Source organism: Trifolium pratense, linkage group LG1 (genome assembly GCF_020283565.1).
Source record: "Trifolium pratense cultivar HEN17-A07 linkage group LG1, ARS_RC_1.1, whole genome shotgun sequence".
Taxonomy (NCBI): Eukaryota; Viridiplantae; Streptophyta; class Magnoliopsida; order Fabales; family Fabaceae; genus Trifolium; species Trifolium pratense.
Genome location: NC_060059.1, coordinates 30409038 through 30553216, shown reverse-complemented (window position 1 = coordinate 30553216; position 144179 = coordinate 30409038). Strand labels below are relative to the sequence as shown.

General features: G+C 33.4%; 14 protein-coding genes, 1 long non-coding RNA gene and 2 pseudogenes across 21 annotated transcripts; 11 read left to right on the top strand and 6 right to left on the bottom strand.

Moving 5' to 3' along the window:
- Nucleotides 1-5540, top strand: part of LOC123892112 — a 7954-nt pseudogene extending 2414 nt beyond the window's left edge.
- Nucleotides 5541-5786: 246 nt separating this feature from the next.
- On the top strand, nucleotides 5787-11030 carry LOC123902954. The gene is made up of 6 exons (XM_045952797.1): nucleotides 5787-5813; nucleotides 5946-6055; nucleotides 6507-6641; nucleotides 6726-6976; nucleotides 7068-7215; nucleotides 10811-11030. Exons 3-6 carry the CDS (start codon nucleotides 6507-6509, stop codon nucleotides 11012-11014), a joined length of 738 nt encoding a protein of 245 aa, XP_045808753.1. The 5' UTR covers nucleotides 5787-5813; nucleotides 5946-6055; the 3' UTR covers nucleotides 11015-11030.
- A 15658-nt stretch (nucleotides 11031-26688) lies between these two features.
- Nucleotides 26689-28070, top strand: LOC123902944 (RING-H2 finger protein ATL16-like). Its single transcript, XM_045952789.1, has one exon. It carries the CDS (start codon nucleotides 26949-26951, stop codon nucleotides 27837-27839), a length of 891 nt encoding a protein of 296 aa, XP_045808745.1. The 5' UTR covers nucleotides 26689-26948; the 3' UTR covers nucleotides 27840-28070.
- A 5054-nt stretch (nucleotides 28071-33124) lies between these two features.
- LOC123892107 (B3 domain-containing protein At2g33720-like) lies at nucleotides 33125-33625 on the bottom strand. The gene has a single exon (XM_045941950.1). It carries the CDS (start codon nucleotides 33623-33625, stop codon nucleotides 33125-33127), a length of 501 nt encoding a protein of 166 aa, XP_045797906.1.
- A 7057-nt stretch (nucleotides 33626-40682) lies between these two features.
- On the top strand, nucleotides 40683-49828 carry LOC123902935 (sister chromatid cohesion protein PDS5 homolog B-like). Its single transcript, XM_045952777.1, has 6 exons — nucleotides 40683-41031; nucleotides 44993-45090; nucleotides 45183-45331; nucleotides 45455-45535; nucleotides 46619-46746; nucleotides 47719-49828. Exons 1-6 carry the CDS (start codon nucleotides 40958-40960, stop codon nucleotides 47780-47782), a joined length of 594 nt encoding a protein of 197 aa, XP_045808733.1. The 5' UTR covers nucleotides 40683-40957; the 3' UTR covers nucleotides 47783-49828.
- LOC123902927 lies at nucleotides 48381-49819 on the top strand (annotated as a pseudogene).
- Nucleotides 49829-63231: 13403 nt separating the features above from the next.
- On the top strand, nucleotides 63232-66048 carry LOC123902914 (transcription factor bHLH104-like). 2 transcript variants are annotated; one of them, XM_045952748.1, is made up of 5 exons: nucleotides 63232-63416; nucleotides 64213-64305; nucleotides 64439-64516; nucleotides 65028-65190; nucleotides 65581-66048. In XM_045952748.1, exons 1-5 carry the CDS (start codon nucleotides 63310-63312, stop codon nucleotides 65839-65841), a joined length of 702 nt encoding a protein of 233 aa, XP_045808704.1. In that variant the 5' UTR covers nucleotides 63232-63309; the 3' UTR covers nucleotides 65842-66048. The 2 variants fall into 2 exon arrangements, with proteins under 2 accessions (XP_045808704.1, XP_045808712.1); XM_045952756.1 differs by lacking the exon at nucleotides 63232-63416 and adding an exon at nucleotides 63485-63550.
- A 1623-nt stretch (nucleotides 66049-67671) lies between these two features.
- Nucleotides 67672-71899, bottom strand: LOC123902908 (CASP-like protein 5B3). Its single transcript, XM_045952734.1, has 3 exons — nucleotides 71491-71899; nucleotides 68942-69074; nucleotides 67672-68295 (listed from the first exon to the last, which is right to left on the bottom strand). The coding sequence occupies exons 1-3, from the start codon at nucleotides 71619-71621 to the stop codon at nucleotides 68101-68103; spliced, it is 459 nt and encodes a 152-aa protein (XP_045808690.1). The 5' UTR covers nucleotides 71622-71899; the 3' UTR covers nucleotides 67672-68100.
- Nucleotides 71900-87343: 15444 nt separating this feature from the next.
- Nucleotides 87344-88661, top strand: LOC123902892 (lectin 1-like). The gene has a single exon (XM_045952715.1). It carries the CDS (start codon nucleotides 87456-87458, stop codon nucleotides 88302-88304), a length of 849 nt encoding a protein of 282 aa, XP_045808671.1. The 5' UTR covers nucleotides 87344-87455; the 3' UTR covers nucleotides 88305-88661.
- A 284-nt stretch (nucleotides 88662-88945) lies between these two features.
- LOC123902882 (1-aminocyclopropane-1-carboxylate oxidase homolog 1-like) lies at nucleotides 88946-101503 on the bottom strand. 2 transcript variants are annotated; one of them, XR_006807777.1, is made up of 4 exons: nucleotides 100831-101486; nucleotides 99340-99661; nucleotides 98772-99091; nucleotides 88946-88989 (listed from the first exon to the last, which is right to left on the bottom strand). XR_006807777.1 is itself a non-coding variant. In XM_045952699.1 (3 exons), exons 1-3 carry the CDS (start codon nucleotides 101322-101324, stop codon nucleotides 98843-98845), a joined length of 1065 nt encoding a protein of 354 aa, XP_045808655.1. In that variant the 5' UTR covers nucleotides 101325-101503; the 3' UTR covers nucleotides 98669-98842. The 2 variants fall into 2 exon arrangements, 1 of the variants encoding a protein (XP_045808655.1); XM_045952699.1 differs by lacking the exon at nucleotides 88946-88989 and having other exon boundaries at nucleotides 98669-99091; nucleotides 100831-101503.
- On the bottom strand, nucleotides 88992-94139 carry LOC123902857 (1-aminocyclopropane-1-carboxylate oxidase homolog 1-like). 4 transcript variants are annotated; one of them, XM_045952672.1, is made up of 6 exons: nucleotides 93748-94139; nucleotides 93289-93312; nucleotides 92987-93218; nucleotides 90895-91410; nucleotides 89696-90017; nucleotides 88992-89320 (listed from the first exon to the last, which is right to left on the bottom strand). In XM_045952672.1, exons 4-6 carry the CDS (start codon nucleotides 91386-91388, stop codon nucleotides 89069-89071), a joined length of 1068 nt encoding a protein of 355 aa, XP_045808628.1. In that variant the 5' UTR covers nucleotides 91389-91410; nucleotides 92987-93218; nucleotides 93289-93312; nucleotides 93748-94139; the 3' UTR covers nucleotides 88992-89068. The 4 variants fall into 4 exon arrangements, with proteins under 4 accessions (XP_045808628.1, XP_045808644.1, XP_045808621.1 ...); XM_045952688.1 differs by having other exon boundaries at nucleotides 93867-94098; XM_045952665.1 differs by having other exon boundaries at nucleotides 90895-93218.
- A 740-nt stretch (nucleotides 101504-102243) lies between the features above and the next one.
- LOC123902900 lies at nucleotides 102244-103247 on the top strand. The gene is made up of 2 exons (XR_006807779.1): nucleotides 102244-102329; nucleotides 102877-103247. It is a non-coding gene; the product is annotated as an uncharacterized LOC123902900 (long non-coding RNA).
- Nucleotides 103248-107505: 4258 nt separating this feature from the next.
- On the bottom strand, nucleotides 107506-108378 carry LOC123892098 (1-aminocyclopropane-1-carboxylate oxidase homolog 1-like). Its single transcript, XM_045941940.1, has 2 exons — nucleotides 108117-108378; nucleotides 107506-107630 (listed from the first exon to the last, which is right to left on the bottom strand). The coding sequence occupies exons 1-2, from the start codon at nucleotides 108376-108378 to the stop codon at nucleotides 107506-107508; spliced, it is 387 nt and encodes a 128-aa protein (XP_045797896.1).
- Nucleotides 108379-112557: 4179 nt separating this feature from the next.
- LOC123902962 (1-aminocyclopropane-1-carboxylate oxidase homolog 1-like) lies at nucleotides 112558-115730 on the top strand. The gene is made up of 3 exons (XM_045952806.1): nucleotides 112558-113206; nucleotides 114533-114854; nucleotides 115253-115730. The coding sequence occupies exons 1-3, from the start codon at nucleotides 112710-112712 to the stop codon at nucleotides 115502-115504; spliced, it is 1071 nt and encodes a 356-aa protein (XP_045808762.1). The 5' UTR covers nucleotides 112558-112709; the 3' UTR covers nucleotides 115505-115730.
- A 2397-nt stretch (nucleotides 115731-118127) lies between these two features.
- LOC123896624 (DNA repair protein RAD5B-like) lies at nucleotides 118128-124416 on the top strand. Of its 2 annotated transcripts, XM_045947000.1 has the most exons (19): nucleotides 118154-118788; nucleotides 118819-119175; nucleotides 119335-119468; nucleotides 119614-119749; nucleotides 119832-119879; nucleotides 120045-120191; nucleotides 120289-120440; nucleotides 120521-120599; nucleotides 120701-120907; nucleotides 121018-121161; nucleotides 121248-121400; nucleotides 121588-121655; nucleotides 121788-121910; nucleotides 122013-122112; nucleotides 122296-122408; nucleotides 122491-123151; nucleotides 123243-123314; nucleotides 123412-123510; nucleotides 123975-124416. In XM_045947000.1, exons 1-19 carry the CDS (start codon nucleotides 118231-118233, stop codon nucleotides 124095-124097), a joined length of 3474 nt encoding a protein of 1157 aa, XP_045802956.1. In that variant the 5' UTR covers nucleotides 118154-118230; the 3' UTR covers nucleotides 124098-124416. The 2 variants fall into 2 exon arrangements, with proteins under 2 accessions (XP_045802950.1, XP_045802956.1); XM_045946994.1 differs by having other exon boundaries at nucleotides 118128-119175.
- A 4418-nt stretch (nucleotides 124417-128834) lies between these two features.
- On the bottom strand, nucleotides 128835-129581 carry LOC123892078 (agamous-like MADS-box protein AGL80). The gene is made up of 2 exons (XM_045941927.1): nucleotides 129503-129581; nucleotides 128835-129250 (listed from the first exon to the last, which is right to left on the bottom strand). The coding sequence occupies exons 1-2, from the start codon at nucleotides 129579-129581 to the stop codon at nucleotides 128835-128837; spliced, it is 495 nt and encodes a 164-aa protein (XP_045797883.1).
- Nucleotides 129582-133437: 3856 nt separating this feature from the next.
- On the top strand, nucleotides 133438-134076 carry LOC123884685 (uncharacterized protein At4g14450, chloroplastic-like). The gene has a single exon (XM_045933851.1). It carries the CDS (start codon nucleotides 133534-133536, stop codon nucleotides 133840-133842), a length of 309 nt encoding a protein of 102 aa, XP_045789807.1. The 5' UTR covers nucleotides 133438-133533; the 3' UTR covers nucleotides 133843-134076.
- The last annotated feature ends 10103 nt before the right edge of the window (nucleotides 134077-144179 follow it).

Sequence of the window (144179 nt, the reverse complement as noted above, 5' to 3'; positions counted from 1 at the left end):
CACCTCAAGTGTAACTATTGTTAGTGTAGAAGGATACAATACAAGGGAGTTAGAGTAGTTAGAATTAGGTTAGTTTGTTGAGGTGACTCATTTAAATAAATAAAGGGAAGATAGAGGATTGAGTCATTGAGATAGGTTAGTATGGAAAAAAGTGGCTTAGTTCTAGAAGGGGAAATCTTTAGAGGACAGATATCTCTCCATGTTCTGTTCATTTTTCCGTTCAACAAAATTATTTTTCCTTTTCACTATTCCCAATTTCCCATTGTGAATTCTTAACAAATTGTGGTTCGACCCACCTCTGGGGAAGAAATAGAGAATGAGAGTTGTGTTTGAAAGGAGGTTTAATGATAAAGGATTACAGCCTCGGTTATGGCGATCAAACTCTATTGAGCTGAAGATGTTAAACCAGCAAATGAAGATGCAGGGACCCGGTTGTGACAAAAGAAGGCTGGAGGTGTCACCCTCTCAGGTCAAGGAGAGTGCTGAAGGGACAGGAAAAATCAGGCACACACTGTGTAAGGGAGTGAAGAGGCAGATACATGTTTGTGAGGCAAAAAGTTTGGAGCCACAACCCTCTCCAGAGATAGCTTTGCTGCAGCAACAGGAAAATAATTCAGAAGGAGACATTGGGGGAGTGCAAAGAAGACCAAATTTCCTGATCTTGACAGTAGCACTCTGTTTGGATGGGTCACTGGACCCAAACAACTTAAAGGTGCATCAGATAACGCCTTCCGAGGAGCTGCAGGAAGGACCCGGATATAGAGATGGAATTAGAGCAAGACCCAATGGCAGAGAGCTTGACTTGAGGATGAGATTACGGTAGAAAAAATTAAGGTAAAGGACAAATAGGGAGATATGCAACACTGGTTCATGCTTCAGCAACCATGAGGATTTAGATCATAAGGAGTCTGTATTACTTCCTAGGCGCTAGATTACATGTGGGTGGCCGGTCAGTTGTTACTGAGAGAGCCATGATTTGCAGGAATGTCAAAAATAAGCCTCACTGCTGTAGATGTTATGGGTCTGGAGAAACAGGAAGGGGTAGAATTTGCATTTTGCAAAATGGATCTTCTTGACCTAATGGGTCAGGCTCAGATTAATTTTAAATTTGGGTACATGAACAAGGAGATGGGACATTGCCAATCTGCCAACTGCAGTAATGTTTGAACTAATGAGCCAAGCCCAAATCTACAGGCAAATAAATAGGCTGCAATTCTTAATGGGAGATGGTTCATACTGTATACTGCCTATTTCTTCATGCAGATCAGTGAAGTGGCCGTGCTGCTTCAGTTACAGTCAAATATCTATAATAAGAGCCCCCTAAAAAACTTAAAAAAATTCTCAAGAGCAAGAATCAGGTCCGAACTTGAAGTCCTAGTATCAGGTTTCGGGCAGTAGACAGGTGAGGAGATTTTAACCAAATGTGGGTTGTTGGAACAACTTTTGTTGGTTTTCTTGGCCCATTTCAAGGCCCGACCTTGTTGGGCTCAACCCAGAATTCAAACAGGGGAGCATTGGTAGGGAGTCAGACCAGGTTTCAGTCTATAACAAAGTCTACACAGTATTCTGGTGGAAGATGAGTAAGGGGATGAAGAGGGGTACTGTGCTGGCAGATTCTGGAAAACTAGTAACTTGTACACTTTCAGCTCTGTCTATTTTCAACCTTGAGGACAATGTTGAACTTGAAGGGCGTGGTATTGTTACTTGTTTGGATAGAAGGTAGAATAAAATGGAGTTAAAGTAGTTTGCATTAGGCTGATTAGATAGTTGACAAGACTCATTTGAATGTATATAGGGGGGAATAGTAGGCGAGGACCGAGATTTGATTAATTTCGAAAAAACAGAACAATGGCTCAATTCTTCAGGAGAGAATTCTTTGTTCTGTTCATTCTTCAGTTTTTCAATAAAATCATTTTTATTTTTCTCTAGTTTGATTGTGGATTCCTAACAAAACTGATGATGCATTTCATAATTACAGGAAATTTAAGACATTTTTGACGTGGATCACTTCATTGACTACCTAAAGGATGATGTCCGTATTGTCCGTGATATCCCAGAATGGTTTACTGATAAAACGGAGCTATTTTCTAGTATAAGGTTTGATAGATTCTTGTCCTTTTGAGTAGGGTTGTAGAAAATCTAAATTCCAATTGTTGTAATTGATGGATAATCATATTCCTTTACACACACACAGACACATACACACGGGATATATCATGTATCTAGTGAGAGGAGTAAATCTTGGCCATATAACTGTTTATGAATGGTTAATATTGAAAGTTTTTCAATGGTCTCATGAGATGACTACTTAAAAAATTCATATGATTCTATGTTCTAATCTTAAACTTTCATAGTCCGATCTAAGGGCCTAGTTTTATTCCTCCGCTCTCACGTAAAAATGACTTCTCACTTTATATATGTCCACACTCTAGTAGTAAATTGCCATAGTTATTCTATTTAATAACTCATTGTAGACATTTAAGTTTATCAATCCAACTGTTAAACTAAAAGTTATTAGTTTGCAAATTTTCATGGAATTGAAATAATAATATTTGATATTTTATCAAATAACTTTAATTGAATCTTTAATATACTTTTTATTAGAATATAAATTCATTGCCATAGTTATTCTATTTAATAACTCATTGTAGACATTTAAGTTTATCAATCCAACTGTTAAACTAAAAGTTATTAGTTTGCAAATTTTCATGGAATTGAAATAATAATATTTGATATTTTATCAAATAACTTTAATTGAATGTTTAATATATTTTTTATTTGAATATAAATAAATATCGACTATATGGTAACATAACTATATATGCCCCATTTATCCAAAATTTGGTGTGTACTCCCTCCGGCCTTAATTATAAGCAAATTTCAACTTTTTAGATTCATTGAAAAACTAATGTATCTTGTCTATAACTAGGGCCAAATACATTAGTTTTCTAATGAATTTAAAAAGTGGAAATTTGCTTAAAATTAAGGCCGGAGGGAGTATAATTGATGAAATGATATTACAATATTCAACGATTTGATTGATAAAATTTAATGTCTACAAAGTTAATAAAGTAACTATGACAAAAGTGACTTTTGAATTGCGTTGATCTCCATCTTATGTATAAATTTATATATTTGACGGATTGATCAGTATGTCCAAAGCCAGTATCATACTGGTTTGCTGTTTCATTTGTGAACTGATCAACATAAGGTTTGATTGATGTGCATTTTGTTACCAATTGGCATGATAATTATGATTTTGTAATTAGATTCCCATGGCTTTTATTTGTCTCTTGAACACTCAAATCCCCAGTTGCTATGCCTTTAAAAGACGGATACATATGTCGAGACCAGTTTTTATGTTGGTTTTCTGTTCCATCCGCGGATTTATTAACATGAGATTTTGATTTAAGTGCTGGGTGTTTGGGTCAAATAACTTGACTATTATGAAAATTTAAATACGTGTTCACTGAGAATATCCTGCATTGATGTTGATTTTGGGGCCAGGGGTTGTTGTGAATGGACAGAAAAGACACAAACTTAATCTCGTGTATTTTTTTTTTTTGACGAAATCTCCCGTGTGTATGTCTTTTGTATCTTACTTTTGCATGTTACTCTTAGCTTCACCAAATTATTGCCACTGTTATCAACATTTTCTATTAATAGTTCAATATTGATACCTTTGACTTGACTAACAAAGCAAGAATGTGTTGTCTTTCAGACGAACCGTGAAGAACATTCCAAAATATGCACCTGCACAATTTTACATTGACAATGTTCTTCCCCGCATCAAGGAGAAAAAGATTATGGCTCTGAAACCTTTTGTTGATAGGCTAGGGTAAGCCGAGGATGAAAAATGCAGATTCCACTTTATTTAGGTTTTTATTTTTTATGTAGTTGATGTTGTCATGACGTCCCTGTTCTTGTTTCAGATATGACAATGTTCCTCCAGAAATCAACAAGTTGAGATGTAGGGTCAATTATCATGCTCTGAAATTTCTTCCTGATATAGAGCAAATGGCTGATTTACTAGCATCAAGGATGAGAAACCGAACAGGCAGTTCAAATCCTTATATGTATGTGATGACATTCGCGATCAAGGACTTGTAGCTGAATTTGGGTGCATTTTTCGATTGTCAGTAATTTTAACAGTTTTACTTTGAACAGGGCACTGCATCTTAGATTCGAAAAAGGAATGGTGGGTCTATCGTTTTGTGATTTTGTGGGGACACGAGAGGAGAAAGCTATAATGGCAGAGTATAGAAAAAAGGAGTGGCCTCGACGGTATAAGGTGACATACTTCTATTTTTTTATTCTTAATCAAAATGAGAGCTAGTAACCATTCAATTTTATTGGAACATTTTGGTCACACCAGTTTTGTTGAAAATGCAGAATGGTTCCCACTTGTGGCAATTGGCTCTGCAGAAACGAAAGGAAGGACGATGCCCTCTAGAGCCTGGAGAAGTGGCTGTTATTCTTCGGGCTATGGGCTATATGAAGGAAACTCAAATTTATGTAGCTTCTGGACAAGTTTATGGTGGACACTGGACAGAACCGGATGGCTCCCCTAAGGAATATGTTCCCTAATCTGGTAAGACCTTTCCACTATCATGTGAATTATATACAATGAGCATGGTGCTGCCTTGAAACTCTAAAATGATTAGAAGCTTTATTGGTTTCTTTTGTTGTCAATAAAAGCTATCACGCTCTGTTCAATTTGATTCATCAGTAACTTAACATTTGAATCCGTTACTTTTGCAATATGATGAATGTTATTCACTTCTGCGTAACAGGTTACAAAGGAGGAGTTAGCAACGAAAGAGGAGTTAGATGGCTTTAGAAAGCATGTGACGAGCCTTGCAGCTCTTGATTTCTTGGTGTGCTTGAAGTCAGATGTATTTGTGATGACTCATGGAGGCAACTTCGCTAAGCTGATCATTGGTGCCCGCAGATACATGGGTCACCGTCTAAAATCAATTAAGCCCGACAAAGGACTAATGTCCAAGTCTTTTGGTGATCCCTACATGGGTTGGGCTCCTTTTGTAGAAGATGTTATTGTTACTCACCAGACACGGACAGGATTGCCGGAAGAGACTTTCCCTAACTACGACCTATGGGAGAACCCTCTGACTCCTTGCATGTGTAAAGCCTGATCACATCTATTTTTATTGATACTTCTCACTGGGACTTTCACATTTCCAAGAATTATGCCATCTAAGTTATGAGTTTAATATATCTCCATGGCAAACGTGTGAAATCATAGGCTACGATTAATTCACCCGGAGGTAGGAGGGACAGTAAATAGAGATTTGGAGAAGAGGTAATGGCTTGCCAGAAATGAGGTTATAAAGAATAGATTTCCTACTGTTGAGTGTTCTCTTTGTTGAGACACCTGTGGTTTTTTTCTTTTCATCTAACGTGTAGCAATACCTCATGTCCACTTTTTCGATTTATAGGTTTTCTATTTTCCTTTCAGTGAAACATGACTGTGTATTTGGCGATGACTTCGATTTAAATGAAATAAGCTATGTATCAGAGGTATCCTGCAGTTCTACCTCTTCCCATCCTTCTCTTTCTTATACAAACACTGACATTGGTAATATTATGCCAGATTCATCGGAAAACTTACCATATAACATGTTATTGCAGGTTCTCCGGGAGTTTGATCGCCCCATTGTCTATTCTTTGTCTCCTGGAACCAATGTGACACCAGCCATGGCCAAGGATGTCAGCGGACTGGTCAATTTGTATCGTATAACAGCAGATGACTGGGATAACTGGATGGATGTCAAAAGACATTTTGATGTATCGAGGTGGTTAAATTACTGTATTTTTTGCTTCAAAATATTTTATATATGTTTCAATTATGTTGCTTCTCAATCTGGGATATGTTGTTCCATCCATCATCCTATCATGTAAATTTAGTTCATTTAATTCTGAATCAGGGATTTTGCATCTGCTAATATGATAGGAGCAAAAAGTTTAATGGGGAACTCATGGCCGGATTTGGACATGCTACCATTTGGATGGCTAACCGATCCTAATAAGTGTTATAGTAAGTCCTAATGGCCAATCTATATTGGTCGAGTTTGCTTTTGTATCATGACAATGACTTGTTAATATATAAATATATTAGGCATTGTGTTTATCATGTTATTTGTTATATAACATAATAAAGTCCTTAGAGTAGATTGTTCAATAGAATATGACTTGATTGTGAGATTCTATTGAATAATAGAACAATCTTATTAAATCTTGTGGTCTAGTGTTATTGTTAATTAGGACGATAATAACACGTTGCGACTATTGTGTGAGTAGACTGAATTTTCACCTTTTCCTTTTGAAGGTATAAATTCAGGTCCATATAGGTATAGTAACCTCAACCTAGAAGAGAAGAGGACACAGGTAGTAGAAAAACCATAACCGAGTTGCTTTCCCATAAATTTATTTGTTAATATGTTTACATGCATTATCAAAAGAAACTGACTGAATGTATTCCTACACAGATGACGCTATGGGCAATGGCAAAGTCGCCCCTTATGTATGGTGGCGATGTAAGGAAGATTGATCCCACAACATATGATCTTATCACAAATCCTACCCTTCTTGAGATTAATTCTTTTAGCACAAATAATATCGAGGCATGTGAACATTCTAACTTTTTTTGATGGGAAAGGGATATATGATGTTTGTCAATTTAATATATTTTTTTGCGGCATTAGCAGTTTCCTTATATTACAAGCTTGAAGAATGAAGATCAGGATTCTGGAAAGCTAATGAGAAGAAGCTACAGAGAAACAAAAACAACATCATATACACATTCATTAGGCCTCACTAGCTGCACTGATTCAAAAGCAAGTGGTTGGACTAGCGAAAGTCTTGGCCTATATCCTGATAGAATCTGTTGGAAAAGGAACCTAGGAAACAAGCATCTTGACCCCTTATGCATGCACAAGAGAGAACTGAACTTTGCATCGTAATCACGCTTTGTCATTCTTTGTTCTATTTGCTTAACTTTGATTTGATTATTTATGTTCTTGTTAACAATACAAGTTTTATGGATGCAGAGATGAAGAGAATATGTATCAAGATTATCATCATTTAGTTGCAGCCAACAGAATACAATTTTGCTTGGATGTTTCTCCAAAACGAAAGCTTGCTTCTAAAGAGTTCAAGAGAGGTACATTTTCGCCCTGCAGGCGGGATTCAAATCAGGTACGTTGTGTTGTTATGTAATTAAGTCGCGTTAGAGTGAGATATCTTGTAATCATTTAGTCGGTGTGTAATTTTGAATTGAGTGGAAGTGACTTAAGTTCCACAAGTGGTTAAAAATAACGTGAGGACCCAAGGCTATCGTCATCGCTTCGATGGCTTCCATCAACACCTTCATAAACAGATGTGAGTGATTTTCTAAAATGTTTGGCCAGAAATGGTTCAGCAAACGGATTAACACATCCTCAACACCCAATCCAACCGCTTGGAGTGTCATGTGCTTCACTACACATACAGCTAGATACCTATGAACCTCGTTTCTGTCTTTAAGAGCATGCTCCAACAGAGGACTAACAGCAGCAATACGAGCCTTGCGCATATCACCAATATACTCAAATAAAAAGGAGAGAGATTTGAGCATCACGGTCTGACACAACAGAATATTTATTTATCAATTCAATCAAAACTAGAGATGGTGAAAATACTTCAGCAACAATTGCAATGGCCACAATCGACGACACACAAACTCTCCTATCCATCGCCGCAGCATTATGTATTAAAATTGGTAAGATTGTAACTGAACTAACGGCTGTAAATTTAAGAATCATACCAAATGTCTTTACGGCAGCGGTACGAATTACCTTCTTTGGTTCCAAAAACTTCTCCAAAATCTTAAAACAAATCTTCATCCAATTTTTCCTTGATACACATGTATTATCATCATAGGCAATCCTACCAAGAAGGTTGATACAGACCTCTTGCACCTTATAACTCCTCTCATCCAAAAGTCGACTTAAACTAGCAACCAAATCATTCATGGGAAGAGTCGTATTTGTTACCCCAATAACATCGATAATTGAGTTCAGAGCTTCTAAAAATGAGTCTAGAACCTCTGGATACTCTGGTTCTAGGTTGTTAAAGAATAGGATACACAAATCACATAGCACTTGATCCATTTCACACTGCTTCATGACAGCAGCAATTCTTGAAATGAGGTCTGCTGATTGCTTCCTAACCTTATTATTATTTTGGCTTTGTAACCCTTGATTGAGAGCATCAAAAATCTGATGGAAATGCGGTTTCACTCTCATACCAAGTGAAGTTACAACTGTGCCAAATCCATTTAGTATCACATCATCACTACTATTGACGGTTTGCTTGTTGAAGGCATGAAGAATACCCTCAATTAAAAACACTAGGTCTTCCAAAGTGTGCTCCTCGTCAAAGATATCGTTTGGTCAAGGTATTCATTACAGTTCTATGTGAGTTGAAGGACTTGGTTGAACCATATGTGTCTATGATTCTTGTTGCTATTCAGCCCCTTTTGATTAACGAAGACTACTCTGTCTGTGTTGAGGCGAGGGGTATAATATCTACTCTTAGTAAGGTTGCTGGGCTGCCAAGTATGATCGCTGCAATGAGCGCTGGTATTCATGACAGTGATGAAAATGTTAGGAAAACTACTGCTAAAGTTTTCAGTTGTGTTGCATATGCTCTTGGTGTTTCTGAATTATTGCCCTTTTTGAAGACTGTTTGCCAGTGTCAGGAATCTTGGCAAGCTCGGCACACTGGGATTACGATTGTGTATGAGTTTGCCATTTATTTTGGCTCTTCTGTGTCGCACAAAGATCTGAGGTCTCTTGTAGAGATTATAAAGCATGGTCATCTTGTCATTCTCATCAATCAGACCATGCTTTATAATCTCTACAAGAGACCTCAGATCTTTGTGCGACACAGAAGAGCCAAAATAAATGGCAAACTCATACACAATCGTAATCCCAGTGTGCCGAGCTTGCCAAGATTCCTGACACTGGCAAACAGTCTTCAAAAAGGGCAATAATTCAGAAACACCAAGAGCATATGCAACACAACTGAAAACTTTAGCAGTAGTTTTCCTAACATTTTCATCACTGTCATGAATACCAGCGCTCATTGCAGCGATCATACTTGGCAGCCCAGCAACCTTACTAAGAGTAGATATTATACCCCTCGCCTCAACACAGACAGAGTAGTCTTCGTTAATCAAAAGGGGCTGAATAGCAACAAGAATCATAGACACATATGGTTCAACCAAGTCCTTCAACTCACATAGAACTGTAATGAATACCTTGACCAAACGATATCTTTGACGAGGAGCACACTTTGGAAGACCTAGTGTTTTTAATTGAGGGTATTCTTCATGCCTTCAACAAGCAAACCGTCAATAGTAGTGATGATGTGATACTAAATGGATTTGGCACAGTTGTAACTTCACTTGGTATGAGAGTGAAACCGCATTTCCATCAGATTTTTGATGCTCTCAATCAAGGGTTACAAAGCCAAAATAATAATAAGGTTAGGAAGCAATCAGCAGACCTCATTTCAAGAATTGCTGCTGTCATGAAGCAGTGTGAAATGGATCAAGTGCTATGTGATTTGTGTATCCTATTCTTTAACAACCTAGAACCAGAGTATCCAGAGGTTCTAGACTCATTTTTAGAAGCTCTGAACTCAATTATCGATGTTATTGGGGTAACAAATACGACTCTTCCCATGAATGATTTGGTTGCTAGTTTAAGTCGACTTTTGGATGAGAGGAGTTATAAGGTGCAAGAGGTCTGTATCAACCTTCTTGGTAGGATTGCATATGATGATAATACATGTGTATCAAGGAAAAATTGGATGAAGATTTGTTTTAAGATTTTGGAGAAGTTTTTGGAACCAAAGAAGGTAATTCGTACCGCTGCTGTAAAGACATTTGGTATGATTCTTAAATTTACAGCCGTTAGTTCAGTTACAATCTTACCAATTTTAATACATAATGCTGCGGCGATGGATAGGAGAGTTTGTGTGTCGTCGATTGTGGCCATTGCAATTGTTGCTGAAGTATTTTCACCATCTCTAGTTTTGATTGAATTGATAAATATTTTGTTGTGCCAGACCGTGATGCTCAAATCTCTCTCCTTTTTATTTGAGTATATTGGTGATATGCGCAAGGCTCGTATTGCTGCTGTTAGTCCTCTGTTGGAGCATGCTCTTAAAGACAGAAACGAGGTTCATAGGTATCTAGCTGTATGTGTAGTGAAGCACATGACACTCCAAGCGGTTGGATTGGGTGTTGAGAATGTGTTAATCCGTTTGCTGAACCATTTCTGGCCAAACATTTTAGAAAATCACTCACATCTGTTTATGAAGGTGTTGATGGAAGCCATCGAAGCGATGACGATAGCCTTGGGTCCTCACGTTATTTTTAACTACTGTCTCCAAGGTCTGATGCACCCTGCCCGAAGAGTCAGAAACGTTTATTGGCTGATTTACCACTCATTACATGATGGACATCAAGATGCTCTTGTTCCATTATACCCTTGCTCTGTCGATGATGTTTCCTTTGTGACCTTTGAAAGACCCGAGCTACAGATGTTTATATAGGTAAGTTCTCTCACAGGTATTTTTTATTTGACGAAAACAATTTGATGAAAAGAATTGTCTTTTGGGATCTGGTGTTTATAATGGTGAAAGATGTGTAGGTATTGTTTGTGGATTTATATTTAAGCTATAGGGTACAATACCGTGTTAATATGTTTGTGCCTCACAATAACTCTTGCATTTTATGCTTCAGTGGCATTTGAACTATCTAGGAGGAAGATTGGTGATACTTTCAGCTTGCCAATGTGACTCCTCAAAGAGCATGACAGGGCACAAGAGGGATGAACGGGCAAAGAATAGTCACTCTTTAGATCTTAAAATTGATGAAAAACTGTTGTCTCTAAAACCCTATTATTTTGGCTTTGTATATGTACGATCTTATATAACTTCAAAGTAGGTATTTTCTCACCTTATTTTTGGGCTTTGATTTTTTAACTCATTGAAATGTTCTTTGCATTTTAAACTCATTTTAAACTCTAAACATTGAGGAATTTGTTGGATTTAAGGGAACTTGTTTGAGAATTTGGATAAAAATTTGGATAAAAATTAGGTAAAGGCTACATATGGATAAATATTTGTCTTACAAAGATTCACATTAGAACTGATGGCTTGCCCTATTTTTAATTTGAATCCATTGTGTACTTCTTTGGTGTATTGTGAGTTCTTTTTTTCCTTTTTCCTAGTGTTTACCAAAATGAATAAGTGGAATGTCTAAGTTTTCAAACCTCGACTTTTGCATATATAATAAGATATTCTACAAACAAACCGAGTTAAACTCATTTTTTTTCTACATTTTAATTATCCTATTTCGTGTTTCTGTGGCTTGCATTTCACCTGTTTCCTTCGCATAGATGTAGCAACTCATATTCCATCACAACATTCTCAATCTAAACAAACAAGATGTAAAAGGAGGAAGTTATTGCTTTTCGGAGTGCCAACTGTCCATGAAGTTATTTAGCATCATGGATTGCTATAGTTTAAGTTGTCGTCAACATCGTAGATAAAAACTTCACATTATATTTCAAAAATTAGTTCACTTGTTTTGATTTTAGTTTCTGGAAATATAGAATTTTAGCATCATGGGATTGCTATAGTCTATGATATGTCTTAATTTTACTGAAAATATATAGACTTTTACTTTTGGAAATTTTTTGTTTTGAAGAAATTTCCTAAAGGGGAAGATTTGATTGGGTCTGGTGTTACTAGATTGACCACATTCATCTTATTAATTTGACACTTTCCGTTTGAATGATAATGAAGGAGCTTTCTTTAGTTTAACCTCTAAAGAATGGAATGCAAGTAAGTTTGCATCTATGAGAGAATCAGAAAGATGGGGCATATACGGCTTTAGAATTTAGATAGTCGTTTTATGGGGAAACATAATCACATGCCTCATAAAAAAACAAATGACATGGTTTATGTCATGTATTATGTCATGTACAATTTAAAGTTGAAAACTAGAGCAACAAGAAAAAAAGTTTTGTTCTTTCGTTTGAAGACATTGATTTGGATGATGAAACTTATGAAAGGATAACTGAAGATGCTAATGAACACAATGTTATGCAAACCGATGGAACCGAGCCAACGAGTCGAATTATATATAGTTCAAGTTCAACTCATTTAATTAACGAACTTAATTTTCAGCTCAAATTTAACGAATCAATTTTCGAATTGAGTCTTGAACTTCGATGGAATTGACTCAATTCATTGTAGTACAGTATAGGAAAGAACAAGATATTTTCCAATTATTTTGCTTTGCTTCGCTTCATTATAGAATTTTAATTGGTAAGCGGTAACAACAGGAGATGATGGTAAGATTGAAAAGTTCAATTTACTACTCTTTTAGTAGTTTACTAAGATTGTAAATGGTAAACTACTACTTTAAGTTCTATTTCACATGCTAAATAAGATTGCAGTTTACTTATAAAAGTTAACACGACTTTCTTAAAAAACATAAGAGGTATGAAAAAGATAGTAGGTAAAAACTCATGCTTAAAATGTAATGATATTGAAAAGATAATAACTAAAATCGGATGCTTATTAAATGTTAATAAGAACTAGCTTAGAGACCCGTGCGAGCATTCGCACGGGTCATTGATTTTTATTCGATATTTATGTTTATTATTATATTCAGGCAAAAAATTTATTTAAAATAAAATATTTTAAAAATTGTTAAAAAACATTGTTAAAATTTAAGTGAAATTATTTTGCTTTTGTAAAACATGTTAAATCAATAAATTTACTTTATTCTTGTTCAAAAAAAAAAATTACTTTATTAAAGTCATTATCCCGTGTCTCCATATAAAAAAAAAATCATTATCCCGTGATATATTTTATAGTAATTAAATTTATTATATTATTTTTATTTATCTTATATTTTTTTCTATATATATTTTTTGTTTTATTACTTTTTTTATAGAGTTTTGTTTTTATTACTATTTTTAAGCATAACATCTTTTTTATATCTATCTTATTTTTTTTTTTGACAAACATATCTATCTTATATTCTTTCTATTTTTATATATGTTTTTTATTCCTATTTTTAAGTATATAATTTTTTTTTGTTTTGTATCTTTCTATATTTTTTTTATATTTTTTATATATGTTTACTGTTTCATTCCTATTTTTAAGCATATCATTTTATTTTGGTATCTTTTTTATGGTTTTTTTATATTTTTGTAGTGAAATTATAACGAAGGATATAAATCGTGGAATGTGGTTAGACCTACTAAGGATAAATTCGTAACTTTGGTAGTAGTTGATTTTAATATATTAGAAGTAGTTTATGAAAAATAAAATAGAACTTTAGAAGATTTAGGTTGAATAGAAGTAGTTAAAGTAACACAAAAGGAAGCAAGACTTAATTGAAGGTTATTTGTAAGCAATAGATTGTTCTGTTTTTTGTTGCTATTTTTATGAGTACAAATTGCTCTGTTTTGTTCGTATCTATGATTTATTTTTATTTGTGTTTTTAAACATATCATATTTTTATTGTATTTATCTTATATTCTTTATTTTTTTTTCCTTCTAATTTTATATTCTTTTTAGTGTTTTTATCTTATATTCTTTCTATATTTTTTTATATTTTCTCTATTTTCTTTATATAGGTTTACTATTTTATTCCTATTTAAATGTTTTGTTAAGTGATAGCAGTAGTAGAGTCAAGAGATCATTCTTTTCCTTTGGGCATGGAAGTAGATCAAGAAGTGATGTCTTACCTATTTATTTGGACCCTTGAAATTCAGAATTGCGCCGATATATCAGACCCGGTTTTGTAAGTTTCAGTTAGACTCAATTCTAAATTCTAAGATAATATTAGAGTCTCCTCCAGGATCGACCGAGCCACCTATCATGTTTCTGATCGAGTCACCTACCATTTATATTTGCGCACCAAGCCCAATAGTACTAGGCACGAGGGGTGTTTTTGTAAGTTGAGTTAGACCCAACTCTAAATTCTAAGAAATGTAGCTGAATAGCGATGGTTAAAGCACGATTTTAGTTGGCAACGAACACGATCATGACTGATACCACTTGTAAATTTCAGTTTAGACACACCTCAGTCAATAAACAATTTAATTTACATGCAAGCCACTAGGTAGTTTACAAATTTTCAAATGCTCACTCCAATGTATGATGAGCTCTCTGAAGTGTTGCTTAATGTTGTGATTAAGGTGTTTGTACTTCATTTAGTTTATGCTTCATTTAGTTTGTACTTCAGTTAAGAAAAATCAACTTCAAATGTCATGGAAGTGTGTGATAACAACAAAAGAGCAAATTGTGGTACATTCATTGTATGACACTATGACAAATTATTTATTTTTGTTATAGTGACGCTCATTTAAAAAATTTAAAAAAAATTAAAAAAACTTCTTTACATTTATAGCATACTAAATCTTTATTGATTGATTTTCTTTTTATCAAGATAGTATCACCAACATTTTAAACCAAATCATACTAAATCCATATTCTTACTAAATTATATTAGATTTTTTTCCCTCTAAACTGCCAGCTAATATTTATCCTATTGAATCTACAAATAAATTTATGCCTAATAAATCAATTATTATTTTGTCAAAAAAAATATCAATTGTTATTATTATTTATATTTTGAAAAATTCTTATCATTATTTTTGTCAAGACGTCGATATCATTCAACATACCCCAAATTTTTTATGAATCTTTGTCTCAAATCTTTCTGGATTCATTTGGCAAAACAAATCTCATATTTGAATTTCGACTCATATTAATTGAGCTATGCTAACTTAAGAGGTTTAACGCCTAATTACTACCTTATAAAATTTATATCTATAATTAATAATCTTATCAAAATAATTTTTAGGAACAAAGTATTCAATCAGTATAAACCATTTGCCAAATTATATATGCTATGCTTCACAACATTCATTAAATTGAATACTCTGTTCCTAAAAATTATCTATAATTAATAATCTTGGTAAATTCTAATATTGACCACTTTATCAAGTGGTTTATGGTGGACCAGTCATGAATAACATTATAACGAATATGAATTTTACAAAATTCACCGTTGGATTGAAAGTTTATATCATAAAGACCATCCATAGAAAAATTTAGAAAAATTGAAAATCATTTGATATGTTATTGAGACACATTAAGATTAACGGTTTATTAAATAACGTAAATCTTGATTTTAAAAAATTTATGGATGATCTATACGATATAAACTTTCAATCCAACAGTGAATTTTGTAAAATTCATATTCGGTAGATCACTTGTCCACGGTGGACCACTTTGTAGCATTATCAAAATAATTTTTAGGAACAGAGTATTCAATCAATATAAACCATTTGCCAAATTATATGCTATGCTTCACAACATTCATTAACCAATTTGAACCCCCAAACATGAAAATACATCAAACATTACTTGTAGGCATTACAAGAATTTTTCTCAACTAAAAACACAAACTATAATTTTTTTGATATAACAAAAGACTACATAGAAAATGATCAATTAGGCTCAAACTTATTTAAATAGAGTAATAATCAAGGAGCAACAAGACACCAACAAATATTTAAAAACTAACTAGAGCTATAGAGAACCGAGAAATTAAATCGTTGGTTTGCTTGATCCCAATGAAAACCAATTACATCCCCTTTCTTCAATTCCCTTCTAAGAACAAAGTCATCGAACCACGTCTTGATGAAAACATGACATTATGCGGAAGTCCATATCTTGAAAACGAGAGAATGGAGAGATTTTGTGTCAACATCCCATACTTGAACTTCCACTCCTTGTTTCTGCTTAGCAGCTTCAGCACCACCCATCAACACAGGAATTACAAAATCATTAGCCAAATCCTTATTCAACCAAAGCCTTCTCAAACGGCCACAATCACTCTCTTCCAAGACCTTCTTAATCTCTCATTGATCATCAGAATTATTGTTCATTCTTAAACAACGAAATGGGAAATGGATCTCATCAAATGTTAAACAACGGAAAGGGAAACAGCGGCAAGAACCACCACCGAGTGATAAGCAGACACAAACGAAGTCATTGGGAATATTGATGCGGCTAGCCATGAATCAACAAAGTTTGGAGTATTATTTTGTTAACTGATAGCCCCTTCACTACTTATATATAGATCAATATTAGGGTTAGTTTTCTTTATCTTTCAATAGATTAGATTAGATTAATCGGGTCGGCCCACATAAAAATGCTGCTTTTTATATTCTTTTCGACCCACATAAAAATGATGTTTTTTATATTCTTTTTATTGGAATTACTTAGTCATTTATCTAATTAATTAATTAATTAATTAAAATATTCAAATAATATTATTCAAATATGGAATTAAATTTTATGGTAAGTTCATTTTATATTCTTTTATATGGAATTTTATGGTAAGTTATTTAAGTGTCCAAATATGGTAAGGTTCTTTTATTAATTAATTATTTAATTAGGGATTACTTAGAGCATCTCCAATAAGGGTATCTAAGAGAGTTTCATAGACTAATGATACGGTACCTTAACTTTTTTATCATTGGAATTTCATGACGTGGCATAGAGGGTATCAAAATTGGTGATACCAGTACCTTAAATAAAGTACCGTATCATCAATTTAATGTTATTATTATTTTCATTTTTGGTATATAAATCCAATTTAATAGCTTCCGTATATGTCAAAACATTACTATTTGTAATTAATATATGATACTCAAAAAGTGGTATCACCATTGGAGTAAAATATGTATGAGTTACATAAATATTACATGGCATTGTAGGGACCACTTGTTAGTAATGTATGATACCCAAAGTGGTATCACCATCGGAGATGCTCTTAGTCATTTATCTAATTAATTAATTAAAATATCCAAATAAATTTATGGTAATTAGTTTTTTTTATAAGAGGTAAGTAATTAGCTCTTCAAGTATCCAAATATGGAATTAGTTTTTTTAATTTTTTTTTTTTTTTACATAAGGTTCATTTTATATTCTTTTTATATGTAATTTTATGGTCTTACAAAAAAAAAATGTAATTGAGTACCAAAAAAAAAAAAAAAAAATGTAATTTTATGGTCTTACCCAAGAAAAATGTAATTTTATGGTAAGTTCTTTAAATATCCAAATATGGTAAGTGTAACACCCTAAACACTATATTCCTAATATTCTAGTTTTAGAATTTTTTTTTTTCAAATCACGCAGCAGATAAAAATAACTTCTAAGACTTGAAGTAAAAATGAAAGTATATAAAGAATATTGGTTTAACATTTTAGGGCCCGTTTGGTGCGCAGATAGCATAGTGACAGGATAAGATATAAAACAAGATAAGGATAAGATATGATAACAACATGATAACAGTTATACTCAGTAATCATATCCTGTGTTTGGTGCACACAGGATAACAAACATGATAACTATTATAATTTTGTTTTTAATAGCTCATAATAATATGATAAGATATATAACATATTTAAATGACAAAATTACTCTTGTAAAACAATTGTTATTTTTTTAAAATTATTTTGTAATACTTTGAATTTTATAAATAAAAAATATAAATAAGTAATCAAATAACTTTATATAACTTCAAATAAAAATCATGAGAAAATAATCAAGTTTAATTTTTTATATGAATCATGATCAAATAAATAACTCAATAATATATACATGTTAGATAGGCCAAATAAATATATGATATATCTCATACGTAAATAATAAAACTACTATTACAAAAGAATTATATTTAATTTTTAAAAAAATTTAAATTAATATCCCTATTTGTCAATTTTTTAATAATCATTTTACTTTAAAATATTGTAATTTTAGTAAAATTTTGATTTTTTAGAATATATAAATTACAAAATTACTCCTGTGAGAAAATCACATATATATTTAAATTAATTATTTTATTATTTATATTTTATTAATTTTAATTTATGTATTTTAAAATATATTTTATAAAATAAATCAGTAATTTTTTTTTCTTATCCTATCATGCTGGTAACCCAACTCAAATTCAGGATAAGAATTATAACTAGAGAGACAGGATAGGATAAACTTCAGGATTAACTTATCATATCTTGCTGTATCACCAAACACTCGATTGCGGCAGGATATGATACAGTTATCATATCATGTCTCTTATCCTGTGCACCAAACGGACCCTTAAGATAATAAATTAGCATAAACATCACTATTCAAATATCATTTTCTAAAACTATACATTTTTAATTAAAATAAATTAATAAGATAAATGACTCTATGAACCTTTTGTCCGTGTCACAATCAGAGCAGAGCTTCACTAAGAACTCGAACATGAGACTCAACAACCTGGACTCCCAAGAGTCCATTACATAACACATAATACATGAGTTTATTTTTATGAGTAAACGGGATAATTAAATACCACAAAGCTACTCGCAAAAAGATATCCAACCATGTAATAATACACCAAATACATTTCACCAATATTACTTACTAATCATATAACTCGCAACTAAGGACAACTGTAAAGTATTCGAGGATAATATGTCATTTAGCTCGTTATAATTCATACTCGAACAATATGTAATATTAAAATAAATCATCACCATGTCAAGTTTCCAATTAAAACAACACATCAATGATATAAGACAAATTTTTAATCATCGATCACATATACATATATTACCAAGAATACATTTCAAATCATGATATAGCAATCACATGGAACAACTAATCATCATCAATCACAAATACATATGTCACCAAACATGTATCATTAACCATGTATCACAATTATAATTGAAAAGTCACACAAAATACATATTTGAATGCCAAGTAGAAATGTGATGTTAGCTAGACATATCCTACATGCATGTAGTACCGTTCTATCTACACTATATTTTGGATATCAGTTCATATAACCGGATTATCCACTCCACCAAATTCTCCACCATATTTTGGATATCAATTCATATAACCAGATTATCCACTCCACCAAATTCTCCACCAAATACATAATGATTCATGAAATGCATGCCACACATTTCAACAAGATTCATACACAAATCTTTAAAACTAATTGAAAACCAACAAATGGCAAAAAAAAAAAAAAAAACAGGTGTCAATCTTTAAGCTCCACATAGGAATTTAGGTTGTAATAGATGACAAAAATTTAGCTTCTTTTAGGCAAATTTAAAATTTGAAAAGAGAGGGAAATTGTTATGAACAAAAAGGTTTAAAGGGCCAGCAAATTGGATCGAAAATGCAAGGCCCATATAATTGAAGCCCAAACGGAGGTAAACAAAAAAAAAATGCTGGCAGAATTCATTCACGGTCAAACAACAAAAACATGGTCACGTCACTTTCAGGTCTTAGAATCATTCTTCTTTTAGCAAATGGGATTAATCTTCCACATCTCAAAAACCACACCTATCACTATTCTGTGAAACATCATTCTCTCTTCACAGCTTTGAAACAAAACACAAATCAATTCTCCCCTCTTCCAAATTTCAATTCAAATTTTGAATGCTCAAACCTCCCCCTATTATTTGTATATTTGGATTCAGAAGTCACAAAACCTTATGAAGACACTTTTGTATGGATTTGATGTATAAGCATGAAGAAAGGTTTCTTCAGCTTCTTCGAATAGAAAGGTTTCATCTTGCTTCTCAATCCCTTCCTTATTTCATCATTATATTTGATTTCATATTCTGATTTTTGTTTGGAATGTTATTGTTTGTTCATCAGGTTCACAAATTAGGGTTTAATTGGGTAAGTTTTATGAACTTTAATTGATTGTATTTGAGTACGTAGTATTTAGTTGATGTTTGGTATTTGAGTACTTATATTTTTGTTTTGATTTTCGTTTCAGAATTTAATATTATTTGAAAATGTAGGGTGTGTTTTGATTGTTGAGACTTGAGACAGACTCATTTCATTATCATTTTTTTTTGGAAAATGCTAAACAGTGCCCTGTGGCACTAGTTAAGCATGTTAAAATAGAAATTTTGTCTCGAAATGCGTGCATTCAATGCCTCAAAAGTATAAAAAGTTGTCTTTTCAATATAAATTTTATTTTTTATTTCCTTTTTAGGTAAGTTTAACAAGTGCCCCGGAGGCACTGTTTAGCATGACCCATAGTAGTTAATCCCGGATCCCGGAGCGGAGCGGCCAACCCCAAAAATGGGATAGCGGCATCCCGGGGAGCGGGATGGCCGGGATGGCGCTATTCATTTTTTTATTTTTTTATAAATTACATAAATAATACTATAAATATATAATTAATGTAAAACTAAACAAACATCTCAAAATCCATAAAACATTCATAAATCATAAATTCAAACCACAAATCTCAAGTCTTCAACACCTTCATCATCATAAACTAACAAAAATTACCAACAAAAGTCAAGCAAAATAAATAAGCAAAAGTCACTTAGATTAATAAAGTAACTAAAATAAATAATCAAGTCTAATAATCATCATCAAAATCATTGTCTTCTTCATAATCCTCATCAGCCTCCACAACATTATCTTCAACATCATCTCCAATTTCTTCAACACCTTCTTCCTCCACTTGTTGTGCCATTGTTTCCTTGTGTGCACATGCAGCTGCCAAATCTTTTGCTCTTTGGTTCCTGGTGTAAACTAGAGGCTGATTAACCCCACTTGCTTCGGCGACTTGAGACCAAGTTAAATTATCATTTTCATACACCAATTCTTCTTCCGGTTCACCATCTTCTCTCATCTCTCCCAAAAACCATTCGGTGTGATAATTAACATCATTCAAAACCATGGGATCAATCTTATCACGGCAATTAAATCGGTCTATCAAAGATTGATTATACTTAACGAAAACCAAGTCTTCCAATCTTTTATGCTCAAGATGAAGATGATGCCATAGTTGACAAATTCTAAACTATAACAGAATGAAATAGATATTAGAAGATAGAAAGAAAAAAAAACTGAGCTTGAAGAGAAAGGAACAGAGTGGTTTAATTAGAACAACAATCAGAGCTTGAAAAAATAATCAGACCTTGAAAAAAAAAACAGAGCTTGAAAAAAAAAAAAAAAACAGAGCTTGAAAAAACAGAGTTGGAAAAGTAGAGAAGAAAGAAACAGATTTGATGATGATGAAGTAGAGAGATTAGAACAAAAAAAAACAGAGTTGATGATGATGAAAGAAACAGAACCAACCTTGGTGAAGTTTGGAGAGATGATGAAGCTTTGAAGAAGTTAGGAGGTGGAGATGAATCAGATGATGAAGCTTTGAAGAAGTTAGGAGGTGGAGATGATAATACGATGAAGCTTTGATTTTGGAGATGATAATACGATGAATTTGATTTTGGATCGTTATTTTGATGTGTAGAAAATAATAGATCGTGAATTGATGCGGCGGCTAGGGTTTCTTTTGTGAAGTTGTGAACAACAAGATGTAAAATACCAAATATACCCTTACTAAAATTAATAAAATTCCCAAAAACCCATGTTTTTTAAAACCCGGTCCAATCCCGGGATGGATATACGCGACCCGCGCACAGACCCGCTCCATTGTGAACCCGGGATCCCACCGAGAAGATGAGCTGCTCCGCTCCGAGCCTTCCCGTAGCGGTTGGCCACCGCTCCGCGCCGCGTCACCGGGATCGCGCGCGATTGACTACCATGGCATGACCTTTTTTTTTTTTGCATGTTCTCTTCTTCTTTGCTTTCTTTTTATCGAAACTTCTCACAATGATGACGTGAATTGTGTTTTTCAAATAGATTGTGGATCTGTGGGGTTTGTGGTAATTTAAAGGTAAATTTTCATAGTTATAGCTATTTATTATATTGGTGTATCTATAATTACATGCTGATTAAGGTCATATTTTCGTGATTCAGGAACCCCTGCTCTGACATCCAGGGGTTTTATTGAGTGCAATTTTAAAAAAGTTGCTGAATTCTTTGATTTGGCAGTCAAAATAGCCTTACATATTAAGAAAAATTCTAAAGGTTGGTTCTACCTTCCTGCATCATAGTTATTTTTCACTTATGCTGCCTCACTACCTCATTTAATGCATTAAGTGAAACTCACAAATATGTCACTCAATTACATCAATTAAAGTAATACTACCGATACCAATCGTTAGTTAGTTTAATGGTGATTGGCGCTGAACTTGGTAGGGAGGACCGCGGTTCGATTCCCTGCAACTACAATTGGGAGGGGGCTGGAACCACTTGATGCCAGAACTGACCCCCCGAACCAGATTCAACTAATGGTGAAAGCCAAAAAAAATAAAAATAAAGTAATACTACCAATAATTTGCCACATCATTGATTTCTATTAAAATAGAAATTATCGAAATTGGGGTGTTACAATAAGTTCGTTCATTAACTAATTACTTAGAAATCAGCTAGTCATTTATTTTTATTTATTTTACAATGGAGCAGATGATTGAACTCAGTATCTCATGCATACTATTCCAAAACCCTTATCACTAGACCAAATTTAGTAATTTATCTAGTCATTTATCTAATTAATTAATTAATTAAAATTTCCATATAAGAATTTTGGATTTGGTTAGGCACTGGGAATCGTAAATAACATGTATAACACGACATTAAATTTTGTCTCCATGATACTTATATTCAATTAAATTTTAGAGTACAAGAGTGTTCACCTAATTTTAAATTACTTTCATCCCCGTATATAAGACTCATTTGTAAAATTTTGATTTCACTTTTTATAAGACTTTTTGTGAAAGTTTAAGATGCTATATTATATGTAAAATTTGAGCTTAGATTCGAAAGTCCTTCGAAATATATATACAAGAATAAAGCAAGTTCGAGAATACATCAGAGAGAAATTAAAAAAAAGCCAAGGTCAAGCGCGCCAAAGAAGCTTTCCCACCAAAATTCAAATAGCTGGAGAAGATAAGAGCGAATGATATTCGACGTTATCGAAATGGTTACCAGCGGTTACTAGTAGAACGTGGAACCCAAGCAAAATTCGAAGGCGGTTACTCAAATTTTCTTGTTTTTCTATAAATATGAGAAATTTAGGCTATTTTAATGAGTTCATTTGCAAAAGAGAAATACATTGTCTAAAACATAAAAACATATGCACGCTAACACACATTAACAACACAAGTATACACTTGTTAACATAGGTTGTAAACCCTCGATTGATGTATGAACTCAATTTACATTTCAACAATTTATTTTTTATGCAATTTATTTTTAAGTATAATTTCATACTCGCCTAGATTATCATTACAGATCAAACATGCCGATCAAATCCCCAATTTGAAACAATTGTAAAACTATTAACCGAGAACCCACGAAGGATCTAATCCAAGTCCTAGATTGTCTGTTGGATTCATTATGTTGGAATGCAAAAATACCACTTTTTAGTGTTAATAAACCACTGTCAACAAATTGACACACCCAGTGGGACTCCTAAAGTTTGACATGGTAGATTGTGTTGAATTGTTTGAAGATTTGGTGATAATTTGAATCATAATGGCAAAAAGAAGGAATGCAAATCAAAACAGTGATAACAACTCGAATGAGGACGGACAAGAAGTCAGTATGCCTCGTATTGATGAAGTTCTTCTTCAGGATTTGCCTTCGGATACAACAATTAGTTAGATTCAAACTACAAGCGTGCAAAGTTCTCTCATTCAAAGAACAAACACCGTTGATCCACCATTTGAATTACCATGAGGGTTTGTTCCACCCCACAGATTATTTTTTCTGCGACTGCAATGACTTAGGACCACGTGAATCCTATCACTAGTCGAAACATGTGTGTTTTCCATACAATTATGCAAATAATTCATCGTTTTCAGGCATTACAGACACTACATTACACGGGATTATTTTCTATTAATATTATTTTTTTATTTTAAAATATTATTTAAGTAGTTTGATTTAAAATTCTACAATAAAATTGAGATAGTTTTTGCATAATATAGGTTTAATTAAAGATGTTACAGGTAAGCGAGACGGAAAATATTCTTTCGCTTCTTGTTCTATACTATTAGTAGATTTTTTCTCTCGCCTTTATCCTTGGGACTATATAGAGTCTATAAATATAAAATAATTATATATATATATATATATATATATATATATATATGGGGCTGCTAATTTAGACCCAGTTGGGTCTAAATTAGCAAAGTGCACATTTTCAGTTGGACCAAAATACCCATTCTTTTTAATTAATTAACCAAATTACCATCAATGGACGCGGATCCAGTGTCGCGCAAGTACCGCAGGACCATGGTTACAGGCCGTTGATTTCCATCAGACAGCCAAGATCAGATCTCATCAAGACTGTCTGATCAATCAGACAGCCCAGAGCATCCGATTCCATCAGATTCCAGCGCGTGCACCACACTGGATTACACCCTGGAGAGAGAAGAATCTACTTTTTAAAAGCAGGACACGTGTCGCTGTATGATTGGCTGGGCGTGATTTTTTTCCATTTAATACTTTGAACTCAATTATTTCGTTGTAAATTAATTTTTTATTTTTATTTTTTATACCAAAATTCATAATTTTTTTTTCTCTACAAATAGAGACTTGGTTCGTTTGATTTGGACACAGAAAAAAAAACCCAATTTTTCACTACCTTAATCTCATTTTTCACTACCTTACATCAACTCACTGAAACCATTCTACCAGGAAAATGGTTTCAGAGTACAAATCTCTGAAACCATTCTACCAGCTAAATGGTTTCAGAAGCAAACACAATTAATAAATTACTCACTGAAACCATTCTACCAGTAAAATAGTTTCAGAGTACAACTATGTGCAACCATTCTACAAGCTAAATGGTTTCAGAAGCAAATAACTAATAATCAACTTACTGAAACCATTCTACCAGCAAAATGGTTTCAGATTACAACTCTCTGAAACCATTGTACCAGATAAATGGTTTCAGAAGCAAACACAATTAATAAATTACTCATTGAAACCATTCTACCAGTAAAATGGTTTCAGAATACAACTATGTGCAACCATTCTACCAGTAAAATGGTTTCAGAAGCAAACATTAGTTTTCAATTACCGTTTTATCTCATTTAATTAACTAAAAATAGTTTCAGGTCTCCAAAAATTTCATAAAATATACCAAAAGTTCCAGAATATTATCTACTATTTTCCTGGAATAATGGTTTCAGTGAGTTGGTTGAGTGGTGCGTGTTAAATTACAACACACAAGTAACGTATTTAGTAGACAAAAAATGAGATTAAGGTAGTGAAAAATTGCATTTTTTTTCGGTGTCCAAATCAAACGAACCAAGTCTCTATTTGTAGAAAAAAAAAATTATGAATTTTGGTGAGATCAGATCTTGGCTGTCTGATGGATCAGGATGATCTGGGCTGTCGGATTGATCAGACAGTCTTGATGAGATCAGATCTTGGCTGTCTGATGGAAATCAACGGTCTGTAACCATGGTCCTTCGGTACGCGCGCGACACTGGATCCGAGTCTATTAATGGGTATTTTGGTTAATTAATTAAAAAGAATGGGTATTTTGGTCCAATTGAAAAGGTGCACCTTGCTAACTTAGATCTAACTAGGGTCTAAGTTAGAAAACCCCTATATATATATATATATATATATATATATATATCGTTGAATGCGATAAATCTTCTTAAGGATGGTTGTCGGCTAAAAAAACTTAAGAAAGTTTTATATTTGAAAACAGAGGTAGTAATTATTTGAAGAGTTTAACTGTTGTGCACTGTCGATGTAAAGATTTTTTACACATACATCTAATGATGCGTTGCCACATCATTTAATGAATGTGACACATCATGTGTTTTTAAATATCATACATGATGTGTCAGTATATTATTGGATGCATGTGTAAAATAATTTTACACTGACGGTGCATATAAATTAAATTCTTATTTATTTGAACAAAATGAAACATCTTGATGCCTTACATAAAGGGGAATTAAGGACAAGTCAGTTATAGAGACACAAATTTCTTGTCCAATATGATGAAATTCATCGGGCATAAGACTTTCGATACATTTATTTATCAGTCAATGGAGTAAACATTGGTCAGGACATGGTCTTCCGTTAACCTTTTTTTTTCATTCCACTAGAGGACCTTCAAGTCAATGATTCTATACGGTCTTCCTTTAGAAATTGTACCACACGTTACGCAAAATATTGAAAACCAACTTTACTTTGTATAGTCCAATATTAAAAACATAAATAGTAGCTCAAGTAACAAAAATACTAAATTTGTTAATTAGATATTATGATTGGGGTTCGAACTCTAATCCCTCCACTTTATATATGAATTCGGCCCCATACTCATCACATTAGACAATACTCTATAATTGTTTTCTTTATGTTAACCATCCCTTAGAAAGAAAAAAAATTGTCTGTTTCAATCAAAATTTGTTTTTTTTTTTTTTGTGTTAACAATCTGATTCCGAAGAAAAGGGACCCGATGATCTAGAACTCGGTCGAGAAATATATAAAGTCTGGCCAAAAATTATAGCCGCCATGAGTTCCAATACCTAAATGTATGCACTTTGCTGAAAACACGTAATTAGACTCATTAATTTTCAACCCCTTTAAGTCCACTCACCACCACCACACCCTCATTTATAAACTACCTCAGTTTTTTTATCTTTCATTTCTCTTCACTCATTCTAACCACTCCCATATTCTGTTTTTCTCTAATTGGTTTTGGAGAAAAATCATACTCACTTTCAATTAATGAACTCATGATACCATAAATAAAATTTTCATTAGGAAAATTACCATTTCATTTCTTTCACCTCTTGTTTTCTTCAATCATAATTCTCTATTAATGTGATAAAGTCACAAAATCTAAGACAACCCTTTTATCTCTAGAATCTAGTATGAATTTTGTAACCAAAAACCACTTGATCCGTCATGTATCACAAGCTCCTCCACATAATTATGCTACAAATTTTCCAACCATACCAATAATTGTAGTAGGAGTGATGGCAACATCTTTGTTGCTAATGGCCTACTACACCTTTGTGATCAAATGTTGTCTCAATAGGAACACTATTGATCTTATTATAGAAAGAAATTTGTCTTTTTCAAGACAACATGAAAATCAATCTTCATCGATCTCAATAGCATCGGAGCCAAGAGGACTAGACCAAGAAGTGATTAATTCAATTCCAACAATTCATTACAAAATAGAAAAAGAAAATGGTGAAAGAGTCTCTAGTGAATGTGCTTTTTGTTTGAGTGAGTTTCAACAAGATGAGAAACTAAGAGTTATACCAAATTGCAACCATTTATTTCACATTGATTGTGTTGATATTTGGCTTCAAAACAATGCAAATTGTCCACTTTGTAGAAGTAAAGTTTCATTGACAAGAGAAATCCAAGTTGAACATGTTCTTACTCCAAGACCTTCACCTTATTTGCAAAGCCAAAATGTTGAAAACATCATTAGTGGTTGTGAAGATTTTGTTGTGATTGATTTAGATAATAATGAACATGTTGATGAAGGACAAAACTTGCATGAAATAAGACAAGAAAGAGGTAAAGAATTGGAAGTACCAAGAGATTCTATTAGTCCTTTAAACAAGAAAGCAATTAAGCTTCAAAAAGTGATTAGCATGGGGGATGAGTGTATAATTGGTATGAAAGACAAATTTGATGGTATCTTAATTCAACCAATTAGAAGGTCTTTCTCAATGGACTTATCCATTGAAGTTTGTGGTGATAGTAGTATTAGAGCAAAGAGATCATTCTTTTCCTTTGGACATTGAAGTATATCAAGAAGTTCTAGAAGTTCTGTTTTACCTATTCATTTGGAACCTTAAGGTTTCTTTCGCGACTAAATCAACATTTTAGTCTTTGAAATTGTAAGATTAGTTTATTTAGTTTATTAAATTCACGAAATATCAACTTAATCTCTTATATTGAACAATAATGTCGGTTATTTTAGTCATTTTTCTAAATTTGGTTTGAGGTTTTAATAAAATTTGCTGTTTATAAAAAAAAAATTCTAAATTTCACCACCAATATTCGCTTCATTTAATCGTCTAATCTAGTTTAGTGGATTAGTTCTAATATCAAGTGGTTGTAGTCCCCTTCCGATGACAGTTGTGAAGAATCGAATAACTTTTATTTCAGTTAGTAGTATTGGGTAAAAAAAAATTGAGGTAATTTAAAAGAAATTGAGGCGCCCCCTGTGGGTCTATAAATAGGCATATAATAACTTTCTAGACAAACATATAAATAACTCTCAACAAAAAAGAAACATATAAATAGGGGCTCAAGCAAGTCTTCCCATGTCTTCAAAAAAAAAAAAAAGCAAGTCTTCCCATGTCATATTCTATCAAATATTTATAGTACCTAATCAAATAAAAGAAATGGGAAAATGGACATTTTACCTAAAAGGTTTATGATGAGATTTTAACAATTGTACTAAAATCGTCAAATAAAAGAAAGTGAAATTTGCAACGAGACTTCTTCTTCTTTCAAGCAGCCGCCCCCTTTTTCATGACTCTAGTTTTTTCTTATTCTTCTTCTTCCATTAAAAAGGAGTAGTTTTTGAATCAATTTTTTATTCAAAATCATCGTTCTAAATTGTTTTTCATTTCCTTTTCATTAAAATAAGTGATTTCACATATATTTAGTTTTTTCTTTGTGATTTTGTCGTTTTAGTACGACGTTGTGTTGGTCGTCGTCTTGTTGCGGCTTTATTTTGTTTTCTCGTCTTGATATGACATTCAATGACTTTGATATTCCAAGCATTTCAATTTCATCATATATGTAAACTTTGTCACATTTGTAGGCATTTTTGACATTATATGCTATTAACGTGGATGCTGTGAGTTTGCTCGCAGATTCATCTTTTTCAGTTTTTAGCGATTTTGAAATTGTATTGTTCAATGTATTCTACCAATTTGAATGAATGAATGTCATTTTAGTAAAAAAAAAAAAAGTGAAATATATGTTTTTTATGGTAACTGTGAAAGTAAAATAGCAAATTAACTAACGGTGAACTAACACCGGTATAATTGAAGGGGAGGTGTTTGTCACTTTGAATAAAAATTAAAGGAGGTTAATATTAACTCAAAAATTAGAGGGGATGTTAGTGTTATTTAAAAAGACTACAGCAGAGGTGAGTGTAATTTTTCCAATTAATTTTATTAACTATTATTGGTGGAATGACAAGTGGTCTCATGAGTTTAGTTCAATTTGCATGGACATGACACTCTATGTGCAGGAGCTGAGGTTCGAAGTCAGGACACTCAACTTATTCACTTTTAAGGTGGATTTTCTAGCCACTGGGTTACTTGACAAAAAAAACTATTATTGCTAGAATATAATACTTTAAAAGCAGTGTATAAAATAATCATTAGAGAATAAAATTATAAGAAAAAACTTAACCTACATTAAAAATGAAATGATATTTTTTTTATTAAAAAATACATTCATTGTATGACAAATTATTTATTTTTGTTAAAGATAAGTGACGCTCATTTTAAAGAAAAAAAAAAGAAACTTTTTTTTTATCGTTATTATAATGTTTACTAAATCCTTATTAGTTTTACACTACAAAAAAGGAATCACTTGCGAGTTGCGACAGAAGGTTTTGCGGCAGTTTCATAGGAACCGCTGGAGTTTGCAATACCTCGCTACAAATTCACTCCTCCCCTCTTTTTTTTTTTTTAGAACTTCATTCCCACAATCTTAAACAAAATTGAAGATTCATTGTCAACCTTTATTAATTAATTCATTTTCTTTTTATCAAGACATCACCAACATTTAAACCAAATCTTACTAAATCCATTCTTACTAAATCATCATATTAGAATTCTTACTAAATATGTACCAAAAAAAAAAGAATTCTTACTAAATCATATTAGATTTTTTTTTCCTCTAAACTGCTACGTAGCTATTGATTTTCTTTTTTATCAAAATATCACCAACATTTTAAACCAAATCTTACTAAATCATATTAGATTTTTTTTTCCTATAAACTGCTAACTAATATTTATCCTATTAAATCTATAAATAAATATATGTTTAACTAGAACATCGACTCATGCGCTGATTAGCTGTAAGATATCTAGTAATGATTAAATAAGATATGATAATTTCAATAATGTAAGGTATATGAAAAAAGTTGAGTAACATAAAATGATAGTTCAACAATAATTTTGGAAAAATATTTATACAAAGAAAATTATGTTATATTACAGAAGACTTCCTTATAGACCACACATTCGAAGTCTTAGTAGTATCTTCACTATCGTCATCGATGATCAATATTTTTAATCCTTTTCTAGAAGTAACTCTTGAAATTGCAACATACAACTGACCATGTGAAAACACTGGCGACAAAAGATATATCTCAACATACTTTAAAGATTGTCCCTGACTCTTATTAATATTCATCGCAAAAGAAATCATTATAGGAAATTGTCTCCGTTGAAATTTAAAAGGAATTCTCACGTCAGATGGTGTCAGAGAAAATCTAGGTATGAAAACCTGATCACCAATATTACTTCCTGAAATAATTTTTCCTTCAAGAGCACGTTTTCTCAATCTCGTAATAATAAGTCTTGTTCCATTGTATAATCCTAATTTTTTATTCAAATTCCTTAATAGTATAACTGAAACTCAAACTTTAATATAGTCAAGAATAATTTTAATAATGGTGCTTATCAATAATTTTAATATAGTCAACAATAATTTTAATAATATAGTCAACAATATATTTAATGTAGTCAACAATAATTTTAATATGATATACTTTTAAAATTAATGGTGCTTATCAATTATTGCACATAATTTTAATAATAATTTGTATACTTGCCTTAGTGGTTGGAAATATTGTCTTGCACTGAAGGTTTGCCGGTTCGAATCTTAGTCAAGACAAAATTGTATTATTTTTTAATAAAAATTGAAAGAAAAAATGGAGGGAAAACAGGGAAAACAAATTAGGGTTTAGGGTTTGCTTGTGTATACAAGCTTATAATATAAAAGATAATTGACTGGGGTTCTACAAGTGCACAAAATCGCTACCAAGTAATAAAGTGATAAGTTTATCGTTCTCCACGGGGATTGTGCCAAAGTTACTAGTTTCGCTTAGGAATATAGATAGTTTGCATTCGCTTTGGTGTTTTGAAAAGTATCTTTGCGGGTAATAGTAAATGAGAGGAAATTAAAGACAGAATTTAAATGATAGAAAAATAAATATTGTGTGTGTGACCACACGGGGTGGTTAAGTGTGGTCGGATCCTTCCCTTACTCCTGCTTGGTGGTTATTCCCTTGTTTCCATCTATCAGGAATTAGACTATTAAAAATAGGTTCAGAAACAATCATTTCCTAATTCTATTACAAACTGTTAAGAGCCTAGTTAGTGGTTACCCTTACTCTATTTCAGTTTCATCGCCCTAGATTCCACTTTTTTGTTAAAAACATTGGTATCATTACCTTAGTGGCTCCATGTGTCATAAGTTGTCATGTGTGCCTCTAACTAATTCTAACTCTGTTTCAGGTAGAAATTATCATTCTTTTTAATCCTATATTAAGACATCAGATACTGAATTTAATTGTCTCATATTGGCCATAGCATACCGTCCTTCGTTCGGGATTACTAGCTTCGTTTCTTATGCGATATCCACTAGGTCGTTAGATTTTATTCTAATGTGATAAGTATTAAAATAAATATAAAACCGAATAATAAATGAGTTTGCAATCAGAACTCAATTGAATATATACCCAAATTGTACAAAATGCAAAACCAAGCATTCGTAAGGGAGTTCCTCGACTCCACCTAACCTAGGAAAAAGATATTACAAAGACAAAAAGAAAAGAACCTTATTGACCTTGGAGTTCCTTGACCTCTTTGCCTCCTCCTTAAAGTTCTCCTAACTCTATAGTGAATATCACTGTTGTTGAGTGATTTCTGAATGAATAATAGTGGAGGAAGAATGCTCTATTTATAGTTTTTCAGCTGGGTTTGGGCTTTTCTGTGCGTCCACCGCACCCATCGTGGCCACGATGGCGTGTATTTTCGCCTCATCGTGGCCACGATGGATCATATCGTGGTACGATAGTAGATTTCTTCAGGATTTTCTGCGTGCTTTTTAAGTCATCATCGTGCCACGATGACAAGCCATCGTGGTACCATGAAAAAGATTTGTTGCAGATTTTCTTCAATTTAACCGCCTTCTCATCGTGCCACGCCAGGATTCATCGTGGGTATGATGGTTGCGCTGATTTATTACATTTTTGCACTTTTTTTCTTTTTTTTTTCCACTTTTCTTGATTCTGGGCCAAATAACTTCATTTTTTCAGGTATTTGCTTGCTTTTGAACTTCAATTACTATTAAAACTATCAAAATTACTACTGAAAACAACATATAATTGACTGTCATCAATAATCTCATAAATTATTATTATTATTTATATTTGGAAAAATTCTTATCATTATTTTTGTCAAGACATCGATATCATTGCAACACACCCCAAATTTTTTATGAATCTTGTCTCAAATCTTACCGGATTCATTTGGCAAAACAAAATCTTACTAAATTATATTTTATTTTATTTTATTTTCTGTTACGACTAATTTTTTTCATAAAATAGTCTTGTAGATAGAATTTCACCCAAAAGAAATAAATAAAAAATTTCATATTTAAATTTCGACTCATACATATTACGATTTCTCAATCTCAATCAAATGAGCTATGCTAACTTGAGAGCTTTAACGCCTAATTATTATCTTAACTTATATCTATAATTAATAATCTTATCAAAATAATTTTTAGAAATCGAGTATTGAATGGGTATAAACCATTTGCCAAATTATATGTTATGCTTCACAACATTCATTAACCAATTTGTACCTCCAAACATGCAAATACATCAAACATTACTTGTTGGCATGACAAGAAATTTTCTCAACTAAAAGCACAAACTATATGTTTTTCATAAAACAAAAGACTACATAAGAAAATCATCAATTCAGCTCAAACTTATTTAACTAGAGTAATAATCAAGGAGCAACAAGACACCAACAAACATTAAAAACTAATTAGAGCGCCTATAGAGAACCGAGAAATTAAATCGTTGGTTTGCTTGATCCCAATGAAGACCAATTACATCTCCTTTCTTCAATTCCCTTCGAAGAACAAAGTCATCGAACCACGTCTTGATGAAAACATGAGTTTGTGCGGAAGGCCATATCCTGAAAACGAGAGAATGGAGAGATTTTGTGTCAACATCCCATACTTGAACTTCCACTCCTTTCTGCTTAGCAGCTTCAGCACCACCCATCAACACGGGAATTACAAAAACATTAGCCAGATCCTTATTCAACAAAAGCCTACTCAAACGGCTACAATCACTCCATTCCAAGGCCTTCTTAATCTCCCATTGATCATCAGAATTATTGTTCATTCTTAAACAACGGAATGGGAAATGGATCTCATCAAATGTTAAACAACGGAAAGGGAAACGGCGGCAAGAACCTCCACCGAGTGATAAGCAGACACAAACGAAGTCATTGGGAATATTGATGCGGCTAGCCATGAATCAACAAAGTTTGGAGTATTATTTTGTTAACTGATGAACCCTTCACTACTTATATATAGATCAATATTAGGGTTACTTTTCTTTATCTTTCAATAGATTAGATTAATCGGGTCGGCCCACATAAAAATACTGCTTTTTATATTCTTTTCGGCCCACATAAAAATGCTGTTTTTTATATTATTTTATTTGGAATTACCTAGTCATTTATCTAATTAATTAAAATATTCAAATAATTTTATGATAAGTTCTTTAAGTATTCAATATGGAATATATATTTTATGGTAAGTTCATTTTATATTCTTTTATATGGAATTTTATGGTAATTTTTTTTTTTTTTTTTTACAAATTATGGTATCTTCTTTAATTAAAATATTCAAATAAATTTATGGTAATTAGTTTTTTTATAAGAGGTAAGTAATTATTAGTTCTTCAAGTATCCAAATATGTAATTAAATTTTATGGTAAGTTGCTTTTGTATTTTTTTTTCTAATATAATGCTCTTTATATATATATATATATATATATATATATATATATATATATATATATATGGGGGCTGCTAACTTAGACCCAGTTGGGTCTAAGTTAGTAAGGTGCACCTTTTCAGTTGGACCAAAATACCCATTCTTTTTAATTAATTACCCAAATTACCATCAATAGACGCGGATCCAGTGTCGCGCGCGTACCGCAGGACCATGGTTACAGGCCGTTGATTTCCATCAGACAGCCAAGATCTGATCTCATCAAGACTGTCTGATCAATCAGACAGCCCAGATCATCCGAATCCATCAGATTCCAGCGCGTGCACCACACTGGATTACACCCTGGAGAGAGAAGAATCTACTTTTTAAAAGCAGGACACGTGTCGCTGTCTGATTGGCTGGGCGTGATTTTTTTCCATTTAATACTTTGAACTCAATTATTTCGTTGTAAATTAATTTTTTTTTTTTTATACCAAAATTCATAATTTTTTTTTCTCTACAAATAGAGACTTGGTTCGTTTGATTTGGACACAGAAAAAAAAAACTCAATTTTTCACTACCTTAATCTCATTTTTCACTACCTTACATCAACTCACTGAAACCATTCTACCAGGAAAATGATTTCAGAGTACAAATCTCTGAAACCATTCTACCAGCTAAATGGTTTCAGAAGCAAACACAATTAATAAATTACTCACTGAAACCATTCTATCAGTAAAATAGTTTCAGAGTACAACTATGTGCAACCATTCTACAAGCTAAATGGTTCCAGAAGCAAATAACTAATAATCAACTTACTGAAACCATTCTACCAGCAAAATGGTTTCAGATTACAACTCTCTGAAACCATTGTACCAGATAAATGGTTTCAGAAGCAAACACAATTAATAAATTACTCATTGAAACCATTCTACCAGTAAAATGGTTTCAGAATACAACTATGTGCAACCATTCTACCAGTAAAATGGTTTCAGAAGCAAACATTAGTTTTTAATTACCGTTTTATCTCATTTAATTAACTAAAAATAGTTTCAGGTCTCCAAAAATTTCATAAAATATACGAAAAGTTCCAGAATATTATCTACTATTTTCCTGGTATAATGGTTTCAGTGAGTTGGTTGAGTGGTGCGTGTTAAATTACAACACACAAGTAACGTATTTAGTAGACAAAAAATGAGATTAAGGTAGTGAAAAATTGCATTTTTTTTTCGGTGTCCAAATCAAACGAACCAAGTCTCTATTTGTAGAAAAAAAAAATTATGAATTTTGGTATAAAAAATAAAAAATTAATTTACAACGAAATAATTGAGTTCAAAGTATTAAATGAACAAAAATCACGTCCAGCCAACCATTGTGTGACACGTGTCCTACTTTTAAAAAGCAAATTTTTCTCTCTCCAGGGTGTAATCCAGTGTGGCGCACGCGCTGGAATCTGATGGATTAGGATGATCGGATTGATCAGACAGTCTTGATGATATCAGATCTTGGCTGTCTGATGGAAATCAACGGTCTGTAACCATGGTCCTTCGGTACGCACGCGACACTGGATCCGCGTCTATTAATGGGTATTTTGGTTAATTAATTAAAAAGAATGGGTATTTTGGTCCAATTGAAAAGGTGCACCTTGCTAACTTAGACCTAACTAGGGTCTAAGTTAGAAAACCCCTATATATATATATATATATATATATAGGGAGAGATCAAATTACACCGATATAACATTTGAGTAATGTTACACCGCTCAATAACGCTTTGACGAATACAAATTTTATAAAATCCACCGTTAGATTGAAAACTTATATCGTATAGATCATTCATGTTAAATTTGACAAAAATCTAAAATCGTTTGCCATTTTATTGAAATTTTTATTATTAATAACTTGTGTCACATATGATAATTATTTTGAATTTTTTATCAGTGACAATTTTTCCAGTATATGATAATTAAAATTTATATATCAGTTAAAATTTACCCTGTATAAAATAGTTTTTGAAATTTTTATTAGTAAGAACTTGTGTAACATATGATAATTATTTTGAATTTTTTATCAGTAATAATTTATCCTGTATATGATAGTTAAAATTTATATATCAGTTCGAATTTACCCCATGTAAAATAGTTTTTTTTTTTGAAATTTTTATTATTAAGAACTTGTGTAACATATGATAATTATTTTGAAATTTTTATCGATGATAATTTGTCCCGTATATGAAAAAAAAGTCAAAACCTTATGTCACTGTCATATGGTTCATTTGTAACTTGAAGGACCTTTTTGGTGTGGTTGGCTTCTTAGATGGCTTGGTCCAATCTAAATTATACTCCCTTATGTCACTGTCATATGGTTCATTTGTAACTTGAAGTACCTTTCTTTTCCACTCACAAAATGTCATATGGTTTAAATGACTTAGTTAGTCAGGTACTTCTAGTTTAGTTATCAAATTTTTGGACATCAATTATCATTATTTTGGACACATAGCAACATCTTAAATAAGGGCAATTGATAGTTTTCAAGAAGAATGAGAAACCCTATTATGCACCCCTTTTTATGAGGTTCACGGGTACAACCCGGGATTTTTACCTATTATAGTAGGTTGTTCAAGTTTTTGGACTGTGGGGTCCACAAGAGAGAAAAAACTAATTTTTTAAATGAAAATTGGTTGATTACGTTTTTATCCTTGATTGTTTCCCAGTCTCCTCACTTCATTCATTTGCAGAAAAGTCATCTTTTCGTTTGCAGAAAATTCATTCTCAGAAAATTTTAATGAACTGGAAATTTATATCAGTATACGAAAAGACTCATGGTCATGGACATTGCAGAAAATTCATTCTCAGAAACTTTTTGGTCATGGACATTAAAATTCATTTGCAAAAAATTCATTCTCAGATCTTGATCGAGTCTTTTTCAAGTGTCAAGTTAAAAACTCCCTTGTTCCTCTCTTAACCTCGGCCTCCACTCTCCCCATCTACATCGTTCTAACTTTGTATCATCATGTCCATGACCATGAGTGTTGTTGCTATTGAGAAGTTTTTTGGGATTTGGGTTTAATTTTTCTGGATCTAAGAAATTAGCTTCTTTTTTTTTGTTCTTTGATTCAAAATGATTTTCTTCATCATTCTTTGTTTTAGGTTTGTAAAGATGGGAACAATAAGTTTTTGGTTTAATTTTGTGAATAGAGAAAGATTTTCTGGGTATGAGATTGGATTTTCTGGGTATGAGATATTGAAGAAGATTTTGTGAACAATAAATTTTGTTAAAGAAGAAGAGGATGATGAAGAAATTAGATTTTCTGGGTATGAGATATTGAAGAAGATTCAAGAACTCTTTTTTTTTTTTAGATTTTCATAATAAAAAATAAAACTTAATTATAAATGTACTTTACTTGTACCATCCATAGTGATTCAATCAAACCCGTCTTCTTTGATCAAAAAAAAATCAAACCCGTCTTCTTAGATTTTTGCTACAGAAATTGAAATAATTAATGTAACTAGACTTGTCTTTTTAATACCTATAGATTTCGACAGAAGATTTGAAATTTCATCAATTCGATTGTTAAATATCACCTAAATTGACTAACAGACAAATGAGAATAAATTTGGATGACCGGATTTCGAATTTATAGAAGAATTGTAATAGAAGTCTCATTGGAAACCTAATTTTATTGAAAGGGTCATGAAGTTTGACTAAAATTATCGATTTCGACTCAAGATTTGGAATTTTATCAATCTGATCGTTCAATATTTTCTAATTGGACTAACAAACAAATGACAATGAGAATTTGGAAGATCAAACTCCGAATGTATAGACCAATTGTAATAACAGTCTCCTTTGAAATCTAGTTTTAATGAAAAGGCCACAAAGTTTGACTAAAACTACCGATTTGGACTAAAAAAAAAGAATTTGTTTTTTGAAGAAGCTAAATTAGCCCACCCAAATTGGCGCTAGAGAGAATCGAACCTCAGACCTCAAGAGGAGCACACTCACAAGTCCCAAGCAAATACCAATGCATCAACCCAAGTGGGTTGAAAAAAAAAATTTATCAATCCGACCGTTCAATATCACCTAATTAGACTAACAAACAAATGAGAATAAAAATTTTGATAATCGGACTCCGAATGTATAGACCAATTGTAATAACAATCTCATCTGAAATCTAGTTTTAATGAAATGGCCACAAAGTTTGACTAAAACTACCGATTTGGACTGGAAATTTTGAATTTTATCAATCCGACCGTTCAATATCACCTAATTGGGCTAACAAACAAATGAGAATAAGAATTTTGATGATCAGACTCCGAATGTATAGACCAATTGTAATAACAGTCTCATATGAAATATAGTTTTAATAAAAGGGCCACAAAGTTTGACTAAAACTACCGATTTAGACTGAAAATTTTGAATTTTATCAATCCGACCGTTCAATATAACCTAATTGGACTAACAAACAAATGAGAATAAGAATTTTGAAGATCGGACTCCGACTGTATAGACTGATTGTAATAACTGTCTCGTTTGAAATCTAGTTTTAATGAAAAGGTCACGAAGTTTGACTAAAACTACCGATATGGACTGAAAATTTTGAATTTTATCAATCCGACCGTTCAATATCACCTAATTGGTCTAACAAACAAATGAGAATAAGAATTTTGATGATCGGACTCCGAATGTATAGATCAATTGTAATAACAGTCTCATCTGAAATCTAGTTTTAATGAAATGACCACGAAGTTTGACTAAAACTACCAATTTGGACTGAAATTTTTGAATTTTATCAATTTGACCGTTCAATATTTCATAATTGGACCAACAAACAAATGAAAATAAAAAAATTGAGAATAAGAATATTCTCTATACACTCGGAGTCCGATCATCAAAATTCTTACACTCGGAGTCCAATCATCAAATTTCTTACACTCGGAGTCCAATTTGTTTGCTAGTCCAAAATTTTTATTATCATTTGTTTGCAAGTCAAAATATAGTCAAAATTCTTATTTTCATTTGTCTCACTCGGAGTCCGACCGTTCAAAATCACCTAATTGAATTGACAAACAAATGAAAATGATAATTTTGATGGTAGATATTCTTATAATATTATAAATATTAGGGTAAATGATCATTTACCCCCCTGCAAAATAAGCAAATTTTCGTTTACCCCCCCTATGCAGATTTTTTTTCTGTTTACCCCCCCTGCAAAAAATAGATTCACTCATTTTGCCCCCCGTGTGTACAGCAGGACATGTGAATGTGCAAATCTGCTGACATGGCTTGTACACGTGGAAAAAATAATTAATATTTATTTTTTAAATTCCACGTCAGATAATATATTTTTTTAAAAAAAAATTCCTACAAAATAAAAAAACGGATTTTCTTTTTTTTTCCCAAAAAAATCCTACAAATAAATTTTTTTTCCTACAAAATTTTTTAAAACATTTCCTGCAAAAAAGTAATTTTTTTTCCTACAAAGAATTTAAAAAAATTTCCAACAAAAAAAATGAATTTTCTTATTTTGCTCCCAAAATAAATATTTACTCCAAAATAAAGTTTATTTTCAAAATAAAAACTTTAAAGATTTATTTTCAAATCTTTTTGAATTAAAAAAACATGATCTTTATTTTTTAAAAACAAAACATTATTCGTATTTTCCTCTTATACCAAAATCATTTGTCCTAAAACTAGAAAAATAGAAGGAAGCAGAAGACAATAACGAAGTAGAAGACGATTCCGGTGATTGAAGAAGATGACGACGAATATGATCACGACGGTGGAAGCAAACCGGCGAAGATTCTGTTTTTTTTAAATAAAAAAGATTTGAAAATAATTTTTTAATATCTTTATTTTGAAAATAAACTTTATTTGGGAGAAAAATATGAAAATTCGTTTTTTTTATTTTAGGAAAAAAATAATAATTTTGTACGAAAAAAACTATTTGTAGGGAAAAAAAATTTATTTGTAGGATTTTCTTTTTATTTTGGAAAAAAAATTCGTTTTATTAATTTTGTAGGAAAAAACATTTAAATTTTTTTTTTGAAAAAAATATTATCTGACGTGGAAGTTAAAAATAAATATAAATGTTTTTTCCACGTGTACAAGCCACGTCAGCAAATTTGCACAATCACATGTCCTGCTGTACACACAGGGGGCAAAATGAGTGAATCCATTTTTTGCAGGGGGGTAAACAGAAAAAAAATCTGCATAGGGGGGTAAACGAAAATTTACTTATTTTGCAGGGGGGTAAATGATCATTTACCCTAAATATTAATACAAAAAATCATTTAAAAATGTGAAAGTACACAATAATTGAGTTGGAAATAGGAATAAAAGTTGCGATAGAAAATATTTGAAAGATCAAAAATTGAATTTTTTTTTTATAAAACTACTAACAAAAGGGGTGCATATTAGGAGGACCCGATTAGATAGATATGTATGAAAATATATGAACAATATAAGCAAAATATTTTAATGGGGCGAATGTCTTTTTTTTTTTTTTTTTTTTTTTAATATAATGACTCACTTCACTTGTACGAAAAAATAAGACTCAATTTTTTTTTCACTTGACACTTGTAAATACGATTCGACTAGAAAACACGCTTGTTCAGGTTTTTTGAAACTCCAAATTCAATTTCATTCTAATTCATCATCATCGATTCAACCCTAGTAACAAACCACAATGTCTCATTGCCGCAAATCTTTCGTTCGAGCAAATTTCTTCTCTTATTTACGAAACCGATTCGTTCTTCGCGAATCTTGATTACTCGAACCCTTAAAGTTTTATTTGAACGGTGTCGCAATTTTAGGGTTTCATATTTCTGCATCCCTTTCTTGATTCGATTTGAAAGAGATATGTAGAAATGGAAAAGAATTCTAAGATTCTTGATTGGAACTTCGATAATTCTCAAGTTTATCAATGTCGCTCGTATCAAAGGTAATTGTCATCACTCTTTCAATTTTCGATTCTGTATTATCTTTTTAAATTTTTTCTAATTGATTTGACAAGCATGTTGTTTTGAGGTTGTTTTTTGTTTGCAACATTAACATGTTGTTAATCTTGTTTATCCAAGAAGATGCTAAATTTGTATTGAAAGCCACTTTATTGTTGTTAATCTTGTTTTGAGTCTTAATATTGTTGCTAAAAGAATTCTTAATACAAGTCTTGGGAATGGGATATTCTGTTTGGATGACCCCATGAGATGAATTCTTTACCAAACATGCGGCTTACAATATGAATTCTTTATTCATATGGAATAAGGATGCTATACAGGGTACCTTTGATGCCAAATGGAGTATATGTCCCTAAATTGAGAATGCTTATTCATAACTTCATATGTATGTGGAGATGACCCTTGGTGCCATTGATGCGAAATATTATATATGTCCCTAAATTGAATATATGTCCGTCGATGTCCCTAAATTGAATATATGTCCGTCGATGTCCCTAATTGACGCCTAAATGAATGCAATTCAATGTCCCTAAATTGATGGTTTGAATGAATGCAATTCAATGTCTCAAAATTGATGGCTCGGTGTCCCTAAATTTATTGTCTGAACGAATGCAATTCGATGTCCCTGAATTGATGGTTGTGTGCCATGGTGCCTTTGATGCGAAATTGAGTATATGTCCCTTGATTTCCCTAAATTGATGGTCTGAATTGAATTTTAATGTGAATGCTTATTCTTAACTTCAAAAATAAGTGGAGATGACCCTTGGTGCCATTGATGCAAAATAGGATATATGTCCCTAAATTGAATATATGTCTCTTAATGTCCCTAAATTGAATATTTGTCCCTCAATGTCCCTAAATTGAATATATGTCCCTCAATGTCCCTAAATTGAATATACGTCCCTCAATGTCCCTAAATTGAATATATGTCCGTTGATGTCCCTAATTGACGCCTAAATTAAAGCAATTCAATGTCCCTAAATTGATGGTTTGAATGAATGCAATCCGATGTCCCAAAATTGATGATTCGGTGCCCCTAAATTTATGGTCTGAACGAATGCAATTTGATGTCCCTGAATTGATGGCTGTGTGCCATGGTGCCTTTGATGCGAAATTGAGCATAATGTCCCTTGATGTCCCTAAATTGATGGTTTGAATTGAATTTCAATGTGAATGCTTATGCATAACTTCAAATGTAAGTGGAGATGACCCTTGGTGCCATTGATGCAAAATAGGATATATGTCCCTAAATTGAATATATGTCTCTCAATGTCCCTAAATTGAATATTTGTCCCTCAATGTTCCTAAATTGAGTATATGTCCCTCAATGTCCCTAAATTGAATATATTTCCGTCGATGTCCCTAATTGACGCCTAAATGAAAGCAATTCGATGTCCCTAAATTGATGGTTTGAATGAATGCAATCCGATGTCCCAAAATTGATGATTCGGTGCCCCTAAATTTATGGTCTGAACGAATGCAATTTGATGTCCCTGAATTGATGGTTGTGTGCCATGGTGCCTTTGATGCGAAATTGAGCATAATATCCCTTGATGTCCCTAAATTGATGGTTTGAATTGAATTTCAATGTGAATGTTTATTCATAACTTCAAATGTAAGTGGAGATGACCCTTGGTGCCATTGATGCAAAATAGGATATATGTCCCTAAATTGAGTATATGTCCCTCAATGTCCCTAAATTGAATATATTTCCGTCGATGTCCCTAATTGACGGTTTGAATGAATGCAATCTGATGTCCCAAAATTGATGATTCGGTGCCCCTAAATTTATGGTCTGAATGAATGCAATTTGATGTCCCTGAATTGATGGCTGTGTGCCATGGTGCCTGCCTTTGATGCGAAATTGAGCATAATGTCCCTTGATGTCCCTAAATTGATGGTTTGAATTGAATTTCAATGTGAATGCTTATTCATAACTTCAAATGTAAGTGGAGATGACCCTTGGTGCCATTGATGCGAAATAGGATATATGTCCCTAAATTGAATATATGTCTCTCGATGTCCCTAAATTGAATATGTCCCTCAATGTGCCTAAATTGAATATATGTCCCTCAATGTCCCTAAATTGAATATATGTCTCTTGATGTCCCTAAATTGAATATATGTCCCTCAATGTCTCTAAATTGAATATAGAATAATGCTAGCAACACACTCTTTAACAAACACACTCTAACACACTCTTTTTTATTGGTTGAAATTCACATGGGTCCCATAAAAAAATGTGGACCCATATAATTTTTATGGGACCCACATAAATTTTAACCAATAAAAAAGAGTGTGTTAGAGTGTGTTTGTTATTGGAGTGTGTTGCTAGCACTCCTCATTGAATATATGTCCCTCAATGTCCCGAAATTGAATATATGTCCGTCAATGTCCCTAATTGACGCCTAAATGAATGCAATTCGATGTCCCTAAATTGATGGTTTGAATGAATGCAATTCGATGTCCCAAAATTGCTTTATCAGCCCCATGGAGTAAAAATGCTTTATAAGGGGAAGCCTGTTTATTTGACTCCTGAACAAGAGGAGGTGGGATTTATTATCTGAAAACCATGCTGTTGTTCCCTTTTTTAATGAATTGGGTTTATTTAAGTACTTCTATGTAAAAGTTATCAGTTTCTCAGATTCAAAAGTCTCTTCCGAGTTTTTGAGTGTATTATGGGCTTCAAATATGTATTGCCGGTTGCTACAATCTATGTGGTTATGTGAGATACAGATTACATGCAGCAAGATAAGTTCAAGGAAAATTGCTGGAATGAGTGGCGAAAGTTGCTAGGAAGAAATCATGTAATTCAGAAATTGAAAGATTGCGACTTCACACCAATCTATAAGTGGTGCCAAAGTGAAAAGGAAAAGAAGAAACAAATGACTACAGAATTAAGTTGGTAGCTCCGTATACGTAATTTCATATTTCCATAATAGAAATAGAAATTGATATTCCTTGGAACTTTACTTTTTTGAGTGGGTTTGTCTATATGTTTCAAATATATACACACCAATTTGCCAATATGAAAAATATAATCTAATTTTGATTTTAGCTGATACTCCTTACAATAGAGTACTGCACCATGTGATTATTTGAATCACATGATTTGATACAACTTGTCAAACCATTACCTATCATGTTTGGCGTGACTCATTTTATTTTTTTGGTTTGTTTTTCACTAATTCTCATCAGACATTGAAAATCAAATTATTGTAATTTGTTGAATGAAAAAGAACTGAAGGAGCACTATTGAAGAATATCATACTGGGATATATACTGGATAAATTTTTTACCAAACATGTGGCTTACAATATGAATTCTTTATTCATATGGAATTAGGATGGTATACATGGTGCCTTTGATGCGAAATTGAGTATATGTCCCTCGATGTCCCTAAATTGATATGGTCTGAATGAAATTTCAATGTGAATGGTTATTCATAACTTCAAATGTAAGTAGAGATGACCCTTGGTGCCATTGATGCGAAATATTATATATATGTCCCGATATGTCCCTAAATTGAATATATGTCCGTCGATGTCCCTAAATTGAATATATGTCCGTCGATGTCCCTAAATTGAATATATGTCCCTCAATGACCCTAATTGACGCCTAAATGAATGCAATTCCCTTTCAATATGGTTTGAAGAAGACCGGTTTAACAGTTATTTTGAACAGTCCTAGTTGAAGTAGTGCTTAACAGGCTTGGGCGGTTCTCGCCAATTGTGCTAGCTTTTGGAGTTGAACTTGGCCTAGTCCGAATTCTAAGTGTGTTTATAGCTAATTTTGGGTATTCTATTTATGCTAGATGATTTGCTTCTTAATAATGACAGCTGACTATCTTTCCGTCGTTCGGTGTGTGCCAAAAGACTAATTTATTCTTTGAATAACCAATGAAATGTCCCAACAATTATGCAAAATCTGGGATACACTGCACAGTGGAATAAGTTACATGTTTGATCAGATGGAGTCGTTGGGTGATGATGATCTGACATCCTTGTATAGTACCTCAGTGCAGCAAATCTTGTCAATTGAAGGTTAGTATGATCAGTCTGATAGAGCATTTGGATTCAGTTTGTTTATAGGTAATTTGGGGATTTCTGTTAATAGTAGGTGGTTTGCTTCTTAGATGTGACAGCTGAGTTTATATCTTTAAATTGCCAGTGGAATGTCCCAACAATTTTGCAATCTTTTGGATGCATCGCGCAATGGTCTGTTTCAGATCTTGGATCTCAAGTTGAAGAGATCACATCATATATATGCCAGAAGATTATTCAAGTACTTGAATTAACCATCAATAATCTTGCCTGTTAAATTTATTTGGCCAGAACAATGTTGATGTTCTGTAGAAGATTTTCAGTTGCTTGTATTGTTCATGGAATAAGTTTCATTTTTGATCAGATGGAGTGTTTGGATAACGATGACAATGATCTGACATCCTTAAATGGTACATCTCAGTGCAGCAAATCTTGTCAACTGAAGGTTAGTATGAGGAATCTAATAAAGCATTGGAATTTCTTTCATCTGACCTTAGATCTGGATTTTAAAAAAAAGGAAAAAAAAATTACTTTGCTGTTGTATTTCTATCATCTTTTGCTTGTGTTCATTCCATGTCTATGCACTGTGATATTTTTAGGGTTAAAATTGCAACTAGTTTTCCTAGAGACAATCTTATCTTTTTACATGTGCCTATAAACACTTATGCTTGTAGAAGTAATATTAGAATTTATTTGCTATTCACTACACCTTCGACTATGGGATTAATGTTCCAATGCTCATGTCTTTTAAGTATGTTTTACTTTTGACATGCAAAATGGAACTGAATGCAACAGAAAAAGGGGCATTGGATACATAAAGTGAAAAGCAATATAAATGAAATTGAAAATCATTATCATGAACAAATAGTGTGATATTTGGATATTTGACAATAATCTCAGTATTTTGGCTGCAATCTTGAACTTCGCAGAATGTGTTATCCAACTCTAGGATTACAGAAAAAGTTAGTTTGCCCAATTTTCATCGTAATATTTTTCTTCCATAAATCAAAAGAGGATTGAAAACTTTGGAAACATCAAAGAATAAAAATTAAAGAAGAAATGGAAGTAGAATAATGAGGATTAACAGTAACATAATCTCTCAAAATTCAGGACATTAATGCATGTGTACTGCCAAATGGATGTAATGGAGGGTAATCCTGTAACTTTGGAGCAATGGGTGTTGTGTATGGGTAAAGGATTCAAAGTGAGGATTGAGTAGTACCAGAAGTGGAGGTTCTGATTCTGTTATGATGCAAAGCATATGTTAGTGTATCTGACTGTGCAGTCAGCAAACTGTTGCTATTTTGTTTAGTTTGACAGTTTTCTGTTCAGTCTGTTTTGTTGTTGTAGGTGTGGTTACGGACAGTTACTATAAAGGATGGATACTATTTAATACTTATGCTGATTATTTGATTTTTTCTAATTTTTTAACTTATGAAAAAAAGGAATATGGTGAATATTTTACGTGGTGTGCTTTGTATTTCTTCCATAATGGCTTTGTAATTTCTCCGGCATCCTTATTTTGTAGATTTATGAACTGAAAACACTAGTAAAATGCTTTTTGCCTGACCAACGGAACCAGGCAAAGTGGAACATTAATGGACTCTTGGATATTTTATCAATAATGCTACTGGAAAGTGATGGTTTTGTTAATAGGTACACATGCTTGTGGTATGATTTTTATAGTTAAGGGAGAGTGTTGTCAAATGTAATTTTGGACATGCCTCATCCCACCCCTCAGCTTCCATTTGTGTATTTTTCCTTTACAATACCTGCCGGAAGATAGCTTCCCGTAGTAGAGCTTGTCTATATATTCAGATTGTTGCTTGTACTCTACAGTCTATGCACAATTGAATTAATAATATTCAGTTTCAGAATAGTTTTCTGCATATTGATTCATGTTGATTTTTAATTGTCAAATGGGACTAGCTAACATGCAATATAAATATATTAGAAGAGCATTGATCTTAATTTCCATTCTATCATTATACCAAGAGAATATGAGTGGTTCGTAACCTGTTTACAGGAAACCAGCTGGTGCTATAGCAGGGTGCTAGCATCTAGGAAAGTGTTGAATCCATTGCATTTGTGGATCTATTGTAGGCAGTCTTACCTTGTATCTGCATTCCAAAAAACTGATTATATGGCTCGAACCCTTGTTGTCAAGTCTCATGGAAGCAACTCCAACCATGTCCCTAAATTGAATATATGTCCCTTGATGTCCCTAAATTGAAAAGATGTTCTTAAATTGAATAGATGTATATGTCCCTAAATTGATGATCTGAATGAATGCAATTCGGTGTCCCTAAATTGATGGTCTGAATGAATGCAATTCGACGTGAATGCAATTCGGTGTCCCTAATATTGCAATTCGATGTCCCTAAACTATTGAGCACAACAAATGTGCATGTTTTTCCTTCGATATCGAGCATAGTATTTTTAATGAATTACCTGTTGTTCATTTTGGTTCACGGCTTCTGTGGTACCAATTTATATGTTGATGCTGGTCTTATTAAGTATACCAGTTTTACCATTGAGATACATCTATTCCTGAGTCTTAAATTCTCATTTACATACTTGAGGTCATGAATACCAATTTAAACTCGACGTTTGCATAATATTTTATAGGAAAAAGTGGTTGAATCTCAAGGGTGTGGGGTCACTTTATTTCCTGCTTACAGAATGGCTCTAGAATTTCAAAGGAAGCAATTGATTTGCTATATGAGTTACTTCAAGACCGTTCTGGCTGGAATAGAAGTTTCAGTAAAAGGCTTTCTGAGCATCCCAGTGCAATTCTTTACCTTGTTTCCATTCTAAAGGAACCTGTCAGTGATTCAACTAGGATTGCAGAAAAGATTTTGATGGAGCTTTTTGAAATAGACGAGGAAAATGTTTCTTGTGCTGCGAAGTTTGGTTGGTACAAAGAGCTTGTTGATTGCATTATTCAAGGTAGGAAGACATTGTTTTTTAGCTCCTCTTTGTTGTGTTCAGAGTTCATGGAATGCGCACATTCAATTATATATATTGACGACAATGCAATTACAATAAATACATGTATAGATCAAGAGCAAATACTGAATATCTTCTATTGTCGACAATCGACATCTATAGTATTTTAAGATAAACTATAAACACAGTAAAATCAATGATAAACATTGTTGTATCCTTGACAATAGTTTTTGATTCCTCTGGTATTTTGTACCAATCAGTAATCACATATGGGAAATCTTCTTTTCTTTATGGTTTATGCACCAAATGAAGTATTTGTGTCTGTGATTGCTGTCCTATAATTTACTGATCAAATTATTTTTCCTTATTCGTATTCTTCCGGATCGGAGTCTTCAAGAATCTCAATGGTTAAAGCCATGATTAATTTGGAATTGGAAGAATCAAACTTGAAACTCCTTGGAGAGAAAGGAGCTATACCTCCTTTGATCGAAATGCTATCTGGAAGCATTATCATTATCAGGCTTGGTCAAACTAGCAGGAGTTCATGCCAATAAGGGAATTATTGCTGCATATGGAGGTGTCCCTCTTGTTCTATATTTAATGTTCTCTAGCAGGAAACCAGCGTTCATTACAATTAAATGCTTTGAAATCCTTGAGAAGCTTTCATCCGATGATGACGAAATTAATTTCTTTATTGACGGAGAAGGGAAACAACTCGAGTTAGATAACATTATCACCGATTTGCTAGCTCTACAGCAGCTTCCTAACTCAGGTCACTACTTCCGTAAGCCTGCATTACGCGCTCTTCTTGGCATTTGTAAGTTTGAAACAGGTTTAGTTAAGAATGCCATTTTGGCAGCGAATGGTGTATCACAAATTCTTCCCCTTCTTGATGACTCTGACTCAGAAATCAGGGAAACTGCCATATGTCTTCTCTTTCTTTTCTCACAACATGAACCAGGAGTTGTTGGATACCTCTTCAGGCCGAGAAGACTCAAATCTTAAGTCGGGTTTCTTGAGAATGATGAAAATAATGATGTACAAGTGGTTGCTGCTGGGTTACTTGCCAACCTTCCTAAATCCAAACGAAAATGGTACAATGGAAGCAAAAGAAAATGCTCTCAGTGCACTCTTCAGGTTTACAGATCCAACAGATATTGACTCACATATCATGATTTGGTTAAACGCGGAATATATCCTTTGCTAGTAAATTTTCTCAATACTGGTTCAGTGACAGCAAAGGCTAGAGCAGCCACAGTTGCCTCAAAATCAACCTTTTCCTGGTGTTTTAGATTATCTCGAGATTCTTTATGTTCGGCATACGGAAGCATTTGCAATGTGAATTCCACATTTTGTCTGTTGGAAGCAAATGCTTTACCTGGCTTGATAAGGCTTTTACAGGAGGAAGTTCATGCAACTGCTTATGAGGCTGTACAAACACTTTCCACATTGGTTTTAGAAGACTTTCTGCAGAGAGGAGCTCGTGTCTTGCACGAGTCGAATGCAATCCGTTGTTGAAAATTTTGAACTGGGGAAGTGATTCTCTCATGGAAGAAGCTCTAGGACTCTTGGAGAAGGTGTTTGTCTCAAAGGAAATGGTTGATTAAATGGATCAACGGCTAGATTATGTCTATTTGCTCTTACTGGCATGAATGTATATGGTGATGGCCACCTAAGGAGAAAGGCTGCAAAGGTACTGTCATTGCTTGAACGCTATTCGAGGTCAAGATCATCATCATCTTCAATCGTTGCATTTGTTAGTGAGAATTTACGCCTATAAGTAAGAAGGTAGAACATAATTTGCTTCAAAACCTTTAACACTTATATACTACTTTTTAATCTATTTGTAAATGCCAATTAACCCTGTTATTTCATATCTGCATTACTGGTAATATATCTGCCACTTTTCTGTATTACCATGTCACTTCCTTGAAACTCTTTAAATGTACCTCATGCATCTTTTGCACTTGTTGCTCCCATTATTCTTTGAAAGACATTGTCTTTTAAAGCTTGTTATAGAAAGAATATCACCTTTGAATCTTTCTATATATTTTCCTTCAATGTCGCTCGTATCAATGTAAATTTTATCTTTTTGAATTCCTTCAATGTCTTTCAATTACTTTGCTGCTTTATTATCTTTTTGAATCTTTCTATAATTGGTTGACAAGAATGTTGTTTTGAGGTTGTTTTTTGTTTGCAATATTAACATGTTAATCTTGTTTATCCTAGAAGATGCTAAATCGGTAAGTCTTGATTATTCAAGTATAAGAATTCTTAATACAAGTCTTTGAATAATGTGTTAATGACCCGATGAGATGTATTTTTTTTACCAATATGAATTCTTTATTCATATGGAATCAGGATGGTATACATGGAAATTTTGATGCTCGAAATGCAATTTGAAATATGAATGTTTATTGGAAATGCATGCCCAGACTTGATAATGATTTTCTTATCACGGTAAATTGGGATGTTTGTGTGCCCATGCCTTTGATGCAAAATTGAGCATAAGTCTCTCGATGTCCCTAAATTGATGGTTTGAATGGAATTTCAATGTGAATGCTTATTCATAACTTCAAATGTAATTGGAGATGACCCATGATGTCATTGATGCGAAATATTTATATATGTCCCTCGATGTCCCTATATTGAATATATGTCCCTCGATGTCCCTAAATTGAATATATGCCCCTCGATGTCCCTAAATTGATGGTCTGAATGGAATTTCAATGTGAATGCTTATTCATAACTTCAAATGTAAGTGGAGATGACCCTTGGTGCCATTGATGCAAAAAAGTATACCTGTCCCTCGATGTCCCTAAATTGAATATATGTCCCTCGATGTCCGTAAATTGAATAGATGCTCTTTGATGTCCCTAAATTGAATAGATGTATATGTCCCTCGATGTCCCTAAATTGATGGTCCGGATGAATGCAATTCGGTGTCCCTAAATTGATGGTCTGAATGAATGCAATTCGACGTGAATGCTTAGTCGTAACTTGAAATGTAGGTGGAGATGACCCTTGATGACTATACATGCTTTTCCATAATGGTAAGTTGGGATGATGGATTTGTGCTTGTGTGACCTTAGATGCGAAAATTGAATATATGTCCCTAGATAACTCTGAATTGTTGGCCAAAATTGAATTTCATTATTAATGTAGAAATAAAAAATAATTTCAAGCTTCTTCATTGGACCTTCAACGACTTTTTAAATCGTGTCAAGTTTAGCAATGTTGCTTGTATGAATTCGAAAACTATGCTCGTCAGTTACTTAAAGGTTGGAATTTAGCGCAGAGACCGCACACAGTTTCAGGTCTGATGCGTGCAAAAACTGTGACTGCTTCAGGTCTGATGCGGACAGAACCTGCGATTTCTTGAGGTCTGATACAATTCTTAATCTGTGTCTAATAACTACAAGCACCGTCAAAAATCTTCCAGCTGGTGCTTTGCAGAATGCTATCGTGGATGGACCTGGTATAGAACTTAATTTGTAGATGAAAGCACCAGGAGTATGTTGTTCAAAAGGCATAATATCAAGCGCCCTTTATGCACAAGGTACATCTTATAATACAATGAAGTGATAAATGTTATTGTACCAACTCTTCAAAGAATTTGAGAAAGATGTTATTATGTCTATTACGAAATATTTGAGTCTTATTTAGTGTTCAAATGTAGTAGAAATCAGTTGTTATTTGCTTGCCGGAGGTCGTAACATATAAAAACTAGTAGGAAATATTGCTCATACTATTGTCAATATCACTGGATGTGTTCCTATTTAGTCGACAGAAACTATTAGATGGCTCCTTTCACTTTAATAGTTGCTGACTTGTTTTCTGAATGTGCATAAAATATTTGTATTCGGAGCTTGCCCAACCTATGTGGGTTCCGAGGTGGTAAACATAACTGTTTGATTAAGATAAGGCTTAACTATCCCATATTTAGACTGGTTTGCATCCTAAAGTGTGAAGGTATTGAGGAGAAAAAAATTGAAAAGAAGGGGAAGTTCTAGTGGATGGGTGATATGGAATCTAAGCAAGAGAAGACTCTTAGCTAGCTGAAGGATAGAAATTGAAAAGGTGCATTCTTCTGATGCGAACATTTACGGAAGACTAGTTTATTGTATGATGAAACAACATAGTAAAAGGAACAAAATTCTGATTTGATTGAGGTAAGAGCTTGTTTGGAAGACATGGGCTCAAAATTGAGAGTCTTGAGATAGTAAACAGAGGCTAGACATTATCAATATGTCTGTGTTCACATTTAACGCCATTTGTGTTGATGAGTGGGATGGAAAATAGGTTAATGCATTATCCTGATGTTGGCCAGATATTTTAAGAAAAGGCCTAAATTCTGTTTGAGGGTTTTATTTATTTTTTGTTTAACTGCATTTCAACAAACGACTAAATTATTGCAAAAGGTTCAATATGGGATTGTTGCTGATCCAAATGCAATGGTGGAAGATTTGGGTGAATAGAAGGAGGGGGCAATGGCTTTTGGAGTGGCAGATGGAATTAATTCAGTAGGTGTATTATCGTATGACTTAATGAATGTGTTGCTGGCTAATGTAGTTTTTGAGGTTGGGGGTACTATTGACATATTGAAATATTTAGCTGATCCATCAAGCGCTTATTCAATGAAATTAGCATTTGAGGTAATTTCAAATGAGGGTAGGGTATCCACGTGATGCTTGGCGATCTATATGGTTTGTTGTTATCTCAACTATTGGATATGATCTTGCATCCAAAAGTTGTCTCTTTGCAAGTTGTGACTATTTTTGAGGTAGTTAAATTGAAAGTCTGAAGTTGGTTAAGTGCAAGGAATGTCTGGTTAAGGTATTATATTCCATCATGGTTTATTAATACTTGCAACTTTGTTCTGTTTAGCGGATTATCGTTTCTCTGAGGTATCTCTTGTGTGCAACTTGTTCTGTCTTTGGCCTAATATTTGGAATCCATTGTGCTAAATTTTAGAATATTTTTAGCTTATAATAAAAACAATGACTGAAGTTGTCCGAATGCTAATTTGCCAAGATTGTTTAGAACAAAAAAAAAAAATGGACATATCTTAGATGTATAGGTCTAAGATGGAAATGTAATTGGAACATATTCCAAAAACAAATTGAAAGGGTTGATTCTCTCAAGTCACTGAACACCAAGTCAACAGGAAGCCGAGGAAATTGATTAGGTGTATTTGAAGGAACCATACAACGTTAGTTATTATTATATGCATATGTGTTCTTGATTAGTTTCATCTATCTTTTGTATCTTAATGTTAAGTTATTCAATTCTGTTATCATGCCCCTCATCTTTGTTAATATTTTGTTCTTAATTGTAAACTGATCTCGTATTTGAGTTTTTTGATTCGATTACTTACTATATTCATAAATAGGACAACATCAGAAGAACCTTCAAGTTTGAAATTATTGAGCCAACACCTCTTTTTTTTCACAAAGAGAATATATCAGACTCTTTATTTCACAAATCTCAGTCACATAAAATTTGAATATGCATCTTCATCAGAGATTGATCAGGATTCATATAACAAAACAATTTTCTTGAAAGCCTTGGTTTTGAAGCTGATACAAAATTTACTGACTTTACTTCTCATAATAAGGTACAATACTTGAATGGAGAAAGTACCTTTGAAACAGAGGAGTCAAATTTGGCAGAATCAATGGTGTTGGAGAAGAAAGAACAAATAAATATGTTATGGAGTAAATCAGTACATATGAGAGAGGAGAAGGCCATGAGGTAAATTTGTTGTAGAGATTTGTGTGACCCATCAAGGAAGGATGCAGTGTTTGGTTGGGAACATTTGAAAGTGAGATTGATGCTTCTAAAGCTTATGATTGTGCAGCTTTCAGAATGAGGGGTAAGAAAGCTATACTGAATTTTCCTAAATTGAGGATATGCCCCTCGATGTCCCTAAATTGATGGTCTGAATAGAATTTCAATATGAATGCTTAATAATAAACTTCAAATATAAGTGGAGATGACCCTTTGCGCCATAGATGTCCCTAAAGTGAATATATGTCCCTCGATGTCTCTAAATTGAATATTGTTCCTCAATGTCCCTAAATTGAATATATGTCCCACGATATCCCTAACTTGAATATTTGTCCCTCGATGTCACTAATATGATGGTATGAATGGAATTTGATTTGAATGCTTAGTCATAACTTGAAATGTAAATGGCGATGACCCTTGACGCGATGACTGTACTTGCTTATTCATATTGGTAAATTGGGATGATAGTTTTGTGTCTGTGTGACCTTAGATGTGAAAATTGAATATACGTCCCTTGATGAACCAAGATTGTTGGCCTAAATGAAAATTTATTATTAATGTAGAAATAGAAAATTTAATGGTGTTGGAGAAAAAGGAACAAATAAATATGTTTTGGAGCAAAGCATTACATAGGAGTGGGGAGAAGGCCAAGGGATAAATTTGCTGCAAATAGTTGTGACCCTTCAAGGAAAGGATGCAGTGTTTGGTTAAACATTTGACAATGAGATTGATGCTGCTAAGGCTTATGATTGTGCAGCTTTCAAAATGAGGGATCAGAAAGCTATACTGAATTTTCCTTTAGAGGCTAGAGTAGCTAATCCAAAGCCTAATAACAATGGCAGGAAAAGTACAAATAACAGGTAATTGCTCAAAGTGAAGAATTGTGAGAAGTAATATATAGCTGAACTGTTTAACACCTGATAACCAATATGTAGCTATTGATATTAAACTTGAGAGATCAATTTGTCCTTTTTCAAATTATTTATTTGTGCACGAAAATTAGAATGCAATTTTTGCAGAAGATTATTCTCAATGCATCATCCCGGTATTACAAAAGAGTTATATCAATAAAGTAGAAAGTAAATTCGACGTAAAATAATTGGTGCTCAGATATTGGAGATCTAATAATCTGGAGATCATCGTATGTTTGACTCCTATTATTTTGAAAGTCCATCTTAACTCAAGAAATTAGTGCAAGTGCATAAAGTAAAAGCTTTATAAGACAACTCAAGTTATATTGTGACTTAAGTGACACGGATAATACCTCAACAACTATTTTATAAAGTTCATTGACTTATAAATTGTTGTTGAAAGATAGAACATATAAATAGAAATTTTATGCTAGGTGACTCAATAATCTAAAAATTTGACATATAAGATCTTTCATCTGATTGTTGTCACTAAGGATGTTTTAGATTAATGTGAGTTTCTTTTTGTTTATGGTTTATTTTTGCTTTCAATAACAATACAAATTTTGTCATGGTTTTCTGCATACATAAAGCTTTATGATATTATTATTATTGTTATAACCGGTTTTGTATCGTTTTTCAGAAATGTTGAATTTGCAATATGTTTGATCTAACTAAAGATTTTAATTGGATCAGTTTGAAATATGTATGATATATGTCACTCACTCATATTGATCTATGTCATGTAGTCATTGATGTGGTAGTCGTCGGGGTTCTATCACGTTTTGACAATAATCGTGGTGGTCCATTACTAATGTATGAGGTGGATGAGATTGTAAAGTTGAAACCTAAAGTTAAAAACATTTGGATGCATGCCTAAAGAATAATTATATAATTATGGGTTAAATATGTTTTTGGTCCCTTTAGTTTCCCAGATTTTCGTTTTAGTCCCTGAAGTTTATTTTCACACTTTTTAGTCCCTAAAGTTTCATCGGTCAATGTTTTTAGTCCCTACTTTTCATTCAACTCGTGTATACTTTTACATTTTTAAATGAATTTTTGTATGATATTTATAATATTATAAGAACATCTCCGATAAAAATTTAGATTTTTTTAACATAAGATGAATTATTTATGAATTTTTATGTGCAAAAAACTAAAAAAAACATATTTAATTCATCTCTTGTTAAAACAAATTAAACTTTTGTAAAAGAGATTCATATAATGTACTAAACATTACCGAAGAGAAAAAATTTAAAATTTTGAATGATATGCACGAGTTGAATGAAAAGTAAAGACTAAAAACCTTGAGTGAAAAAACTTCAGGACTAAAAAGTATGAAAACAAACTTCAAGGACAAAAATGAAAATTCTATGAAACTATAGGGACCAAAAACATATTTAACCCTTAAAAAATTATGAAACCCAACATTCTTTCAATTTTCAACTTAATTGCATAAATACTCTTGAAGATTTAGCCTTTTTATTGTGGAATATTGTTTCCCACATTCTTCAGTGATGATTCCCTAAAATACGATTAATGGAAAGATTAATTTGACAATGAACCAAAGAGCTTTCTCTAAAACAATATAAAGTTTACTACTTGTTTGCTTCAAAAAATTAACCCTATTTTTTTTTAATCCATATTTTGATTTTATGAAAATCAACAGTAAATTACAAACAAATTGCTTGAATGAGAGGCTGCAATCATGGATGATGTTGCTTCAGGCGGCAAGACTGCTATTTTTATCAATTGTTTTGGGGCCCACACTCAAAATACATAGTGCATCCACGTTCTAAATATAAAAAGAGATAAAATGCCACGCATACTTTCCGGAGTAATTCGGGAAAAGAAATTCGGTACATATAGCACCACTATTTCGAAATAATGAGAATTCTAGTTGACTATCACCTATATATAGGTTATGGTTCCCAATATACCGGACACATTGCATATTGCCTTTTTTTCCCATCTGAAGAGTGTTTAAAGGCATAAGAAGTTCGATTTGAGGAAGAACCAAAAGCCAACGAATGTCAGTCAGTCATTTGATTCTCCTACTTTGTCTTTATGGAGTACTACGTGTTACACCAACGATTAGTTCATCTAATGGATTTGTCTATCAAAGCATTCTTAATAATGATCTTTGATAAATCAACATGTCGTAGATTATGTTTATATATATATATATATATGGGGAGGGATCAAATTACACCGGTGTAACATTTGAGTAATGTTACACCGCTCAATAACGCTTTAACGAATACAAATTTTACAAAATCCACCGTTGGATTGAAAGTTTATATCACATAGATCATCTAGTATTCGGCCCACTGAATCGTCTAATCTAGTTCGGATGTTAATTTTGGTATAAATTGCATCTAGCCTCCTCTCGATCCTAGTTGTAGGGATCGAATCATGGTCCTCCCTACCAAATTCAGCGTTAATCACCACTGAACCAACTAACGATTGATTTATATACTCATATATTTATTTGACTTTCGTACTAATAATCAAATCTAAAATTATATATTTAATCTTATTCATTTGAACATGTTTTATATGAGATTAATATTAAATTAATTCCAACATATAAATTAAATAATTATTTTTAAGTCACATATTGGGGCCATTTTATCCACTTAATAGTAGTAAGGAGTATTACGTAAAAAACATTGAGGTCATTTAAAAGAAATTGAGGCCCCTGTGGGCATCTGAACATCATTGGTGAAATAGGCATATATGAACTTTCTCAAGAAACATTCTCAAGAAACATTCTTCCACTAAGGATCAAGCAAAGTCTTCCCATGTCATATTCCACCAATATCTAAATATGACTTCGAAGAAAAATTAGAGTAGCAAATCAAACAAAAGAAGAAAAAAAATATCAGTAAGAATTTTTGGCCCTTTAAAAAAGTGGTTAGAGAGGCTTGATTTCTGACTTTTTTGTATGAAAATAATTCAATTGATAGGTAGAAATTCTTTTATGTGCCTCATAGATTCTCGGATAAAAATTACTCCCTCCGATCTTATATATAAGAAACATTTCACTTTTTAGACTATATTATTATCTAAATACATCAATTCTACAATGAATCTATGAATCTAAAACATAAAATAATTTTTATATATAAGACAGGAGGAAGTAATCATCATTAATAACAATAAAAACTTTGTATTTTCATCATAACCCGAATAAAAAGGAAAAATGGACCATTTATCTAAAAGGTGTTTAAAAAAAAAAGTGGACCAATTTCTATGAAAATCACATCCACTTTATTGTATATATACTGTATGAATATTGTGTCGGGATGTTGGAATATGGAACATAAATTTTATACCACAAAACAAATTGATGATTGTGCTTGAAATATTCTGTGTATCGCTAATGTAAGAATTGATAGTTTTTTTTTTCAAATAAAAATATTTCTTCTCAATATGTGTTCCTGTTAATTTCAAGGAGGAAGTAAACTATGCTTGTGTGAGACATTTATGAATGTTGACTCCTAATGAGAAAATGACACGCCTGGATCTTCTAGGTCCACATACACAGTGATGACTTAAGGAATTTTGACTGGGCCTTTCATTCCCGTGATCATTTTTTGAACAAAGTGTTTCATTCAATATATATATATATATATATATATATATATATATATATATATATATATATATATATATATATATATATATATATGAGTCAGGATCCGTTGACACCAACTAGTTTGACACCAAATGTTACACCTCTCAATAACGTTTTAACCGATATAAATTTTATAAAATCCACCGTTGGATTGAAAGTTTACATCATATAGATCATTTGTATAAAATTTCAGACAAATCCAAAATCATTTGATATGCTATTGAGACACATAAAGATTAACGGCATTTAAAAAAATACAAAAACCGTTAATTTTGATGTATCTCAATAACATATCAAATGATTTTGAATTTATTTGAAATTTTACACAAATGATCTATATGATGTAAACTTTCAATCCAACGGTGGATTTTATAAAATTTATATCGGTTAAAACGTTATTGAGAGGTGTAACATTTAGTGTCAAACTAGTTGGTGTCAACGGATCCTGACTCATATATATATATATATTGGAGAGATTATTATTTCTAGCAGAATAAAAATATAAATGGTAAATATTTTCTTACAGTTTTGATGTTGTTGTATTCTCAAAGGTGAACTTAGATTCAGCTCATCCTAACATTCTTGATAGTTTTCATTTTAATTGCAAAGTTAATAATTTTTCCTTCTCTTTAAAATAAAATTAACATGCATTTTGATTTTTAATAAAATATATTGACGTTTGAGAAAAGATAAATAGTAAAAATATGTTGGTATTGAGTGAAAATATACGTGATGGAAAGTCTTATATTGTTTAGAAATATAAAGAAAGAATGAGGCCAAGATTATATATAGACTTTAATTCTTTCTTACAAAATGCATCGGTCAGAAATACTTACTTATATTTGATTTTTTTTTTTCTTTCTCTTATACTCTTTTTTAGAGTGTTATGAGAGGTAACTTAAGTATTTGATTTGAAGAGTGTAGGTGTATTGAAATTGTAGGGTGGTTGAGTGTTATGTGTTGTATAATAATCTTCTTCATCGAACATTTCTTTGACACAAACAGAAGCAAATTCATCTTCACTGTCATATGCGGAAGTGTAACTACGATATTACTTTGATACCATGTTAGAAACACAATATCAAAAAGTTGAAGATGAATCTCATGAGAGAAATTGTTTAATTACGGTTGATATAGTTGATGCGCAATCAAAATATGGTTTTTGGGCTGAAATTTGTGGTGTCAGCCTATGAATTTTATCGTTTTTCTAATTTCATCGTTAGCAGAATATGAAAGATTATCTTTTAATTTATCAGAAGTAGAAGAAGAATTAGTAACAGGTTATAAACATAATATTCAGGTATATATATTAGAGTTTGATATGAAGGGAAAAGAATTTCATGATATTTATATTGAATGATTCATTAAAATATGATAGATGAGTACATGAAAAACTCAATAAGATACGGAGCTTTATGAAAACCTAACAACCTAACTATTTAATAACAAACTGTAACTAATTTGGCCAAACACATATGAGCAGCCACCTAAAACAAAATAACCCTAATTATCTTTGCTTTTCTTCTTATTCATCATTAGAGAGGGGTGGTTTATGATTAATTTTGATCCGAAATCACTCTCTTGATTGTTTTGTTTTATTTATTTTTAATTAAATAAGTAATTTTAGATATTTTTAGATTTCGTTTGAGTTTTATTTTTTGAGATTTCTTCGTCTGGTGTTGTTTTATTCTCGTCTTAGTGCATAGTTGTTTGTTTTGATTTTCCGTCTTGCTACGGTGTTTGTTTTATTCAGATTTGCATATTTGCTTCGATCCAAATCCAGTACAAATCTAATGACTTTAGAGTCGTCGACGTTGCAGATTCGGATACATGACTATTCCAGACATTTGAATTTGTCATATCAATTGTAGGCATTGTCACATTTGTAAACATTAATTATTTGTAAACATTAATTAAGTTGTTTTATGTTATTAATTTGGATGTAAGCTTGTTCACATATCAATCATTTTTAGTTTTTAGCAGATTTGAATGTATAATGATTTTGATTGATATATTCTACCAATTTAAATAAATGAATATTGTTGTTATTTTTTAGTTATAAAAAGAAACTCTAACTAGTTTCTAATTATTGACTGACTCTACTTTTATTATTTTGGTTACCATGATATCGGTACGAAGTTTCCACTATTGCTAGCGATAATTAATCTCTGTCGGAGAACGTTCAACTAGAGGGGGAGCGGAAGCATATTCTGGATGAAATAGTCCACTTCGTCGCTCATAAATTGGAAGACCCGAGGCAGCCACAGGGTCGAATTTATGAGCAAACACTATGCTTGATATGGTACAAACTCGAGATAGATGACAATACCAACTAGGACGAACTTCAACAGTGGAGTAATTCACCTAAGGAAAACCCGGGAAATACAAATCCATTTTTGGCTTCTATAAGCCGGGGCGATTTTTTTATGAGGGCAATACTCCTTCTGGTTATAAGGTCCACTACTAAACCAAGGTGGAAAAGTCACGTGGGACACACAAGGTGGATTCTCTATTTTCAATCGAATTTTCTTCATACGCATGAGTCAATAATCAAACTTCTAACCACATTTAAAGGACCAAAACCATTACTACTCAGACTCATTAATTGATACAACTAACTCTATCTTATTTCCTTCCTATGTTCAAGTTGTATAACGCCTAAAGCAAATACAAGGCACATGCTTTTTTTTCGGAGAAGGGTGGTTTTAGGTCATTCATTTTTATCTAAAATCACCCCTTTACATTTGTTTTTTTTTTCTTTTAATATAAATAAGTGATCTTGACATTGATCAATTTTTTTTTTGTTTTTTTTTTTTGTGATTTGGCCGTCTGAGTGCGGCGTTGTGTTGTTGGTCGTCTTGTGCGACGCTTGTTATCCCGTATTGTTGAGGTGTTCATTTGATTCTATTGAAATATCGGCTTCAGTCAATTACAACTTCAGCCAATGATTTGGACATCAACGCTGCAGATCCGGAGATATGGATACTCCGGTGGCTTTAACTTTATCATATTATTTATTGTATGCATTTTACCGTTGTATGCTATTAACTCGGATGTTGTGAATTTTATTTACGAATTTATCTTTTATGTTTTTAGCGATGTTGATTCTATAAAACATAATATAACGAGGAAAGTTGTGATGTACATAGAATTTCAACCCACATGTCATTGGCATTGTTCGCACTTTGCAGTTCTGACCCAAGTACATGCATTCACAAAGCAATAATTTATCAGTACTCTACTGCTCTTTTTATATTTTAAAGTTGCACGATATTACAAAACTGTCATTATTGAAAACTACATCACTTTTCCTTGTTTTTTTGTCATCTCAATTTCCAAAAGTAAAAATTAGAACATCTAAAAACCAGTTTTCAAAACTAGTTTTGTAAATAAAAGAGACCCTCTTGAGAAATGGTTTATATTTTTATTATGAAAAAACTACTCTCTCCATCTCATAATATAGGCAAAAAAAATATTTTCACACTTATTAAGAAAAATAAAATACGATAATTTCAAGGTTGACTTTTTGTGTGCGTGTTGAAATAAGTTTCATGGGAAGATGTAAAAACAGTTTTTATTGGTTATTAATTATGGGGAAAAAAAGAGAGAGAGTAAATTAAGTATAAGTTTATCTTGAAAATGATAAAAGTTAGTTTTTTTTGCTTATAATTTGACACATGAAAAAATAATTTTTTTTTTCTTATAATATGGGACGAGGGAGTATTAGAAAAGAGAATATGCATTTATAGTGTAAAATAATTTTACACTTTTAACAAATCAAAACTATGTTTTTTGTCGCGTCATCTCACTTAATTTCATTTTCTTGATATGATATACAAAAGAATTTAATTTATATGCACCGTCAGTCTAAAGTTATTTTGCACATGCGTCCAATAATGTATCGACACATCATGTATGGTAATTAAAAACACATGATGTGTTACATTCATTAAATGATGTGACAACGCGTCATTGGATGTGTGTGTAAAAAAAATTACACCGACGGTGCACAACAATTAAACTCTATACAAAATTATTGATTATCAGTATAAAATTAATTTACACTGACAGTGTGTATTCTTTAAACTCAAAACCTATTACCTCTCCCCGTCCTCTTAAAAAAAATTGTCTACTTTCTTTGAATTTTTAACTACATTATTTTATTTACCAATATACAATTATTATTAGCTTTGTTTGCCGGTTGAGTTTTAGAGAACATTATTTTTCTTTTCTAAACTAAGAACATTTTAAAATATCTTAAAATAAATTGAAAATAAATTGTCACTGTCACAAAGTAATTCAATCACAATTTAAAAATATTTTATAGAGTTCTTAATCAAAATAATTATACATAAAAGATAAACGAACAACAAATTGCACCGCTAATCTTTTTTAAATGATAAAATCAATCATTTTGAAAACTACATTCATAGATCTATGAGAAATAACATTTATGCATGACACTTAGTATTATTTTCAAAAGATCAACAACATCTGATATAAAGAAGTCAAAAATGTTAAACGTGGATGATATAAAACATAAGTAAAATAAGTCATCCCGATTCGATTCCCATGAAAAACAATTTTTAACCAAACTTTAGTTTTCTCGCAGTTAAACTTTAGATTGTGGTCGGCGGGTCTTATTTCACTGAGATGGTTAATAAATAAATAAAAAAAATTCAATTTCAAAAAAGTTGATTTATTTATTTACTATCACGTGCAATATTTTAGCTTTAAATTACATTGAATTTTTTCAAAAAAAAAAAATTAAAAGTAAAAAATGCACTTTTACGACCAAAAAAAAAAAAGGTGTAACATTGTGTTTTTCCTTCTTATAATATAATATTGTCGATGTTATTTGCGTAGGCCAATGTTGAAGATTGTTATTCTCAGATAGAGCGAGCGGTTTGGTGAGAATACACTTCTTCGCAAATGGATTCTTATGAATTATTACAAAACATCGATTCTTTGGATTTTCTCGATTACTCTAATTTCATCGATCCTTCTCCTCCCACAGATTTCCTTTGGTCCAATCCAAGGTTTTCCTTTAATTCATTATTTTATTTCTACTTTTTCGATTCACTTTTTATTTTAATTTCAATTTTAGTTTTCCCAAAAATTGTGTTTTTTCATTTTGCAATATGGTTATACCTGAAACCCTTATTTTGTTTTGGTAATCTATATCATTTATTTCATTCATTCATTCTTCATTGTAGTTGTTCTAGTAATTCAAGGTTCATGATTCATTATTGTTGCTTTTGATTCAAAAGCTTTGATTTTTTATTTTTTAATTTTTTTTTGTATGATGTAGGGTAAAATTTGGGAAAATTGGTGTTGTATGATTGGATTTATATTTTCTCATTGACCCTTTTCTTAATTTCAATTTTAAATGATTTATTATTTCCCAAATGTTACTTATTGTTATGAGATTTAATTTGATTACTTGCAAGAAGAGTGAAAAATTGTTTTTTTTTTTTTTTTCCATTTTATCATTTGCCCTAATTCCCTTTTGTTTGATGGCAAATAATTTGATTGATTGTTAGTTGGAATTGTTATTTTTAATTTTTTGTAAATTTTGATTTTTAATTTGTTGCTTCTTTTCTTCCTAGTAATGAAATTTAAGAGTGTGCTTACTTTGAGAGAAAAAAAGTTGTATTCATTTTCTGTTTATAGTTTGAATTCCAAAACTATTCCCCAATTTGAAAGATAGGTTTGATGTTTTTTTAGCAGAATTCACATGGTGGGATAAGAAAAAACATATTTTTAGTTGTAAATTGCTTATATTTGTGTGGTAAATTTGCCTGATACAATTTATTTTTCCCTTGAATTTGCAAGTGCGAGCACGGAAATTGACTTTGCAAGTGTGAGCACGGAAATTGACATTCCAAGTGGCGCTGTTGCGTGTCAAGAAGAGAATACTAGGAAGAGGTATCTGTATCTGTTACATATGGTTTCAATTCTATGTCATCTGCTGTCAAATAGAGGCTATAACAACACTATAGCGTAGCAGAATTTGAACAAATCGTTAGTTTGTGTGATAAATTTCCTTCGTCATTTGTAGGGGACGTGCTGAATCATGCTACAAGTCAGGAACAAAAGCTTGCCGTGAGAAATTGCGGAGGGAGAAGCTCAATGAAAGGCATGTGCTTCTAATTGTTAAACTTATGATTGATGACAAAATTAGTCTTGTAGAAGCTTCTTTTTTAGCTTTTCATGTAGGTGTTGTAGCTTTTGCTGAAAATCATTTTCCTACCTTTTTATAAGAAATGCTTCCTCGTCCCAATAATTTCTGCTTTCTTGATGCTTCACAAACTTAGGTCATGTTTTCTACACTTGTTTTTTTATACTTGATTTAATTGCATGTGTTTGAAACTACTAGTGTATGGAGTTTATGACTCTTTCATTGAAGATCTTGTTAGGCATAGGATAGGAACCTATTGATTGTAAGCATGTTTTATCTCCGTGAAAGAATGTGAATATGATGTTTATGAGCTCGATACAAACTTTCTTAAACTTGTAGTTGTATCATTGATATGATATTACGATAGCTTTCTTAGTTCTTAGATATTCTGAGATACCTAGCATGAAATATATGTGTGTAGTGCAACTTCTAGTGCTAAAAGGGAAGAACTTCATTGTGATTGTTGCAGGTTTTGTGATTTGAGTGCTGTTTTGGATCCTGGAAGACCTGTGAGAACAGATAAACCTGCTATACTTGACGATGCTATCAGAGTCTTGAACCAACTTAAAACTGAAGCTCAAGAACTGAAAGAAACAAATGAAAAATTATTAGAGGAAATAAAATGTTTAAAGGTTAGTATTATTTTCAACTACTTATGACTATTGCGTATTTCAATTCTCTTCTTTTCCTTAATACGTTAACTTCTTTACCTACCTCATTCATGAAATCTGCCTCTACGGTTTTGGAAAAGAAATTGATTTTTCTTTTTAGCGCAACTATTAGAATCTTTATCTTTAGGAAGGCTAACATATTAACATTAAGCTTTTCTTAAAACCAAGGGTAGTTAATTTCTGATTGATTAAAGTTTGATTGAAGATTGATATTATTATATTGATGACTATACATAGCCACATGGTGATTCTATATCAATACATATCAGGCATAGTGTATGAAGTAGATATATCAACAAGGACATTGCAATCAATGCTTGAGTGTTTATAATTTGTTCTTGTCTATGATAGGCCGAGAAAAATGAACTACGTGAAGAGAAACTTGTTCTGAAAGCTGATAAAGAAAAGATTGAGAAGCAATTGAAAACTATGCCGCCACCGATTTCACCAGCAGGGTTTATGCCTCCTCATCCTATGGCTGCTGCTTATCAACCAGGGATGAACAAGATGGCTGTTTATCCAAACTATGGCTATATTCCAATGTGGCAATATCTTCCTCAGTCGGCTCGCGATACATCTCAAGATCATGAGCTCAGGCCTCCTGCTGCATAGTTTCTGCATGTGTTATTTCCCTTTGGATAATTTACATTCATCATTTTGATAACACTGCTCTCAAGTATTGACATGTAAATTGCCATTGCTTCGAATTTTCGGGTTTTTAACATGATAAAATAGGCTTACATTTTCCAACCTATGTTGGTGTAAGTGTCAAATAGATCTCTCCTTAAATAAAGTCAATTTTTTTTTTTTTTGTGGATAGAATCAAGGGTAAATTATAATTTCTTCTACAGAGAGAAAGTTGATTTTTTTAGCCCATCTAATTGTAAAATGAATTTTTAAGTGATGGTGAATGATTTTGTATGATCCATCACTTTTAATGTCATTGTTGACTACTTGACTTATTTTGAATACTTTATTGTTGATTTTATGATTTTTAAAGATAAAAAATTAAGATTTAAATATAGTTTTATCATTTATGGAACTAAGCTAGAAAAAATGAGCCTAAAAAGTACCGATTCTCTTGGTAGCAATGTTAAAACTCTTAGAGAGAGTTTTCTGTCTATTAGGGTTTCATAAGGTTCGAAGGATTAGTCTATACAATTATGCACGGAGAATATCCGGTTTAAAAGAAAACCTCTTATGTTATTTTTTTTCTCTTCTCATGTCAAAATTCCAACTTCTCATTATTGAATAAGTTGAATGAGGAGTGTGCTTAAAAGTTAAAGATAAGAGAATTGAGTGGTAGAAATTTAAGCCATATCTCCACATATTTTTTTCAAACATAATAGGATTCACTGTTGATTCTCTCCTCAACTTGCTTACATATTCCTTAGCTATTTTCTCTGCCTTTCCCATCATAGAAGGAATTATGATGCAAATGTATTTCCATTATCACCAACTTGGGCCAATCAACCAACAAATTTATTTTGACTATTTTCACTTCCTTTTTGTTGGATGCATTATTCCATATATTTTAGTATAAATCATTTCAATATATGGCTAGTTTAAAGCATATTGTTACTGTTGAATGATGCCCACTTACCCTATATACCACAATTTATGTTTGATAATTTATAAAGAAATAATTATGTAATCATGATTCAGTGGTACCCTCCAAGTGTTGCTTCATCGTCAAGGTTCTAAGAACATTGTAATGGAGAAATTCATTTGTAAGTACTTAAACTGGTTTCATATATACACATTACTTATTTGTAATTTTTTTGTAATAGTATTTAATAAGCACTCTATCGGCGTGTGATGGATGAGCTAGTTGAATTAAGGGTTAAGTAGCAGGAGGTCCAGGATTAAGCTCTGCCAAGGATACAAAAACTAATACTATAATTCAGCATTTAAGAAAAATTTACTAAATATATCTCATTTTATCATTATCAATAGACTTCTTATTTACTAGTTTTAAAGAACTTGTGACATAGATCAAAATAGTTTCCAAAGCTCCAAAGTCAAGAAGTTGCCATACATGATCAAGGTGCTTAAATTGCCTCATCAATTGAATCATCTTATAATCTTCAACTGTTGCGGGTAAAATATACATCAATTCTACATGATACTCACATCCTAGGTTTAATAATAAATTGAATTGGGTTGATACATACTAATACCAATCCGCAAAGCATGATTTTTCCTTCTTGAATCAAACAAATTTAATGTATTTCATTATTATTCAATAAAAGAGCAATGCAAGGAGAAACAAACTCAAATACACGGTGACTAGTCCACGAAATGGACACCCTCACAAAGCAGTGAGCGAACGTATTCACTTGTTTCCTAACAATCTTAACCGCAAAAATTATAAATTATTTTCGGGGACAAACTTAGCTACATAAGCCTTTTAATATTGACAAGAAAGAAAAAGGAAAATCATCAAACAAAACATCTTTCTATAATATTGACAAACCAATTACATGCAAAATCAAATGTACATTTCTTTTCCTTCCATTAATTAACAATCTGTTGTTATCCAAATTCTCGTTGAAATGAAGAAATGGAATAATCTCGATGCATGTAAATACTCTTAACTTATAAAAATTAAAATAAAAAAAAAAGAAGAAATGGAATATAACTTTGAAATGTAAAGCTATACTATATATCCTTTCCTATTTACACCAAAATAAATTTTTCAACAAGGTAGCTAATGGACCCTCTCCTACCTCTATGACAACACCTCGGACGTTGGACTAATCTAATGGCCGAGATCCAATACCCTCACCTGTTAGATTAATCCAACGACTGTGGTGCTTCTAGAGGGGATAGAGGGGCTAGAGAGAATCCAGATCCAAGAATTTAGGTCTGCTATCCTGCCGCTAATAGCCAAAGCATAATTAGAGATGATATTGAAATTGATATCCAGCTCATGAATGCAAAAGCAACAGAAATCTGGTATTTTTGGCACTCCTCTCCAAAATTGCAGTTTCCCATATCATGGAAGTACAAAACTGTAATGCCAGCTGAGGCAGAAGCTGCAGCTAGAGATAGTGTTGCTGTTACCTGTGGAATGTCGACAGTAGTGGTCAAGAACAAAACTTAATACACTATCTCTGCTCCTAGTTATAAGCTATGAAGCACAAACACTCCTCATATTAGGCATGTCGCAGCGTCAGACACGCGTCGGTATTGGACACCAACATGACACCGACACCGACACTTATGATTACACTGAATTATGTCATTTTCCTAAATTATTATCGGTGTCGACGTGTCAGTGTCCGTGTCGTGTCCGGTGTCTGTGTCCGTGCTTCATAGATTATAAGTCCTCTTCGGAAAGAAGAACAACTTAGTAATTTGCCTTGAAAGATGAAAAGTCAATATTGAATACATCTATACACGAAAGGCAACTTAGTAACTTGTCTTTGAAAGATGAAAAGTCAATATTGAATACATCTATACACGAATGCAAACTTTAGTAATAATCATAAACAAATTGTACATGTTAACTAAACTACCATTCTTTCTTTCCTTTTCTTTTTTTTTTTTTTTTCGTACAAACTACCATTTTTTCTTAATATATGTGAAAAGTGTCGAAGGAGCTTATAATTAGAGAGAGACGTAGTAAAATGATAAGCATCATAATGAACAAGTCCTACTGTGTCTAACAAACAAATTAGGAAAAATATAGGTTTAATAAGAGACTAACCCAATCTCCAACAACAAAGAGGCTAATCAATACAGGGTTAAGCAGAACCTTCTTTCTCACCAAAGCATAAGCATCCAACAAAGCAAGTGCAAAACTCCAAATGATTTGTAAAGCCATTGAAGCTATCAAATAACTGCAAAACCAATCGAAAAATCAGTATTAAAATATTCAACATCCAAAATACAAGCATGGCTGTTGAAGTATTGATGAACAACAATGCAGTTTCTTGACCAAAATTCACTGACAAGTAAAATAGTTCATGAAAAACGTGCTTTTAACAATCTCAAGGACAAAAATTAAAATAGATTTGAATCGAAAACAAGAGATTTGTTATTCTGAGGCTATATCACATCCCATTTTGATTTTAATATTCATCTCTGTCGTTTGCAACCACCCTTCATTATCTCGATTTAAAACTTAATTCCATATTTATCAGCGATTATTCTTTTTAGGATTATACTGTCAGATCGAAGGCAATTAAAAGTGGACCAGACATTGAACCGGTACAGCCACCAGTTCAAGGTTTAAAGGTCGGACAATGACTTTCTTAACTGGGACAATGGCATGCCGCCGGTTTTCCTGCTTTTTTACCGGTTTTCTGGTTTGAAGTTCGGTTTTCTGTCAAGGCGGTTAATGGATTCATTTGGACCGGATGTGATGAGAAACCAACACACAGTAACAATTAATAAAGAAAAATAGATAACAATGGAAATTAAGAGATATACTATTTCGGAAAGTTAAAAATAACTGCAAAAGGATGAATTCAATATCCTAATAATGCCCATAACTAACCAAATGGTTTTTCAAAAGATACTCATAATTTTTTTTTTGTCGAGTAGCCTAATGGCTAGAAATTCCACCCTTAAGGTGAATAAGTGGAGTGTCCAGGGTTCGAACTTCAGCCCCTGCATATATAATGTGATGTCCCTACCAACTAAGCTAAGCTCACGAGGACAAGATACTCATAATTCTATCCTCCACACTATATAACAAACTCAACTCTCTATCTCTTTCCCCTATAACTAACTCTCCCTCCGTTTCTAATTTTTCTCTTTGGGTGACTCTAAGTAGACCTTGAACAATTGGGCCTGCAATGACATATAAGGTATGTACCAGGACGCGTGTCTGGTTCTTGGTTCGACCAGTTGAACCGGCCAGATCAATTAAGTTTTGATTACAATAGTCAGATCAGTAACAATTTTTTTATATGAACACATTTACCAATCACCGCACTAATTAATCTGAATTAAGACACTTCATCTATAACTTGTAATCCATCGCAACATAATCACATCTCATTGTGATTTTAATATTCATCTCCATCCTTTGCAACCACCCTTCTTTATCTCGATTTTAAACTTAATTCAATACTTATCTACGATTATTCTTTTTAGGGTTATACTGTCACGACCCAAGGCAATTAAAATCGGGCTAGACATTGAACCGGTACAGCCACCAGTTCAAGGTTTAAAGGTTGGACAGTGACTTTTTCTTAACTGGGACAAACCGACATGCGCCCGTTTTCCTGCTTTTTTTACCGGCTTTTTGGTTTGAAGTCCGGTTTTTGTCAAAGCGGTTAATGGATTCATTTGGACCGGACATGATGAGAACCCAACACACGGTAATAATGAAAAATAGATAAGAGATATATTATTTCGGAAAGTGAAAGATAATTGCAAAAGAATGAATTCAATATCCTAATGCCGACAAAGCTAAGCTCCTACTAAGAACATTCTCTGTCCATAACTAACCAAATGGATTTTCAAAGATACTCATAATTCTATCCTCCACACTATATAACAAACTCAACTCTCCATCTCTTTCTGCTATAACTAACTCACCCTCCATCTCTAACTTTTCTCTTGGGGTAACTCTACGTAGGCCTTGAACAATTGGGCCTGCAATGACATATAAGGTACCTACCTACCAGGAGGCGTGTCTGATTCTTGGTTCAACCAGTTGAACTGGCCAGATCAATCCAGTTTTTTATTACAATACTCAGATCAGTCACAATTTTTTTATACGAATCACCACACTAATTAATCTGAATGAAGACACTTCATCTATAACTTGTAATCCATTGCAACATAATCACACAATGTACCTAATAATTCAGTGGTAAAGGAAATTTTCCCCATAAGTAATTGAATCAATAACAAACAACTGGCAAACATATAATATAACGAATCCGAATTTGCTGCAGTAATGATACCACACAGTAATCAATCTCAGCTATTGATTCAAAAACAGACTTTTTTTTGTCACTATGTTATAGGTACCAAGTTTCTACTACTTGGATCAATCCATTGTTGGTAAAATCAGACGGTTTAAATTACATATTCACTAATTCAATACTAAACAATCTCAACAATTGATTTAGATCGGTCAGTCGAGATAAATACTAATGAATATTGAGAGTACAATAATCTCACTAATGAAGATCATACCTAAAATATATGATTGCATTATAAAATTTCACAAATTAAAAACACATAAACACAAAAACAATTTTTTACATAAATAAGATATGAAGTGAATTAAATAATTACCAAAAAGCAGTGAAATTAAAGAAACTAGGTGTGGTAGCAATAGAAGCAATTGAGCCAGCAGCAAAACTGAACTGTGCTATCCTAAGAATCATTCCAAGAAAAGTGCCAGGTGTCCCAGAAAAATTCTTCATCTTCCTTTAACAAATCTTAGAACTTTAAGGGCAAAAATTGAAAACCCATATCAGGAATGAAATTCAATGCATAGAACGGATCATTGACCATTAAAATCAGCTTCAAATCACAGAAACTGAGAGACCCAGAAAGGAAAAGGAGATTGGAAGTTGAAATTTGAAATTTGGTGAGTATGGGTATGATACAACCAATCTAAAAGAATAGAGTGAAAGGAACGTCTCAACTGGAATGGAACTGAAATGGAGAATGATCAAGCAAACTTTTTTTTTTTTTTTTTTTTCTTAATTAGTAAAATGGTCCCTTAAAGATATTTTTGGTTTCAGATTGGTCCCTTAAAGAAAAAAAGGTCCAAATAGGTCCCTTAAAGAAAAAAAAGTCCGAATAGATCCCTTAAAGACATCTCCGTTAATCAGTTTGGTCGTATTTAGACATCTCTATTGGCAGCTTTTCACTTCTTGGTTTCTCTTGGTTTATTGATAAGTGTCAAAAAGTGGTAATTTTACTTATATATTTTAAACATTTATTAACTTATTTTAAAAGTAATTTCATACAAAAAAAACCCAACTAATTGTAAATATTAGTTTTAATGAAAAAATTAGTTATTTTTGCTATTTCTAACTAATTCCAACAATTTTTGTAGAAAAATTTGGATTTAATGGAATTTGGAAGGAAGAGATAAAGATTTTGAGTATGAGTTGTGTTCTGGATTAGACTAATGCTAGTCCACCTAGACCCTCACAAGGTCCACATGACTTGCCCAATCACCTCCATGTCAGCATGACACAACCTCTCAACCAAGATAGGGTAAAATTACTACTCTACCCACTATCTAAGGGTAATATCTTGGCAGTCCCTCTTAATGGGCCTTGGCTAATCCAGCCCACTAAGAGGACCTTTGGCCCAGAGCTGGGGGCTATAAATACTCTCCCTCATGGGAGAGCAAGGTAGAACACTATTCATTATCACAATTACTCTCTCTCTCTAACTTCTCTCTAGTATCTCTTTTGCTCTCTATTCCTTGTCTGACTTTGGCATCGGAGCACCTGCAGGTACAACCCCCCCCTCCGTGGACCATCTGCTCGGATTGCTGCCTACCACCTGCTCAACGGACTTCCAGCTGGCCTTCTACCTGTTCTGATCAACAGTTAAGATCAGTGGCGCCGACTGTGGGGAACTGAGTTCTCCCCTTCTTTGTTTCGAGCAAGAAAACCAAAGAACAAAACCAATCAATCACTTTTTCATCATGGCCAGTTCATCTCATTTCAACAATGACGTTGAGGACGCTGCTCCTCCATCTTCTCCCCGTCTGTCTCCTGCTCTCATCACTGACCTCCAGGCCCTCCCCGAGTCAGACCCTAGAGACGGGCAGGAAACTTCCTGGACTTCTGAGGATGGCGACTTGGTCGTCTTGACTGAGAAGCAGGCAGGGAAGCGCCCCAGTCCGAGCAGGGCAAATCAGCAGAGACCGACTTGTCCGCTGCTTCAGTTACCAATGCTGAACTAGCAACGCTCATAGCTGCCCTGAAACAAACCACCGAAGCTCTCCAAGGCCAGAATCGCCGAATGGACGAGCAGAATCTGAGACTCGATCGCTTGGAAAGGAATCAGCGACTCTCAAGGAACAACTCTCCCCCGAGGAGAACTCCTACTTCTCAATCCCCTCCTTGTCAGGAAACTGTCAGACAACGACGACCTGCCCTTGAGAGGATTGAGCAACCTGGCAAGAAAAGAGACCATGTCTCCCCTCCCCGCGAGGGTATATCTTCTCCAAATGTAAAAAAAGGAAAAATTGTGGACCGAACACCTCCTCGTCGTCATTCTCCCTAGGGACTCAGCTTGATGACCAAACAAGGGCAGCCAGTAAGCCGCAGCCATCACACTGACCAATTCTCCAGGAGCCCAACTCCTGATCGTGAGGGCTCACCTCCCCTAAACTCACAAGAGAGTGACGAGGAGGATCCCCGCTGCCCTTTATCTCACGACATCCTTCAAGCACCCGTTCCAAAGGGATGTGAGCGACCACCTCCTCTCCCAGCTTATGATGGACTTACTGACCCAGACGAACACATCGCATCAGTCAATGCTACCCTGAACTTCTTAAGGGTCAGCGGAGCAATTAGATGCAGAATCTTCCCAACTACACTAAGAAAGGGAGCTATGGCCTGGTACCACAGCCTAGCTCCTCGCTCCGTTATCTCATGGATGGATCTGACCGACCAATTCTGCAGGCACTTCACTGCTTCCCGCAAGCAACCAAAGACGGAGGCAGTCCTGGACGCCATCTTCCAAGCTGATAATGAATCTCTCCGCAGTTTCATAGAGAGGTTCAACAAAGAAGCCGTCCAGGTAGAAACAACTGATGACATGAAGAAGTACCTGCTACAAAGGGGCCTTAGGCCAAACAGTGACTTTGCAAGAGCCGTGGGAATTGAAAAACCGCGCACCTTTAGCGACCTCCTCCTTAAATCTCAAGCCTACATCCAATATGAGGAGCAACAAGCTGCAGATGCTGCCCGCTATGGGCGAGCAGGAAACAACCAGCCTGCTCCTCGTTCAAATGCTGAACAGTCCAGCCGAGGAGGAGGAAGACGAAGAGGCGAAAGGCCTAGAGAACCCCGTGGACCTCCCATCACATTTAGCAACTATACTCCCCTTAGTAAAACTCAGGAAGAAATTTGGAAAGAGTGCAACTCAGCTGAGTTCACTAGAGCAGGAATTAAATTTCCAAGACAACAACCCACAAAGCCTGGCCAAGACAAGAGCAAATACTGCAAGTACCACAAAGGCTACGGCCATCTGACTGACGACTGCATCCAGTTGAAGGACGCCATCGAAATATTGATTAGAAATGGGCAAATCAAACAATACGTGAAGAGGGGCAATGCTCCCCGAGCAGAAGCTGCTGAGACCAGCAACACTGAAGAAGCTGCACCAGAAAAATCCGGGCACAAGCCAGTTGCCCTTGCCATCTCCAGACCTGAAGATTTCTTTGTCCCTGACTACTTGGACGACACCTATGTTGCTCCTACACTGAACAAATGGGATGCACTTGCCCAAGCTATGGTTATCTCTGGTGGAGGTTTTGACAAACAAACTGTGGGATCCATCAAGAGAAAATTTGAAGAATTAATAGATGGCTCCTCCAACCTGAATGCAACTTTGGATAAACCGAAAGGGCAATCAAAGCCCTTAGCCTTCTATATGGAAGAGCTGCCCGGTGGAACTGCAAACTCCCAGATACCCCTGCTCATCAGAGTGGACATGGCAAATATGGACGTCCGCAGGGTACTGGTCGACCAAGGAAGCTCCTGTGATATCATGTATTCCCAACTTTTCAAAACTCTGCAACTAGATGAAACCTACCTCACTCCTTATTTTGGATCTGATCTCTCCGGATTTAACGGAGCAACAACTAAGCCATGGGGCTATGTAGACCTGCTAGTCACCGTTGGCTCTGAAGAAACTTCAAAAACTATCAAAGTGAAATTCCTGGTAGTAGACTGCCCTTCTCTCTACCAGTGCATCCTGGGCCGGACAGCTATTGCTGACTTAATGGCTGTCCCTTCAACTGCCCACCTCAAGATGAAGTATTATACTCATAAAGGCCAAGTCGCGACACTACATGGAGACATTGAAGCTGCAAGGAGAGTCTTCAATGCGTCCTCCAAAGGAAATGAATATATCGGGCAGCTCCCTGAGTCCAAGAAGTCCAAGGCAACAACTTCCCTGCCCTTGCCAGAAATCAGCTCCATCGACCTCGACAGCCGCTTTTCCAAACAGGAAAACAAGGATGAGAAGAAGCTCCGCAAAGAAAAGAAGGAAGACGACGAGGCAAGCCAAGAGCACCGTCGTCCAGTCCCAGACGGGGAGTTCGAGCTGATGCCCTTCGGAGAAGACCCGAGCAGAGCAGTGAAGATTGGGACTGGGCTCCCCGAACTTGCTAGGAAGCAACTTGAAGCCTGCTTGAAGGAAAATGCTGATCTGTTCGCCTGGCACGCTTCCGAGATGCCCGGCTTGGACCCCAATGTAGCATGTCACCAGCTGACTATTGATCCCACTGCACTTCCCATTGTACAACGTAGGCGCAGGCAGTCTCCTGAGAAATCGGAGGCTGCAGAAAAATGTGTAAAAGACCTCTTAGAGGCAAATTTCATTTCGGAGGCCAGGTATACAACCTGGCTGTCCAACGTTGTACTAGTCAAAAAATCTAATGGAAAGTGGAGGATGTGTTGTGACTATACCGATCTTAACAGGGCTTGCCCTAAAGACTCTTATCCCTTACCTTGCATTGATAGAATTGTTGATAATTCTTCTGGCTTTAAATTATTGTCTTTTATGGATGCTTATTCAGGTTATAACCAAATTCCAATGGCAGTAGCAGATAGAGAAAAAACAGCTTTCATGACCGAGTCGGGCAACTATTACTACAACGTAATGCCCTTCGGTCTCAAAAATGCAGGAGCTACATACCAGCGAATGATGAACAAAGTCTTCCGAGGACAAATAGGAGACATGCTCGAGGTATACATGGACGACATGATCGTAAAATCCCCCGAGGAACTCGACCATGTCGTGCACCTTCGAAAGGTGTTCGAGCAGGCCAGGAAATACAACATGAGATTCAATCCAGAGAAGTGCACCTTCGGGGTCCGGGCAGGAAAATTCCTGGGGTTTTACCTAACCGAGCGAGGAATTGAAGCCAACCCTGACAAGTGCAGAGCTTTTGCCGAGCTCCCCACTCCGAGCGATAAGAAGTCCATACAAACTCTTAATGGAATGCTAACATCGCTTTCCAGATTTGTATCCAAATCAGCACAACATGCACTTCCCTTTTTCAAACTACTAAAGAAAGAAGCAGTCTTCGAATGGACAGATGAATGCGAGCAAGCTCTCCAATATCTGAAAAAGGCATTATCAGAGCCACCTGTCCTCTCACGACCAAATGACGAGGAGGTATTATACCTGTACCTTTCCGTCGCATCAGAGGTTGTAAGTGCAGCTCTTATTCGTGAGACAAACGAAGGGCAGAAACCAGTATACTTTACGAGTAAAGCCTTGCAGGGTCCTGAACTAAGGTACCAACAAATTGAAAAAATAGCCCTTGCACTAGTTTATGCTGCGAGGAGACTAAGACATTATTTCTTGGCCCATACAATTGTGGTCCGAACAGACCAACCAATCAAGTCTTTGCTTGGCCGACCAGATATGGCGGGCAGGATGCTCAAATGGTCCCTCGAACTTTCAGAATTCGACATTCGTTACGAGAGCAGAAAAGCTCTAAAAGCCCAAGTCCTAGCTGACTTCGTCGCAGAGATGACGAGCTCCTCCCCTACAGTGGACGGAGCAGATAAATGGACAATCTTTGTGGATGGAGCATCAAGCGCCACAGGAGCAGGTGCAGGTATCATTCTTGAAAATGAGAATGGCTTACTAATCGAGGTGTCCCTAGCACTATCCTTCCCAACTTCAAACAACCAAGCAGAATACGAAGCATTCCTCGCTGGACTACGATTGGCCGAGGACCTGCAGGCCAAGGAGATAAAAATCTACACAGATTCGCAACTGGTCGCCTCACAGGTGCTAGGAGAGTATCAGACCAAGAATGATAACCTCTCTGAATACCTAGTGCTAGTAAAGGAAAAGATCACCAAGTTCAACTCTGTGGAAATATTACATGTTCCCCGCGAGCATAACAAAAGGGCAGATATCCTGTCCAAGCTGGCAAGTACAAAAAGGAAGGGCGGAAACAAATCTGTCATCCAAGAGATACTCCCTCGACCAAGCATAGAAAAACCAAGCAAGGTTGTGGACATAAATGTCATTGGCGACAAAGATTGCTGGATGACTCCAGTATACAACTTCCTCGAGCACGGAACTCTCCCTGACGACCAGAAACAAGCAGCTATAGTCAGACGAAGAGCCTGCTCCTATGTCATCCTGGATGGAAAGTTATACAGGAGAGGATTTTCCATTCCTCTCCTAAAATGTGTGGACGAGGACACAGCAGATTACATCCTGCGCGAAGTCCATGAGGGCATTAACGCCCAACATCTGGGAGGAAGGTCACTGGCCAGGAAAGCTCTACGAGCAGGGTACTATTGGCCTACTATGCAACAGGACGCCAAAGACCACGTAAAAAAATGTGACAAATGCCAAAGGCATGGGGATATGCACTTAGCTCCCCCTCGAGAACTAAAATCTTTGTCTTCCCCCTGGTCCTTCGCCTGGTGGGGCATGGACTTACTTGGTCCTTTCACCAAAGGACTTTATCAAAATCGTTACTTAATAGTAGCAGTGGACTACTTCACAAAGTGGGTGGAAGCCGAACCCCTCTCCGACATAACGTCGCTCAGAATCCTGCGCTTCTTCAAAAGAAATGTGCTAGCTAGATTCGGAATACCACAGGTGGTAGTCACAGACAACGGAACACAGTTTACAGACAAAGATTTTCAAGCATTCCTTGTTGCCCTGGGCACCAAGCAGCACTTCACATCGGTTGAGCACCCCCAAACCAACGGGCAAGCTGAAGCAGCCAACAGAGTAATCCTAAGAGGGTTACGAAGAAGACTTGGCCAAAACAAAAAGAAATGGGTCGAAGAGCTTGACAATGTACTCTGGGCCTATCGAACAACCCCACACTCCACAACTGGAGAGACCCCCTTCCGAATGGTATATGGAACGGAGGCAGTTATCCCCGTAGAGATTGGGGAACCATCTCGTCGGACTGAGCAACCTCTAGACGAGGAACAGAATGACGAAGCACTTCGAGAGGAGCTTGACCTCGTCGAAGAAATTCGAACAGGAGCTTCCTTAAAGGAGGCCACCCTGAAGCAGAAAATAGCTGCCCGGCATGACACCAAAGTCATCAAAAGAGAATTCGAAGTGGGCAGCCTCGTCCTAAGACGCAATGCAGACTCCTAGGATGGCAAACTTGCACCTAATTGGGAAGGACCATACCGCGTCATTGACAAAACAGAAAATGGTGCATACTATCTCGAGGACCTTCGAGGAAAGAAACTTCCTCGACCTTGGAACGCTCAGAAATTGAAACAGTATTACAGCTAAGTTATTGCCACCTCAAAAAAGGCTGCTCGCACTTCAGAACACAACGAATCGAGCACCTTAAACAACGGAGGGCACCATGGCACACGTGCTCATCTAAAACCATAGCAGGGGAACTAATTCACCATAAGGGAAATGGAACTCCTGCTAGACGAGGATAACTCTTGAAACGAGCCCATCGTCCCTGTGCCACGACCTAGCACCCAGCTCGCGATGGGTGGTTCAGGTTGCGAAGAAAGGTACACTAGCGTGCATGTATTCGCGTAACTTAGAAACAACTCTAAGTGCTTATACAGTTCCCTAAACTGTTTAAGTCAAAACAGAGGAGACTACCCTCAATAAAACATGCTCAGTATCAAGCAGGGGAAACCTCCCCGGCAAAATAACAACGAGCGCAGCATTCATAAATGCAAAAATATGATAAGCATACAAAATAGGCATAAAAATAAACAGGCAAAACTTAGCACACCAACTTGCTCGAATAAGCATACCAGCATGCCCAGACGAGCACCTCAATAACGGGGAGGTAAACTCCCCAGCACGAAAGTTTTAACAGCAAAATTTCGTTAAGTTTAAAATGGGGACAAGCTCCCCGGTTCATATTTTGAGCAAGAAATTAGCATAAAATTTGGCTAAGTTAAAAGTAGGGACCAGACCTCCCCGGTTGAAATTTTAAACAACAAAATTTCGTAAAATTTTCTAAGTTATTATTAGACGAGGAGGCTCCCCGGTTGAAATTTTAAACAACAAAATTTCGTAAAATTTTCTAAGTTAAAAAATGAGTAAACATATATGCGAGCAGGTATAGACGAGCAGTTATAAACAAGCATAGATAAATAAAATGGGCACCTGCCCGGAATTGTCATAAAAATCAAACGGGGACAAAAGCCCACTTGTTCCAAAATTACAAACCATGGCTCAAAGGCCCCAAAAATTCAAAGAGACAAAATAAATTACAATAGAAAGGCCGGGGACATCTACTCCTCGCATCTATCTTCCTGCTCGTGCCCGTCACCCTCTTCGTCTTCACGACCCTCCTCGAACACCACCTCAGCATCTTCCTCCTCTTCATCAGAGTCGGCCAGGCCAGCCGGGATAACAATCTGCTCATCCTTGACCTGCCCGTTCACATGCATTCCCCGGGTCACCAATTCCACGTCAGGATTAAGGCACTTGATTTGCTGCACGGCATTCTCAAAAGCGTACTCAGTGCCCTCTACAAAGTCATGGGACAGCTGAGCAATCACCTTGACCAAGTCTGCTCGGGTGGTCAAGCCCTCGGCAGCCTTGTGCTCGTTCTCGCCCGGCGCCATATCAGCAGTGAGCCTTTCAATCTCAGCCCGAGCAGCTTCCAACTCCTCTCCCCTTTTACGGTGCTCATCCAGCTGGTCACCCCCAGCGTTTTTGCTTCTCCTTGAGGTCATCCACAACAATTTTGAGCTGGTTGATCCGACCTTTGGCCCGCTCGTGCCTGGCCTGGGCAGCGTTCAGCTGCTCGAGTAAGGATTCCCGCTCGTCACCAAGGACAAGGGAGCTCGAGACCATTCGCACCACAGCAGCCATGTCACGAGCATGCTGCTGCCTACGGACCTCTGGTTCCTGGTCAAGAATAGCAGTCCTTTCAGCTTCAAAGACCTCCGGAGGATACTTCTCAATGAATTTTTCCACCGTATAGCACCGGGGAACTGGAAACTTGCTGCATCCTCCCATGCCCGTCTCCTCAACCGGGGGATCTTCTTCCCTTGTCCTCTTAGCTGGAGGAGGCCGGGGAGCTGAGGTAGGGGTGCCCGAACCACCCACCGAGGTCCCAATAACCTGCACGGAAGGGGTCCCCGGCCTCACTTCCTGGGAAGCTCTGGCAACAATTTTCTTTTTTCCTCGGCCAGACCTGCTCGCCTTCTCATCCTGCTTGGCCTTCAACATGCGCTCGGCAATAGTTTCCATTTCGTCTGCAAACAAATGACGAGCAAGTTAGTAAAAGACGAGGAATACACACAACAATAACATAAATTTTTCTAAGTTAAAAAGAAAGGAAGCAATACCCAAGCACAGTTTAACCTCCCCGGCATTTTTGCACTTAAGGAGGGTCCTAGTATTAATAAAACGAGGAGAGGCCTTAGGCTCCCCGTGTTCATCTCTTATTGTAACTCCCTTACGAGTCGTCCAGACCCCGGGAGTAAAACCTGCCACAAAGGCCTTCAAACTCTCGAAGGCAGCCATGTCCTCGGGAGACAAATCTGCGTCCCCGGTTGTATATTCCTTAGGCTCCTTCTGGAAGTGGGTGTACGACCAGCTTAACGGGAACTTAGGAACTGCCCGAACTATAACTTGCCCGCTGGCATCCTTACGAGCAACACCTTGCTCGTCCCTATCTTCCTCCAGCTCCATTAAACTCTCCCGGGCAGATGGAGACTCTGGCCGGACGACATAGTACCTCTCCTTGAAATCCTTAACGGAATCCACAAACATCTTAAAGAGTTTAACATCCTCATGATGCTTCAACGAAACCCAATTTTGACGAGGTGCTCGTCCTACTTCCTTCGTCGGCTTGCGCTGAATTTTAAAGATCCTAAAGAAGAGGGGAAGGCTGGGACGAACACCTTTGTACACGCAGAGACGCTCGAACCCCATTATAAATGACCAGGAGTTAGTGTGCAGCTGCGACGGAGCCACCTGCAAGGCTTTGAGTATACTGGCCGCAAAAGGGCTGAACGGCAGTCTAAGCCCCATCTCCTTAAAAACGAACTCGTACATAGCAAAATCGTGCCCGCCAAAAGACGAGCACACCCGTTCATTCTCCCCGGGCAGACGAGTCGACCACTGTTGGGGCTCATTTGCCCTCCGCTGCTCGACAGTGGTATATAACCTAGGATCCTTGGGAGTAAGCGCCGAAGCTATTCCCCGGGGTTCTGGAGCAACCCAATCCAGTGCAGGATCGGTTATACAGTCGACCAACATATACTTCTCTGCACCCTGCGCTTCCACAACCTCCTCGGATTCTGACATTTTAAAACCTGAAATGCAGTAAAAACAAAGTGAATTCGACGACCAAATCCACCCTTTCACCGCAATTCAAGTGAAAGGGCGCAAGATAGGACGAGGACGCTGTCCCCGACCAAAGCCCTTTTCAAATGGCAATCAAAATCAAACCGAGGAGGGTAAGCCAGGCAAAAACGGGGAGGTAGGCTCCCCGGCACTAAGGCTGTATAACGAAATTTCCTCAAAAATTCTAAGTTAAAGACGGGGAGGTAAGCTCCCCGACATGAAATTTAAACAACAAATTTCATGAGAATTCTTAAATTAAGGACGGGGAGGTAAGCTCCCCGGCACGAAATTTAAACAACAAATTTTCATCAAAAAATGTTCTAAGTTAAAAAAGGGGAGACAAGCTCTCCGGCATATTCAAACTATCTAAAGTTTGAAATGGAGAGATAGGCTCCCCGTCACTCAAATAAACTATCTAAAGTTTGAAACGGGGAGACAGGCTCCCCGTCACTAGTTATCTAACCTAGAGTTTCAAAGGGGAGTAAAGCTCCCCGGTACCAAGTTCAGAAGGTGCCCGACACATTCATCCTAATGTTCATAAATTCATACATTCTTCATGTAAAAACGCCCAAAGCTGGGCAGGAACAACAAAAAATAGATCTAAATAACGAAATTTAGAAGAATTACCTTGAATATGAAGAAAATCTGAAGAACGATTTGACTGGTAAGTTGAAACTTCAGAGAGATTCACAATAGAAGAGAGAGAGTGAAAAGTGAAAATGAAATTCACTCTCCTCTATTATATAGATCAAGCCAGGAAAGTGAAGAGACGCTTTGATCCAATGGTCCTTACACTCCCTCGTAAAAATCAAAGCAGTAAATGCGCCCTTTCACATTCCCAACAAATACTCCCCCTCGTTACTAACCTCCTCGTCATAGTAACGAGCAATAAAGCCGCCTCGTTGCTAGCCTCTTCGTCATAGCAACGAGCGATAAAACTTCCTCGCTGCTATCTCTTCGCCAGAGCAACGAGCAACATATCAACAAGTAACAATTCTTTCTTGAAAATCATCTCCTCGTCATCGATGCGAGCAACAATACATCTCGTTATTATAACAACGAGCAACTATTCCATCTTGTGCAACATCTCCTCGGAGGAGATGCGAGCAACACATACTTCCTCGTAACCATACTTACGAGCAAGATATTAAACATCCTCGAAAAATCGATTCGAGCAAAACATTGCAGATACTTGCTACGAGCAAGGCATTGACGAGCAAGTTCCTCGTCCACATTTGTTCAAGAGAGGTTGCAAGGAAATTTCCTTTTGCACTTGGGCACACATCTAAAGTCATCACTCCTATGCCTAGGAGCAACGACTTGGGGGGCTCCTGTTCTGGATTAGACTAATGCTAGTCCACCTAGACCCTCACAAGGTCCACATGACTTGCCCAATCACCTCCATGTCAGCATGACACAACCTCTCAACCAAGATAGGGTAAAATTACTACTCTACCTACTATCTAAGGGTAATATCTTGGCAGTCCCTCTTAATGGGCCTTGGCTAATCCAGCCCACTAAGAGGACCTTTGGCCCAGATCTGGGGGCTATAAATACTCTCCCTCATGGGAGAGCAAGGTAGAACACTATTCATTATCACAATTACTCTCTCTCTCTAACTTCTCTCTAGTATCTCTTTTGCTCTCTATTCCTTGTCTGACTTTGGCATCGGAGCACCTGCAGGTACAACCCCCCCCTCCGTGGACCATCTGCTCGGATTGCTGCCTACCACCTGCTCAACGGACTTCCAGCTGGCCTTCTACCTGTTCTGATCAACAGTTAAGATCAAGTTGTTGGCTAAGCGACGTCAAAGCGACAGACAAAGCGACGCAAGCTGTCAAAAAATGCAGAAAAATCAATACCGTCGCTGAGCGAGAGATAGCGAGGGATAGCGAGTCAAGTCAGTGGCAGGATGAGCTGTAGCGAGGGATAGCGAGAGGTCGTCGCTGAGCGAGCTGTAGCGAGAGCCAGCGAAGCTGTGACGGCTAAAAAGTACTCCAGGATGAAGAAACCTCCGTCGCTAAGCGAAAATCCACTTTTCTGTCACTTATAAAAAAATCTTCAGACTTCATTTTTTTAGATCCCATTCACTTTCAACCGCTCAAAAACGCAGAGGGAGACCCCAAGAGCCAGAATCAAGGAGATTTGAGGGTGGATCTACAACTTTTGTTGGGAAATCATCATTGATGTTTATCCATCTTTGTTTTCTTCTTATAGTATGTATGTATCTTGATCTTGTTATATATGTTTTAGTTTATCTATCAATATTGATATTATCTTTGAATCTCATGTTTTATTTTAGGATTTGGATTGTTATAGACATATACTCTTTGAATCTAAAAGAACTAAGATGATATTTATTAAAGTTTAAATTCTAGACATAGATTATTTAGGTTTAATATTCACTTTTTGTATCGGATCTTAATGCTATTGTATTGATTCATCATCAGAGACATCAGAGGTTAATAGGTATAATAGATATCTCGACGTTATCTGGACACGAAAACGTACGACGAGCGATACGTGATAATATTGGTAGATGACTAAAATCTATATAACCGATTAGGGAAATACAAATGAATGAATTAATGAAATCTAATCCCAGCAAACTTATCTCTCTGTGATTTCAGTGCAGATTAAATGACTTTAGCATATCAACATTGCAGGTCCGAATACATGATTATTCCGGACATTTGAAGTTTGTCAAATGAATAGTAGGCTTTGTCATTAGGACGTTTCATGCTATTAACTCAGATGGTGGGAGCCTGTTTGCAGATTCATCCTTATTAGTTTTTAGCAAAATTGAACATGTAATGATTTCGATTGATGTATTCCCTATGAATTTGAATGAATGAATATTATTGTTTTTTAGTAAAAAAAACAAAAACAACCTTTGATTCTCATGGAAGGAGCCTGATAATTTAGAATTTGGCCGCAAGATAAATAAAGTCAGACCAATAATTTTTTTTTTAAGCAAAAGTCTGACCAATAATTATTCTTATAGTAATCCAACTTAAATTTTCTAAAATAATTTATTTTAAAATGAGCTAATTGACCACTTAGACATAATGTCTTGGTTGTCTGTCGGCCAAATTATTTTATTTTATAAAAGTTTAGCCTGAGGTTCTCCTGGCTTATTAAATGCTTAAAATAATGCATACATAAATATTATTTGAATCCTTAGACTCTTCAACGTTTAATCCTTAAGCAAATGATGAATGTGAAATTATAAAATTAAATCTCTATATTTTTTTTGTTGAGAATATATATCGAACGATATAAATTTATATATTTGAAGCCCCCATTAAAACAAATATTTTGACAGTCACTGCTTGAGTTAGGGCTGAGCACAAACCTACGACCCGACTCGAAACCGATATAACTGACAATATATTGAAGCATTTAATCGGGTGTGCGTTGGATCTCATGTCAACAATTGCGAAAAATTGGGCATGAACGGTAGCATACGGACGGATGCGGGTCTCTAAAATTTTATCTCTTCATAACCGAAACTGACCGAACAACCAAGAAGAAATTATTTTTTTCCTTCTATTCCTCTCTCTTTCAATCTCGTATACTATTCACTTTGTAGTTTTTATTCATCTTTGGTACATGAGAGGAATGTTATATTTTACAAGCTTATAATACGTTGATTGAAGAGGCGTGAAAGATATTATTATATCTAATATATAGTATAGATCAATTTTAATTTCTACTTCTCTTCTACTATAAGTTTATTATTGTCTTTAGATCTACAAATTTGAAACAAAGCAGCATGTGGAGCTTATCTTCTGTTGACTCACATTTATCCTCGTGAGACGTCTCCTCACAATGATCTTATTTGGAATAAGCTTGTACCATTAAAGGTGTCCGCTTTTGCTTGGCAGTATATTAATGACAAGTTGCCCACAAAGTTTAATCTTTTTACGCGTGGATGTTTACGTAATGACTCCCTGATTTGCTCAGTTGGTTGTAATGCTATTGAAGATATTTATCATGTATTTCTGAATTGCCCCATTTTTTGTGTGGTTTGGGGTGCCATCATTTTCGGGTTGGGGATCACGTGTGCTCTCCCTGATAATACAATGTTGGCTTCCCAATTTTGTAGGGCTCATGGTTTTAGCAAAAATATTAAAACATGTCTACAAGCAATTTGGTTAGCTTCAATCTGGTCTATTTGGAAAAGCTATAAATAATAGAGTGTTCAATGAAAAGACAGTTACTATTGACCGGTTCATCTTTACCACCAAAGTTCAAGTCTGGTGGTGGTTTAAGGCGACAAAAATAGGTTTTTGTGTCGATTTAAATAATCATTGGATCCTAAATTCAAAAGTTTGTATAGTGCTTAACACAGGATGATTATGTACTTTGTTAGTTTTTCTTTGTGTATGAACTATTATCTTTAGGCACACATTGTGCTTAATTTAATTTAAAATAGTTTTTGGCCTCACCTCTTTGTTTTTTATTTTTTTCCCGTTTAGTTTTTTTTTGTCATTTGTTGGAATTAAACGCATTTCACCCTATTTGAAAATAAATAAAAATTCGATAATGAAATTTTGGAAGTAAATAAACTTTTAATCTAACATGTAATAATCAACCCAATCTACACATCACCTATACGATCCGACATCCACACAAACCAAATATATAATCGGTCAAAATTGAGTCAAAATCAAATAATTACAATTTTTATCGATTTTGTAATTTTCAGTCTGAAACAGACCGATGCTCAGGGCCGCTTGAGCCGATGTCTTAATTAAATTGCATTGGATTTTGGTTGCGATAACGATAAGGATAAATTATTACGGTATGTCTCTGAAATAAATATTATCCATGCATAGAAAAATGGGACATTCCTCTACCAAAAAAAAAAAAAGAAAAATGGGACATTCATGCATGGATTCACGTGTTCGATTGTAAGCCACACAAAGTGAATACTCACCATGTATAAACAGAGAAACACAGTTATATTTATTGTTATTTGAAGATATATTATTTTACAATTTTTTTACAACTTTTTCTATTATATTAGTAGGAAAATCCTAAATAGTATTGGGACACTAGTTAAGCACATAAATAAGAAAATTTTGCCTTAAAATATATGTATTTAATATTTTGAATGTATAAAATATTATTTTATCAACATTAATTTTATACTTTAACTGATGCTGGAGAGACACATTACCCATAAAAATATTGTCTTAATATTATCCATAATTCATTGGATAATGCGGCAAAAGTAAAAGGTGTTGAGCTTGGATCGTATGGTGTTGTGGTAAGAGTATTCAACAAAAACCAAAAAGGTCAAATTCAACAAAAACTTCATTATTAATGGTAAATTTTTTCACAGAAACAAGATTTTTGATCAATTTAAGTGCATGCAAAACATTGCTTAAAGTTAAGGGATATTGAGGATTATCTAATAATGCATTATCACAACAAATAACTGAAATATTATGACCACTCCCAACAGTAATATTATTGCTTATATTGGAATAAGACGTAAGATTGGTCCCTATAAATTTTTTAGAATTGGACTAAAAATATTGACGGAAAAAACTTCAGAACTAAAAAGTGTGAAAAAAATCTCCATAAACTATATTTAACCCTCGATTCTACATAAAATAGGTTCATGAAGTCAGTGACAACATTGATTTTAGTATAAAAGCACAGCTCCCATTACCACAAACTCTTCATTCCAAAACCACTCAATTGAGAATCCAAAAATGTCTTCTTCCACCACCTCCAATATTAAGTACTTCTCTGTTACTCTATCCATGATCTTAACATTCTTGATCTTGCTATTCAACAATGTAAACTCAACAACAGAAGAATTCATTTCCTTTGACATCCCCAAATTTGTCACAGACCAAAAGAATCTCATCTTCCAAGGCAGTGCCAATACAACCTCAACAGGAAAGTTACAACTAACCAAAGCAACAAAAAACTCCATAGGCAGAGCTCTATATTCAGCCCCTATTCACATATGGGATAGCAAAACAGGAAACACAGCTCACTTTGAAACCTCCTTCACCTTCACCATAACTGCACCAAGTTCTACTAATATTGCAGATGGTTTTGCATTCTTCATTGCACCAATTGATACAGAGCCACAAAACATAGGTCGTGCAGGTTTTCTTGGTGTTTTCAATAGCCAAACATATAACAAATCAATTCAAACTGTTGCAGTAGAAATTGACACTTTCTATAATGTTGATTGGGATACAAACAGAGATAGACATATTGGAATTGATGTAAACTCTATTAAGTCAATAAGTACTAAGTCGTTTGTTTTGCAAAATGGAAAAGTGGGTAATGTTTTGATAAGGTTTAATGCAAACACTAATGTTTTAAGTGTTAGTTTGGGATATCCTGGGATTAGTGTTTATAAACTCGATGGTGTTGTCCCTTTGAAGGATGTTGTTCCTGAATGGGTGAGGATTGGTTTCTCAGCTGCTACTGGTGCTGAATTTGCTGAACATGATATTCTTTCATGGTCTTTTCATTCAAATTTGGAGAGTAGTAATGATCTAACTTTTAATAACAAAAACAGTGTCAATCTTTCAAGCAGCTAGCTAGATCTGTGCAAAACTTACTCTCTTTGATCTTAATTATAAAGTCAGATTTATTAAATAACCGATGTATCTGATATGATGTATCTGATTAAAATCAGATAAATCAGAATCAGAAGTGAATCTTGATGGTAGGAGGGAGTATTGATTATGTAAGTGTGACCGACCAATCCAAGATTCTTGAAATAATGGTCGTTTGTTTATATCGTGTAGTAGAATGGTCTCAGTTTGGTTTTTCTTTTTTTGATTTGTTTGAAAGAATGGTCTCAGTTTGATTTTTCTTTTTTGGTTGAATAAGTTGACATTCCAGTATATCTTGTTATGTTACTTCACATGGTAATACAATTGGTCTAATGAATTCCTTTCTTATCATATCGCTCAAACAAAATGATGCATTCTTGCAAGACATAGTCTATCGTCTTTGTCCCTAAGTGCCATGCCAACACTCTTAATTTTTTTATTTTTTTACCACCGGTATTCGGACCACTGGACCGTCTAATTTAGGGATTCGGATCCTCTCCATCACTCTCCTCTCCATCTCTCTCCATCCTCTCTATCTCTCTCTTAATCTCACTCTCTCTCATTATTATTTTAAAACTTTTTATTGAAGAGAGAAATTGAAATTAAGAGAGAGATAGAGAGGATTGAGAGAGATGGAGAGGAGAGTGAAGGAGAGGATCCATTCACCCATTCACCAAATATTTTTCCTTATTCTGTCTCAAGAAATTAAGCCAATAAAAGTTTCAGAGTTTCAGCCATTGTGCTATTTAAATCCTGAAATAGTGCAACATAGGAGAAGTACCCTTGCATTTTGTTGTGTAATGGACTAAAAATTCTGTAACTGAAGTTTCCCTATATTTTGCAGGGTTTTCTTCAGATAATAGTTCCTTGATGGGACCAAAAGTTCTTGTAGATGGATGATGAATAGTGCTAAAAAAGCTTGCCATAGAGACTCTTGTACTTTCAGCATTAGACAATACTCTATGATGAGCACTCTTGAATTTATCATTTGTGATAAGCTGAAATAAAAAAAATACTGTAAATTAGCCACATTATAAGTTCTATTAAAATATGTATCTGATCAAAGACTCTGAATCAGCTACACTGTCTAGTGTATCTGATGCAGATTTTGATTTGAATGTAACGTTGGATCTATTCAGATCCAACATCTAACGCAGTGCTGCAAAATATGAATCTGGTATATCTGATCAAAGACTCTGCAACAGCTACACTGTGTAGTGTATCTGATGCAAAGCATTTTGATTTGAATGTAACGTTGGATCTATTCAGAGCCAGCATCTATGCAGTGCTGCAAAATATCAATGTCTTCAAAATGCATAACGGAATTAGGACATATAGTTATCAATGTCTTCAAAAGAAATACGAAAACATGCCTGCAGAAGATCTCCGATGTTTATAATTAGAGCCTCGGGTATAGGAGTTATATCAATCCATCTGTCCTTATGAAGAAGTTGTAGACCTCCTACATGATCTTGTAGAAGAACTGTCAAGAAAACGCCATCGGCATGTTTAAGAGCTCCCGAAGTTAATTCTGGTTGAGGACATTTTGGATAGTATTGGCCAAAAGCATAAAAGCCTTCAGTGCAACCAATATCCTTTAAATAATTTGGATTGAGACCAAGAGCTTCTGATAGTAACTCAAACAATAATGTCCCCAGTTTCATTACTTGGTTCAAGTATTCCAACAGTATGTCCCTACAAAACAAATTAAATAAGCAAGTATTCCACATTTAAGTCATTGTTTCTAGTCAATAAAATTTGGAAACTATAGATAATTATCAAATAGAACTGTTTGTCCAAATATTCAACATGTTCATACTTCATATATAATTTAAAAATTGTTTAAATATGATTTTAGTTCTTACAATTATAGCGTTTATGGTTCTAATCTCTGTAAGTTTTTTGTTTGGATTCAGTCACTAAAATTCATTTTGTTTTTAGTCCTGACATTAGCTTATTCAACCACATGACGTGATTTTGTCGGGCCACGTATGACCATGGTACTAAAAACAACAACTTATAAATTTGCAGAGACCGAATCTAAGTAAAAAAAAAAACTTAATTACAGCTTTGGTCTCCTTTTTATAACCCATTCACGAAATTGGTCTTCCTATGTTTATATCACTGAGTTTTGGTCATTCCATTAGATTTTTGTAGATAATAATTGTGATTTAACACATAGTTGCATACTACAACCTCATGATTTAAATAATTAAAAGTCATGAAATTGTATAAAACTCATTAAAAAACTTGTTTTTCGATTTCAGAAATTATTCATTTTTATAATTTAATTAATGAAATGTAAATAATTAATTCACCTGTATAAATCTATATCACTAGATTGTATGCCATGTCATTTAAAATATATTAAATCACAACTTTTTAGTATAAAAATCTGACGGGGGATCAAAACAGAGTGGTTTAAAATAACAGGACTAATGAAAAAAAGAGGATCAAAACTGTAATTAAGTCGGAAAAAAAAACTTATTGGAATAAAATACACAGTTATAATTGCAGTAACGAATCATAATTAAATATTAAAGATTCATTAGCTAAAAGATTAGAAAATTACCTGCATATTTCTGGCAGGTCTTCTGGTTTAGGAGGAACAGGAGCCATATTGCAAAGGAAAGAATCTTTCCAAGTAGCTGTAGTTGAGTTAAACAGAGTAATATTACTAAAATACATGAAAGGTTTTGGTTCACGAGTATAAAATTTCTTCTTCACCTCACTATCTTGCTCATTAAAATTTAACACCCCTTCTTTCATTTCCTTCATAGTACTCACTGGAATGCCATGATTTATAATATGAAAAAATCCAAATGTCTCTGATGCATATCTAACACTTTCGACAACCCTTCTGCGTGCAGATGGATCGTCGTGAATATTTGCAAGATCTATCAGAGGAATTGTTGTGTCACTTGAATTTGATATCTTCTTGGTGTTATCATGTGGATGAATGAACATTTGAGGGATCTTTGTAATCCCAGCATCAACAAGTCCTTTAACACCAAGTTTTGTTTCATCAAAAGCTTTTAGTTCTTTTACTCTTTCTGAATTTTCCATGGATTTTGTGCTGAAAAATGATCTGAATTCAAAAACAAAAACAAACAATATATTTTTATGAAAGTACATACAAAGCAATAAACAAAAAGACACGAGTTAAGGAAGAGTTATATTTTAATAATATACATTTTCCAATTTTTTTATTCAGAAAAAACAGAGGCTACGATTGAGTGGTGGAGAAGAGTTGAAAAAGGAACTAGAAAACTAGAAAGAAAAATGTTATCTTATTAAGGCGACGTCTAGGGTGAGGGAGTGGGTTAGGTCCCACACCGGTTGACTAGTTTTAAAAACAATGAGAACCATTAGATCAATCAAGATCACATACGGTATTCTACACTAGATCACAACTTTTTATTTTATTTGAAAAAACTCCTTTTTGTCTTCCCCATCTGTTTTCATCAATCGTGCAAACCGAGCGTTGCAGCCGGGGAAAAGTTCACCACCGCGTTGTCTCCCAACTCCGCTGCCATCGGACAATCCTGACTCTTTCTTGAAGCTCTTATAATTCATGTTCTAATCACTTCCAATTTTCCTCAAATTTGAAGTAAACACAACCAAACCTCATCTAAGTTAAAAATCTGAGTCCCCCACTCTCAAATGTATAAATTTTTTTAAAGAATTAATCTTGTACAAACATATAGTAATTTTCTTTTAGAGGGAGAAAGGATGTGTGAAATTAATTTATGCAAAGAGAGGTTTTCTTTTAGATCTGAAGATTTTTGCTTTCCTTTTCATTCCAGTATAAATTATGAAGATGGAAATTTCATTTCTTTTTAATTAATAAACCATTGCTAGATTGGATGAAATGAAGGGGAATGATTCTTTAGGAGAAATTGGAGTTCTTGTTCTCCTCTTGAAAATCGGCCACTACCAGAACTAAATTCTATGTTACTATATTCTGTATTTCCACCACGTTGTTTTGAAAATTTGTGGGGGATTACCATAGATAGCATCGTAAATAGTTGGTGGACCATTACCGTGATTTCTCTGCTAGAGTGAGACTGGTAGAATACAATTACAAAAACATCAACATTCCAAACTGACGTATCTATCACACTTGAAAACAGGGGCATCATGTTAGTCACTCCATTCTGAAACTAAAAGCATACAGTCCACTCACAACCATTTCTAAGCAATTTAACCTCCCCTAACTCATCAAAAGTCATCCATCATAAGGTGCTATGTAAAACAAACTGACTGCATGGATGGTATTCATATAAGCAGTAAGCACCAAACTTGATCAGCCAAGATTCAATTAACAGCTAATTATAATGGACTCCATAAATTATATTTAATAGATTAGTTGTCATCTTATCCAAGTAAAGCAATCTTGCATTATGGCTTTATAGGTCATAGGTTGTGCTACATTTGACTTATACCTAATCTTGCATGTGCATGAACGAAACCTCCCACCACAACAAAATCATTTATATTAATAAAGGAAGGACCTAACTCTATAATCACTTGTAAGCATTTTTAAGTGGTCCACACATACAATTATCACATCAAAATGCAATTTAAACACATAATATCATGTTAAAAACGTGTAAACTTCCTCAGATGCCAGTGATGAAAAGTTAGATAGATATATTAGATACCGTAGAGTGGCGCCTTAAGAACTTGAGTCTGTCCCCCAAAGTTGCAACATCTATCTCACCCAAGTAAGGAAAATTGACTCGGACGAAGTTGTTAAACTCATCTCTAGCTTTATTTCAAAATATTGTGTTGTGCACATCGTTGCGGTGGGATGCTTCCTTCTTGGCATCTTATGAACACCCGCAGCAGCTTTTCATCCAAGATTGGTGGCCAGTTCAAATCCAAAGCAGTTCTCTACAATGGAGTAATATAATTAGTACTCATAATTAACAATTAACCAACAAGACTCCACTAATTAACCTACCTTTGAAGCCATGTGTATCTTCGCCTGAAAAAGACAAAAAACAATCAGTTGATTTTTTTTTTTTTGACGGCATAATCAGTTGATTGTTGATGAGCATTAAATTACACAACATAGAGATGACTTTAAATCCCCAAGTAAGCATTGGATCATTCGAAAATACAGAAAATACACTGTTACAAGAGATATCAACAACAAATGCATGAATGAGCTAACACTTCCCACTTAAATTCACAGAAACATTTCAACAAACACCTAGTACTCATTATTGCATAAGCTACCTTAAATCCCACAAATGCTTCGAAATCCTTCTTCATTACATTATAATTTAAGTTAAAAAGACACATAAACATGAAATCTATAATATACGGAATCGAAAATCATAGATTTAGATTTAATTCAAACCCTAATTCAAAAACAGATCACAAGATAAAGTCTGAAATAGATTTAGATTTAGGGTACCTTTTTAACTGATGAAGAACAAGATGGAGATGAATCGGTAGATTCAGATTTTTTTTTTTTCTTTAATTTCTAATTTTTGAAGATGGAGATGAATAGGTAATGAGAAACTTTTTCTCTACCTTGAAAAAGTACGCATTGAAGTAGTAGTATGCATGATTGATTGGTGTTAACGCCAAAGAGATTGAAGTTCTACTTTGAACTAGCTTCGAATCTTCCGTCATCGACTTACGAGTTATGGTAGTTGTCGTTGGTGCTGCGGAGGTGCTGGTCGCCGTCATGGTGGTCGGTGGTTGTGGCTATGCGTTGGTGTTTTTTTTTTATCACAGGCTATGCGTTGGTGTAGTTTCCGTCAGAAAAGTTGAAGCACGTTACCAACTACCAAGGAGGTGTATGACAGGATTGTCTGTGGGCACAACAATGCATGTTCTCTATTTTAATTTTGACAGATCTAAACCATCGATCGCATCTGACGGTAAAAAATTAGTGGTCCACCGGTGAGACATATGAGATGGTCTCTTATTAATGCTTGAATGATACAAACTGTACATTGTCAACACCTATGCTTGAATGACTTACATGCATGAAAACAAGTGTCAAGAGAAATACATTCAACGTTGACGAATGATAAATGAACTACATGCAACTATACAACCAGCAATCTGTATCACATGCAAGATGTTATGGATGAATCCTACCATGAATGGGCTTGAACACAAAGGATATGGCCTTAAAGAAAAATATCAATTTCTAACAAGTAACATAATTTATTTGTGTCCGGAGGGAGTACTAATAAAGTTTAACATGTGTGGTTCCGACATCTTATTAATTAAAGTTTTAGAAACTATGTTCAAAGCATGCGTACACGGATGGTTTACTTTACTCGCAGTCTCGCACGTTGTCGGCTATTTTAATAATATTTTGACTTAGCTTAAATTCTTTCGTCCTAAAATAAATGATCTGATTTTGACTTAGTGTACTCTTCATATATATGATCTTTTTTGACAATATTTTTCTACTAATATATACATGCAAATATTAGCAGATGTTGTTTGATTTGTCTCGATGAGTATTTTTAAAATATACAACTTTTATAATTTTTAATAATACATAACTAAATATTATTGTAAAAAAAACTAAATATATTAACGATTAAAGACATGCATTGACAAACGTAAATATGTTATGGTCAAACATGTCATTTATTTTGGGACAAAGCGAATAGTATTCATTTATTTTTTGACAAAAGAGCGCATAGTATTTTGATCTCCTTATTTTTATTTTTTTTTATACTCCTATTTTAAAAACCAATATTTTGATGGCCAATTCAACAATCTTTTACAAGTAAAAGGAATGTTGAGTTGCTCACAATCAAGTATTTTGATGATGTGGCACTCTATAAGAAAAGTTTACAATCTCTATTAAAAAACCTTTTCATTATCTCCTTTAATTAAATCATTACCAACTAACTAAAATGAAAAATTATTAAATTAAAATGGACCAACTAATATATAAGATTTATATAACCACAAAATATTCATGACTATTGGAATTCTTTCAATACTAATAAAAAAAGGAATCATTATATTTCAAGCGAGTGAGTCACTTTGATATTCCAAACCTCTTTGATCAATGCCTTAAAGAACTGAATTTAATAATAATAAAAACGTGTGTGTCTCTTGCTTGAAATATACTTTTTCAATACTAAATGAATTAAAAGGGATCATTCTTCATTACTTATATTGTTTAGAAGGGATTGCTTGAAACCAAAGGGATCATACTTCTACTTAGCCTAATTAATTAAAAGGGATCGTACTTCTAATTTTATGACTCTACTTAAACATATAAGTTATTGTGATGATGTGGCACTCTATAAGAAAAGTCTACAATCTTTATTAAAACTTTTTCATATTTCATATAATAGAGTTACTCTAATAATAAATAATAAACAATAATAATGTATTAAAAAAAAAACTAACACAATTTATTGTTGTTGAATTGAGACACAAATGAATTGCAAGTAATGAAAGGTGGAATGATGCATCATGTTATTGTTTTAATTGCATTGCAATATATTATTAAAATATATATTGTATGTTACAATTTCATATTAATGCAATTGAAAACAAAGAATTCTTGGAGACACTAATATTGAATATGTAAATTTAGCTAATTATCAAACACAAGCTCTATAATACTTTATATAGACTCTATATAAAGTTAACCCAAAAGCTAATTATCACCACCACCATATTAGGAAGTCTACCTTCTATGTTTTAACAAAATTTTAATTTATCTATCTCATGGCAAAAACTCTATGGTTTCTTTGTCTAACATCTCCATGAGAAAAAGTTATGCATCTTCACCTTCCATATCTTAAAGTTACACATTATAGTGTCTTGAATTGATTTAAAAGCTATTGTGTGCATATATACAGTTACATCATAAGTATATTGGTTTTTGTCCTTGGTATGTGATGGTGTCTAACCACTTAGAATATCAGGTATGTCTACATGTAATGATTAATAAATTGATATACATATATGTGATAGTTGCCTATTAATATGTTTGTAAATTGGAATTTTTCTATTACTCTGAGTTTAGAACATCTCTAATCATTTTTTTATTTTTTTTTTAGGTTGGATATTTTTTAAAATATCAACCGGTGTTTTGTTCGATGATTAATTAAACTTTGAGTTGAATCGATTAATATGAATATGACTATTTTTTCATGTGAAGGAGAAGAACAGGATAAAACATACTTATAGTTTTGCTTACGTTGCATCCTTGCTCCTTATAAAGCCTATGAAATGACACCTCATGTAAGGATGTGTATTTAACTCTAATGGCAGTTTGTAAACCATCATTTTTTTTATTGATCTAATGTTTGTAATTAAACAACTTTTCTTTTTCATTTATTATTTTATTAGTCTAATGTTTTAGCTTATTTGTTTCTTATTTTCTTTTTCATTTATTATTTTATATAAGGTAAAAGATTTGTATAAAAAATTGTTGATTAATGGGAATATAATTAATTATTTTCATGTGAATAAGTTGAAGAGGATAAAAGAGACTTCTATTTATTGATTTTGAAGTGCCTTAAAATTTATATAGATCGAGGGTATATTGATGTTGGAGGCATTCAATTAAAAGAGGACAATCCAAATAATTTAAAAATATAAATATGTGTCTCATTTTTAAATACTATATTGTCTACAATGTGTAGGTGATCTACTTGATATCGATCAAGAGAAATATAGAAACAAAAACAAAGTAGAAATTAAAATAAGTTTTTTTTTTGTAGTTGACACTCAAGTCATGCGGTTCTTATAATTGTAATACATGCAAGAAGTTATATTGATTCAATTTGACTTAGAGGTTGTCCAAATATATAATCTTCATGCATTTATCGTATAACACTTGCCTAAATCTGGATGGTTCAATATGAGTATATATGAATTTTAATGGACGGTCCTATTTTAAGCTACGCATGCCATCTTATTCTTACAACCATAAAATGAATCGATGAAAAGAATTGTGCTAAAAACATGTTAGTTTAGAAATTGTGCTAAATACTTTTTCCTCCCACTTAGAATTGTACTAAAAACTTTCTAAATTAAATTATAAAAAGACAAAAATTATTAAATAAAAATTGTTGATGCTCATTTGTCAAAATAAATTTTAGAAATTATTAAAACTGTAGATGTTAAAATATATTTACATATATTTAGAAAATATAATCACACATATATTTAAACATATTTACACACAACTAAAATTCACCAATAATTCAAAAATTATTAATTTAATTTACATAATAATATAACTTTTTGGATAAATTAAGTACATATTCTAAAAGAATGTTTACGTTACGACTGAAAATAAAATAGTGGAATATTTATAAGAATAAGATGACATTTTTTTAAGCAAATAAGAAAATGACACATGTTAAATCTTAAATTCATCTATAAGACTTTCTTTACCTTAACCAAATAACTAAACCTAAATTCAAATATATAAAATCTTCGCCCAAACTTATATATTGACAACAACAAATATTCAAGTTTATATAATATAATAAGAAAATAAATGTTCAAGAAAATATTAAATAAGAGAGACAAAAACTAACAATAATTTTGAAGAGACACAAACCTCACCAAAAAAAAGAAAAACAAACCAAAAACAAAAGGACCAAGCAAAAAAAAAAAGTGAACCAAACAATAGACTAAAAAATTGGGACTAATAAAGTTGGAATAAAATTTCACCAAGTGAATAAGTGAGAATAAACTCCAAGAAAACGAGAGATGAGTAAGTAGATAAGCTATTTGGAACCTTAAATTGCTTAGAACGTAGTAAGCAAAATATGCTATTTGATACATAATTTTCAAAAAATGAGAACACGTGGAACAAATAGTCTCAAAGCCACCATATATGAATCATATTCTATAATCAAAACTTTTTTTAACATTTCTCATGAGCGATATTATCTATAAGTATAATTAGTTATGCCTTCAACTCTTATTGAAAATAATAAAATAAGGGATACATCAAAAATAAAAAATAAAGTGACATTTGACTATAAAATTACAACTCATATAAAGAAAACTAAAATCTTATATTATTACACTAATAAAATAAAAAATGATGCATTCTTTCAAACTTATGAAATATTATAAGAGATCTATTACATTAAAATGTAAACAAACTACGATATAAATTAATAAAAAATCTAATATTTCTAAACAACTTTTTTTTTTACTCATATACTAATATTAAATATAATCATATTTTAAAATAATATCTATTATTTAACTATATGTGATTATAATTATCGCAATTATTATTTTTTATTTATAAAAATATTTTAATTATATATTTTAATCAAACTCGTGCAACGCACGGATTTACCCCTAGTTCAACAATAAAACAGAAGTAACTGAAGCATGATAATGTTTGAACTTATAGTTGTACAATTTATTACAAATCCTTAATAGACCAACAAATGCGCAAATTTATTTTTTCCAAACAAATATTTTTCCTTATTCTGTCTCAAGAAATTAAGCCAATAAAAGTTTCAGAGTTTCAGCCATTGTGCTATTTAAATCCTGAAATGCAACATAGGAGAAGTACCCTTGCATTTTGTTGTGTAATGGACTAAAAATTCTGTAACTGAAGTTTCTCTATATTTTGCAGGGTTTTCTTCGGATAACAGTTCCTTGATGGGACCAAAAGTTCTTGTAGATGGATGATGAATAGTGCTAAAAAAGCTTGCCATAGAGACTCTTGTACTTTCAGCATTTGACAATACTCTATGATGAGCACTCTTGAATTTATCATTTGTGATAAGCTGAAATAAAAAAAATACTGTAAATTAGCCACATTATAAGTTCTTTTAAAATATGTATCTGAGCAAAGACTCTGCCTCAGCTACATTGTCTAATGTATCTGATGCAGAGCGTTTTGATCTGAATGTAGCTTTAGATCTATTCAGATCGAACATCTTTGCAGTGCTGCAATATATCAATGTCTTCAAAATGCATGACCGAATAAGGACATATAGTTATAATTTGTCGAAAAAGAAATACGAAAACATGCCTGCAGAAGATCTCCGATGTTAATAATTAGAGCCTCGGGTATAGGAGTTATATCAATCCATCTGTCCTTATGAAGTATTTGGAGACCTCCTACATGATCTTGTAGAAGAACTGTCAAGAAAACGATATCGGCATGTTTAATAGCTCCCAAAGTTAATTCTGGTTGAGGACATTTTGGATAGTATTGGCCAAAAGCATAAAAGCCTTCAGTACAGCCAATATCCTTCAAATAATTTGGATTGAGACCTAGAGCTTCTGATAGTAATTCAAACAATAATGTCCCCAGTTTCATTACTCTGTTCAAGTATTCCAACAGTATGTCCCTACAAACAAATGAAATAATAAGCAAGTATTCCACATTTAAGTCACAAGTTTGGATATGCTTTAAATTGCAAATATGAATCTATTCAATGAAATTCGGAAACTATAGATAATTATCAAATAAATAAAAACTTAATCTCAACAAAAAATGTCGAAATTGTTAGGCAAGACGTCATGACCCGGGTTCGAACCCGGGATATTACAATTATGTGAGTTTAATTTCAGTGGATTACCACTTCATCTAAAACCGAAAAAAAAGAAGCTTAATTACAGGTTTGGTCCTCCTATTTTAACTCATTCAGGAAATTGGTGTCCCTATTTATAAAGCACCAAGTTTTGGTCCTTTCATTAGATTTTTGTACTTAATAACGGTGATTTAACACATTTTAAATAATGTAACATTCAACCCAATGATACTAAATAATCATAATTATAATAAAACTCATTAATTTTTCTCATAAATTATTCATTTTTATAAGGTGACTAATTTCGTAAATGGATCAAAACAGGGGATCAAAACTATAATTAAGTAAGAAAAAAAAAAGAATTACTAGAATAAAACACAAGCAGTTATAATTACAGTAACTAAATCATAATTAATTAAAGGGTTAATAGCTTTTTACCCCCTGCAATGTTGGTGATTTTTGCTTTATCTCCCTGTAATTTTTTTTTTGCTTTTACCCCCTGCAATTCAAAGATTTTTTGTTTTTAGACTCTCACCGCACATGTAAGCATCTAACTAAACATTTAGATGATATGACTTGTATACATGTCAAATTATTTTATTTTAAATTTTTTTAATGTTAGTTGGATATTCCTTTTTTTATTAAAACAAAAAAAATGTTAAATTTCCTTTAAAAAAAAAACTGAAATACAAAATAAAAAATATTTTTTTGTTTTATTGAAAGAGAGAATATCCAGCTAGCATTAAAAAATATTAAAAATAAAATAATTTGACATGTAGACAAGTCATGTCAGCTAAATGTCCAGTCAGATGCTTACATGTGCGATAAAGGTCTAAAACCAAAAAAAAATTGAATTGCAAGGAGTAAAAGCAAAACAAAAAATTACAGGAGGGTAAAACAAAAATCACCAATATTGCAACGGGTAAAGAGCTATTAACCCTTAATTAAATATGAAAGATACATTAGCTAAAAGATCAGAAAATTACCTGCATATTTCTGGCAGGTCTTCTGGTTTAGGAGGAACAGGAGCCATATTGCAAAGGAAAGAATCTTTCCAAGTAGCTGCAGTTGAGTTAAACAGAGTAATATTACTATAATACATGAAAGGTTTTGGTTCACGAGTATAAAATTTCTTCTTCACCTCATTATCTTGCTCATTAAAATTTAACACCCCTTCTTTCATTTCCTTCATAGTACTCACTGGAATGCCATGATTTATAATCTGAAAAAATCCAAATGTCTCTGATGCATATCTAACACTCTCAACGACCCTTTTGCGCGCAGAAGGATCGTCGTGAATATTAGCAAGATCTATCAGAGGAATCGTTGTGTCCTTTGAATCTGATATCTTCTTGGTGTTATCAGGTGAATGAATGAACATTTGAGGGATCTTTGTAATTCCTGCATCAACAAGTCCTTTAACACCAAGTTTTGTTTCATCAAAAGCTTTTAGTTCCTTTACTCTTTCTGAATCTTCCATGGATTTTTTGCTGAAAAATTCTCTGAATTCAAAAAATAAAACACACAATAGTAAATAACATGTGGTTCTCAAATCATGCGTACAGAAAAGATTGTTTACTTGCACGTTGTCGGTTATTTTAATAATATTTTTGAATAGTTATGCACGAACTAGGAGTTAAGTAGTTAACACGCATTCTTGTTTGTTTGTTTAGTTTCATTGCTTATATACGGCACACACACGTGACACATGTGTTAGTGCTGTGTGTCAATCAGTGAATGAATGGATTATTATACGGTTGGTGTCCTATAAAATTGTAATTTAAATTTAATTATTGAACTCAAATGATTAATGAGTTTAGTCAAAAGACAAATCGTTTGTAAGAACATGATTTTGATTTTTTGATGAAACAAATTTTTGGTTAGGTTTTACTTATCTCATGGTTAAACTCTAACTTACTGGATATTCTTCCTAAGGCCGTATCTAAGGCAACCCGAAGAAGAGAACTGTTCTAAATCTTTAAAATTAGGGATTCAAAATAAAAATTTTGTGCTGAATAATTCTCCGAATCCAAAAACAAAAACATACAATATATTTTTGAAAGTGCATACAAAGCAATAAAAAAAAGAAACAGGTAAGAGTTATATTTTAAATTCAGTGGCGGATCTAGGACCCTGGATCAGTGGGTGCAAACTTTTTAACTAAATTCATAATTTATATAATATATATACTGTTATTTTAAATAATAATAATTAATAATAAAAATAGGAATTAATTTGTTATATATATTAACTTTGCAAAAAATATACATGACTTTTACTTGGCATAATGGTAACCGGTATTTATGGGACATCGTTGGATCCACATGTTGTCCCATTTTGGTATTTATGTATGAGAAAACATATAATATTCATTAATAACAATAACGATTGATGAAAAAAAAAGTTAAAAAAAAAGAAGAAAAAGCAAGATGGGTTCAATTGTTGTGTAGTTCGGCTAATTGGGCTGATGTTGCCGTGAGAAGAGGTAAGATTTCAAGAATTTTTTTTTCCTACCCCTACATTTATCTCTTTACCCCAACATATTTTAAGATATTCCCATTCTATCCTTATATTAAAGTGTGTTGGTATGTTAAAAGTGTGATGTGCTGGTATGTTAAAAATGTGCTGGTATGTTAATTAAAGTATGCTGGTATGTTAATTAAAGTATGCTGGTATGTTAAAAGTGTGCTGGTATGTTAATTAAAATATTCTGGTATGTTAAAAGTGTGTTGATATGTTAAAAGTGCTGCAAAATTTTACCGGAGAACTTTGTTAAATGTTCCGGTTTGTAAAATGTTAATCCACAACATAACACTTTCTTTTTCATCTTCAAACACAAAGTGTTGTGTTACCAATTGAGCAACCAACAACAATCATGAGTTTCATTTTGTAGTTGATTATGATTATTTCCTGTTTGGAGTTTTGTAATTTCTTCAAACTCAAATTAATTTTGATGATCTGACTCGAATTCAAATCCAAACCCTAATTTTCCAAATTCAATTTCTTCTCAAATTTTCTTACGAAAATGTCAGGTCGTGGAAAGGGAGGTGCAAAGAGGCACATAAGGTTCTTCGTGACAACATCCATGGAATCACAAAGTCTCACAAAGCCGGCGATTTGTCGATTGGCGAGAAGAGGTGGTGTGAAGAGAATCAGTCGTTTGATCTATGAAGAAACCAGAGGAGTGTTGAAGATCTTCTTGGAGAAAGACGGTTACCGCCATGGATGTTGTTTATGCTCTTAAGAGACAAGGAAGAAGCCTCTATGAATTCGGATGTTGAAGAAGATTCACTCTTGTTTATTTTCAATTTCTTTAGCTTTGTAATCTGAATATATTTGATTGAACCTTAGAGTGCTTGTAATGATTTTCTAAATTAATATGAATCTTGTAATTCTGTAATGAGATTGAAGCATGTTCAGTTTTACATAGCTTGAAATTGAGAGAAAATGAGAAGAATGTTTTGGTTGTTTTTCGTAGGAGCAATGGTGCAGCTTTGGTTCAATTGCTTACAAGTTACAACAACATCAACAAGAAATAAGGAAAAAAAACAAAAAAATTAAGAGTTCTTGAAAACATGTAAACCGAAAAGATTAAAGGTATTTTTCCGGTAAAGTTTTATTTATGTTTTTTTTTTTTTGCAAACCGGAAAACATTTTAAGCAATATCATGTGGGGGTATAACAAACCAGAACACTTTGAAAAGTGTTTCGGTAAATGTTAACAAACCGGAAACCAAGTAGCTAATCGGAAAAGTTAGAAATTGACAAGGAAAAAAAATTAAAAAATATAATAAAATAAGGGTAAAATGGGCATTTTTTTAAATATGTAGGGGTAGAGGGTTAATTGTAGGGGTAGAAAATAAAATTTTCAGATTTCAATGGGGATTTCAATGGGCTTAGATGAAAAATCATTGGATAAGGTGCAAACTAAAATATTCAGGGGGTGCAAGTGCAGAATATAATAGAGTGTTAAATGTAAATGTGAAAAATTCAGTGTGTGCAAGTGCACACTCTGACTTACATGTAGGTCCGCCCCTAATTTTAATAGTATACCTTTTTTATTCATAAGTGTATTAAAAAACAGAGGCTATGATAGAGCGGTGGAGAAGAGTTGAAAAGAAACTAGAAAACTAGAAAATAATAAAGTTTTGAAGAAAAATGTTAGGTTACTAATGCTTGAGTGATACAAAGTATATTGTAAACTTCTATTTATAGAAGAGTAACCATAATGACTTACATGCATGAAAACAAGTGTCAAGAGAAATACATGCAACATGACAAGTGGTAAACAAACTACATTCAACTATACAAGTGTGATTCATGCAACATGTCAAGTGTATCACATGCGAGATGTTATGGATGGATCCTACAATGAATGAACTTGGATCACAATGAATATGGGCTTAAGAAAAATGTCAATTTCTAACAAGTAGCCTATAGTTTTGTTTTTTTTTTTTTAATGGAAAATTATTACTAATATATTACAATGTTATGTTAGTTTTTCTCAAACCTTGTACCTTCAACTCCTACCCTTAGCTCAACTAACTTAATCAATTGAGTTACTCATCACATAGTGGTTACACTTACGTGGTTACACTTACACACTATAAGTGTAGAATAAGTATGGAGAAATAGAGAATTCAGAGTTCAAACTCCAAACCATCCAATAATTTTTCTCATAAAATTGAGAGTTGAACATAACTCAACCATATACAGGGACGGAGCCATGTTGGTGACAATGGGGGCACATGCCTGCACTATTTTTTAAAAGCAAATATTTTTAGTAGTGTACTCAGTGACGGAGCCAGAAATTTTCAATAGAGGGGGCATTAAATAAATTTGTAGCATTAAATATAGATTATATTTTATTTTTGAGAGGATAAATATACATTGTAAATATTCTCTACAACCTATAATAATTTTGAAAATTTGAAGTTTTTATTTTTTCCATTTTTCAATCTATAAAAATATCTTTCCACATAATTAGTAAACAATATCTCTCTACACTGTAAAGAAAAGTAAGTAAACGATATATTATTCAACTGTTGCAATTGTCACGAGTATTATTGATCAAAAATAACTTTAAAAGTAAATATATCAATGGATACACAATGTTACCAAACAAATTTTTTTTTTACTATAAAACATACTAATAAATTATAAACTAGTTTATTGACATTACCAAGCATAGTCTAATTGTTATTTGACAAATGGTCATGCTAATTAATGTTTCGGGAGCACTAATTAAGCAAGCCAAAAAGAAGTAAATTTCACATTAGAAAAAACAAGTCTTTTTTTTTTTTTTTTTTTTATAATTTTAAAAATTTAATTATACAATTTACTTATTTACCATTTTAGTTTTGGGTCTTGCTAACGATTTTCTAATGCGCTGACTTTATAAATATTTATAAAAATTCTATTAATATTTACTATTTAAGATCTTAAATAGTGTCCAGGGCACTAGCATTTGCCATTAGTTTTTTAACTAAAACTAATGACATGGACTAAAAAATGTATAACGTATGTACTCAGTACTTGTGTAGTGAATGGATGGAAATGAGCACAACTTTTAGATTCATGTAACAAATTTTTTGTGAATGATACATGAATGTGATCTAGCCATATATGCTATAAAAAAATTTCCCAAACCTTTGTGCAGGCCAGTGCCCCCATCCTCCTCTAAGTGCCTCCGTCCCTGAGTGTACTACTACTATTTGATATTGCACACCCAAGAGAAATGGTATAAGCTACTCCATTAATCCACATACATAGTATAGTATGATTAGTTGTTACATTTATTTTTGAAATCAAAATTATAAATATATTCATAAATATTCTTTTTTTATTAGTTATTTTGATCATGTCTGTTTTAATGTAATTAATTTAGCCATCAAATGTGATTTTTATTTATCAGTTTAATCTATAAAATTACTAATCATAGGGACATTAAAGACATTTGCAATTTTGATACATTTAGAACGTATAGTGGCAACATCTCACATATTTAGAGACTAAAATGGTTGTTTGACCAAAGAAAAAAGAAACAAACCACACAAGTATAACAACGAGAATTGATATTACTTCCTCTAGTTTTAAATATAAGCAAAATTTAAAATATATTTTATCTAAATATAAGTCAAATACATTTTGACTGTTCCACATATTTAAAATATATTTGATGTATTTCACTGATATTATGAATCAAATACATCAATTTTTGTTGATTCGCTTATAAAAAGAACCAAAGATAATACAGTGCCCCCTATTCAAAATTTCTAGCTCCGTCAGTGACCATGCATAACCGATTTATAAGGTGAGTATTGCCTCTTACTTATAATTAAACTCATGTTCAGACCAACTCACATTTGATGTGAGACTTCTTAACACACCATTCATGCCCAACACTATTAGGCTTAGTGCGTGGATGATGGAACATTTGAGGGATTTTTGTAATCCCTGCATCAACAGACAGATTCTAGGGTAGGAGATCTTAATAGGTCTCTCACTATGCACAACATGTTTTATGCATTGGATTAAATGTAGTACATGATATTATGGTATATTGTTAGCATTATATTTTTATTTTTATTTTTATTTTTTTTCCTCTTTTTTTAATCAACAATATATCCTCTTTTTTTTTTTTTTACTTTTTAAATTTTTTGGGCAAGAGTTCTTATGAGCTAAAATATCTATTTGGTAACCGTCTTTTTACCGTGAGCTTATTGCTTATTTTAGTAATATTTTCTAGACGCAATTTTAATTATATTTTGAGCTTATATGTTATCACTTTTTCTTCCATTTTTACCCTTATTACTTTATCTAAAATCCAATTTTATCCTTTATAGCTATGAGATCAACTTGTGTAATAGGATAATGATTATGAACAAAAATTGTGTTTTGAACAAATTGATCAAAGTCATTTTTTATGTAACTTCAATCACTTAATTTGATTCAATCTTTTTGAATTAAACTTTTCTACAGTTGCAACATTAAATTCTTGCAATTTTTTTCATAAGCTAAACGCATCTAGAGATAAAGGAGAGTGTAGATATTCGACTAAATTGGTATATTTTTAAACACCCTCATCGTATACCTATAGTTCATTCAACCGAGTTATGATCTGGTTTGGTCATGCAGTTTGACCAGTGATCCAATGGTTCGACTAATGAACTAGCGATCCAGTATCTTACTGGTTTGATGGCCGGTCTAGTTTTAAAACATTAGATGGGCAGACTAGCCCTTACCCTAAAAGAAACCAAATAAACGCAGTACAAAAAAAAAATCCCTACAAAGGGAAATCGTAAAGAGTTGTAGCTATCAGTTTGCGAAATGCCTCCCCATTTCATAGTGACATGTGAGATGTGACACCCTGTGTTATATGGTTGCCCTCCATTCTTAGCCAATTGTTTCTTCTTCTTCTTCTTCCTTTAACTTTTACTAATAATAGGAGTGAAAGGCCTTTTAGATTTTTCCATATCCGCTTAAACTTGTTTAATCAATTGAAGATTTACTCTAACCACCTCGTCAAAGTCTTCATCCGGCAATATCATCACTGTTTGTGTTGTTTCGGCTATAACTCGGCCGAAGTCAGTACTAAGCATTACATTATGTTGTGCCGTGTAGCAAGAAACAAAGCCCCTGACAAAACAGTACCATCCCGTTCTAAGTGTGCACAGCTACCACATCATCTTGTTGTTGATCCTCTGCAATAATACTCATTGCAGCAACAATACTCTCTTCAGCCACCTCCTTCTGCTCTACTGCAACACCGTTAGCCGATTTCAACACTACAAAAATTTCACCTTTTAGCCACGGTTAAAACCGTAGCTAAACATTGCTTTCACCGTAGTTAACGTTTTTTGCCACGTAAATATTTATGGTGCCTTACGTCATCAATTCCCAACCGCAACATGTTCCACGATGTTATAAAAAATTTGCAGCTCCTAATATCATAAGTATCTTTATAACTACACACATCCAACACAGCTGTAGGGTAAGTTTTGACACATGTCAAGCTCACAGCAATGCAGAGTAAAAAAATTGAAATAGCGACAAAAATTTAGAAACAAAAAACTAAAAAATTGTCTATAATTCAGTCGCTAAGTGTTAGAGACACTAAATTTGGTGACCAGTTTTATTTTATCTGTCACTAATTTTCTTCCTTATTTCAACTTTTTTTATCTTTTAAAATGGACATAATATGCATGCAATAAGGATAAATTATAAATATATAGGAAATTAAGTAAAGACAAATCATGCCTGCATAAATTCACCAATGTTAACAACTAGAGCCCCAGGTAGAGGAGGTACATCGATCCAAATTTCCTTATGAAGAACTTGGAGGCCACCTATATGATCTTGTAGTAGCACTGTGATGAAATCAGCATCAGCATGTGTTATAGTTGCCATAGTTAATTCTGGTTCAGGACAAGGTGGACAATAATTGCCTATAGCAAATAAGCCATCAGCACAACCAAAATCTATTAAACCAAGAGCTTCTGATAGTAACTGAAGCAACAAAGTCCCCAACTTCATTACTTGGTTCAAGTATTCCACCAGTATGGCTCTACAAATGAATGAAATAAGAAAATTTATGAAAGATAAGTCATCACACTAAAAAAAAGAAAAGCAGGATAATATATATATATATATATATATATATAACCCACTTGGGGTTGGTCGAGTGGTGTTGGCTTGGGCCCTTGGAGTATGCTCCTCTCAAGGTCTCAGGTTCGATTCCCACTGGTGCCAATTTCGGTGGGCTAAGTCCATACAGAGCAAAAAAACTCTACGGTTTACAACCGTTCAAATTTTGAAACAACAAAATAATTTCGAAGAAAGAAAAAGGAGAAGGAAAGAAGCAGTTTTCTCAGAATGCAGAGAAAAAGAAGTGAGTAAAAACTGAAGAAATGAAGTGGTATTTATAGGCAAGTAGGGAGCTGGAATCAGAGCAATTTCAGGAGCTGAAGGCACACGTTTTTGACCGTTTAATGCTCAGTCAAATCTCAAAACGTGGCAAAAAAATAGTGACACGTTTTTGACCGTTAACAGATTTGAAAATCTGTTTCAGACTTGGTCTTAGCACATTTAACATGTGCGAATTAAGGGACACACTAAAAGAAATTTAAATTCAAAAAATTTCTTTTTCTTAGTATTAAAAAATTAATATATCACCCAAGCCCGGCCCGGCCCGGCCCGAGCCGGTCGGACGGCGGCGCGCGTGTGATATTCGACATTGTGTGTGGTCTCCCTTTCTTACAAAAGTGGGTACCCCAAGGGCACACCCTTGGTTGCCAACTTGTGATATATAAACACTACCAAGTAGTGTGATTTTTCCAATGTGGGACTCAAAGAGCCTTTTTTCAATTCACACTACACATGGTTCTAACAAATGTGTTTACTTCAATACCAAGTTTCCTCTAATTCTTCATCATGTTCCAACACTTACTAAATTATTTTACGTTCGATTCACTTTTTTTTTTTGCAAAACATTCGATTCACTTTTAATCATAATTAATTAATTCAAAATTAATTTTGTGCGGAGACAGTACTCGGGTTGGCCTAGGCCAAGACTCACCCTCACCCCAAAAACATTTATTTTATGACCACTCCTCATTGATTGTTCTTCATTGTTTTGGTTTTGTTTTTCTCCTTTGTGTATTTCTCCTTGTCTTTTATGTATTTTGTTATTGGTGAATTCTTCAATATATATCTTATTTAATTAAGGTGGACAATTCTAATGGATTCACAAATAATTTTTATTAATGACCATGTATTTTTATTCATTATTAATACAAATTGTTGTTGTTGCCGTTCAAAATATAAAAATTAGCCTCACATCATTGTCTCATTGCTAAGTGTTAGAAACCATGTTGGTCTATAAACAATGACCTAAATATAATCTGATGATTATGTTAAGAATATAGATAGTTAGTTAATCAACTAGAGTTAGTTGATAGGTTACCAAGTTAGTTAGGAGGTTAGAAAGTTAGTTAGAGAGTTAGTTACTCCAAATAGTCCTATAAATAAGCTACTTCATTGTACATTTTACTCATTCTTTTATCAATCTATATTCATTCAATATGAATTTCTATGAGTATCTTCCTCATGAATACTCTTATGCACTCTATCTTGCCGACATTTATGATCTTTATCCCTTCGATTCCATGATTCATAACATGGTATCAGAGCGATACCCAAGGGATGAGGATAACTACGCTTCCGATAAAGATTCCGCTCCTAATTCTGTTTCAGCCATTGATGAAGATGAAGATCTTTCTCATGATGAAGATTTGGAGGTTTCTGCACCAGAAATTCAATCTTCCAGCCTCTGCAATCACATCATTTTCGGCAATTTCGGGAATTCAGATTTTACTACCATTCAATCTCCTTTGATCACTCCAATCAAGCCAACAATTGATGGATTTTCCATCAAGATTGGCAAGATAACATGTATTCTTGCAGATTCATGTTGCAGCATTGTCGAGGAATCTGCGTTCCAAGAATCTAAGTTTGCCGCTTTGGAAGAACACGTGAAATCGAAGAATCTTGATTCTGCATCATCATCTTTGTTAGCAACTTCAGAGATCGTCATCAAGCCTTTGGTTGAAGGGGGAGGATCTGTCAAAATTGGAGAAGTCAATTGTTTTCAATCGGTCTATGAAACTGAATCGGCGTGCAAAGGGAAAATGCAAGATCAGAGAATTCAACATCTCATTTCTGTGCCGAAAATTCAATACTCCGAAGCAATCATGAAATTGAAGGAACCTTTTCCAGAATCAACACATATGATGTATGATCCTCGCCACGATAAATACAGCATCGCCGTTCTCGCCGTCAAAACTGTCTTTGATCCCGGCGGAGCAACATTTGTGAATCTTGGTTATGTGATCTGTAGAGTCCTTTGCAAAACTTTGTTTCGTCTATGGTGGATGCCTTGGGATAGAGGGAGGAAGACGTTTGATCCCAGCGGAACTCTCATGTACATCAATATCGCCGTGCTCCACCGCATACACGCGTTTCACTTTTCTGTTTCAGTTCATTCTTCTTTGTTTTGCTCCCGGTTCCTTTCTCGTTACTGTATTTCACTCTCCCATGGTGTGGACCTTGCTGCATAACATTTCGTTTTCAGTTTTTTTTCTTCCATTCAGATTCAATTGAGATTGAGTGAGTATAGGGAAGAAGATGACAGCGAATTGTAGGTGTCATGTGCAGTGCAATATTTTGTACCAATTTTCTCTTCAATTGTTCTGTCAATTGTGCGATGTTCGAGAACATTCAACTACAGGAAGATAAGGCAGGGGCAACACATTGCAGAAGGATGAATCAAAATAGAATTGGGCATGTATAAGCTACGTGACACACAAGGCCAGCAACAAGTGTGGAAATTTTCTTTGGGCTCTTAAGTCTTAGTGTCATAGCTTGTAGGATTTTACTGTCATTTTGTGCCACTGCAGTGCTTGCACTACAATTTTCTATGTTTCAGGTTGCAATTTTTCACATGATAAATGTTGAAAATAATTGTAATTCAAACTCAAATTGGTAAATTTTCCAATGTTGAGTTTGAGGGAGGCTGTTAAGAATATAGATAGTTAGTTAATCAACTAGAGTTAGTTGATAGGTTACCAAGTTAGTTAGGAGGTTAGAAAGTTAGTTAGAGAGTTAGTTACTCCAAATAGTCCTATAAATAAGCTACTTCATTGTACATTTTACTCATTCTTTTATCAATCTATATTCATTCAATATGAATTTCTATGAGTATCTTCCTCATGAATACTCTTATGCACTCTATCTTGCCGACATTTATGATCTTTATCCCTTCGATTCCATGATTCATAACAGATTACAATACCTAATAGTCCATTTTTAATTATTGTCAAAATCTGCTTTCGATTTTTTTTTGAATGGCTGCTTTTGAAATGATATTTTTTTAACAAGTCAAAATGAGATTTTATATATATATATATATATGTGGCTTTGGCTAAAAGGGTTTTTCCAATCCATCCTTTCATAAATTGAGTGTATTTATCTATCAATTAATGATAACAAGATATATGCAAATCTACATGTGCAAATTCAAAAATTTGTTAAAAGTTTATTGTAGGTACCATATGTAAATTCACTCATGTGGCTTGTTCTTATTGATTGATGGACATGGACCCACAATTTATGAAAGGGTAGAGTAGGTCTCACCATAATAAAAACTAGCTAGTCCATTTAGCATAAAGTGTGCCAAAAAGACTATAAGTTTACAAGTACACTAATCGGACATAAGCATGGAACCAAAGTTACAAAGTTACACCAGGCCTAGACAAGTAAACGGGCTCGACCACCAGCTATGGTATTTTGAAATGATATTACAAGTCGGATTGACACCTTGGTGAGTTAACGCAAAATCTAATATTTCGATGGATGTTTGTCATTGGGTTTGGCCGATTTTAGTTAAATATTTGTTATTCGGTAAGATCCGTTGGGTCACCCGCCGCTGTTGTGTGATTCATCATTTATATCTACGCATCAAGTCCAATAATGTTGGGCGTGAAGGGGTGTGTTAAGAACTCTCATATCGGATATGAGTTGTCCTAAACATGAGTTTATAAGCAAGAGATAATTTTCACCTTACAAGCCAATTTTGTACGGTTGAGTTAGGTTGAACTCCCCTTACTAAGAAAATGTTTAAGGTGTTATATATTACTATTATAAATCATCTTTCATGCCTAATATTATTAAAATTGCCGGCCAAAATTTATCATGTTGCTAAAAGAACTAAGGTTTCAAATCATATTTCTGTATCAAGTTGAAAAACATTCTCTGTTTTTTTCAAATTTCAGGAAAATAATCTGTTTAGAAAAAGTACAAATTAAGGCATGGAAGATTCAAAAAGAGTAAAAGAACTAAAAGCTTTTGATGAAACAAAACTTGGTGTTAAAGGGCTTGTTGATGCAGGAATTACAAAGATCCCTAAAATCTTCTACCATCCACCTGATAACATCAAGAAGTCAAAGGACACAACAACAGATTATACTATTCCTGTAATAGATCTTGCTAAGATTCATGAAGATCCTTGTGCACACAAAAGGGTTGTTGAAAGTGTTAGAGATGCATCAGAAACAGGTGGATTTTTTCAGATTGTAAATCATGGAATCTCATTGAGTATTTTGAAGGAAATAAAAGATGGGGTGTTGAATTTTTTTGAACAAGATAGTGAGGTCAAGAAGAAATTTTATACTCGTGAATCAAAATCCTTTGTGTATAATAGTAATTTTCCACTATATACCTCAGCTTCAGCTACTTGGAAAGATTCTTTCCTTTGCAACATGGCTCCTATTCCTCCTAAACCAGAAGATCTGCCAGCTGTATGCAGGTACTTTTCAGCTAATTTATGGTTGCTTGATTACGCCTATGTTTCGTATTACGGTGGATACGCCAGAATCACAATTATCCACCATGATTTCACAGAAGTTATACTTTGTAACTATTGAAAAATTATGGTGATCACCGTGATTTCACAGTGAATTTTGCCTATGTTGTAGCAAAAATTAATTTTGAATGAATTGATTGTAAAATTGATAATGATTTAAAGCGAGTGGAATGCAAAATAATTTATAATTAATTGGATATATAAAATAAATCTGAACAATAAATTCAAGATTCATTATCGTGAGTTTAGTTTAATTGGTAAAGACATCGCATTATATTTATGTAGAAGCTGAAGTTCGAACGCTGAACATTTCACTTATTCATTTTAAGGTTAAATTTCAAGACACTAAACTATTTGACTAAAAAAAAAATTCAAACCTCAAAATTATGGTGTGTATCAGTGTATGTTTAGATGAGCGATGAGTTTGACAAAATTATAGTTGGCCAAAATCATGGTAGCTCATTGTGATTTTGATAATCTCAATGTCTACTTAAACATGCACAAAATAGGGATGGCAATGGGTAGGGTATGGGTAGGGTACTATAGTACCCATCCCCATACCCGCAGTTTGAAAAAATACCCATACCAATCCCCATACCCGCGTGGGTAACAACCTTTGTCCCCGTCCCCATACCCTATGGGTACCTAAATACCCATACCCGTACCCGTTACCCGCATTTTTGCTAAAAATAAATCGATCGATTATAAAATATCATATCGTTTTAATATAATTAATTTTTTAAAAAAGATTTTAATGTCGACTCATGAAAATTATAAACAAAAACTTTATCAATCTCATGTTAAAGTTCATTTATTTGTTAAGATATTCACATTGTTTTTGTATTATATAATAAATAAACATTTTTATTAAAAATGTGTAATAGTTTAATAGTTGTTGTATTTTTTTAAATTGATATACATATCTTATTATATATATATATATATATATATATATATATATATATATATATATATATATATATGGGTATGGGGCGGGGTGGGTACTAAGGTACCCGTACCCGCACCCATACCCGTTCATTTTTGCGGGTAATTACTCATACCCGTGCCCGTACCCAAAATGCGGGTTTTTACCCTACCCGTTATGGGTAATTTTTGCGGGTGCCCACTGGGTATGGGTCAAATTGCCATCCCTAGCACAAAATAGTAGTTATCCTAAGCTTTTATTGTGATGGTATTTTTCATAAATGCTCAATTCTAATCTTCTTTGTGATCTAATTTGGAATTGTTTCCTATGTCATTTGTTTGTAGAGACATATTGGTGGAATACTCTAACCAAGTAATGAAACTAGGAACTTTATTGCTTGAGATACTATCAGAAGCTCTTGGTCTGAATCCAACCTATTTAATAGATATTGGCTGTGCCGAGGGCTTATTTGCTCATGGCCATTACTATCCAGCTTGTCCTGAACCAGATTTAACTATGGGAACTGGAAAACATGCTGATGTTGATTTTGTCACAGTGCTTCTACAAGATCATATAGGTGGTCTTCAAGTTCTTCATAAGGACATGTGGATTGATGTACCTCCTCTGCCTGAGGCCCTAGTTGTTAACATTGGTGATTTATTACAGGCATGTTTTTGTAATTTTGTCTTTCTTTTTCTACAAACTAAGCGTGTATGTTTGGTTTCAATTTTACAGAATCATTTTGTTTAAATTCATTTTCTCTCACTGCAGAACTTAACATACACGATGACTATTTGTCCTCATTGCATATTTTAGATCCATTTGAAAGATTGGATCTTTTGCAGGGGTGCAGAGTTGTTGGATCAGAAAAAATCCAACAACACTGCAATATTTAAATCAAATGGCTCTGCATCAGCTACATACCGTAACTAATGCAGAGCCATTTAACCAGATTTCAATTTTAATTATGATAAGCTTGACCTTAAAAGATATGGCTAATTTACAATCTTCTTGAATCACTTTGGTTTTCTTTCATCTTAATTTAGAATATTGTTTGATCTCAGCTTATCTCAAATGACAAATTCAAGAGTGCTCAACATAGAGTATTGGCAAATCATGTTTCTCCAAGAGTCTCTATTGCATGCTTTTTTGGCACACCTCATCCATCTACAAGGACTTATGGTCCCATTAAGGAACTATTATCTGAAGAAAACTCGGCAAAATACAGAGAAACTTCAATTTCAGAATTTGTTGGCCACTATGCAAGAAAATGCACTTATGATGGTACATCTCCTCTGCTGCATTTCAAGATTTGACTAGCACAATGGAAGTGAAAGTGACTATGTGGCCTTATACTTTTTGTATACAATGGCTCAAACTTTAGATTTTCACTAGATAAAATTCTTAAAAAGAATAATGAAAATAGTTTAGTTGTTGAATTTGCCTTATCTTTATCAGAAACTTGTAAAATTGCTCAAGAAATTTGTACCAAGAAACTGCATATCAACTTTCAATGAATCAATTGTTTGACTTAATGATGTATATCCTGTTTGTCCTGAAGAGCAGAGAAATTGAAGTAATTGTGGTATGTAAGTGGATGGAGATCCGGATTTGCCGCAGTAGAAAATGCACGCAGTTATACGCTGTAATTGATCTCGGCCATTGATTTTACATGAAACGGTTTATATTAAATATACACTGAAATGCTTATATATATATATATATATATATATATATATATATATATATATATATATATATATACACTGAAATAATTCTGGCCATTGATTATGTTCGGATGATTGGTGTTGTAACTGTGTCAACGCAGTTACAACAGGAAATCTGTTTCCCGTACATCAATCACTAATTGAATGAACAAATATATCAATTATTAAATGAATTTAAAAATTAAATTTTTTCTTACATTAAGGACTACATAAAATATTATCCACATACTCTCTTCGATCTCAAATATAAGCAAAAATTGTCTTTTTAGGTTAATTGAACAATTAATGTATTTGGTTTAAAATATAGAGCAAATACATTAATTATTCAAGCAACTTAAAAAAAAGTTTTTGCTTATACTTGAGATCGGAGGAAATAAGTAATATCGCAAATACTCGATATTTTACTGTTCAAAGTGCTTATTTGCAACGGGAGAATGTTCACCATATAGATGGGGACTGGACCGGGATTTGGAATTGGAAAGGACCACACAGAATTCAAACTTTTATGTGGTTGACCGCTCATGATCGCCTTCTGACCAAATATCGCAGGAGCAGATGGGGAGTGGGAATTTCGGCCGTTTGTCATATATGTGGAAACAAAGACGAAACAGTCATCCATACTTTGAGGGATTGCATATATGCAACTCAAATATGGATCACGTTAGTTGCATCTAATCGTATTACTAATTTCTTCTCTTTTAATTGCATGGACTGGTTCTTCAAGAATCTTAGCAACGAGTATGGAGCGCAAAAAGAAGGGTGGACATCCATTTTCATGGTGGCATGCTGGTATATGTGGAAGTGGCGAAACAAATCAATTTTCGATGAAAACTTTCGACGACCATCAAATCATATTCATGTGATCCTCAAGATGGCTATAGATATTGACAGGTGCAAGCATAATCATATTATTCAAGGGCAACAGAAAAATGACACCATTTTCATTGGTTGGAAGCACCCACCTGAAGGTTGGATAAAACTTAATTGTGACGGGGCTTATAAAGAGTCGGTGGATCTTGCAAGGTGTGGTGGTTTGCTTCGAGACTCAAATGGTCAATGGATTCAGAGATACACTCAAAAGATTGGTGCATGTGATGCTCTACATGCTGAAATGTGGGGTATGTATGCGGGAATGAATTTGGCTCGAAGACAAGGAGTTACTCATCTCATTATTGAAAGTGACTCCAAAATACTAATTGACATGGTTACAAAGAGATGCAATCTTAATGGGGTCATCCCCATATTGATCCGTAGAATCCGCCATCTTGACCATGTTTTAGTCGGGATTGTTAGATTTGGATCGGTTTGCAGGTTTCTGTCCACCCCTAAATTTAACATTCATTTTTTTTTTTTACAATTAACATTCACGTTTTATTAGATAAAATTTATGTGTCGTATTATTTTATGTGTAACTCATTTTTAAGTATGGATCTCACAAGTCATTTTGATTTCATCTAGAAGAGTGGATATTAGAGTAAGTGTTATAAAAAAGAGTGTTTCTAAAAGTCTAAAGTCCATATTAAAAATGACCACTTAATATTATGTCCTCATTGAGCTATGGTCAATTGGTCAGGGTGAGTTATAATACTTTTTTTATTTTATAATTGGGGACTTATAGATATTTGATTGTGTTTAATACTGTATTCATTAAAAAAAATATTTTTCCTTAAATCAAATAATTAATTTTTATTGACCTAAAAACTATGTAATTAATTTAAAAACTAACTTAACGCAATCCGATTTACTAATATTTAACTTCAGAATTTTTTTCAATCATTTTTTTTTGTCGAAGTGTATTTTGAATAATTTAACTTCAGAAAATGTTTGATTGATTAATTAATTTTTTTAAATAACTTATATACGACGTTTAATTTTTTTTTTTCTTGAACGACGCTATTATTTATTTATCTAGGAGACTTGGGGATGTTAGCCTTTTTCTTTTTTTTTTACAGAAGAAGAAGAGACCGGAAGAGTTTCTCCATAATTAAACATCACCGTGATTTTCTATAAAAAATCAAACTTATTCCATTTTGAAAACAATGATATTTATTACTGGAGGGAAATTTACAATTACACTCATCATTACAGTTACCAAAAAAAACATCATAACCCAAAAATTAGCGCGCAAACTATTAACCTATTTCGCGCCATTCTCACTATAAAAAATTCGCGCTTCTTTCACCATTTATATATAAACTCACAAACCCTTTCAATCATTTCACTTTCTCCACTATCACTGTTTACACTTTTTTTTTTGTCTCTTCCACCAAAATTTCATTTTTTTTTTTCACTAAGTTATTTTCTGGTTTTTCGTTATGACGGAACGTTCTGAACAAGAAAATGGAACGTTCCAGAAGGTTTTCCGCACAATGGAAAACGACGAAGTCGTTTTTAGAAACGGCAATGCAGTTCTCGTCGCTAAGCCACTCACCGTTGTTCGTGCCTTAACCAGCACCGGCGGCGCTCGCGTTCTTGCTACGCCGCCGTTTCTGAACCCTAACTCCGATGAGTTTGATTCTTGCAAAACTCCGATGATCGAAGTGAAAGACGAGCCTCAAGAATTAGAAAAAGAAGTAAAAACTGTTTCCGTCGATTCTCAATCGGCGGCGGAGGATGTGGTTTACGAGGAGCGGCGTTCGATGTTGTCGTTTGACGATTTTCTTAAATCTACGAATACGCAAGTTGCGTCTGTAGATGAATCATTGAAATCATTGGAAAGTGCTGATGTTGGTGTGGTTTGTGAGATGCAAGAGTCGGTTAAGGTTGAATCGGTAGATGAATCGCTGAAATCAATGGAAGTTGAACCACCGATTCGAACAGTGGAAGAAGTTACCAATGTTGATGTGGCTTGTGAGACGCAGGAATCGGTTAGGGTTGAACCGGTTAAAGAACCAACAACACTGGTTGAACCGGTTGGACCGGTTTGTGCAGAGAAGCAAGCAGTTAGCGATGATGAAGTTGAGGTATTGAAGGTAGTGAAGGGGAAACAAGCTGTGAGTGATGATGTGAGGGTTTTGAAGGTGGTGAAGAAGGAAGTAGTGGAAGAGAAGAAGATTCTGATTCCGAATCTCGATGATGGTGATTTCCCTGTTGAGCCTGGCTGGTCATTGCTGGGAAGCAAGGTTGAGACTGCCACTTCCATGGCTAAAGGAGTGAGGAGATTGGTGGATAATGAGATTGTTTATTTCAATTTCCCTAATCCACAAGCCTCTTACAAGTTTCAATGGATCGTTCGTGTCTCGACCAAACGTTCTGGAGTGGTACTAATTTTATCATTGATTGCAATGTTTAGCATTTAAAGTATTTTATTGTTTAGAAAATTGTTTCATAATATTAAAATGCAATGTAGATTGTGTTGATTCTCGTTTTGGAAGGAATTGGAGGTGATATATTTTTGTTATGTTGTAATTAACTTTTAGGTTGGGAGATTGCCAATGGAATGGGCAAAATCTGTTATTCCTCTTGTACAATCAGGAAATGTTAAGGTACGAGGCCGATGCGTTGCTGCACCAGTTAAACTGGAAACAATGCAAGAAATCTATATTTTAGTTAGGTAAGTTTTTGGTTCCTTATGTTAGTTTAGCTGAAAGTTTTCCACTTTTCCCTTTTATTTGTTTTTGTGTTCATTTGGTTGTTACATTTGAATATTGCTAGAGTAGATTTTGAGTTTATTGATGAAATTATCCTTTTTTGGGCAGTTTTTATGCTCACAACTCTTTATTTGCTGAGTGTGTTGATACCTCTTGGAGGTTAGAGGCTTGTGGTCACATTAACTCTGCTGCTTATCCACTCTTTACACTGTTAAATATGCTAGGAATTGAGCCATATAGGAAGGTAATGAGCCTCTATTTTTAAATTGCTTTGTTGGTTTGTTTATTAATGTTGCATTTGTAATGAGTTGTTATTTTTTAATTAGGCTGATTTCACCCCTGAGGAAATGAAGGCTCGGAAGCGGGTGCTTAAGGTAGGTTCAACTATTTTCATTCCTTTCCCCTTTTAATAGATTTTAGCTTTCATGATGTTGTTATATAATATGACGTGTAGAATGTCAATATTGTGAGTGTTGCCTGATTCTTTGTTAAGCAATATCTGCATGCCAGAGACCTAATTCGCCTGTTCATATTACCAGCTTGATTCAGATGAAGCCTTGGTATTTCCTGTTAATAAGCGAAGAAAAGCTGCTGAGCCACTTCCACAGCCAAGTGAGGATGAACAAGCTCTTTCAGAATCAGCTTTGAATAAACTTATTGGAGCTGCAGAAGTCTTTGACCTGGAGGTATATAATTTTTTTTCTAACATCAATTTCATGTTTTTGTCTTCAACTTATCTCTTGTGTTGTGTAACCAATCTTTTTATGTCTTGTGTATCTATAGGAGAAAGAAGCACCAAAGACCCTGATGTGTAGTCTAAAGCCTTACCAGAGTCAAGCTTTGTATTGGATGACGGAAATTGAGAAGGGAGGTGATGATGAAAATGCTGAGAAAAATTTACATCCTTGCTGGTCAGCCTACAATTTATGCCATGGGTAAGTACAAATAGTACATGATTCCACAAGCAAATCGTGCTTTTAACCCAGTATCAGTAACCTGTCATGCTTTTTAACAGAAAGAGAATTTATGTCAACATATTTACCGGAGAGGCGGCAAAGAAATTTCCACAAGCAACACAGATGGCAAGAGGAGGAGTGAGTTTTGTTTCTTTTCAAGCCTTCAAATTTTAAAATTCTACATGTTACATTCAGTTTGAACGGTTTATCTTATTGTGATTTTGTATTTTTTATTATAGATTTTGGCGGATGCAATGGGACTTGGAAAGACTGTTATGACAATTGCTTTGATTCTAAGTAATACAGGCAGGATGAAGTCAGAGGACAGTGATGCAGAAAGCATATATGACAACATTTTCTCAACTAAGAGGAGGAATGTTAACCCATATAATGTAGAGGGTGGAACTCTAATTGTTTGTCCCATGGCGTTATTGGGTCAGTGGAAGGTGAGATTTCAGTCTAATTAACCCATTTAGAAAAGCATGATTGTTCTTTTATATATCTCAATTAATATTTTGTATGTGAAAGGTAATTTACAAGTATTTAAAATCTTCAGGATGAACTTGAAACACATTCAAAACCTGGCAGCATATCCATATTTGTTCATTATGGTGGGGGCAGAACCACCAATCCTGATTTGTTGTTAGAGTATGATGTTGTCTTGACTACTTATGGTGTCCTATCCGCTGCATTTAAAAGTGTAAGGAGATATTTCTTTGTATTTTATTTTCATCAATTTGCATAGTGAAGTTTCCTTACATTGGGTTCCCTAATTTTTTAATCCAGGAAGGAGAGAATAGCATCTACCATAGGGTCAAGTGGTATAGAGTGGTGCTAGATGAAGCTCATCATATAAAATCCCATAAAAGCCAGGTTGCTGCGGCTGCTATTGCTCTGTCCTCACACTGCCGCTGGTGTCTAACTGGAACACCGCTTCAGGTTAGTTATCAGGAAACATTATTTGTAATTTATAAAATTGCAAGGAGGAAAGTACTCCCTCACAGTCTGAATGTTTCTTTTGTTAGCATTTCAGTACTAATCAATTTAGTACTATAATGAACTTATAGTTTATTAAACAAAAGAGGTTCTTGTTTGCAACTCTGAATTGTGATGCTCTCTATTGCAGAATAGCTTAGAAGATCTATTCAGTCTCTTGTCTTTCTTGCGTGTTGAACCTTGGTGCAACTGGCAGTGGTATGTCAAATGTTAGGCTATCTTGTAACCAGTGTAAATTTGATCAATGTTTTGAAAGGAAAAAAATCATTTGAAGCCCTGTACTTATTTTCATAGTTCTAATTATTAGTTTTATAATTTGCATCTGGTTAGGTGGACTAAGTTGATTCAAAAGCCCTATGAGCAGGGTGATCAAAGAGCCCTGAAATTGGTCAAGGGAATTTTGAGGACATTGATGTTAAGAAGAACCAAGGAAACAAAGGATAAAGAAGGAAGGTACACATTCTCTCCAGGAGAACTGTGTCTCTTTTTCAATATGCATGTGTGAATTTATTTAGTTATAATGATATGTATATAAATTATGCTATGTTTTTTCAGGCCTATACTTGTCCTACCACCAACTGATATTCAATTGATTGAGTGTGAACAGTCAGAATCTGAACGGGACTTCTATGATGCTCTCTTCCTGCGATCTAAAGTAAGTTTTTCCATAGCTTGCTATCCATAAATATTTGAATAGCCATTCGTTTCACTTGTCATTTTTACATAAATCTGGTAATTTTTGAAATGGTTATTGTCCCCATATGTAGCTTTTAGTACTGGGTTTCTAGTGGTAACTATTTGTGTTTGTGATGTAAACTATTTCATTGATTTCAAACAGGTCCAATTTGAGCAGTATGTTGCACAAGGAAAGGTTCTTAACCACTATGCAAATATCCTTGACCTATTAATGCAGTTGAGACGGTGCTGCAACCATCCATTTTTGGTCATGAGGTGGGTGTGTCAAACACATTAAATTGTTCTTCCCAATTCTAATTCTTCTACTAGTATTAATAAAAATTTGCAATATGTGCAGTGGAAGTGATCCTGCGAAATATGCAGACTTGAGCAGACTTGCAAGAAAATTCCTTGAATCTCATACTGAATCATCTGATATGTGCTGCGAAAGCGGTGCACAGCAAAATGCCGAATTGAACAAACTTGCTAGTCTTGCTTGTACATTTCTACAGAATTCTGATTCTGCTTCACACTCTGTCCAATCTCGTGGATATATTGACGAGGTTTTAGGGCATATTCAAAAGGGTGAAACTGTAGAATGCTCTATATGTATGGAATCACCAGATGATCCTGTTTTTACACCATGTGCACATCAATTTTGTAGAGAATGCCTATTCAATTGCTGGGGTACCTCAATGGGTGGTAAATGTCCAATCTGTCGTCAATCACTAAAGAAAAGTGATCTTATTGCACTTCCAACAGAAAGCCCATTCAAGGTTGATATTGAGAACAATTTGACCGAGTCTTCAAAGCTTTCAAAGCTCTTCGATTTCTTAGAAAAAATTCAGAAGTATTCTGATGAAAAAAGTATTGTTTTTAGTCAATGGACCTCATTTTTCAATCTGTTGGAGAATCCATTAAGGAGGAGAGGGATAGGATTCTTAAGATTTGATGGAAAATTGACTCAGAAGCAGAGAGAAAGCGTTCTGAAAGAATTTAACAACACAAAAGAGAAAAGGGTAAGTAAAATTAAATTCAACTGCTTATCATTCTCAATTAACTTTGTCACAACCTAAGTAGCTGATGTCTTTCTCCATTGTTCTGTTTTAGGTTTTGTTGATGTCACTAAAAGCTGGTGGTGTGGGCTTGAACTTGACTGCAGCCTCAAATGTTTTCCTTATGGTAAGCTAATACCCGTTTACCTAATACCGTCACTGCTCAACATGTGACTGATGTAGAACTTAATTTTTCTGATTGGTTTTTTGTAATGAAAATGTAGGATCCATGGTGGAATCCTGCAGTTGAGGAGCAAGCAATAATGAGGATTCATCGTATCGGGCAAAAGCGAAAGGTTACTGTAAGAAGATTCATTGTGAAGGTTAGCTAATTCATTTTCCAAGAACTGTTAGCACATGCAATAAAAATTCATCTTCACATGCTCAAAATGTAAACATTAGTAGTAGTTCACAACTTCACATATTTTAATATTTTTCCTATCAAGCTACATTGGTGGCTGCTGGTCCCTTTGATTATTTAAGCTGCTTAACTTGACTTTGTAACAAAAGTTTGTAAGGCTGCTCAAATTTTATACGTTTCTTACTTTCTCATTATTTTGTACTCTTTGATATCTTTCTTTAGTTTGTTTTTTTGGATAGAAAAAACATTTCTCTCACATTGATCACGTTTTCCTTAAGCAATCTCATGTATCCTTTTTAGGGGTCACATGTCCTAAAAATTTTCCTCAAATACTGTTTTGTTGACTTCCTCCTATTTTTATTTAACTAATAATTTATCTTCAAATACTGTTTTTGTTGACTTCCTCAAATACTGTATTGTAAACAGGGCACAGTGGAAGATCGGTTGCAACAAGTGCAAGCCAAGAAACAAAAGATGATATCTGGTGCACTCACTGATGATGAAGTTAGGACTTCTAGGATTCAAGACCTCAAAATGCTATTCTCATAGGATAATTTATCATGAACCTGATCTCTTATTTAGTTTTTTTTTTTAAGTTATTTACTGAAGTCTTATTTAGTCTTTTAGATCTAGAATGAAGCTTATTTTGTATAGGTGGTAGCATCGTTTCTAACCTAATGGCTTCGTTATATTTCGAGTGCTCACCTTTTTTATGTTATGGTGTGTGTCCAAACTCTAGAGAAAATCAAAGCACACTGTTTTGTAAATTTTGCGGCATTAGCGGTTGAAGTAAAAGCCGGTACTTTTGCTTGGTTTTGTAAATGATGAAGCCTGTCGTTAATGAATCATCACTGTTTTTTCTATCAAATATGTGCTCTATTCTTTCTCTTCTTTTTTTCTTTTTTGATAAAAATATTTTTTTACATTATAATAAAAGGAAACTACAAAATGGCTAATGAGGTAGAATTCATCTCTAAATACCTTAATTAAAATGAGACTCAGAAGAAGGAACTACACTGACTTTCTATGTGGGGAAAAAGTTCAAATTTGTTAGTACATTATGAATTACACAACTTGTGTAATAGGAGAGGGGGTCATAATAGGGTTACAAAGAAAGAGTATTCAAGTGAGGAGAATGGCCACAAAACTACAAAAGAGAAAAAAGAAGAGAAAAACCAAGTCTTGGTTTTTTTACTTTCTTTCATCCTGACTTAGTAAAATAATGATTAAAAGAAAGTGATTTTGTGAATCATAGTTAATGTTCAGTATTACATTGAGTAAAATTGAACCTACAAAAGCGTACCAAATAAAAAATTAAACCTACAAATTGAGGCATCTATAAAATAACAATCAAATTTGAAATATTTATTTGAAAATTACTAGTGCAAGAACCACTATCAACACCGACCGATTCATGTATCAACAATCCCTTGTGAAAAAACACAACAAGCATCAAAGACTTTGTGCCATACGTTCCAGTGTCAAAGCCATACATTCCACGACAACATCTATGTATTAGAGGCAAATCCAAACCTCAAAACCTGCAAATCTCAACATCTTGAAACAATCAAAGATTCAAAAAACGAGAATTCCCACCAAACATATGAAATGAAACAATCTAATTAACGCTAGCAACGATCTACAGCCACAACAAAACAACGCGAGCAACAACCCTTATCGCCCTTGACGATGCTTTGACGAAGCACCACCCAGCTTTCACCGACAGACCAAATACCACCGTGAAATAACGTACATCAACACCAGATCAACATAAGTATTTAAACTTTTGGAAAAAAAAATTTCTATAATGTATTAATATGACAGCAGAAAAAAAAATCGAATTTCAAATGATACATATGAGTTAACTTGAAGTAGGGATAAAAAATTGTGACGAAAAATATTCGAAGAATTTGAAACTTATTGAAATTTTTTTTAGAAATTTAAAGTAAAATTTGAAATATTCATGAAGACTAAAATGTTTTTTTTTTTACTTAATGAAGACTAAAATGTTATTTAACTATAAAATATGTTGTTAATAATAACAATAAATTTAATTTGGTCAAAAGCTATGTGGGTTTGGGTTAGTCAAATAGCATCATATTCGATTTTGATATGAAAATCGATTATCTTTTAAGAAAGCCTTTAAGAAAACTTAGAAAAGTACATTCTAAAAAATAAGCAGGGTCCATTCGAAATAAAATATTAGGCTGATAATGTTTTTATATTTTGTAGAAAAATACTAAGTAACTAATTAGTAGTGAATATTTAAATTTGAAGTAGAATGAATCGAAATAATGAATTTCTACTTTATTTTAAGTAATAAAATGGGTTGGACTCGAACCCCGAACTATTTGACTGTGTATTTGGGGACAGTCGGTTTACATTCACGTATTTGGTGTGCGGTAACATCGAACCTCAAAATTTTAAAATTCTATAATAATAGTTATATATTATTAATGTTCATATATAAAATATTAAATATGTATCAATATATTAGTGGACCTATAATATTTTTGAGTGCAAAGTTCTTGGTTCAAATCCTGTAGGGCACACAAGGCTGTTCTCTCATCCAATCGAATTTTTTCCATACGCATGAGTCAGAAATCGAACCTCTGACCAGTGACCACATGCTTAAGGGGATCAAAACCCTTACCACTGGACCAGTTCATTGTTAGTTAGTTCTAGTCATTTTAAACATTAATTATGATGTCGCTTTTTTATGTTATATACGATGATATTTTATTTTATTTTTTTGTATTTTTTATATTATTTACAAGTGAAATAGAGGATCATTTTTTTAATTTTTTTTAATGTTTTTTTATTAGGGCTCATTTTTAATATTCGAGCAAAGCTCTAAATTGTCGGGGACGGTACAGCCTTCAGGGTACTAGTTAAACATATTAATAAGGAAATTTCATCTTGAAATTTGTATATTTAATGCGTTAAAAATGTAAAAAGTTATATTTCTAATATTTTTTTCATAAGCGAAGAGCATCAAGACATTGGGAGACAAAACCGACTTCACACATTTTTTTGTCTCTATCTCCTTATATATTAAATAAAAAAGAAAAAAAGTATATACTAAACCAGTGTGGGTTCACACAAAAGTGCATGACACCTCAAAAATTTGAAAGATAACTAACTTCTTGCTAATCCTAACAAACTAATTAGAAGTCGACATTTTTGTGAATGAACCATCATCCACATGAACTGATCCAAGAACCAATAACTCTCTGCATAGAACAATAAGAAGTAAAAAGACTCTTTGGAGCCATCCAATCTAACGTCAAAGAGAGTGATGACGAGAATATAAAAAATAGTCTAGAATCAATCCCGAGTACTGATACATAGATACATATATTCAATACAAAAAATCTTCCAGACCTTTGAGAATGGAAATGACTTCGACCGCCAACACAATATCAAATCCATAAACCAACGACTCGCTGAGACAACGACGAGCCTTTTCTAGCCAAGAAATCTGAGTCCACCGACACAGAGGAGACAACTAGAAGAACCCACAACCCACAACAACACCAACAAAGTGGGTATGAGGGAAAAAAAACCATATCAGGCAAAACATAACATAGCTCCGTCAAAACAGAGCTTCAAAACTGATCACCGCTGCCTCCTCCCAAGAGGTTAGTCCCGACAGTTTGAGTTTCCCAACCACCTCCAAACAAACCGAAGCCGCAAGCAGAACCTCCAATCGAAGATTGAGGGACCAAACAGAGCACCACCCATTGGCGTTGCGGGTTAGAAACAGCCCTGCAAGTTGAGACCCGTCAAAGTTGAAAGGTGGTGCGGTAGGCCTACGCCATTTATCTTTCTAATATTAATTTTGTCTTTAATTTTAATTAAAGATAGTGTGTTTTTACTCTATTCAATTTTAATTTAAAAAAAGAAATTAGTCCCACATTTTTTAAAGTATAATTATGGCTCAACAATATTTGGTTGAGATCTCTCTTTCGCAGCATGCTCTTTTACCTCTGTTTTTTTTAAGAAAAACTTTTCCCTCACCTTGCAACTAAAAGAAATCATCTATCAAGAAAGTTAATATAGAAGTTTAAAGCTAAAAATGAAACAAAATAGTATAAACGTGAGATAATGTGTAATTATCTTTTATCTTTTTAATAAATTATTTTAATTACGGTAAAAAAAAAAAATTATTTTAATTAAGCCGCATTAATAAATAGTAGAGTTAATTCTTGACCAAAAAAAAAATACTCCGTAGTAAAGTTAATTAATTTATAATTAATCGGTTCTTAGGTCACATATTGAATTAAAAAAAACAAAGAAAAAGGAAAATGGTCAATTAAGCTTCCTTTTCCATTCTGCATCTGTTTGAAGGTGCATAGATAGATCAGCCTTTTAATTATTTGAAATATATGATTTGTGATGTTCCTGTCTCCCTCCCACCGCTATGTGCTATCGCAGCAGCTATTCAGCTTGGCTCTGGGCCTCTGGCTTCCTTTTTTTTTTTTGGTACAACTGGCTTTCTTTTTTTGATAATATATAACTTCATTTTTTTTTTTTTTTTTTCATTTAAGTGATTAATAGCTTTCTTTATATAAATTATTATTTGAGGGAATTTGAATTCGATTACTATAAATATGAGAACGAGACGGTAATATAAAAAGAAAAAAAAACAGCTTCCATTATTTAGATATAGATGTGAGACCAAATCAATTTTTTAAACTTTTAAAAATATTAACCTGATTAAATTGAAGCAAATTAACTTGGTATTCAGGACCTCTTCGACTATTTGGAGGTCATACTCGAATGTTTAAAATAGACTTTTGATAAAAATAGCAAAAAATTTAAAGAAAACAATTATCTATTTAAATTAGGCTTAAATGATCAATTCGTCCCATTAAGTTCGTGATTTTTGGTTTTCGTCCCTGTATTTTTTTTTGTTTTAAAATAGTACGTACTTGAATGTTCAAATCATTTTGGTTTTTAGTACCCCTAACGTTAAGTGCCGTTTCAAAAACGATGACGTGGCAAACGGGGATGACGTGTTAATGATGATGCTTAGTCATCCACTTAGAGGGACCAAAAATGAAATTGCAAATAGGGACCAAATCCAAACAAACAAAAATAAACCAAAAACATATTTTTATGGGTTTAGAAGTAAAATTCAATTTTATTCATACATCTATGAAAATTTCGAAAATAGTAAACATTATTTTTGGATCCAAATAGTAAACATTAAAGGACTAGGAAATTGGGTTGCCTCCCAACAAGCGCTCTTTTAAATTCATTAGCTTGACATCTCATGCGATCCTAAGGATCTTGGGCTTCAATTTGCATTCTTTTCATCTTTCGATCGATTTCCTTTAGATTCTCATCAATAAAAGATGACCAATCATTGAAATCATATTTGCTCATTAAATTGCTATTAAGTTCACCATTATGAATGTAAGGATCAATTATATTGGCCATTTCTTTCTTCTTATTTTCCTCCTTTTTTTTGTTCAATTGATCACATGTTTTCTCTATGCTTTCCCTTAAGAAAACCTCTTGATCCACCTTCTTTTTGTTTCGCTCCAATTCAGACAAACTCCCAAATCTCGATAACACACTTTTGACTCTTGAATCTGATGGCCAAACCTCTGCTTGAGGATTGTTCTGATCATAGATTATGGCACAAGCTTCTATTCCACAAAGGGTGCTAAGTTCATTAACCTTCTTCATAAGACCTATTGAAAAAATAATATTGTTAGATCCATACGCAATATGTAATCGATGGTAAAATGAAAATAATTACTTAATTAAAACTAAAACATAATTTTGTACAATTTTAAACTTATAATTTAATATAGATTAAAAAAAATTGGCAACAAATGAAAATCTAAAAAAATTCATACTGCTACCATTTTAGAATGGCATAGTATGTATGTTATACAAGAATAAAATAAACATAAACATGCTTTCTTAGGCTATTGTCTAACCAGATTTCCTCTTTCTGAATGTTTCCCTCCTCTTCGAGTTACATGTTATATACGCAAGTTTCAGCTTCTTTCGAGCCATGGCAATGATGGTCTGTAAACGAGAAGAAAACTCTGAAAATGTGTTTTGTTTTATTTTTCTTATTACTCCAGTTGTGCTACTTATATAAACTTGAAATACCTGCCGTTTGAATATAGACCAAAAGTAATACATATTTGTTATGATATTTAATATAATATCAATATTCAAAGAATATATCATTTAACATGATTGAGAATTGATTTTCACTGTATAATTCTTTTTGACTAGACACTGTAGAAATTTAGGTAGAATGGACAATAGTTTGATTTATTATTTTTATTTTTGACTAGACACTGTAGAAATTTAGCTAGAATGGACAATAGTTTGATTTATTATTTTTATTTTTGACTAGACACTGTAGAAGTTTATTATTATATTTTTATTTATATACAATTGTTTTATAAAATATATTTACCATTACTAAAAGAGGTTAAAAATTAATTAATTTTTTTTAAAAAAACTCATTTATTTATAATGTTTTTATAAAATATATTTACCATTACTAAAAGTTTTTTTTTACCAAACATAAAAGTACTTTTATAAATTTCCATTATTGGTATTGATATATAGTTTTTATCTGATGACATTATAAGCATCATTTATAGTTAACATTTAATAATATTATTTCGGACTTGGCTAAAAGCCCATTTGCAAGCTGCACCGGGTCATCAGATCCACATTAAGCAAAGCAGACCATATTATGGACATGCCCTGATTATAGGGGGCTACAAGAACATTCTAGTTCTAGGTTATAAAAACCCTAAATTTTTTTTCCTTATATAAGCCTACTAAAAGGTTGCATCAGGTACACAATAACTTGATTGTCAATGATTGTACATGTACCACCCCCTCCTTCACAACGAGGTTCAACCACCAACTATCCTCCCAACAACTTATCACCAACCTTATCATCCAGATCTTAGGTCTCGAGAGGATCATTGGAAACTTCACTAGGGAAAACACACCCACACTCAAGATCTGATGACCGAAACTCACCATAAGACAATGGTGAAGGCCATTACATCCACATATATATGTTTCAGATCCTTTGGAAACGATGTCCTAGGAAGCATCACCTTGACATTTCCAATGATTTCCTTACCTAGGGTAGCAACCATAAGATTGGAAACCCAACCATATCATAAAGAAGAGGTAAAATATATTCCCTCAGATTTGTCATCGCAACCAAAGCTGGTACAAGAATACAAAGTTTTCCTCGCCGTCATTCACGCTTGGATGGGTTGCACATGATGTTAGAACTTCACAACGTACAATCAAAACTATATACTCGCCATTATCGGTGGTATCCCTGCAATGGACAAGAGTCATTCAGAACAATCAAAACTAACCTAATAGAAAAAGGAGAGCTCCCCCACAACCACAAGCAATTCGGCGTTAACATTCGGGGACACCTAACAACAACATCCCACTCCTAATAAGGGTCGTCATCGATATCGCCAACTACAATGTTCAGAGAGTGCTACTGGACCAGGGTAGTTTGTGCAACATCATGTTCATCGAACTCTTCCACTAACGACAACTACAAAGACAAAACATCCTTCCATATAACTGCTATGATCTTCAAGGATTTAACTGTGGTCATGGAAGGAAAGCAGAGGAATACCGTTCATTCTAAATTCCTCATCTTGGATTGCAAATTAGTTTACATTTGAACTATTGGCAGACCCCCATAGTAGAGCTAAGAGCTGTCACTTCCAGTATGCACCTCAAAATGAAATAACACATAGCTGGTGGATTGGTAGCCCCGATGGATGTTGACCTAGAAGTTTGTCTCACTCAAGCTTCCTAGTGTCCCTTCAAGTTCCCCATCGGATAGATGATAAGGAGAAAGGCAAATTGGTAGCAACGACCATAGTGAACCAGTCCAATTATGACGCAAGGCAAGACCCCAAGATTCTGAAGGATAATTAGAAGGACGTTGTGGAGAGAGGATTCTCTTAAGTTGAAAAACAAATTTAGGAAATAATGTGGATAATAGACCATTGAATTATAAATATAAGATAATATTTAAATTTAAAAGAAATGGAGAAAAGTTGATTGATTGTAGAGATGTTAAAATTGAGGGATTTTTTTTTTGGAGAGGATCCATTCTCGTTGATGTGCTACCTTATGAAGCCAAAAGAAAGGTAGAGTGCCCAAAGCCAAAACGATGATTTATCAAGGTCCGGTTAAGAGATACGATGGGAATACCGTGAAGGTTGGAGCAAACATTCTACTATAAGTCGAGGATTAGTTACTTGAATGCTTAAAGAGGAACGGTTACCTTTTAGCTTGGAATGCCGCAAAAATGCTTGAAATAGACTCATTTGTTGCTTGCCAATCTTTGAAAATAGACAAAGATGTTTTGTGCGTGGTGTAGAGAAAAAGAAAGTATTCGCCAAAGAAATTCGAAGCAGCTTACGAAGTTGTCGAAGACTTGTTAAAGGTTGACTTTGTAACTTAAGTCAAGTATATAACTTAGTTTTCTAATGTTGTGCTTGTAAAAAAGGCAAATAAAAAATGGAGTATGTGTATTTATCATAAAGACTAAGTTTTAAATGCAACACATTTTCTATAAAATTCAGATTTTTTTTTTATATTTAAAAAAGAAAAACACAAATTTAAGCACTAACCCACAAATTATTAAACTAGCCCTGCCCAGCCAGTATGGATAGTTCCGCTTCCTAATCTATTGGACCAAGTTTGGTTCTATAACTATGACCTTTAAGTTTTGATGATAATAAAGTATAGCGAACAATTTTGCACACCGGTCGTTTCAATAAATGTGCAGATTTTCAAGTAAAAAGAAAGTAGACTTTGGACTATGAACTCAAGCATATGTTGATCAAATAAAAAGAAAGCACACTATGGACCTTGGACTTTAACAATTTCTCATCCACCGTCACAATGCTTTTGTACTATCAAGGTCTGGATTTTGGATACAAGTTACTTCCTCCGTCTCAAAATAAATGACCTAATCGACTACCTTCACGTTTACAAATGCACAACTTTAATTATTACATTTTAAATTATTTATTATTAAAAATTATAAAAATATATATATTTTGAAAATATTCATTGAGACAAATCAAACAACATCTCAAATGCTAATATTTACATGTACATACTAGTAGAAAAATATAGTCAAAGTATATCATATGAATAGTACACAAAGTCAATATTAAGTCATAACTAAGTCAACGTTTCTGCAGCAAGCCAACAACATTTAGAATCATTCTAAGAATCACTTTGATACTTTGATAGACTCTGATGTATGAATCTCTTATGCTCTGAAACATGATCAACCTTCAATTAATTTCAAATAAAAAGTTAATAATTCATAAAACTATTTTTGAAGAGAATCTTAAGGAGTCAACTTAAGAGAATTTCTAATTTGTTCGTAAAAAAAAAAAAAAAAAAACTCTAATTGGTCAACAGTTTCTCCCTCCATCCCAAATTATAAGAGAAAAAAAATGACACTTATTCAGAAAATCCAAAACGTAATAATTTGGAGTATGTGTTTTTGTATTTTTCTTATAATAAGTTTCATGAAAAAATATACAAATAATTTTCATTATTTATTGCTCATTGATAAAAGTGATGACAGAGAAAATTAAATGCAATTTGCATTTAATATTATAAAAATAAATAAAAATAATTCTTGAAAAAAAGAAATTTTAGTTATTTTCCCTTATAATTTGAACTAAATAAATTAAATTTTTTTTCCTTATAATTTGGATTTAAGAACAGCTGAGCCGAGCCATAATTGAGCTAAAGCCATTGAATAATTTGAGATTCCGAACGTGTGCACCGCACGCCCCATTGGTCTATTTATAATAACCCCTCACACCCTCCCTTTCCATTTTCTCTCTCACTACTCATAAGTTATTACCTACGCCACTTTCTCTCTCTTCACCGTTAACCTAAACACCACCGTCAGTAACCGCATCGCATGGCAGACACTCAGAGAAACAGAAACCGTCCCGCCGTTATCAACAACCGTCAACCAAATCGATTGCAAAGCCGCGCTCCGTCGTCACTTCAAATTAATCGTACCGTCGATTGGAACATCGCGATTCCACTTCTGTCGCCGGTGGCTTCGTCACCGCCGCCTCAGACTCAAGCAAAGAGGGAGGAGATCAAGCCGCAGCAGCAGCGAAGACAGATCGCAGAGGCGGAGAAGATAGTTTTCAAGAAGTGGCAGCATCCTGCGGCACCGTTTTGCTATGAACCTGCTTCGGTTGTTCCACGCTTCTGTTAATTTAACTGTAAATTGAAAAAACGATTAACATTTTTAATTTGTATACATATACTTTGATGAATGATGATACACCTTATTTTGTTTTTTGAAAAAGAAATTAAAACAAAATAAGGTTTTATTACTTTAATCTTAAAGCATGTTAGAGAGTTTAAATTACTAGTGTGATTCCATAATTTTGTTTGATTATTTTTTTTTCTGTGAGAGTATGATTAGTGTATAGGGCAAAGTTTTAAATAGCGGTCGCGTCAAGGATTTCACGATTTCGGCTGTTACGACTGTTGCGTTAAGAAATATGGTCGTCGCGGTGTGAATAAATCACAATATCACACAAATCTTATTAAAATTATTTTTACTATGATATATGTATAATAACTTAAATATGAGATAAATGTAAAGTTTTGAACTTGGAAAGAGTTAAAAAGATATAACACTTTATAATTTATGTTCATATTTGTATTAAAAATGTGATTTTTATGTATTTCTATTGGAAAAAATAGAAATCTCTATCTATTAGCATTTTGTCGCGGCTGTATTGCGTTTCTTTGCGGTTGTATCGGTGTTTCGTCGCGGCCGTAACGGCGTTTCGGCGTGATTTATTTTCACCATATAAAAACGGTGAAAAACGGTGAAAAACGGTAACGCTAGGCTCCAATACCTTTTTGTCGCGGCCGTTTTCGCGGTAACGGACCTTTATTTAAAACCTTGATATAGGGTAATGATTTGTGTGATGGATTGTTTTTTTATTTTTTTATTTTATCATCCAGTGGTTAAAAATTTCATAGGTAGATAAGTGAGAGTGTCCGAGGTTGAAAATGGATTGTGTTTTTTAATTCAAACAGTTTTGACTGACTACATGAACAAATTTTTTGTTTCAACCAATATTTTAAAAATCAAAATAAATTGGATTATTCAACTTGTTGAATTGTGAACCCACATTGTCTATGATATGCTTATTTAATGATATGATTATTTAATTTTAAGGAGATCAATTGCATCATTTGCATATGCATATCTATCTTTTTTTTGTTAGTGGCTACAAATTGTAGACTACAATGTTTAAAAAAAAAAAAATATCACATCGAGATATAGTATTTAAAAATATAATATTCAAGAATTCAAGATGCGTTTTTTGAATGTGTAGCTGTGTATATTTGACACTTGTGGCATTGAAGCTGACAGGTTTAATTGTGTCCAGTTTGGAAATTGAATTAAGTAATGTTTTGGTACGGGGTATTTGTTTTGTAGTTTCGCTTTCTAGTCTTTATTCGTCTTATGCAGAGATGAGAGAAGATCCGCTCCATTATGCATTTTCTTCCATGGCATTTCAGTCATTCATTTTATTTTTATAGTTTATTGTTCAAAACATTAAAAAAAATATTGGATGGTAGAGATTAAAATTAAAGAATCTGTGGTGAGAATTTTATTGCAGAAAATCCTTTCACATATGCTCTGTCATTTAAGAATGGGCGTTAGAGCACCTTCTATAATGCAAGTGGTTCAATTTTTTTTTTGTTTTACTATAAGATGAAGATTGAACGCATAATCCCCTGCATACTATCCAAATCTTTTAGTGGCTTGTAGTTCAAGGGTATTAATTGATATCATACATATTTGATGGTATTAAATTTTTTTACACATACATTCAATTAAATTATATCGAATAAATATTTACGTATTTTAAAAATTAATTTAAGAAAAACAATACAATTGCCTCATGTATAAATCATCCAATATGAGAGCAATGCAATTTATTTTTAGGGTTTAGTAAAAATTGCAATTCATTGTCATATTAGTATTTAAATGTATAAAAATTGCAAATGCATTCACATTATCTCATTTGTTAGTAATTTTATTGACTAAATTTGAAAAAAAAATTATTTGTGGATTAAATAGACAACCCAAAAACAGATTCAGAAATAAAAATAACCAATGAAAGATACATTGCTGTTTGCAATTTTAAAACACTAAAGGACTAATATAGCGCTGAATTATTCGAGAAACAAAATAGTAGTTTTTCCATTTATTTTTCTCGAAATCCTCACACTACTTAGTATTATTTTCCAACTATCATCTTTTTATTTTTTTTATATCAGTTGTGATCTAAGTAACTACATTTCAAATTAATTAACACTACTAATTCGAATACTAAAAACTACTACTCCCTCCGATCTTAATTATAAACAAAATATTTAATATATAATATAGACAAAATATATAAATTATATAATCAATATCTAAAAAATAAACTTTACTTACAATTAAAATTGGAGTAGTACCCTTAGAATATTTGTCAATTACTCACTATGATTTTGTTGAATACATAATTTTTAAGAAAATATATCTACTTTTAATTTCTCATTTAATATTTCATAAACATATATTAGTTAGCATTTTTATTTGTTATAATGATGAAATATAGGACCACTTATTAATTTTTGACCGCAGAATAGGACCACTCATGAATGATCACCTATTGATGTCATTTGCCTCTGGCTTCTTGATTAACATATCCCATGCATGATGAGGCACATAATTCGGTCAAAGAAAGTTCCATGTTGCACATGGTATTCACAATTCAGAATAAGACTGATACATACATGCAAGAAAGTTGTCTATCACACGTGTCAAATAGACAAAACTGGGATAACAACGTTAATGTAGCCTACCTATTGGTGATACAAGCTGCTACTACCTACAGTACTTTCAAATGATTTCAAATCTTCACCCTTGTGGGTCACAATTACACATAGCTTTATTTTTTTTGGGTACATCAGATAGCTTAAATATGAAGTCAGGTATTAATTCATCAAACTGGTACCGAAATGACCGAAATCGAGTTAGTTTTTTACATAATCAAACTCCACTAAATTTGAAGTTACAGATAGAGATTTATTATCATTTTAGTGAAGATCTGTCCAAATCAATTAATGTATGGAACTACTACTGATATTTTTGTCATGTCTCTCACCCTGTAGCTCATTTTTCAATAGTATTTACATTTCCGGAAAGCTAACGAAATTACCCTTGTTTTCATTTAAATTTCTTCAAATTTAGAGTTACGATGTGTTTGGTAGACGATGTTGAATTTGAATGTCATAAGTAGATTTATGCAAAATTAGTAATTTGACAGACCTTCACTAAAACTGTAATTAATCTCTCTTTGTAACTCCAAATTTAGTGGGGTTTGATTCTGTGGAAAGATAACTCGATTATGGTCATTTCGGTATCCATTTGGTGAATTATTGAACCAAATTGATTTGTGTGCGAAACTTTGAAGTTGTGACTCGAAAGCAGATTTTGTGCAGAATTTTGGGGGACATACCTTCACTAAAACGATAATTAATCTCTCTTTGTAACTCCAAATTTAGTGGGGTTTGATTCTGTGGAAAGATAACTCGATTACGGTCATTTCGATATCCGTTTGGTGAATTATTGATCCAAATTGAGTTGTGTGCGAAGCTTTGAAATTGTGACTTGAAAGCAGAATTTTAGGGGGGCAAAATCCAAAATATTATAAAACACGGGGGGTAAAAGTTTGTGTTTGAAAACAGGGGGGTAAAATTCCGATTTAATCAAAATAGGGGGGCAAAACTGCATTTAAGCCAATAAAAAAAGACTGATTTATTCTTAGTGAGCTCTTACAAGTATCCAATCAAAGTTCGGTATTTATTTAGAAATATAATTATAGTAATAGATACCAAAATATCGGCATTATATAGAAATATATTCATCTAAAAAAAATCTCTCATATTTCTTAAGTCTTTAATCTCGAGCTTTAACAAATTTTCCTTTACTTTCCTGAAATAATACAAAGGTCCGATTAATCGGTATTCTCAGAACGCTCTTTAGAGATTCTATTTAAAGGAATTATTCATTTAAAAAATTAAATATTTTAATTTTTAACACATTAATTTCACATTTTTCATAAAAATTTACTATTTAATATTGTTAAAGAGTACTTTCATTTCACAATTTTCTCCTTTTATATTTGAAGTTCTATCTTACACATTATATCTTCAAATATATTTTTTATTTGAGAAGATCTTAATCCGGAAAATGTCGCAATATTTGATAAGATTATTGTGACCTGTCACATTCTTTTTCTTCTTTTCTACTATAAGTCACTACTATAAAATAGTTAAGAAACTTAAAGTATTTAACCGTTTGATTTTCTTAAATAAGTGGCCTAAATTTAATTACATGGCCACTATTGACGCTGCAATGATCATCGCACTCTTCATCTGCCTAACAAATATACTTGATTATATACCTCATTAATTGAAATTTTCCACCATATAAGTACATGCTTCCGATGGGGAGTTTAGAAAAACTCGGGAAAAATAACGCGTCAAATATTTTAGGATCGTACAAGAAAGTAAGATGTCATATTTTTATCCAAAATCTTAAAGGCTCTGACTGGTTTAATCGGTCATTTTTCTTATAAATTAAACATTATTCTTATTCAATTCCTATTTGATGTAGTACTTAACTACTCATACGTCATACATGAAACTCCAAAGTCTCTATACCCGTTGTCGCTATTGTTGCAGCTACCATCACAATCAACACTAAATCAATGCATGTTGATGTTGCCATAACGACCACGACAACAAATAAAGTGTATATCAAGGAAGAGGAAGAATAAGAATAGAAGATTAGAAATTAAAGGCAGTCCTCGCGAGTTTCTTTGCAGTCAAAGACAATATCTAATAGCAGCACCAACTTTTGAAGACATTATCTTGTGGAGATTGATCCCATTTGAATGGCCAAACTCATATATTCGAAAAGAAATTAAAGAATTAAAATTAAGGAATATTCCATTGCTATGTTTTCTTGTTGTTTGTCATTTTAATTATGTGTCGTTAACACAAAATAAGATAGCTTATAATCTATTATATTGATTTATAAGTTTTGTTTCATGAAATTAGAAGCGTTTGATAACAAGTCTTTCTCACTAACTTATAATTTTTTTTTCAATGGATGCTATTTCAAAGTAGCATCATGAGCTTATAAGTTGTTATATATTCTGGATTTGGATCCTCTCCAATTTTTCTTCATGTTTTCTCTCCTTTTGCTTAATTCAATGGTTGATATATATGAAGGAAAATCAACTACTGGATTAAGCAAAAAGAGAGAAAACATGAAGAAAAATTGGAGAGAATTCAAATCTATATATTCTTCCATTTTTATCCTATAACTACTCACTCACTCAAGTAAAATAAACTCACGTAAATAAGTTTTTTCTAAGTCATTTCTAGTGATGAGGAGTTTGGGTAGTATGCTAGAGGTCCTGAGTTCGACCATCGACTCCATTGTAAACAAAAAAAAAATCTTTAAAAAAATAATCATGTACGTTTATATCATCTTGTATCAGCAACAACTAAATTTACCAAACAACTCAATTAGGTAGTTGTTCAACTATAGGTCATTAGCTATAAACTAACTTTTCAATCATCAACTAATTTTTTAACTATCAAATCGAGTCTATGTCGATTCGTGCTATTATTTGAGTGATGCTAATTAAACATAGAAAAATTGATATCATATGAAATAGTATAAAATTACAACATTTATACTCGTTGATGTGATTGGAAAGGAGAACAAAGAAATTTGTATCATTTCTCATATTAGATACACCTAATAAAATGAGTGGTTTTAATTATTTTTACTCATTTGTGGTTTATGTCGGAGTATCTATTTAATTATTGTGTGTGATCGAGTACATAGGAGTAACTTTGAACTCAGTTAATTTACTCCATTTTATAGCAAAATGCTAAACAGTGACTTCGAGTACTAGTTAATTAAGCTTATTAATAAACTTTATCTTGGAGCTTGTATATTTAATTTTTTTTTTGTGATAATACTTCCTCTAGTTCTTTTTATATGTAACACTTTAAAAAAATCACACAGACCGAAAAATCACATTGTAAATGTTTATTTTCATTTAATATTCTTATAAATTTAAACTTACTCCATGTATACTCTTATTTAATTACTCTTAATTCAACTAATTTACTTATTTTTAATATTCTCTCGTAATCATCTCCTAAGTTCTAACCCTAGCCGTCACCTTTTTTCTTCTTCTTAGTTTATCAAAGAGGGGTGATTTCAGGTCAAATCTTGACCTAAAATCACCCCTCCAAATTGTTTTTTCTTTCTCGTTATTAAATAAGTGTGATTTTTCACATATTTGTTTGGTATTGTGTTATTTGTTATCCCGTCCTTGTGCGGTGTATTCTGTTGTGCCGTCTCTGTGCGGTGTATTTTGTTTTCCCGTCTTTGTGCGGTGTTCATTTGTTTCAGGTTGAAGGATTAGATCCGATCAAGTACAAATCTATCCAATGTCGACTTTTTTGTCATCAACGTTGCAGATCTGGGGGCATGGACATTCCAGACACTTCAATATAGTCATATATGTAGGTTTATATAATTTGCCGTTTTATGCTATTAACATGGATGCTGTGAGTTTGTTTGCAGATTCATCCTTTTTGTTTTTAGCAAATTTGAATTTGTATTACATCGATGTACTCTATCAGTTTGAATGAATGAATATCCTTTATTTTTAGTCAAAAAAAATATTCTCTCGTAATAAATAAGGGCATAAGTGAAATTAAACATTTAAAACATTTGAAAAATGGTCAAAGTTTCTTATAAAAATGACCAATTTTTTTCTCCAAAGTGTTCCTTATAAAAATGACCGGAGGGAGTATATAGTAATCAATATTTTAAAAGTGTTAAAAGTTATCTTTTCAACACTAATTTCATCTTTAATTTCATTTCTTTGTATGTTTAACAAATACTACAGGAACACTGTTTAACATGACCTATATAAATACATATATAATGATAAAAGTATGAATCCAAATACAAATCATAGAAAAATTAGAAATATAGAAATACTTCAATTCAGTAAAAAAAAATTACTAAGAAAGAATGAGACCCAAACAAAAAATAAATAAAAAAAGGGTAAATGATCATTTACCCCCCTGAAAAATAAGCGAATTTTCGTTTACCCCCCTGTGTAGATTTTTTTTCTATTTACCCCCTTGCAAAACATAGATTCCCTCATTTTGCCCCCTGGATGTACATGAGGACATGTGACTATGCACATATGTTGACGTGGCTTGTACACGTGGAAAAAAATCATTTATATTTTTTTTAAAAATTCCACGTCAGATAATATATTATTTTTTTAAAAAAAAAATCCTAAAATAACAAAAATGAATTTTTTTTCTTCCAAAAATAAAAAAAAACGAATTTTTTTATTTTGCACCAAAAATAAAGATTTACTCCAAGACTTACTCCCAAATAAAATTTATTTTTAAAATAAAAATTTTAAAGATTTATTTTCAAATCTTTTTTCATTAAAGGAAAATAGAATCTTTATTTTTCAAAAACAAAACCATTTTATGTTAATATTTTTGAATTAAAAAAAAAAAGTACCGTAAAAAAATAGAAAAAGAAGTTTCAGTTTTCATCTTCTACCAAAACTATTTGCCCTAGAACTAGAGATAACGAAGTAGAAGAGGACTCCGACGATTGAAGAAGACGATGATGAATACGATCACGACGGTGGAAGCAAATGATTTTCGGCGAAGCCTGAACCATGAAGAAGAAGTAAAGTAAAGTTATGCAGAAAAAAGTAAAGTTTGTTTTTAAAATATAAAGATTCTATATTTTTTTAATTAAAAAAGATTTGAAAATAAATCTTTAAAATTTTTAATTTAAAAATAATTTTTATTTGGGAGTAAATCTTTATTTTTGGTGCAAAATAAAAAAAAAATCGTTTTTTTTTTTATTTTAGGAAAAAAATTTAAAATTTATGCAGAAAAAAGTAAAGTTTTGTTTTTAAAAAATAAAGATTCTATTTTTTTTAATTAAAAAAGATTTGAAAATAAATCTTTAAAATTTTTAATTTAAAAATAAATTTTATTTGGGAGTAAATCTTTATTTTTGGTGCAAAATAAAAAAAAAATACGTTTTTTTTTATTTTAGGATTTTTTTTTTAAAAAAATAATATATTATCTGACGTGGAATTTTAAAAAAAAATATAAATGATTTTTTTCCACGTGTACAAGCCACGTCAGCATATGTGCACAGTCACATGTCCTGTTGTACACTCAGGGGGCAAAATGAGGGAATCAATGTTTTGCAAGGGGGTAAACAGAAAAAAAATCTGCACGGGGGGTAAACGAAAATTTGTTTATTTTGCAGGGGGGTAAATGATCATTTACCCATAAAAAAAAAAAAGAAAGAAAAACCCACAAAAAGCGAGCAAAACCAAAGCAGAAAAAACTCCCACACACAATAGGAGCTACACAACACCTCATACCATTAAAACGGCTCAAACCCCCCACAAAAGAAAGAAATTAAGGTGCAAGGCTAGACAACAAATAGGACACCAATCATGACGACTAATCCATGAGAGTTCGTATTTATGCTTTCATTCACTCGTTCCTCACTAAATGAGTTGCATCTCTCACTCGTAGAAGGAGCAGAGATATTAGGTTTTTTTTTTTTCTTCTTTCCTAAATACTATTTCCAAGAGAAATTTACCACTCTAACTACCAAATATTCAACAGAAGATCGCATCCCTCGAAAAATATTAACTCATTTTCGAGAGTTCTAGATTAACCAGACACAATAGCATGCCAGATAACAACCACCAAAACCTAGCTCTTTCACCTACACCATCCCTATAATAAAGCTATCAAAAGCCCTAAAATGTCTCGAGGTCACACAAATTCATATCCCAACCACCTCAAAATATTATACCATATAAAATGACTGGCTACAAGAATCAAATAGGTGATTTGCCGTTTCCGACACCAACCCACATAACACACATAAATTCATTGGGATTCCTAATCACCGTCTAAAAAGGAAATCCTTAAAAGAAATAAATAAGCTAAGTTAATAATAAAAAAAAAAACCACTTGGGTCGTGTTTTCAAGACCAAAAAATCATTTACAATAGTGATTAATTTTTTAATGTTTGTTGACAGAAATTTTTTAGTTGATTGTCTTTCTCCTCTCTACTTTATCAACTAAATATATCATTTTTTTCCTTCTAATTATGATTTCTTCATTTGTGTAATCTCAAAACACTAAATAAACAAAACTTAAACATATGTGTTTTCTTATACTTGTCCTTTCTAATTGCTGTCGACGGATAGGTTATTTTCCATGGCACATCACACATGTGAGGATGGAAGAATTGATTTCAAACTAGGAACACCACAAATATATGATAAGATATAATTAATAATAATGAGCTGGGACCAGATAAATACCAACCAAAACAACAAGTACAAAAAGTTTGAAATGGAGAAAATTCCAAATGAGATAAACAAATTAGGGGGTGAGGGGAGTCAAAATATTCAGCATAGTAATGTTCAAAGATAATATATTCTTCAATCTTTAATATTGTTGTCACTTTTAGATTAGCACTATAAGCCAATTAAGCTTTTCAAAATGTTTGATTAGTGTTTTTTAATTAAATTTGGATGTGACTTGATTCTACCTTTGCAAATTTAATTTGTACTAATCCGACACCAATTTGTTGAGAGCGATCTTTCATCAAACTAATAATTGCCAACTGTCGCGGTAAGAAATTCTTTGGTAAATTAAGCCATTATTTGAAATTCGACCTATATATAGAGTTCTGCATTATTATTATGGTCTTAAACCTCCGAATTGTAGGAAAAAAAGCTGAATCACAATTTGGCCCAAAAATAAGTAAAATTTAAACAACTACTATTATGGTATAAAAAAAAAACTACTACTCCCTCCGGTCCTTTTTATAAGGAACACTTTGAAAAAATCACACAGACCAAGGAAACACATTTAACATAGTTATTTTTATTTAATACTCTTATAAATTTAAATTTATTCCATGTTTACCCTTATTTAATTACTATTTATTCAACTAACTTACTTATTTTTAAATTCTCTTTCATAATAAATAAGGGCATAAGTGAAATTGAACATTTAGAACATTTGAAAATTGGTCAAAGTTTCTTATAAAAAAGACCAAATTTTTTTCCCAAAGTGTTCCTTATAATAAGGTCCGGAGTGAGTATTATATAAAATCACTAATAATTTGTATCAACTCACTTGATTTCTAGAGTTCTATGTTAAAATTCAAATATATTTATTGTTGGTGTGTTAACCGTCTTGCTTTGTGTAACATGTACTATAATAAATGGGTTTCAAACATTATATAAATCCTAAAGGGTTTTTCATTCATTTGGATCTCATAAGACTCGAACAATTCATTAGTATTTTTTTCAAATCGATATATTTACCAAAAATCATTTTAATATTGGATTGAAATTA

Excerpts from the sequence above, each read along its gene's own strand:
- LOC123902954 (XM_045952797.1), top strand. The coding sequence starts at position 6,507 with ATGACGCTATGGGCAATGGCAAAGTCGCCCCTTATGTATGGTGGCGAT. Across the intron at positions 6,642-6,725 it reads TTAGCACAAATAATATCGAG|TTTCCTTATATTACAAGCTT; the intron begins GCATGTGAACAT and ends CGGCATTAGCAG. Across the intron at positions 7,216-10,810 it reads GCAGGCGGGATTCAAATCAG|TGGCATTTGAACTATCTAGG; the intron begins GTACGTTGTGTT and ends TTTATGCTTCAG.
- LOC123902944 (XM_045952789.1), top strand. The coding sequence starts at position 26,949 with ATGAATTTTGTAACCAAAAACCACTTGATCCGTCATGTATCACAAGCT.
- LOC123892107 (XM_045941950.1), bottom strand. The coding sequence starts at position 33,625 with ATGGCTAGCCGCATCAATATTCCCAATGACTTCGTTTGTGTCTGCTTA.
- LOC123902935 (XM_045952777.1), top strand. The coding sequence starts at position 40,958 with ATGGAAAAGAATTCTAAGATTCTTGATTGGAACTTCGATAATTCTCAA. Across the intron at positions 45,332-45,454 it reads TATGCCAGAAGATTATTCAA|ATGGAGTGTTTGGATAACGA; the intron begins GTACTTGAATTA and ends ATTTTTGATCAG. Across the intron at positions 45,536-46,618 it reads GCAAATCTTGTCAACTGAAG|ATTTATGAACTGAAAACACT; the intron begins GTTAGTATGAGG and ends CTTATTTTGTAG.
- LOC123902914 (XM_045952748.1), top strand. The coding sequence starts at position 63,310 with ATGGATTCTTATGAATTATTACAAAACATCGATTCTTTGGATTTTCTC. Across the intron at positions 63,417-64,212 it reads TTCCTTTGGTCCAATCCAAG|TGCGAGCACGGAAATTGACT; the intron begins GTTTTCCTTTAA and ends TGAATTTGCAAG. Across the intron at positions 64,517-65,027 it reads AGGGAGAAGCTCAATGAAAG|GTTTTGTGATTTGAGTGCTG; the intron begins GCATGTGCTTCT and ends TGATTGTTGCAG.
- LOC123902908 (XM_045952734.1), bottom strand. The coding sequence starts at position 71,621 with ATGAAGAATTTTTCTGGGACACCTGGCACTTTTCTTGGAATGATTCTT. Across the intron at positions 69,075-71,490 it reads TTTAATTTCACTGCTTTTTG|TTATTTGATAGCTTCAATGG; the intron begins GTAATTATTTAA and ends TTGGTTTTGCAG. Across the intron at positions 68,296-68,941 it reads TCTTTGTTGTTGGAGATTGG|GTAACAGCAACACTATCTCT; the intron begins GTTAGTCTCTTA and ends GACATTCCACAG.
- LOC123902892 (XM_045952715.1), top strand. The coding sequence starts at position 87,456 with ATGTCTTCTTCCACCACCTCCAATATTAAGTACTTCTCTGTTACTCTA.
- LOC123902857 (XM_045952665.1), bottom strand. The coding sequence starts at position 91,457 with ATGTACTTTCATAAAAATATATTGTTTGTTTTTGTTTTTGAATTCAGA. Across the intron at positions 90,018-90,894 it reads GACCTGCCAGAAATATGCAG|GGACATACTGTTGGAATACT; the intron begins GTAATTTTCTAA and ends TTTGTTTTGTAG. Across the intron at positions 89,321-89,695 it reads ACATCGGAGATCTTCTGCAG|CTTATCACAAATGATAAATT; the intron begins GCATGTTTTCGT and ends TTTTTATTTCAG.
- LOC123902882 (XM_045952699.1), bottom strand. The coding sequence starts at position 101,324 with ATGGAAGATTCAGAAAGAGTAAAGGAACTAAAAGCTTTTGATGAAACA. Across the intron at positions 99,662-100,830 it reads GACCTGCCAGAAATATGCAG|GGACATACTGTTGGAATACT; the intron begins GTAATTTTCTGA and ends ATTTGTTTGTAG. Across the intron at positions 99,092-99,339 it reads ACATCGGAGATCTTCTGCAG|CTTATCACAAATGATAAATT; the intron begins GCATGTTTTCGT and ends TTTTTATTTCAG.
- LOC123892098 (XM_045941940.1), bottom strand. The coding sequence starts at position 108,378 with ATGAAGTTGGGGACTTTGTTGCTTCAGTTACTATCAGAAGCTCTTGGT. Across the intron at positions 107,631-108,116 it reads GGCTCTAGTTGTTAACATTG|TGTTGAAATCGGCTAACGGT; the intron begins GTGAATTTATGC and ends AAATTTTTGTAG.
- LOC123902962 (XM_045952806.1), top strand. The coding sequence starts at position 112,710 with ATGGAAGATTCAAAAAGAGTAAAAGAACTAAAAGCTTTTGATGAAACA. Across the intron at positions 113,207-114,532 it reads GATCTGCCAGCTGTATGCAG|AGACATATTGGTGGAATACT; the intron begins GTACTTTTCAGC and ends ATTTGTTTGTAG. Across the intron at positions 114,855-115,252 it reads ACATTGGTGATTTATTACAG|CTTATCTCAAATGACAAATT; the intron begins GCATGTTTTTGT and ends GTTTGATCTCAG.
- LOC123896624 (XM_045946994.1), top strand. The coding sequence starts at position 118,231 with ATGACGGAACGTTCTGAACAAGAAAATGGAACGTTCCAGAAGGTTTTC. Across the intron at positions 121,162-121,247 it reads TATCCGCTGCATTTAAAAGT|GAAGGAGAGAATAGCATCTA; the intron begins GTAAGGAGATAT and ends TTTTTAATCCAG. Across the intron at positions 123,315-123,411 it reads CCTCAAATGTTTTCCTTATG|GATCCATGGTGGAATCCTGC; the intron begins GTAAGCTAATAC and ends ATGAAAATGTAG.
- LOC123892078 (XM_045941927.1), bottom strand. The coding sequence starts at position 129,581 with ATGGCTCGAAAGAAGCTGAAACTTGCGTATATAACATGTAACTCGAAG. Across the intron at positions 129,251-129,502 it reads ATTCAGAAAGAGGAAATCTG|GTCTTATGAAGAAGGTTAAT; the intron begins GTTAGACAATAG and ends TTTTTTCAATAG.
- LOC123884685 (XM_045933851.1), top strand. The coding sequence starts at position 133,534 with ATGGCAGACACTCAGAGAAACAGAAACCGTCCCGCCGTTATCAACAAC.